Raw genomic sequence first — 124,061 nt, 5'->3', positions numbered from 1 at the left:
GGGGTATTTTGGGACTGTGCAGCTTGCCTAAGGAACCACAGGCTGCCTTTTTTCCCTTGGAAAGCACAGGGGGGATCTATTTCCCAATCTTTTGCTCTGCAACTAGGTACCCTTTCAGCTGGCAAATAAATACTGTTTCTTAGTGCACTGGTTCCCAACCTTTAGTAATCCAGGTGTTCTTGGATTGCAGCTCTCAGAAACCCCAGTCAGCACAGCCGGTGATGAAGACTTCTGGGAACTGTAGTCCAATAAAACCTGGATTACCCAAGATTGGAAACCACGGTCTTAGTGCGAAAACTGCAGTGAGCAAGTGGCTCACCCGTAGTAGTGGTTCTTCGAGTGATCATCTGTGAATTCACATAGTTATGTTTAGGCATGAAAGCTCATTCAAAACATTCCAGAGCATACGACTGAAAGCCGAAAAGCCTCTCCCTCGCCCACGTGGCTTTGCAGATGTTCCATGGCCACCCTCGGCTTTTCCTCTAACTTCTGCCCAAAGGAAAAAGATGTGGCCAGTGGAGGGGAGGAAGGTGGCTTGTGCGAATTCTCAGATGACCCATCGAAAAACCTCAGTTAAAGGTAAGCAACTTGTTCTTCTTTGTGGTCTCTGCAAATCACACAGTTGGGTGACTTATGGGTTCCTTCCTTGGAGTTGGGGTGTTGCACCAAGTTAAGATTATGTTGATGGCACAACCACCACCAGGCCGTGTCGACATGGATCTCCCAGCTGAAAGGGTTGGCAGGGAACAGAGAACAGATGAGGACTTCTCTGCATATCCAGAAGTATGGTTGCATTAAGAGCACAGGTGTCGGCCAACAGAAGCTCAATCAAGCACTGAACAAAATGAGACTTGAGTTACAGCCTGCTGATGCTGCAATTTGAACACTTTCCCATCGCTGTGATATCAAACATTAATACAAGTGGTTTCTTCCCTGTAATACTGCCCAGAGCATTGCAGAAAACATAGAACTGGGGCGGTTTCATTACTTTGTTAATAATGGCATTATTAACCCCAGTAACTACCTTTTGGATTGTAGATTACACAGACACCCTGGCTGTGGGGAGAATAATTAGCTAATGCACAGTGATCAAGCGTTAGTCTCTAGAGGTAAAAAGTTATTAGTTACCATCACAGCCAGCTCATTACAAGACCGGGGAGGGGCGTCACCCCAGTATTTGGGATGAACACACCCTGCTCCACCCGTGAGTTGCCCTCTGGTTAAAGATAATGTTCTAAGGCCAATATATAGTTGCATGTTTTATAAAAGTCACTTCTGTTTCTCAGAAATAACAGAAACAGTCGCTTTGTCATTCTGAATGCTGGAGCTCACTGGCATGTGGTACAAAATGCACTGTGCTCCGTTTGCAGAACCTTGTTGCTGATTCAATACATGATGCAGCAAAAGCCGGTGCTTTAACCACGTGATTTTTCCTCCTTAACTCACTTATAACGCCAAGTATTCTGTAAATATTCAAATTTAAATGGAAAAGAAGTGGGATCATCAATTGCTAAATTTTTGCAATATCACCTTTCACTGCTAGGAACTGAAACTACAAGTAACTAATTATTTCTGACTAGTTGCTTCCAAACTGTGTCTGCTGCCAACAGGCTAAGACAATTGCTATGTTTCCAGGCTACTCTGCGGTCTTTTTTGCAAACTATAACTGCATGTGACATGTGCTTCCATGCATCATTTCAAGTAAACCTCTGGGGAAGTGGATGATGCCTGCTCTCTACCAATATGGAAGTGAGCTTCAACTGCTATCCTGATCGGCATTTATTCACAGACTGCAGCAGGGGTGGAAAGGGGACAGAATTTCTGGTTTGTGGCCGAAGCCCTAATATTTCCCCTTGAAGCACAGTTCGGCTGGAAGGAGTAGCCGAATGCCCAGGGCTGAAACCAAACAAGGGCCATGTCTCCACAAAAGCTTTTTTGCCTGGAGGTTCTTTCGACTTTGGTTTTAAATGTCAAGTCTTCTGCCTTGTATCCGGAAGGAGGAAAGGAAAGGCAATCGGCTTTGTCACACAGCTGAGCCCAGCAGTCTATGGCTTCCCATGGATAGAATATGAGAGATGGGTAGAATATAAAGTGGACAGCCCTGGGACTCCTTTGGTCTCAGACAAAATGTTAGTCACGATCCTTTCCTCGCCTGTGAACAAAACCATTGGGCAGAGATAGGAAAATTTGCTCTTTTGTAGATTCCCCCAGCTAGCTTAGGCGATGTACTTTTAGAACCTGCAAATTCCAGAAGGGGAGATTCTTGAAACCTGCCATCCTAAAAAAATTATTTAAAAATCACTTTCCCAAACTCTCAGCTTTGAGTGTGGGGCTGAGCCGTGATTTTACTCTTTGCTGCATTTCCCTTCTCCAGATGCGTGTTGGGGCTGACATGAGCAATCTGGTATTGGGTGGCACTCTTGTACCCGTGCCTGGTCTGCCTGCATCTGAGACTCCACCACTGTCCCACACCATATGACCTATATGCACACCTGGATCTGCACTGCTTTCAGACTTGATGCAGAAAGAGGGTCCCTGTAAGCCTTAGATCCTGCTTCTCCCAATCAGCCTCCCCATGTACAGGAAGGAATGGCCATGAAGCATGGTGACTGGTGCCAATGCCTGTCTCCTGCCCAGTTTGGAAGTGAGCCTCCAGCTGGTGCTCTAAAACAATACAGCCTTTAGACATGGAGCACACTTTTAGCTATCACTCTCTTTTCTTCTTTTTTTAAACTTTTTTTCTTATTTTCTTTTTCTTTTAATAACAAAAACTTTATTTTAGACAATCATTCACATTGCAAGCAGATAATACAATTGACTATTCATCTTACTTACTAAACATTTTAACATTCTAAACACCAGCTATTCACACCATTTAACAAAATTACACTTAACCTCAAATTCCCATTCCATCCTGGAAAGTTTCCAACCAACAATCCGAGCAATCTAGATTATTTCTCAAATCTTGTGACTTTTCATTTAATTCATTGATGTATTTTAATAAAGGATTCCAAGTTCATAAAAAATGTGTGTTTTATTTCTAATCTTATTGGTCAATTTAGTTATAACACTCAGTAACTGTTTCTGCATCCTATTTCTCCTAGAGGAATTTGCCTCCTTGTTTTAAGGATAAAAATATGTGTCCATGTATACATTTAGGCCCACTAGTTTCCCAGCCAAGTTTGCAAACAGCCCTATTCTGCAAAAACACAGAGAACATCATGCAGACATAGCATACAGTAGGACGAACATATCCACTGGATACTGAAGACTGTGGATAATGTTCTTGTTGTTTATTTGTTGGAAAAAAAATGTTTGTGATGACCAGCTTGTTGTTTTGACAAAAATCCATTAGCCTTTGCCCTGTTTCGTTTTGAAGTCCAAGGCCAACCAAACTGACCTGTTGTTCCTTTAATCTCTTGACTCCCTACTTTAGCATTCCATCCCCTATAATGCTATATATTTTCCTATACATTTCCAGAAATTGCCACTAGAAGGGGGCAGAGACCATGCTTTGTATTCTTCACTAACAAGTATTATAGCATGCTCTCTCGCTTCCTCTAGTGGTCAGATGAAATAGGAAATGTGAACATATGGTATTTTTTCCTGGATGTTTTCTTTTGAGTGAAACTGTGGACACTGATTCTGTGTATACCACCAATCTCTGCTTACTGTATTAGCAATAAGCAGAGATTGCTTATTGCTAATTTTGATTAGGCATCCTTCAGTCTCAAGAGACTATGGTAACGTGCTCTGTATGGAGGACTTGGAATAGCGTCTAGAGTGGCTGAGAAGGCCAATACAAGAGTGACCATCCCTTCCACACCAAAGACATCTGTCCCCTGTCCAGCTCCCCGATTTTGCTGGTTTCGAGACTGCCTCTTTGCCTTGGCCTGCTGGACAAGGGTCTCTTCGAATTGGGAGATGTCATGATGCACTGCCTGCCTCCAGGCTGAACGCTCAGATGTCAAAGTTTCCCATCTGTTGAGGTCCATTCCCAAGGCCTTCAGATCCCGCTTGCAGATATCCTTGTATCGTAGCTGTAGTCTCCCTCTGGGGCAATTTCCCTGCACTAATTCTCCATACAGGAGATCTTTTGGAATCTGACGATCAGCCATTCTCAGAACATGCCCAAGCCAACATAGACGTCATTGTTTCAGTAATGTATATATGCTAAAAATTGCAGCTTGATCTAGGGCTCCTCTATTTGGAACTTTGTCCTGAAAGGTGATACCAAAAATGCATCGGAGGCAACACATATGGAACGTGTTCAGCTTCCTCTCCTGCCTCGCACAAAGGGTCCAGGATTCACTGCAGTACAGGAGTGTGCTCAGGACACAGGCTCTATAGACCTGGATCTTGGTGTATGCCATCAGCTTCTTATTAAGCCATCCTCTCTTTGTGAGTCTAGAGAACATGGTAGCTGCTTTGCCAATGCGTTTATCCAGCTCGACATCTAGAGAGAGGGTGTCAGAGATCGTTGAGCCAAGGTACACAAAGTCATGAACAACCTCCAATTCTTGTGTGGTGATGGTAATAGAGGGAGGTGAGTCCACGCCCTGGCCCATGACTTGTGTTTTCTTCAGGCTGATTGTTAATCCAGAGGCTTGGCAGGCCTTGCTAGAGCGATTCATGAGTTGTTGGAGGTCTTCAGCAGAGTGAGCAACAATGGCTCCATAATCGGTGAAGAGGAAGTCCCACATGCATTTCAGCTGGACTTTGGTCTTTGCTCTTAATCTAGAGAGATTAAAGAGCTTCCCATCTGATCTAGTCCGGAGACACACATGTTCTGCTGCAGTTCCAAAGGTGTGCTTCAGCATGACAGCAAAAAAGATCCCAAAAAGGGTTAGTTACTAATTAGTTACCTGTAATTAGGATCTAAAAGGTATGTGGTGGTGCTGTGGGCTAAACCGCAGAAGCCTGTGCTGCAGGGTCAGAAGACCAAGCAGTCATAAGATCGAATCCACGCGATAGAGTGAGCGCCCGTAGCTTGTCCCAGCTCCCGCCAACCTAGCAGTTTGAAAGCATGCAAATGCAAGTAGATAAATAGGGACCACCTCGGTGGGAAGGTAACAGCGTTCCGTGTCTAAGTTGCACTGGCCATGTGACCACAGAAGATTGTCTTCGGACAAAAAAACGCTGGCTCTATGCCTTGGAAACGGGGATGAGCACCGCCCCCTAGATTCGAACACGACTGGACAAAAATTAATTAGGATCTAAAGGATGGTGAACTTCTGGGATAGACTAACCGTGCATTTCCTGGCACAGCACAGCGGTCTAGTGCTGAAGTTTCTGAAGAGAGTAGCAACTCTGGAAACTGTTACTAAGGCAAAAAAAGTGGCAGCGAGGGAATGTGTGGCTTATTAAAGTTATTAAGTTAGAAAATCCATTTATGCAACCTGAAGTTGTTTACAGAATCCACTAATGCTGTGTTTTATGAATAGAGTTTTGCTAAGAGCGAGAAACAGCTGGAGGTGAACTCAGAGAAAGTGGGGAAGAAGACAGCCTCAGAGAAGCAATAATTATAATAACTGTGTGCTATCAAATCAAGTCTGACTTATGGCAATAGTTTTCAGGGTTTTCCAGGGTTAGAGAATACAGTAATCAGAAGTGGCTTACTATTCCTTTCCTCACTGAGTGTCCTGGGACTGTGCAGCTTGCCCAAGGCTACACGGTCTGGCTGTTCTCCCAAGAGGCACAACAGAGAACTGAACTCCCAACTTCTGGCTCCGCAGTGGGATACGTAACTCACTGAGCTATCCAGCAAGCCAGTTCAGTCTAAACATACAGTATATGTTAGAAAATACAAGAAGGGGGAAACACAGCTGGGCCATCTGTTTGCTTATTGCTCTGTAATAACCCTTCTGCCCACACCCCCTTCAGACCATTTGCAAGATGTGTTAGTTCTTCATTGCATTATGTTCCCATAGCAGATGCAGCTTGGGCTACTGAGGCAAAGCCAGTCTAGAACAGGCAGCTTGCGACTAAGGCAGGGTGTGCCCCCTTTGTGAAATTTTTGGGTGAGGCACCCCCTCACTCTGCCCAAAAGCCCTATGATGTTTTCTCAGCACTGGTCTTAGCTGCTAATTAAGACTAAACAATTTGCACTTTCAGTAAGAAACAGCAAGAGGGGGTTGAGCCATTAGAAAAGATGGGACCAGAAAAGTCCAGCCTGTGGTCTTGATCCTGACTCCATTTGTGTCAAATGAAATCCGTTGGAACAGATCTAGATGTAAACCCATCTCAATATGGCACAGCTCTGTCTGAATGACCCTGGTTCCTCAGACCTGTCAAGTATGCCAGGGGTTGAAGTGAGGAGGTTTGTCTCTGTTGGTTGTGCCAGACCCTATAGCAACTTTCCATACCACTTCTAGCCTTATCCTTCCTAGATGCTACATCGCAGAAGAGGGTATTGTGGAGTTTCTCTTTGATTCTGCAGCCACGGTCTTAAGAGTAGCACAGGGTTCTGTCTGGGTCCCATTCTCTGCATAAGAAAACAAAGATTGTGCAGAGATCTGGAGTTTGACACCATCTGTACATTGATGCCACTCCACTCTACGTCCACTTTCATCTTAATTTGGAGGGGTCACAGAGGTTCTGTCCTGTTCAAGAGATTTACAATGCACTGGATATAGGCCAGCAATCTGAAATTTAAATGAGACAAGTCAGAAGTGCTCTTTAACAATTTGGACAGCTGATCCAGCAATGGGAGTCTGCAGATCTTGTGTAGATTTTGCTGTTTAGTCGTTAAGTCGTGTTTGACTCTTCATGATCCCATGGACCAGAGCATGCCAGGCCCTCCTGTCTTCCACTGCTTCCTGGAGTTGGGTCAAATTCATGCTAGTAGCTTTGGTGACACTATCCAACCATCTTGTCCTCTGTTGTCCCCTTCTCCTCTTGCCCTCACACTTTCCCAACGTGAGGGTCTTTTCCAGAGAGTCTTCTCTTCTCATGAGATGGCCAAAGTATTGGATCTGTCCTTCCAGTGAGCACTCAGGGTTGATTTCCTTCAGAATGGAAAGGTTTGACATCCTTGCAGTCCAGGGGACTCTCAAGAGTCTCCTCCAGCACCACAGTTCAAAAACATCAATTCTTTGGCAGTCAGCCTTCGTCGGTGGTCAACCTTCTTTATGGTCCAGCTCTCACTTCCATACATTGCTACTGTAAAACCCATAGCTTTGACTATGCGGACCTTTGTCAGCAAGGTGATGTTTCTGCTTTTTAAGATGCTGTCTAGGTTTGTCATCACTTTTCCTCCCAAGAAGCAGGCGTCTTTTAATTTCGTGGCTGCTGTCACCATCTGCAGTGATCATGGAACCGAAGAAAGTAAAATCTGTCACTGCCTCCATATCTTCCCCTTCTATTTGTCAGTGGGATTGTCACTCTTGAATTGGCCTTCTCAGTCACACTAGGTGCTGTTCCAAGTCCTCCATACAGAGCACATTACCATAGTCTTTAGAGACTGAAGGATGCCTAACTAACTAACTAAGCTAAAATGGGATCAGTGGCCAAAATCTTTTATGCTGAGCTTCAGACCATTTTTGCGCTCTCCTCTTCCACCCTCATTAAGAGGTTCTTTAATTCCTCCTCACTTTCTGCCATCAGACTGGTATCATCTGCATATCGGAGGTTGTTGATATTTCTTCCAGCAATCTTAATTGTGGTTTGGGATTCCTCCAGTCCAGCCTTCCGCATGATGTATTCTGCATATAAGTTAAATAAGCTGGGAGACAATATACAGCCTGTGGCTTTTTAAAGTAGATTTACACACTACTTAAAAAATCAGGTTCATTCATACTAATGGGAGGGAAAAGAGGCTTTTTGTGTTTCTGTTGCATGTTGGGAAAATCAGGTGGCTTTGGATCCAGCAGATCTGAGGCCCACCATAACACACCCATGGAACGTTCTTGGGCTTCTGTCGGTTGTGGAGTACTGAAACAGGTGGATGCACTCCAACACTGTCCCACAGCAATGCAATACCAATCCGGATTTCCTGTTAGCACAGGCAAACTATCATCAGAATGATAAATGCTGTGAAAAATATTTTCCAGCAGGCAGTACTTGTCATGGGAATTTATATAATAATAATAATAATAATAATAATAATAATAATAATAATAATAATAATAATAATAATAATAATAATAATAATAATAACAACAACAACAACAACAACAACAACAACAACAACAACAATAATAATAACAATAATAACAATAATAATAATTTGCTATCAAGTCAGTTCTGACTTGTGGTGACGCTTTTCGGGGTTTTCCAGGTAGATATTAGGAAGTGGTTTGCCATTGCCTACTTCTGGAGGCGTCCTGGGGATGTACAGCTTGCCTATGGCCACATAGGCTGGCAATACTTGCAGGAGGCATAGCCGGCTCTTTGTATTCATTTCCAATATACTGTTAAGATACCGTATAACTGCAGCTGAAAACAGCATGACCTTGAGATATTCTCAACAGGAATATATGGACCCACCTGCTGAAAAATGCAGCCACTTTTTTTTTTTTTTTGGAGTGACAGCTGCATTTTACATCCCATTGAACACAACCGGGAAACTTCCCTTTGTTATATATGTCACCACTTTTGATCTTTTGAACATCACACCTTTCTCTTTGGAGTTCTTGTGCAGAAAAGTAAAATTGGAATGTGTCTTGGTTTAAAAATTAGATCTGTCCGTCCATATAAATATACATCATGAAAATGTTACTATAGTCTCATAGATTTCAATGTTAATGGTTGCGATGCCTGCTTAAATATATTTAAATACAGATCAGTCCTTCATTTCCTCATGTGCCTGACAGGTTTGAAACCCATACAGACGTGTCTGGCCACACAGTGATATTTAGACATTTTAAAAATAAACTTAACTGCCGGACCTTTCTACGTTTCAAGCCACTTTTGTGAACATGCAGGAAAGCATGGTTTGTAAGGCAGCCAGATGACCATTTGCTTTTACCATAATTACACGAAATAGACTGGCACGCCTCCCAGATCGTTCATTTACTCAGAGTTTTAAAATGTTTCCAGTCATTTTGTGTCAAGCCATTACTTAGTTCTGTAAAGTTAGCAGCAGCAAAGGAGCTTAAAGATTCAGAGAGCCCTACAACGCGCCCCCCCCTCCAAAGCATATGAGAGAAGGGCTCATAGGATCTCTATTTTGTATTTACTAGAACCGAGAATCTACCAGTGGGAGGCAGAATTAAAGAACCCAGTGCCTTCGATGCCATTGGGACCTTTCCTTTGCATGTGTAGATGGGGTGTATACGTACAACTTAACCTCTGGTTGTTTGGAAAAGCCATAAATCTATCTGACAAGTGCATGTTCCTGTTGTTGCACACCTGTAAACTGAAGAGCTAGATACGCAGCAACATGCTGCATATTTACAGAATATCTCCTTTGATCCTGGGCAGCTGCTAAGCCCAGGAATTTGTCCTGAGCATTAGAGCAGAGCTAAGCTCACTGATCTTCCACATTAAAAAACACACTCCTGGTTAGCTTAAAGCTTTCTTCCTTTTGGCAACCACAGAGTGAGCCACTGCGGTATAGAAAATACAGCTGGACTAAGACTTGGGAGATCTGGCTTCAAATTCTCCCTGGCCATGGAAACTCCCTGGGAAGTAGCAATGGTAATCGACTCTTTGAATAGCTCACATAACTCATTTTGGTCACCAGAAGTCAGAAGCCACCTTATGCCACATACTAATACATGCCTACAACAGTGGATAGTGTGAGTTTACTGCTCCCACCCCCCACCCATGGTGGTGGTGGGGGGGCGGCAGGGAGTCCCTCCACGGCCAAGTCAAGTCAAGACACTCAGAGCTGCTGGAATTGGGTTTTATTAATGTCAGAGAGTGGAGCCACAAGAGTGCCTTTGTTGGGGAACAAACACACCCTGTTTTGCCAGTTCTCTGGGGGCTGAACTGGCTTCACTAGCGCCCCCCCCGGTCAAGTCCAGTCTTTGCCCACTCATGGGGTTTGGATTGCCCTGGACCCATAGCTGAAGCCAGGTCTTCCCGAAGCAACCGATTCCCTTCAGTGATGGGCTGTAGTGGCCTCCATTCACTAGTGCCAAGTCCTTCAAAACCCTTCCCGCTGATGCCTCAGGCACTTCTTCTGGCCCTTCTTTTTTCAGTGCCTCCACCGGATTGAGGTACGGTCCGGGTGCTCTGCTGGACATCTCAGTATGCCGGGGTTTGGAGAGGGGGTGGTTGTCCATGGTGCACTGAAGATGGTTACGCCATCTCTGCGCCCTTTTCCCTAAGCCACTTCCACCTGGACCCAGGACCCACTCCAGGGTGCTGGACAGTTAACATGTCCTCATCCACCAGGGCACAGAACACTGGGTCCAGCTTCTCTTCCACTTCTCCCCACCTGTTTATCTCCTCCTCCAGTCCTCCTTCTCCTCCTCTTCCTCCTTTATATCAGGTTCTTGCCAGCTGGGCCCGGCTGCTGCCTCCTTGCCCAGATGTAGTTTGTCTTCCTCCAGCAGCTCTCTCTCACACCTGGAGCCTCCGTTTCCCTCTCTGTACACACCCAGCAGCTGGCATCAGGCCCAGCAAGTGATGTGAGCTGAGGACAGCTGGCTGGCTAGGAATGCCTGGAGCGATCCCCCCACCAAATGGTGATGCCCTCTTACTGCTTTTGTTATTAACAATTGTAACAGTTTGCCTCAAATTTTCTAGAGAACTACCATTATGTCCCGAACGATCTTCCCATTTCAGGTTTTAACGGGAAGAATATGATTCTCATGCTGTAATTTTTTTATCTGTTTTCACTGCATATACCTACTTTTGTGCTGTCCAAAGGAAGAAATCACAGAAACCCAGGGGTTAGAAGAGATTTTTGGACTACAAGCTCCAGAATTCCCCAGCAGTAGGGTTGCATGTAACCCTTGGCAGCTCCCTCTGTAGGCCCCAGAGTGAGAAAAACTTAAAGAGAGAACTTGAACAGGGAAATAAGAATCTTGACAGATCTGTAAAAATAGGGACAGGTTACTTCAGCATAGAAAGCAATATGACAGAAGGCATGACAATATACAGTAATTGGGAGGAAATGAATGAAACCATCAATCAAGGTGGCGGTGCTTGATAGAACAAGCAGAAAGGGGCCAAAGAGTGTTAAGCAACAAGGTATAATTACTGACAAGCAGAGAACAATAAAAATAAAAACTATAATGACCTTGAAACAGATGAGGCACATTGTTCAGCATTAGCAGTACGTTTTATGGCAATTATTCAGGATAGACGATGGACTGCTGATGGGCAGTTCAACATCTAAAATGAGCCAGATAAGCTTGAAGGCTGATCTCTAAAATCTGATGCATTTCTTACTTTGTAAGTTAACTTGAATGCAATATTTTAAAGTATTATCTGTACAAAAGAAGAACAGGTTTCTACAGAATTTGTTTCTTTGGCTGTCCATGAAGACTTGTTTCTGACAGATAAAATAATAGTCCTAAGAAAAATGTTTTACTTTTGTTGAAATGATCATAACATTTTCATCTCCAAGTAGGGCAAAAGAAATATAATGGTATTTAAGTAAACACTTGTAATACCTCTGTGTATTGAATGATAAGCTATTTCTGTTGCAAAATATTTCTTCATGTTTCTCGTGAATGAATGAACCACACAGAGACATCTGCAACAATCATCAAGAATCAAAGCCAGAAAACAAATGATGATGATTACTGCCCTGCAGACAGGCATGAAATGTAATTCCTCATGCTAAGGAGATATCTGTGTTTGATTTGATGATTGTTTCACTGTCATTCAACTCCATGGACTGCAACTGAACATTTTTCAATTTTAACAGTTGGCTGGGTAGCTCAGTGATTTAGAAGCTGGCTGTAGAGCTGCAAATTGGTAGTTCAGATCCCCACTGTGCCTCCCAGAAGAGCCAGCCTGTGTAGCCTTGGGCAAGTTGCACAGTCCCAGGATGCCCCCAGAAGAAGGCACTGGGAAACCACTTCCAAATACTCTGTACCTGGAAAACCTTGGAAAGGCTAATCATAAGCTGGAATTGACTTGACAGCACAAAATTGTTACAGATGTCTTATAAGAAGATGGTGGGAGAGGATACACTTTAACAAATGGACCAAACATCTATAAATAATAACAGTATATAATTCTGATGGCTAAATTGTATTGAGCCATTGAAGCCATAATCTTTGATATAACGCTCATGTAAGTGCCACTGATTCAGTGGTTCTACTTTAGTTGGGATTAACAGTTATTGCCACCCAAAGTGAAGTACTTTCAAAAGGATGGGCTATCTCCTGTCATAAAGAACCAAGAAGAAACTCTTCTGCTCATCTGTTGAAATAATTCTGGAATTGACATAACTCTCTCATTCTTTCTTGGAATACATAAATATGTAAGCAGGATGCAATTATTATTTGCTACATGGAACCACTCAAGGTCCACACTGATGATACAACAGTAGGCGTAGAATTTGCAACCTGAATGTAGAGCAGTACAGAAGGACACTCACACAATGAGCTCTAGCTGTCATCAGAAAACTGGTAGTTTGTAAGCTTCTTTCATGTTTAGATTCTCAGCTTTACATTTTTCCCCATGTTTGAGATATTGTGTACATTACAGCGACCCCCTAGGATTCTCTAGTTCAAAATTCTCAGTTTAAACCAGACACACATCTGATATTCCACAGTTATACTATGCGTTATCACTAGGCTTTACTGAGGATAAAACTAGATAATCCAGTGTAAATCCCAGTATCTTGGAGGATACAAATGTCTATGTGTGTGGGAGGAATGGGGGGGGAATAACCTGTCCACTCTGTAACATGCAAGTTATAATGATTTTTGACCACTCTGCATCATTTAGATTGTGCTCTAACAATTATATGATTAACCATTATCCATGTGGATTTAAAAACAACAACCCAAAACTTGCATTGAATGAGTTCTGGGGTGTTTTTTGACCCTGTGGGAAGCCCAGTGTATTTAGGGTTAGCTGGGAGGTTAGGGTTTAATGTGCACTTAACTGTGTCTAACGTTTGGATTATTTTCTTTTTCAGCTTTACTCTGATCTTGGATATTAACAATTCATGATCAGTACCACAATCTTCTCCATGTCTTGTTTTGGCTGAGAGAATACAGTTTCTCCATCTCTTGCTTCCAATTATGTAGTCTACTTGTTTTCTGTATTGACCATCTGGTGATGTCCACATCTATAATATTCTGTTTAGTTGTCTGAAGCATGTATTTGCAATAAACAGATTGTTGGCTTTACTCTAAGAGGCATTCTCCTGCTTCATTTATGTCCCCTAGGCCAAATTTTCCAGCAACATTTCATTCTGCTTTGTTCTCTACTTTTGTGGTTTAGTCACCTATGATTATAAACATGTTTTGGAGTGCGATCAATTTTCTCTTGGATGCTTGCATAAAAGCTTTCAATTTCATCTTCTTCAACATTGGTAGTTGCAGCACAAACTTGAATAATACAACAACCAGTACAAGTAAATAGAGGAAAATAACAAAAAGGAAAAAACAAGTGGATCTCTTCCATAAGATCCAAGAAATGAAAGAGAAATTTAAGCCTAGACTAGGAATACTGAATGACCAATAGGGAAGGACATTATCTGACTAGGTGAAAATAAACTAGGTGGAAAGAATATACTGAAGACCTATAAAGAACAGATGAAAGGATGACAGACTTCTTTGAAGAGGAATCCTATGATGAAGAACCTGCAGTTCTAGAAACTGAAGTGAAAACTGCTCTGAAAGCATGAAGAAAATTTATTTATTTATTTATTTATTTATTTATTTATTTATTTATTTATTTATTTATTTATTTATTTATTCATTCATTCATTCATTCATTCATTCATTCATTCATTCATTTATTCATTTATTTGATTTATACCCCGCCCATCTGGCCTTATAAGACCACTCTAGGCGGCTAGATGCAAGAGTAGATGGAATACCAGTAGAACTATTCTAAGCCACAGGGTCCGAATATGTTGAAATCATAATAGGAACATGCCAACAAATATCAAAAATAAATTGATGACCCACAGTGTGGAAATATTCTGTATATATTCCAGTTCCCAAGAAAGGAGATGCCAAGTAATTTTAGGACCATTGCTTTAAATTCCCATGCAAGCAAAGTGATGCTCAAGATGTTGCAACATACCTTATTTGGAAGAAGAAATGCCCGATGTTCAAGCTGGACTCTGAAAAGGAAGAGGCCCTGGGGAAGCACTCAAGATCATATTGCAAATATCCACTGGGTACTAGAGCACACAAGTTTCAGAAGATCAGTCTATGCTTTACAGACTACAGCAAAGCCTTTGACTGTGTAGATCATGAGAAACTATGGGTTGTTCTGATAGAAATGAGTGTGCCTCAGCACTTGATTGTCTTCATGCATAATCTGTATTGTGGACAACAAGCTACAGTTAGTACAGAATATGGAGAGACAGAATGGTTTCCTCTAGGCAAAGGTGTCAGGCAAGGGTGCTTGTTGTCCCCTCATCTGTTCAGTCTGTATGCAGAACATAGCATACAAAAAGACAAATTAGATTGAGATAATTTGGATGAAGGAGGAGAGAAAATTGGTGGGAGAAACATTAAGATAGGCAGATGATACCATCTCTCTGACTTGAAACAACTTTTAGTGAAACTGAAAGAAGTGCCAAAGCAAGACTGCAGTTGAACATTAAGACAAAAATCATGACAAGACATGGGAGCTTCATATTCATATCCTGGGGGTTATGGATACAACCCTCGGCACCACAGGTGCCACGGTGCTCCATTCCTGTCCCCCAGAACCAGCCCGATCTACTCAGTGGGCTCCTTGCAGCGCATGTATCCAATGGCAGAGACATGGCGCCAACTGCAGTAGTAGTCCCGCCAGTGGTGCCCCACCTTTTCCCACAGCTGACAAGCCGCTCAGCTGCTGAATGGTGAGCTGTGGGGAGAGGCGGGCCAGTGCCAGTGGGGCTACTTCTGCAATGGATGCAATGTCACCACCGTTGGACGTGTGAACTGTGAGGAGCCCAGTGAGTGGACGAGGCTGGTTCTGAGGGGTGGGAACAGATCGTCGTGTGCCGAGCGTTGTATTCATATCCCCCATGAGACAAATATGACGCTCCCATGTCTAATCATGACTACAGAATAAGTATACAACTTTAATGCTGACATTGAAGAAATTGAATTGAAATAGAAATTTTGCATACCTTGGTTCAATCATCAATCCAAATGGAGACTGCAGCAGAGAAATCAAAAGAGGACTAAGACTAAGAAAGAACTAGAAAAGATCACCAAGAGTCGGGTATGTCCCTGGAGACCAAGGCCAAGATCATCCACACTCTTGATCACCTTGTATGTGTGTGAAAACTGGACAGTAACAAAAACTGTCAGAAAAAAACCACTACCTGATTCATTTGAAATATGGTGCTGGAGTAGAGCTTTGTAGATGCCCTGGACTGCCAGAAAGACAAAGAACTGGGTCCTGGAGCAAATCAAGCCTGAACTATCTCTGGAGGCAAAGATGTTGAAGCTGAGGCTGTCTGTCCTACTTTGGGCAAACCATGGGAAGCCAGGATTCTCTGGAAAAGACAATAATGCTGAGCAAAGATGAAGGCAGTAGGAAAAGAGGAAGACTAACTATGAGATTGATTGTCTGTAAAGGAACACACAAGCTTGAATTTGCAAGAATCGAGCAGGGCTGTTGACGACTGGATATTTTGGATACAACTCATTCATCCCTGTAAGCTGGAGGTGAGTTGACAGCACATAACAACAAGAACAAGAACTGTATGTAGATCAGATCGTGAGCAAGGTCTGATAATACCTCAAAATATGGTTGTCATCTTAGAATCTAAAATGCTGTATGGTGTTTACTTTGGAAGCGCTTTGATTCTCATCTGTGGCTTTCTTACTTGGGGCTCTTTCAGATGGGGCTTTTGCCCTGCCCTTCCTTTGCTTCCCCCCTAGTCCTGGAAGAGCATGGGATTTATGTGTATATTGTAGGATTCATGTCTATATTTTCCCCTCTTTTGTGACACCTTTGTTACCTCGGTCTTATGACAAATCTAAATCCACTTTGCTTTGTTGGCCGTCTGGCTTCCTGAGACACAATTATTACATATGGCCCAATTTTAGAACTAATTGCCTTAACCCTACATTTTAAACCATCTTTGCCACATGAACAGTTCTGGAGAACTTGAAGGCTTGTCATATAATTTTTTAGTGTTCCAAAGAAATATTGCTCAATCTTGAACTCTGTTGCTATGAATGGGTCACATGACCCTACGAAGTGTCTGAAGTTTTGCTTGGAAGGAAATCGTTTCAGATCGCACTTTCTCCAGCTCTGCTTGTGGTTGTGGAGCACCACCATGGCCAAGCTGTGCCTCCTGGAACAAAGAGGACCAAATATATATATACATAATAAAATAAATAAACCAGCCATTTAGGGAAGGATAGAAGGGCCTTGAAAAAGAAAAGCTGTATGAAGCAAAAAATCAAAAATTAAAAAAAGTTAGCTGGAGGGTGGAGCATTGTCTTGAAAAGGAGCTTAAATGGGTACACATTTCCCACTGGAAAGAGTCCTCAAACACAACTCTTGTTGCTTCCTTCATACTTTTTGGTTACCTGATGTGGGTAGGAGAGCAGGGAAGCAGGTAGACCATCCAAAGTAAATAAAATGTTGGAATCTACAAAACTACTTCCAGTTTTGAGAAATGTCTATAGTGTTAAACAGTATAGGGTCTCCTGTAACCCAGTTTAATGGCGAATCACTGCTCCTAGAAGCCTCTGGGAGGACTGGGGCAGGAAACGATGCCACAGAAACAGCCTTAGGGACAGCGTGCAGCCCCAGATTGTACTTTGCCCATCCTGGCCGGACCTAAGGGGCAAGACCAGGGAAGAAGTCTCTCTGCGTACTTGTGGGAGCCTCTTCCATGCCCAGCACAAAACGCTTCCATTTCATGCGCGCACTGTCCGATTTAAAAAGAAGTCAAAACTCAAGTATCTCTCTTGAAGGCAGAGATGCCCGGTGGAGAACAGCCGCGTCAGTTCACCAAGCGGGCCCCGGGGCAAGCCAAGCTCCGTCGCCGCAACTCCTTTCCGAGGAAGACCACAGGCGGAGGCGGCTATTTGAAGCATTACGGCAGAGTCTGGATGCTTGCGGGCGGGAGGGTAGGGGAGGGGGCGCGCGCCCGCGTCTGGGCCAAGGAGGAGGCCAGAGGCGGGGTTTCGGACGTGGCAGCGGCTCAATAGGAGCGCAGAACGCCGAGCGCATCAGCAAAAAAGGGGAGGAGGAAGCGGCCGCGGAGCTCCGGCTGGAAATGCCGAGGCTGTTCTAGAAAGCGCGGACCGGCGGCGAGGCGGGGGGGACCTGCGTGTTCTTAAGCGAGGCGCGGAAGGCGCCACTCGCAGCCGGGGCAGGTTGAAGGCACGTCTCGTGGGCCCTCTGGACACTGCTCGGACGCCGCCCACCGGGGGCTCAGACCGGCCGCTGCCTCTGTTCTGCCCGCGCCGCGCTTGGGGAGTCCCCTGGCTCTCCTGCTTCGCCCTTCCAGGTCTGCCAGTCCGCTTCTTTGCCCGCCTCTCCCCTTTCCTGGCTTCACACGTTCTCTCTCTCCCCCCCCCCCCCGCTATTAAGTGCGCCCCCTTTCCCCGCCTTGGCGCCCAAAGCACCTCGCGCCCCCCCTCCCGACGCGCCTGCTTGGAAGCAAGCCTCTCCCCCCCCCCCCCTTTGAGTTCCGTGGCGCTTCCTCTCAGGTGCGCGGAGGTCAGGACGGGCGCAGCTCCTCCCGCCAGCCCCGCGGGGCTCCTCCCGCCGGCACCCGGCATGGCATGGCTTTTGGGGCGGCGACGCCGGCACCACGCTTGCCCCCGGGAGGGCGCCGTGGAAAAGCGGCGGCGGCGGGGTGGTGGTGGTGGGAATGACTTCATCGCTGGGACGAGCTGGAGCCTGGAGCGTTTCCACCCGATAATAATAAACTCCTGCCTAACTTGGTTTCAGGGGCGGCGTCGTTTCAGACGAGAAGCCGGACACGCGGCGGCCGGGGTTGCTTCGCAGTGGGTTGGCTCAGGTAAAGCCGTCTAAGCCCTCTCCGGTGTGCGGTGTGCCGCTGAAGGACACGCGGTGGGGCGAGGAGGGCAAGAGGAAGGGGCTCGTGAGAAGGGACGCGCGTTTCTCGGAAGAGCCCCTTCTTCCCGTGGGGATGTTGGCGGCCTCGTGGGTTTGAGCCGGAGTGTTTGGGAGAAAGTCGGCGCCCCAAGGAACCGGCCGCGGCAGTGGCCTTACATGGGCTCGCCTCGTGCTATGTGTGTAGCGGGGCATCACAGAAGCTTACTGTACTACAACCCCCAGCATGTCTGGCCGGGGGGGAGGGGAGTTCTGGTAGTCAAGAACTAGTCTAGGCCAAGAGTCGAGGGTTTGAAGTCCTCTTAGCCTCAACTCCGCTCCGAGGGAAAAAGAAGACCCTTGTATTATTAACGGTGGGGTGGGGAGCGGGAGGGTGAAAGCGCATAATACTTTTCCTGGGAGAAATGCCGTTTCAATCCAACGGTAATGCACGGAAGTTTGTAAAAACGGTTCCTCACTTAGGAGGATGAACCGTGGGATGATGCCTCTGATGGATGTATTTCAGAACAGCCCAGCGGGTGGAAAGGACCCTGTGAAGTCATGTATTGGTTCAGAAACCCCTCGGTGCCTGGGCAGAGAGTTGCTCCATCTTCCCAGGTCTTCCTAACCGGGATCTCCAAGCTGGAGGAGGAAAAGAGGTTAGGAAGGCAGTGAGTTGCTCTTGCACAGGTCGCTCTTCTCTGATACAACCCAGCAGAGGTTTGCAAGTTCTTGCAAGGAGGGTTGCGGGTTGATCTCATAACTTCTCAGAAAAGCGGGGATGGCGGAAGGAAAGTCGTTTCCCACCTGCCATTCTCCTACCCCAGCAAGAGGTCTGGTGGTGATTATCAGTGTTCTCCCCAATTAGTCTGAAATTTTTAAGAGAAGCTACAGTGTTGCTTCCTGGATGATTTCTGAGGACAGGAACTAAAAGCCCTGTAGCACCTTAAATATAAACTCATGTATTGTAGCATAAGTCTTTGAATACAGGAGTCCACAAGTACATGAAGTTTGTGCCAAGCTGGTTGGCATGGTTTTTGTGTGTCTGTGTCTGTGTCTGTTGTGGGATGGGTGGGTGGGATTGTAAGCAGGAAGGTTGGGGGGGGGAAATGCAAGAAGTAGAGGCTGTTGCTGAGAGTTTTGTCACTTTAATGCTTGCCAGACTGCAGTGCAGTAAAACACATTTTTTCTTTGTAACAAAGCCTAGACTGCTTATTCGAGCATGAACTTGCTTCAATCCACCTCTGGCAAATTAGCCTGCTTTTGTTTTGTAACTGGGGAGATAGCATGGCTTCATTTTGCATGTCTGATATTTCTGACACAAGGTCCTGAAAGTTTTGCATGGCTGGAAGGATAACATTGTAAGAGAGGAAATGTGTTAATATGTGATTTGACCCAGAGGGGAAAGGTTTCATTTGCTAGTGGTGGATGGCAGCACAAAGTCAGTTAGACAGATTTTGGACAAGTGCCCACATGCTGGCTGAGACCTGGGTGTTTTTAGACTGTAGCTCTGGGAGATGTGCTCTAAAAACATAAATCTGCACATCTCTAGTAGTTCACTGTTGGCACTAGCAATTCCAAGACAAAGCGGTAACTTTAGTCTATAAATCTAAATGGATGTCTAGTGTCTACATTACATGTTCTCATTCAGTCACGACTATTATTCATGATTTATGAATGCTGTGGGTTGCATTGTCCAAAACACTAGATTGAATGTGGTGCATTTTTTTCATTCCTATTGATTTCAGTGGGAAGGACTGAGATGTGCGAGAGACAGAACTCTTTCCTTGGAAGCATATTTTGATATTGGCTCTTTTCACTTAAAAAAAAAAGACGTCTTCTCTTTTTTTGTGCTTTCTGGGTAAAATAGAGTTCAAGGTATAAGTGCTTAGAGAATCTCAAGGCAGTTATTTTTCCATTTTATTGTGAATTTTCTGAACTTAGAACAGAATTAGTTAGAGATAATATTTTGTTTCCCATTGCTATATTAGACAGTAGGTGAAAGAAGATTCTCCCAGTAATCTGATTGCATTGTATACAGTAATGTAGAAATAGTCTGGAATTCTTGGAGCAGAGAATTGGGTTTTTTTTAAAGAAGTTGTTGCATCTATCATTACATAGCATTTATCATTACATACAACTGTTTGACAGAACACCTATGACAATGTCTGTCTATGGCTTGCAGCAGATGAAGTGAATTTGCTTGAATGCTCCAGGATGCTGTACTTAGAGGTCAGGCTGTAGTTTCAGGGACAGAAAATATATACATGTCTTGCATTGTCTGGGGTATATGGTGGTGGTCATTTCACATATTTAAATAGTTGTGGGGCATTCATCTACCAGTCTTCCATCCCCACTTTACTGCTAAAGAAGAAGATAGCATAGATTCCTTCCAAAGCATTGACATAATGGTGGAATCCTGTTAGGTATCCACATACACAACAGTGATGATGTCACAATGTTAGTAAATTACTGCTCAGTAAAGGTGGTTTTGGGATGCACATGATATGATACATGGGCATGATTTTGTCACATAGAGTAACCCAAAATCCCCAAAGGAAGCAGCTGTTTGCCACTGGTGTTAACAGCAGTACTTCTGCACTAATGGAGCTACATAACAGGATTTTAGGCTTTGTGTTTTACCTTGTTGAATTCTTTCTTTTTATTTGCTGGTGCATAAGAAGAAATGAGTTGTCTATAAAAGACTGCAGTAATTTCTAGGAGACAAGAAAATTAATGATAGGTTTCTTTCAATCAGGCTGTTCCAGATAAATTATAAGTAATGAAAACTGATGGTTGCCCATCAGAGAGTTACATCTTAAATTGAAAAATGTATAATATAGTTTGCATACCAACGTTATATGCTTCCTGCTATTTTGCAGCCCAGTTATGCATGTGATTACTGGAATTTTAGTTCCATTCTGTTCATACCCAAGCAAATTCTCATAGAATTTCTGTCTTATTTAGAGATGGGCAAGAACTGCTGGTTTCTGCCTGCTTGGCTGATGGGCCACAGCTGATCTGTGTATTCAGCTCACACCCCCCACAGGCGCCCACTTGGAGACAGTACTCCGGCTTCTCTGCCCCGCCTCCTCCCGGGGCAGGGAAGTGGGTGCATGCCAGAGGGGGAAGGGCACCAAACCACAGGTCAGCTGTGTGACCATCAGCAGAACTGGCAGTTTGGGCTAATCTCTAGTCCTGTTATCTTAATAGTTGCATTGTAAGCTTGGTGAATATTGCTGTAGCTGTGTTTTAGATGTAGGTGGCAGAGAGATGTCTGCAGACTGCTGGCCTAAGACTGTTAAATAAATTTGTAGGTAAACTGAGGTATGAATCAGAGATCTGTAGCTCAAACTCTGAACCTATCTGCACTAGTCCTTAATAATGGGGAATAGTTTAAAAACAGTTTATGGGGTGACTTTTGTTTTAAGGATTAATATAGTTTTAACCAAATCTATATGTTTGACTGAATCTTCGTTTGAAGAAAATGTTCTGATCTGTGTCGCTTATGTAACTGGGAATAGTGTCTGCATGGGTAACTACATTGTATGCCATTATCTGAATCATTAAGATTAATTGAAGACACTGCTTTCCTGCTCCTAGCCAGTGATGACTAAACATGCTCAGCATGATTCATGCTTGTTGGTTACTTCTTTTAAGATTTCCTACATTCTTATAAACCTTAAATTTGTAGTTACTGGGTATAGATGTCTGGATTTCAAGTCCACATCAAGAAACCTTGAATTCTTTTCTGAAGATAAACTGTGGAGTTTTCTGACATGCAGAACATTTCTTGCTATTAAACAAGAATTATTCAGGAAATCATTTTGTACCTGGCCCTATTAGAAAATGTATACTTTGCCAACGCCCAGATTTCAAAATCTGGCAAAATATATTTTTTTCTTGAGAGTACATGTGTAAAGCTAAGATGGGGCTGGGAAAGTGCAGGTATTATCTTGACTGAACAATGAAAATGTTTGGGAATTGTTGATCTTTACTGCTCCTGACAGTCTGCCTACCCAGATCCCATATGGAGAAAACTCGAATGTAAACAGTTTACCTAAAAATCTTCTCCCCAACTTAGGTTTTTTTTTTTTTGTAGGAAAGTTTTTATGTGAAGGCAAACTTGACCTCATGAGTTCCTTTGTGCCACATGAGAAAGAACAGTCTGGAAACAGGATTAACAATCTCATTTGCTACTTCTGAGATGTAAGCTTAAGGACAATGGCTCTAATGTTTATCCATGCACCTGACAGAATTATTTTGGTACTGTACTTCATCTCATTTCATTCCTTGGTAGCAGCTAGATTCTAAATGATACAAAGCCTTTTCTCACAGATAGCTATTTATTTTAATTTACTTAAAATATTTTTACCTCACCTTAAAAGGATCCAGGGACACATTTTAACGCTAAAAATGTGCTGAAATGTATTTTATTCCATTCCAGTCTGGCAAGCAATATAATGACACAACTCTTGATGCCACTAGTCTAGCTAGAGTCAGACTGTCTGAGAAAGGGGTTCTTATTCTTTAGGTGGCCTTGTTTTAGGTTAAAGTGATTGCAGCCAAAACTGTGCTCATGACCTGGGGTTCAATCCCAGGTAGCCGGCTCAAGGTTGACTCAGCCTTCTATCCTTCCGAGGTCGGTAAAACGAGTACCCAGCTCGCTATATTTGGTGTTTTACTTTTGAAAATTAAAATGTGGCTGAGCCTTTAATTCTTATTCTAGTTTGTTTTGTTTGGGCTGCTCTGATGCTGGTAACCTAAAGTGCTTTTCTCAGCATCATCTAGATTTTTAGGGACTACAGTTTCATCAAGAGACTTGCAAAAAAGAGGTTAATAAGTTTCAGTTGCCCTGCAAAATCTAGGCCTGTTGACCTGTGCTAGAGAAAATTGGGAAGGATGGGAAACAACTACCTGCTAACTGGGGAGCCAGTTTGTAGTTGAGTGCTATTTAATGGGAAAGCAATAAGACCATGGTCTTAATGCTTCTTCTCCTAGCACATTAGTTAAATGAAAACTGGCTTCAGCTGAACCAAAGGAAGAGGGGGAAGGGCAAGATGAGTGAAGTTACTTTGAAGAAAATTTACTCCTTTCTGGAAGGTTTGGAGTAATTGAGAATCTGGTAGAATTCTCTGTAATAGGTTGAAGTATGGCATATAGCATTAAGTTACTTTAGCTTAGGTCCTCTGAAGGCACAGTTATGCTTGTTTGTTGTCTTGGTACTTAGTCATTACCTTGCATATGCTCTGGAACAATGGAGCATTTCTGCTGGATCTTAAGTATTAGTATAAAATAGCTAGTTTTATTATTTACTTCAGGAACTGTTCTAGAATTGCCCTGGATCCAAATCTTTTTGGATGTGTATTAGCCTCAAAATTGTTGATTCCTTTTGACATTTTGAACTAAGTTTTGAAACTGCTTTGAATATCATTCTTTTTAAAAAAAAACGTTTTGCAGCCTCTTTAATAAAGCAATAAAAATTTTCACAACAGTTTGGTTACTTGGGAGTAGAATGTTTTGTTCCAGCCCTTCCCTGGAGCATTTATTGGACACGTTTTCATCTGTGGAGGGTGGTTTGTTTGTTTTCTTACCTGCCAAGGTTGGCACGCAAGTTAAAGTGTGCAAATTTGTGAGTTCTGGTGTTTTCGGGAGCACCTGGGAGTCAAGATGGCTCTGAGTGTTGGGAAGGGATGGAATAGGGAGATTCTCCCTAACCATCAGCACATTGACCTCCTGGAAGATACTGATACAGAGTAGTTTGTTCATGTGGGCCTCTCTGTCCTAGCCATAATTTTGACATCAACATATTTGAACAGTACCACATTCTAGAAGTCTTCTAAAAGAAGAAGACTACCTTCCATAATTTTAGGCTAAGTGTTTTTTGAATACTTAAATTGTGATGCTAAGCATCTTTTTTATCCCACTGAGACTTGTTTCCAAGTATTTTCAAACCAAGATTTTAGAATAATGGTTTTCTTTTTTTAAAAAATGTTTTAATATCCCATTGCTGTTTTCAGAGATTTCTGGTGGGATGTTGCATATTAACTTTCTGGCCTGTGAGCAGCAAATGACTGTTACATGTTTAAAACCTGAATGAGCTCCAAATGGGGAAAACAAAGCATATGACTCAGGCAACATAGACATCTCTGTCTGTGTTGGCAGTTTGATTTAAGCAAGTAGTATATGCATCTACATGTTGGAGTTCTTCTCTTGGAGGAAGAGAAGCCTTGGACAACTGAATTTAAAAGAACCAGTGGAACAGCTTTTAAAGAATATGTTTGTCTTAATAGATAAGGAAATATTCATTGTTGGATCTAACTTAAAGGAGCATTTGGGAACTAGTCCCGATAATGGTATTTTTTAAAGGTTGTATAAGAAAATAGCACAAGATTGCTGATGTTGTTGGAATAAGGACCCTGCCGATATCTAGGGTTTGTTGATTGTGTAGCAGTATAGCTGTTTAATTATTTGCAGATGGACTTGGCAAAGGAGGTGGTGATGCAGGCACGTAGAGGGGGTGAGCGCAGTACTTTAGGGGTGTGATGCTGAGCTTGGAAGCAAGAAAGCCAGCTGGAAGGCAATTGTTTTTGAGAAAAGAGGGATGTTTAGTGTAAAAACTCTTGGCTTCATGGGGTGAGCACAATCTTTTAGCATTAGCAAGAACTGGTAATGGGCTCACGGGCTCGAAAAGCCTTAAGGGTACTTTTTATTTTTATGAATATGACTTCCCATTTGATGACCAAGGAAGGTACAGATGATTTCTCCATTTATAACTTTAGGTTCACTTTTGTGCTTTTTATACCCTCCATCTCCTTTGTTACAAGGACAAGTGGGTTCCAGATCTGGGGTGATTATACATTTATTGGTAAAAGAGATCTTGTAATATTACTCTGGTCTCCAGGAGCATGTAATTTTGCAGCATTAACACTGAAGTAAATGCAGATTGACCTCGATGGCGTGCCCTACCAGTCTCTCCCAAGTGCCAAGGTGGTGCTGGAGGGGTAGAGTCATTAAAACAGGACCTAGGAATGTTGTGTTCCTATTAGAGGAGCCCGTTTTCAGTTTGGGCTACATGTGCATTTTCAAATGCTACATTTAGATTGCAATACTGTATCAATTAACCTAAGAGTAAACCCCATGAAACCTAGTGGAATTTCCTTTCAGGTAAACATCTGGAGCATTGCACTCTTCACATATAACAAAGTGGTGAGGATACAACTTGACATGTTTGATTTAAGCATTAACTAAAATACTTCAGCTTTTTAATGTCACAATAACAGGGTAAGGAAACTGATGTGCTCTAACTAGCACATTGCATCAGACCAGGAAAAAAAGTCAGTTTTGTTCACTTTCAAAATACTGAATTGTCAGATGAGTCTCTCTGGGGAACATTTAGCCTTCCTGGTTTCTGGACTTTTAACTCTCAGAAGCCCCAGCTGGAATGGCCACTAGTCAGAGATTATAGGAGCTGTGGTTCAAAACATCAGGAGGGCCAGAGGTTCACTACTGTGGCTTGTTTTCTTTGGATATGTTGAAAGCAAAACCAGATATGTCCTATTTGTTACTTTTTGTAACTGAAAATTGCCAATTGCAAAATATTTTTCCATACGTGGAATTGATTGTGCCCATATTAGAGAAATGTTTTCTCGCCAAAAGCAAGGCTTGTGCTAAGTGTAACCTCGATTTACCATTCATATTAGAGACATGGCTTCATGAATTCTGTACAGGACCACACCCCTGAAACAATTATGTGTCCTGTATAACTTGGAAAGGGAGGCTCCTCTTTAAATAAAGATTGGTCAAATTGTTATAATATACTGTAGTTTCAGTTCAGATACACTGAGATGCAATGCATTAGGTTTATTAAAGTAGTCCATAAATCTTTTCAGATATTGGCTGTAAGAATTTGGTGTGTTAAAACTGGAAGAAGTAAATCTTAGGGAGCATCAATGGCCAAGTAATGGGTGAAAGCTATGGAGCCTTTAAAAAAAAATCTAGAAATTCTAACCTTCAATTTTAGCCAAATCTTTCTCCTCATATTTTTTTAAAAATTAGTAGTACGGGGGATAGGAGATCACAAAAGGAAAGGCAGCAAGACACCTTCTGTAGACCATGCCATTCTACTAGTAAGTTTGTGTTTACCGGAGTCCTATTTAATTGATTGGGAGGTTCTGCCAGTCTTCTTGAGGGGCTCAACAAATGGATTTTGGAGAAACAAAATATCTAGAGCAGCTATTCTCAACCTTCTTTTGACCACAGCTATAAACACAATATGAAAGAAATATAGGCTGAATCAGGACTGCATAAGTCACATAATGAATCTTATAAGGTGGTGTGTGAAGACCTATTTCTAGTCTGTGTCCCTCTTCAAATGTGCCAGGCGCCCTGAGGAGGCCATCTTCCCCCCCCCCCCCCCGAGAATGCTGATCTAGAGCTGCTGTGCTCTCCGTGGATAGGCTTTCTGAAATTCATCCACAGGTGAATTCAAATAAATAGATTCTGAAATAGATTCTGCCATATGGAAAATACATGACTCAGTAGAGTGTTTAAATGCTTCCACAGCTGAAATATGAGGAACTCTACAGCTTCTTAGAACTCCCTGGGTTTTCTTTAAATCAGGAAATCTTTACTGGTACATTTTCTAGCTCAACTTGTGTTACAAGTGACTTCTGGCCTTAGACTTGAGTGAATGAAAAGCATTTCTTCCTTCCATATGAGAAAATGACTGTGATTTTGATGATTGTTCAAGGCTAGTTCAACCTTTATGTAAACACAATTTATCCATCTGACATATTTTCTTTTTTCTTGCATTTTAAACATCTGGACTTCGAGAAAGAGACACAAATCATAGTATTCTCAGTCTAATCAAACATAGTCTCATCTAGGGAGTGTGTCATGCTCTGCTATTTTGAAGTGAGATGACCCCTTTTTCCAAAAATTGCCCACAAAAAGAAGGAAAATTTGCTTCAAGCAGGGCTTGCTGATTTAGAGCTATAACTAACAGGATGGGAAGCTTCTCATTTAGAAGCAGAACTGATTCTAGGAAGGAAAAGAGATGGGGTTATCCCTTGACATCTTCAGGGGATAATTTTCAGGCAAGGTTGATTTTGTTTGGTGATGATCATCAGGAGATACAGGCTGTACTTGCATGAAGGAACCGCCTAATTGCAAAGTTTTCTAGACATGGGCACTTCACATTCGTATCTAGGGAATTCCCACCAGCAGGAGCCCAGCCAGCCCTTCTCTGCCTCCCCGCACAGCTGACCACTTCAACACACAGGAATGCTGTAGCAAAGTTTTAACAAAGTGCCCTATGATATTCTGACTAGCAAGCTAATGAGGTGTGCACTGGGTAGAACTATGAAGTGGGTACACAGTTGGCTATAGAATTGTACTCAGAGGGTGATGATTAATGGCTCCTTCTCAAATTGGAAGAAGGTAACACATGGGGTGCCTCAGGGCTATATCCTGGGCCCAGTGCTCTTCAACAGTTTGATTAATGACCTGGATCAGGGGGGTTCAGGAAAGGTTTATCAAATTTTCAGATGACACAAAATTGGGCAAATTTTGGGTAAATTAGGTAATACCATGGAAGACAGAAACAAAATTTAAAATGATATTGATAGGCTTGAGCACTGGTCTGAAAACAACAATTGAAATTCAACAGGGATAAATGCAAAGTACTTGCACCTTGGAAAAAGATACAAAACACACAGTCACAAGATGGGGGATACCTGGCTCAGCAATACTATAAGTGAGAAGGATCTTGGAATCATCATAGATCAATATGAGCCAACAGTGTGATGGAGCTACAAAAAAGGCAAATGCTATTCTCCAAATCCTTTGAGGTGCTAGTTCACCTCTATTCAGCACTGGTTAGACCTCACCTGGAGTATTTTGTCCAGTTCAAGAAGAATGATCACAAACTGAAACAAGCTCAGAGGAGGGAAACAATGATGATCAGGAGGCTGGAAAGCAAGCTCTAAGAGGAAAGGCTGGAAGAACTAGGCATATTTAGCCTTGAGAAAAGAAGACTGAGGGGAGATATAGCAGCACTTTTCAAATACTGGAAACGCTGCCATGCAGAGGAGGGGTAGGATCTGTTCTCAATCATCCCAGAGTGCAGGACACACAAGAATGGGCTCATGTTACAGAAAGCTAGATTTTGGTTGACAGTCAGGAAAAACTTCCTCACTGTTAGAGCAGTAAGGCAGTGGAACCAGTTACCTTGAGAAGTGGTGAGTGCTCCAGCCATTCAAGAGAAACCTAGATAACCACCTGACAGATATCCTTTGCTTTGTATTCCTGCATTGAGCATGGAGTTGGACTCTGTGACCTTATAGGCCCCTTTGACTACAGTATATCTGATGATGCATAGAGTCTTGTCAAAACATTGTATGAGACTATAGTTATATGGAGGAATAGAAGAAAGACTTCATCATTTACGTACATGACATTGTTCTCTGTCTGTGAATAGAACTACCCAGAAGCCTGAGATTCTCTGTTGTTAGTTTTGTAATTCCCTGTGGACTGGGACAGAGTGCTCGGACACGAGTAGCCGTGTTCAGACACCAGAAGCAACAGAGGAGCACTGGATGGATTTAAGACCACCATTCTGTTTGTATAGTGGCCAGATAGGGCCTTTGTCTGATGAAAAATCTATTGGCAGGATATGAAAGCAACAGCACTTCCTGATTGTGTTCTCTAGCATGGTTATGCTTACTGCTTCTGACACATACAGCCTTTTTTGGGGAAAAAGTGTATTCCTGCCAGAGCTTGCAGGGTCAGTGCCCTGGGACTTCCTGAGTAACAGGGACCATAATATCATCACTCCCCCCCCTTCCTTCTAAGTCTATCTGTAATCCTCATAGTAAGTAATTTGGAGAAAATTACTTACATTTCCCCAGGAATAGTTGTAACATGCAGTATTTGAAGTGATTTGGCCATCAGTGGGCAATTATGACCCATTGTTTTTACAAAAGATAGTCTTTTCCTCCAGGGATTTGTCTCATCTCTCTTTAAAGCCAGGTTTAAACTTTAAAAGCAAATAGTTGGTGTTCTTTACTTACCCCTGTCAAATGGGAGGATGTTCATGGCAGCGGACTTGTAGATTGTGGATGGGTGCTGTGTGAAAAAGTTCATTTTATATGCCACGACTCTCCCACCAGTTAAGCTTAATTGGATGACCCCTGTTCTAGTAATGTGAGAGAAGGAGAAATATCCTCTCCATCCACTTTCTCCACACTATATCATTATGTACCCTGTCATTTCCCCTTTACTTTCATTTCTTTTTTTTTCTGAATGGTCCCCAAACCTTTCTTCCTAGAAGGGCTTCTTCTGGCTCTTTGATCCTATTGGTTGCCCTTTTTTGCCCTTTACTTTGCTCCTGGGAATTCCATCCAGGCTGAAATTAGGCCATGTGAGCTCACCTTACCCCTTCTCCTTTTGTGTCCCATGGGAACTAAGTTAAGATCTTTACTTCCATCTCATTTTCGCATACAATTTATATTATAGTAATATAAAATCTTACAGAATCAGGAGATAGCCTTCAAAGAAGTGTAGGATGTCTTGGTCTTGCAGTCTCTGTGGACAGGAAGGGACATTATATGTAGCCTGTAATTAGAGCTGAAAGCACCCTTTGATTTGAGAGCCATGACTGGGACAGTCTTTCCTGTTTGAAAAATTGGACTTTTGTTTTTAAGCCCAGTCTCAAATCAGAGCAAGCTGATTTGCAGATGACATGGGGGGAGAGAAGCTCTGCAGTGATTCTCACACAATTAACCCTTACAGATTTTCCTATTGTAATCAGGGGCTAGATAGAAGTCTGTATCTAGCCAGTTGGATCGGTTTACAAGATGGTATTTAGGTGCTCTCACAGTAAAGGCTGTAAAAGCAAATTCAAATTGCTTTTAAAGGAATTCAAAAGCAATTTGAATTCCCCGCCTTTTTTCCTTGCCTTTTTTCTGTTCGTTAACTGGAAGCTCTGGCTGCAAGTCGAAGCAAAATTTTGTAGCCGGAGCTGGTCATAACTCAAAATGGTCGTGTGTCGGGACGTTTGTAAGCTGAGGCAGCACTGTATGTCTTTTTTTAGGTGCAGCGACCAGAACTGCACACAGTACTCCAGGTATGGCCTTACCAATGTTTTGTACAATGGCATTATAATTTGTTGCTGAGGTTTTTTAAAGCTCTGTTTCAGAACCTACCCATAGGTATATCATTCTGCATTTCAGAACATACAACAGTCACATGACTGGATTTTTCACAGTTCAAATATTTGGGGGGGATTTGCCCTGTATAATTAATTTTTTCCTTGGAAGGTCGTTGTAATCCATGGCATCTGTCCCTCTTCAATACATACATCACCACAAAGGCGTTGTGGAAATCTTAGTAATCTTCCTGAGCATCTGTGCTTTTGGAAGTGGCTGGATAAAGAAGAAAAGGGCAAACATTTTGTTAAACATGAAAATAAGCAGTGCTATTTCACAAGCTAATTTTTGAATAGCGCCTGAATGTGAACAAGTGGTATAATACATTTGTGATGGAGAATTGGGAGGCTGGGATTGCTCACATGGCTGGCAGAACATTATCTCCCTAGACACTTCAGTGAGTCACTAATAAGGCAGACATTATAACAGCTGGTTGAATGTTTATATGTATATTACAGGTGGGGAATACCATTCTGCTGTTGGCCCGCTTTTTGGCGGCCTACTTCTGCCCCCCTCCCTGCCAATAGCCCCCAAGGAGCGGCCAAACATTCCTCCAGAGTAAAGTCCCCTTGCACATCTGAGGAAGTGAATTTTTGGTACAGCATCAGCCAGCTGGTTATCTGTAGGGTTTTGAAGTTTAATGACAGACACATATGTTTTGCAAATAAAATGGTCTTCTAATTCAACTTGTTAGAACACGATATTTCTCTTGTCACACCTGGCCAACATAAGTGAAATGTAGCATGTAAAAAACAAGCAGTTGCTCTTCACATGTCCGAAACCCACTTTGCATCTCTCTACTGATTCAAAGCATTTCTTGGTTGGTTTATAATCTGCATTTCTTTGCCTGGCTGAATAATTAGTTTTATATCCACTCCCATCTAGTAATTCCTGCCAAACCCTGTTTCTCCTTTTCTCTGCATGAAAGCTCCCCAGATATGTGGAATCACAAGAACTGGAGTTTGCATCTGTGGTTGTATGTATTCCCATGCTTTTTCTTGACCACTTTACCAAGCCATATACATAATGATATGAACGTCAGACTTTTTGTTTGAAACTGAACAGCTGTGGAAAGAACGCATACAAACAATAGAAAATTCTATGCCTGGGTGTTTTCTTTCTTCTAAACAAAATCAAAGTTTTATGTTTGCTGAGATCTTTTTCCTTTTTCATGCTCATAACTGGGCGTGCAATGTCAAAACTGTGAAGGATTCAAACTGCTAGATGTATTGAATACTGTATACTGTTCTCTGACTTGGCAGGTACCCTGAACTGAGAGAGCATGTGAGGGTGGTTGCGGTGTGTGTGTGTGTTGCAGTTTTAACTGGAAAATTGTAGTCAGCCAAATCGTGTGCAGTGTCTCCAGAAAACAAGAACAAGCACTTCAGATAGACTGTCATGGTTTAATATATCCAAATATATGCACCTCCAAAAATCTTTTGGCTTCTTTCCCTGTTCTGTTACATCGTTTATTGCGGTTTTGCTCTTGGCAGACCCCTTCATGGCATTTGTCACTCTGCTTTACAAAATTCTCAAATTACCAGAGAATTACTTTAGGAGTTAAATCATTTTATTATTACTTTCTTTTTTTTAGGGTAATAGAGGAGCTCAGGTTACGTGGCACTGAGCAAGTAATTCCGCATGACATCATTTTGGAAAACTGCTTTCATGTACTAGGAAAAAGCCCTTGATTGTAATAGGAAGGAGAGGCTGTGGGTCTCCCAGCTAATGCCAGCATACCATGAAAGAAGACAGTGCAGCAGAGAATGTGAAGGCAGAACTGTGGAAAAAAATCTCAGCTCTTTGAGTGAAAGCTCTCCTTGTGTACATAGGAGCCACCTGGAATCCTGGGAGGTGGGAAGGCAGTGCATTCCTGCCTACTTTATTAGGAAAGGGCCATCCCTCTCCTAAATAGCTGCCAACATTGGGTATGCCTGAGTAGGTTTCGTCAAGTGGTTTTTTGATAACTGCACAGAGTCCCTAAGAAATGTGCAAAGTGATGTTCCTTTATGCAGAATTGGTTCCTTCTTACTTGCAATCAAATCAGTGATCAAAATGGTTCACAACAAAACACATTAGCAACCACAAACAATAACATATCCCCCTCTATATTAGAGAAAGTTCAGAAGATGTTCATAGAAATATATGAATCAATGGATATATTAAACGTTGAGTTTCCAGAGAATCCAAAGTGAAGCCTCTTAACTTGTTAGAAGCATCAAGGGCAGGGTGTGGCAGGTGCTTTAGATCTGAAGGGCACAGAGTATTCGAGGTCTTTGAAGATGGAACTGTGTGTGACACAGCTGCACAATTGTCCTGCCTGCATAAGCTCGACAGCTGCGTTTCGGTAGCCTTAGATGAGACCTCTGGAAGTCTTCCAAGTTACTAGAGTTGCAATTCTTTATACTGTTCAACTGGGAAAAGAAGCTCACATAGTACACAGTGGATCTTACCACTCTTAGATGTCATTTTCGAATAGGAGATGATTCAACTTCATCTGCACGTATGCTGTCTTGTTCAATGCTCCCTGAAAAATAGTGCCCAAACTCCAAAACCCTAGCCATCAGGTACAATTTAGGTTTTGTTGTGGAAACATAGCATGTCTTTTGACTATACACACTGGAATGCTCATACAGCTACCATAGGTGGCTTTGGGTACTGTGCACCTTGGCCTGGGTAAATTATTTCAGGAGGTGCTGTTTGTCACTGGCAGCAAAATGTTTTGGGATGAGTTTGATGTTTATAAGGTTCTCCCTATAGGGGATGTTCACTAAATGGATGAGAACAGGACAGCACCTGTGAGCCCAGGTGTTGACATACCTGCTTGCCTTCCAACAGCCACACATACGGCTTCCTGAGGAGACGTTTGGGATTGGAAATATGAGTTTTTTGGACTAGTGGATGGGAGATGAGGAATTCCACACACAGACACCCAGCCTACAGTTCCCGGTATATCCTAGCATGCTTGGTCAGTACCCTTGCTGGCTGGGGGATTGTGGGAATTATAGTCCAAAAAAACTAATTCTCTGAAGCTCTGGAAAGGCCTTACACTTTATTTTATTTTTTATTTATTTATTTATTTATTTATTTATTTATTTATTTATTTATTTATTTATTTATTTATTTATTTATTTATTTATTTATTTATTTATTTATTAAATTTCTATCCTGCCCTTTTAGACAGTCAACTCCGGGTGGGTTCCGTTAAACATTGTAAACTAAAACAGTTAAAAACGTATCCACTTATCCAACTGTAAGCATATATGTCTCCTGTTAGCATCAAATGCAGAGTTATAGGAATTTAGGGGTATTTAGGTACTATCCAGCCTCACGATGCATTTGGTATATGAATAGGGGAAAAGTGTTGCAATATATTCAGATAGGTATCTTTCTGGTGCATGTATTTCGAGGCATGACTTTTGGCTGCTAGGCCATGTGTATGCTGTGTGAAATTTCCTATGTAGGTCACCTGTTTTGTGAAGTGAAGAGTTTACCTGTGGGTAGAGATACCCACTCTTGGCATGGTTCGGCCAATCAGGTCCACAAGTGTTGCTCGGGTGCCCTGGATTCCACACCCTGCCTTGTCCTACAGGTGCTCTGTCAGAAGCAGCTCCGTGGACATCCCTGTCCCACTGCCTCCTCTGAGCAGGCGCCTGTGGGAGGAGGAAGGGAATGGAATCCAGGGCACCCACACGACCACTATGGGCCTGATTGGCCAAACAGTGCCGAACCGTGGTGAGTGCCATTTCTACCTGCCAGCTAGCCTTACCATTTGATTTGTCTCTGGACTTCTCTGAGTTGCCTTCAGGAATATTTGACTGCACCACAGGACAGTGGTGGGAGCTGGCTGGAGCACCCTCTGCATGACTGCAGCTTTATATGTGACTCTGGCAGTATGGAAGGTGTGCATTAAAAATAGATGAAAGATTGTTGTCCAGGTTTGGGACAATACCATACAGTGTTTAATGCTATACAGTGGTGCCTCGCAAGACAAATGCCTCGCAGGACAAAAAAAACTGCAAGACAAATGGTTTTGGCAATGGGGTTGATTACTTGCAAGACAAATGTTCCTATGCTAGTGCTTTGCAAGACAATTTTTTCCCGTTTTTTGTTCCTGCCTCATGTTTGCTGGTTTTTAAATGTTTTTCTATGATGTTTAAAAAGTTAAAGTTTTTTGATTGAAATGTTTTAAATCATCTGCACAATATGTATGGCTTTAAAGAGCACTTAATAAACCCTTTGTAAAGCAAATTTGATTCTGTTCTGACTTTTTTTTGCCCATAGGAACACATTAATTAGATTTCAGTACATTCCTATGGGAAAACGCGTTTCGCAAGACGAATTTTTTGCAAGACAACATTAACTGTGGAATGAATTAAATTTGTCTTGCGAGGCACCACTGTATATGAACTAAGTACCACTTTGCAATCTGTCTTTCATTACTGTAATACTGTGGCGTCTACAACAGTAAGTGAAGGCATAGAATGTGATCTTGTCCTTTGTCACTGTAACTCAGTCATGGATGTAAAATCAAAAATAAGGTAAAGGTAAAGGTTCCCCTTGACAATTTTTGTCCAGTCGCGTCCAACTCTAGGGGGCAGTGCTCATCTCTGTTTCCAACTCATAGAGCTAGCGATTTGTCTGAAGACAATCTTCCGTGGTCACGTGGCCAGCGCGACTAGACACGGAATGTTGTTACCTTCCCACCGTGGTGGTACCTATTTATCTACTCGCATTTTGTATGCTTTCGAACCGCGAGGTTGGCGGCAGCTGGAACAAGCAGTGGGGGCTCACTCCATCATGTGGATTCGATCTTATGACGGCAGGTCTTCTGACGTTGCAGCACAGAGGCTTCTGCGGTTTAACCTGCAGCGCCACCACATCCCCAAAAATTAATACACAGAATAAATTTTATTTTATAGCTTAAATATTAAACATTTACTGTTTGGGTTAGAGATGGCTAACTTTAGAAATGCAGAAATGGATATTCATAGCTAGTAGCATTCAAACTTAATAATTCACCTGGATTGTGTTGTAGGTTTCTTCCGTTTAGTTGAATTTTTGAATTTGTTGTAACTGAAAAGTAGTATTGATTTTCAGTACAGTTGGAGAAGGCTAGGTTGCTTCTCTTTGTATTTTTCAATGTTGTGTACCTACTTTTTTCCTTTATGTTTTGCAGATACTCATTTGACTCAAGATGACTCCTTTGTTTAAAACGTTACTGTTAACCTACCTGACCTGTGTGGGACAGATACAAGCGGAATTTTTCACTTCTATAGGTATGGAAAACCATAGGCAAGTTGGTAGAATGCTGCATTATAGCCTTGAGCAACCATATCTTTAAGTAGTGAAAACATGGTGCATTTCAAGAAGATTACCATCCCCCCCCCCCCGGCAGGCACCCGGTCCCTGATCCTATTGTGGAACCCTAATGAATGTCTTTAAGAGAGAGGTGAGAAAGGATCAGAGATCTGGTCACAGACCTCTGATATCTCAGTGCACTTGGCCCTTCGGCTACAGATCCCACTGCTGCAACGAATGGCTGTTCATTTTCAGTCTTTCTTTACAAAGAACAACAGCACCTTGAAGATCTAAGATATCTCAACCTAAGCCTCTCTCGTATTATGTAGACCTGTCCTTGGCTAACTCACCCACCCACCATCGGCTCGCAAGAACATAATGGGGGCCTTGGCAGCTTCAAAGGAGAGGCCAGCATAGCCTTTGGGAGCCTCCATGCCATGGCGAGGTTGCAGAGGATGACTTTGTGGAATCACAACAACATTGCACAGACGCAATCTCTCACACTCCCTTCACAAAGATATTTTTTTTTATTTTCCCTCAGTGTTAAACAAAATAGTGTTGAAAAGGTAGAACAGGTGAGGTCATCTTACAGATACCATGAAGGAGCTCACATCTGATGTGACATTAAATTGAAAGTACAGTAAAGGTTAAGTCTAGCTAGCGTTTCCTTCCTTTTCTGGAGGCATTCAGACATGGCTGTATTTGGGTGGCAAGGGGCAGTGTTTTCTGTTGCTAGCAGAAGAGGGAGGGAGGATGACTCATTCATTCCTTGGGATTTGGCTACAGCATTATAATTTTGGTGAGCACATTTACCATTGTAAGCTTATTTACACATACCAGAAGTAAGCATACAGGGTGGGGAGTGGGAGCAGGGAGATATAAGATTTTTGCTAATAATCTTTGTGGGAGCTGTGCACCTGTTATGCCTTTGACAGTTTCATAGCTCAGTACTAAATCACTTTCTATTTAAAACCAAACTGTTTAAAAGGACTTCAGATTTAAGGAACTATTTTGCAGATTTTGTGATAAATATGACAGTTGCGCAAGAGCAGTGAACGCTCAGGTGGGTCTTGTAAACCGTGTCCCATTCAATTTAATGATGCACATTAAGAATCAGTGGTAAACTTCATGGCCATTTTCTGTTCTGGAGACTGTAAATATGTGCATAGTTAACCTGAGGCTCTGTAGCAGACCATATTAAGCTAAAAATTCCAGGTTTCCCTTTCATCTTCTTTGCCTTCGCTATATTACTGGCTTATATGCAGTACAATGTTTAAAGCAGTTCTGTGTTTGAAGCAATAAAAGAAAACCATAACTGAGACATCCCTTTGCTCTGTATTTGGAAGCACTGACGTTCCTAATGCAATATCTCAAATTACAGTGGATGCTTAGTTTGCCATTTTCCTGTCCAGTATCTGTTCTCTTGTAACAAAAAAGAATAAATGGCATTCAAAGGTGGTTTGACAGAGACAAAAACTCATGCAAGTGGGAGAAGTGATAAATAAACAATTCAGAACCCACCCACAAATCTTTCCTTATCATTCTACATTCAAAAGTAATTCTTGTGATTATGACTAATTGGGTTCTAACTTCTTGAACATTAACTGATCTGGTAAAGATACTGTTATACATCTGTATTTTTTTAAAAAAAATATACTGTGTTGTACTTATTTAAATTTATTTTGAGGTAGCTTTCAATGTGTAGTGTGCATAATGAGAAAAAAAAGGAATGTAATAGAACAATAAAAGCAGCCAGAAAGCAGTCAAAACTCGCAGAATTCCTTAGATAAGGAGACTGTAGAAACAATCTCTGAACTTATTGGCAGAACCAGTCTTCTAGATTTAAGCAAATGCTTTTCAACCGGGTGGGGTAAACTCTGTCTTATCTAGCTCTTTGGAGGCTCTCGCCCCCCTTCTCTCCATGTAGAGGGAGATCTTTTGGTTATTTTTGAGGTAATAGGAGGATCCGGCTGGAAGAACAACTTGGTTGGCAGCTTTCAGGAGGCTTTTTTAGAGGTAAGTGAATCCTCATCCAGGCTCAGCTGCCATCACGCCTGCTCTTTTTGAGGATGGGAGGAAGGAACCAAGCCAGTTTTGCAGCTGAAACACTGGCTGGAAAAATTCCACCCGCTGGAGACTTGCTGATGTCATTTGGCCCACACAGGGCTCCAAGGTTGGGAATCTAGCATCAGAACTTTTAGCCAGTTGTGTATTTCTTTTCCTCACAGAGAAGGATATCCTCTTAATGTTTGCTAACATATGATTTTCTTCTAACAAAGGCCAGATGACAGACCTGATCTATGCAGAAAAAGATCTGGTCCAATCGTTGAAGACATACATTCAAGAAGAAGAATCGAAGCTTGCTAAAATTAAAAGGTAAAAGGAAAATACTCTTTTCTGAGTTTAATGCAGTAAATCTGATTTTTCACTGTTTATATTGTCTTTTGTCAATACTGCAAAGGTGTATAAACTTACCTGACGTTATACCCCACTGAATGGGTGGATTTGATGGCCTTATAGACAGTTTCCAACTCCCATTTTTCTATATTTCTATGATTTCTCATGGCCTAGTGGTTAAACTGCAGTACTGCAGCCAAAACTCTGCTCATGACCCAGATTCAATCCTAGGTAGCTGACTCAAGGTTCGCTCAGCCTTCCATCCTTCTGAGGTCTCTAAACTGAGTACCCAGCTTGTTCTGGAGGGCTGTGTAGCCCACATGATTAAATTCTAAACTGCCCAGAGAGTGCTTTAAGCACTATAGGCTGTATATAAGGAGCACATTTGTTTTGCTTTGCTCTCATACCTTTTGCACGCTGTGGAGCAGAGAATCCTTGATGACCAGAAGAAAAAGTGAGAGATATTTATATTCTCCAAGTATATACAGTGGTGCCTCGACTTACGAACGTCCCGAGTTACGACCAATTCGAATTACGACCAGCTCTGGCCACAAAATTTTGCTTTGACTTGTGACTGGAAGCTTTGAGTTATGATCAGAAAAAAGGTGGGGGGAAAAGGCGGGGAATTTAAATTACTAACTGTTGGTCGGTGAAGAGGCTGCTTCTTTGTAGCTCTTTTGCCCCAAGGGTTAGAGAGAGTGTGTCAGAAGAGGCTTCGGACTGCCTGGTGCTGCTTTCTGCTTTTTAAAATGCCTGTTCTGAGTGAGTACAGGGTTTTGCAGCGTGGGTTTGGGCTGGGGGTGTATGTTTCTGTGCTGTGATTTTTTTGGTTTTTTGGTGTCGGTTTTTTTTTCAGCCCAAGCGAGTTCCGATGGGGCTTGCTGTGTTGTTGTTTTTTTTGTGTGATTTTTTTTCAGCCCCAGCTCGTTGTGATGGGGCCTGCTGTGTTTTGTTTTTTTATTATTATATTTTTCAGCCCCAAAGTGTTCCGATGGGGCTTGGAATTCCCCCCCCCCAGCCAGAATGGATGAATGGGGTTTCAATGCATTCCTGTGGGAAATGGTGCTTTGACTTATGATCAGTTCGAGTTACGACCATCTTCTGAAACGGATTAAGTTCATAAGTCGAGGCACCACTGTATTGTTTAATTATTGCTTTCATGCAGTAATGCTCAAGAGATACCATACCAAATAGGCCTGAGAAACTGTTCCATCCTTCAATATTATCAGTCGTGTAGGAGATACTCTGGCACCCAGGATAGACCGAGGATGGAGCCCATTGAGAGTATTAATGGAACCAGGTGTAGTCAAGAGTAGACAAACCTCAGAGTTATGAAATTTACCTCATTTTTTTTTCATTAGAACCTTGAGGTTCACCAGCTAAATGTAAAATGCTTTTCTTGGGCAAGTGCAACTATGCTGAGGATTAAGGAATAACATATTTCTAACCACATGCTCAGCTCAGGTATTTATTCCAAGCAGTGCCAGAATTGGATTTCTAGCTATTTTAAGACAAAAACCCACTCTTGCCATTCATTTTTTCCTTATTATTTTCACTGATGTAAATCAGGAAGAAAAACTCCTCAACTGTTGCTATTATGACACAATTGGAGGCCTGTATCGGTCCCCCTGAAATGTAAGAGAAGACCATATAGCTTCTGCCACCATTGGCTCCAGTCCCAGTAGACACTTTAGCACTCAATCTTATCAGCTGCTGCTTTGGTCCAATGTCTTCATGATTGTGCTGAAGTAAAAAAAGTAATAATTATAAATAAACAAAATAATTTGCACTGTAACAAGTCGCTTTACATTTCTAAAGTGCCAGAGAAATTGTAGAGTGACAGTGGTTATGTTATTAACCTTAAAAAGAAAATAGATACAATATATGCCAAAAGGGACGTGGTGGCGCTGTGGGCTAAACCTCAGAAGCCTGTGCTGCAGGGTCAGAAGACCAAGCAGTCGTAAGATCGAATCCACGTGACAGAGTGAGCGCCCGTCTCTTGTCCCAGCTCCCACCAACCTAGCGGTTCGAAAACATGCAAATGCAAGTAGATAAATAGGGACCACCTCGGTGGGAAGGTAACAGCGTTCCATGTCTAAGTCGCACTGGCCATGTGACCACGGAAGATTGTCTTCAGACAAAACGCTGGCTCTATGGCTTGGAAATGGGGATGAGCACCGCCCCCTAGAGTCGGACACGACTGGACAAAAATTGTCAAGGGGAACCTTTACCTTTTATGCCATAATGTGTCAAAAAGGGGGCAGAAAAGTTAACTGAGGTTTTCATTTTAATATAATGTTACTCTTTCAGGGATGATAGGGTAAAAAAAATAAATCAAGAGGTTAGTTTTCCAAAACTGAGACATATGCTTTTATTTTTTAGTTGGGCTGAGAAAATGGAATCCCTAACTTTCAAGTCCACTTCAGATCCCGAAGGTTATCTTGCACACCCAGTCAATGCTTACAAGCTGGTGAAGCGTCTAAACACAGAATGGCTCAAGCTAGAGAATCTGGTTCTCGAGGACACAACTAAGGGTAAGGATCTTAAGAAAACCAATTATATATAATTTCTAATATTAGATAATGTGATGCAACTGGAGTATTGCGTACAGTTCTGGTCACCACACCTCAAAAAAAGACATAATGGAACTGGAAAAGGTGCAGAAGAGAGCGACTAAAATGATGGCTAGGCAGGGACACCTCCCTTATGAGGAAAGGCTACAGTGTTTGGGGCTCTTTAGTCTAGAGAAAAGGCGCCTGGGGGGGGGGGCGTGATTGAGACATGTAAAATTATGCAGGGGATGGGTACCGTGGATAGAGGGAAGCTCTTTCCCCTCTCATGCAGTATCAGAACCAGGGGTCATCCATTCAAATTGAGTGTTGGGAGAGTGAGAACAGACAAAAGAAAATCTTTACCCAGCGTGTTGTTAGTCTGTGGAACTCCTTGCCACAGGATGTGGTGGTGGCATCTGGCCTAGATGCCTTCAAAAGGGGATTGGACAGATTCCTGGAGGAAAAGTCCACAGCAGATTACAAGCCATGGTGGGGATGTATAATTTCCAGGCTTCAAAAGAAGGTACTTCAAAATGCGAGGTGTGTGTGTGTGTGTGGGGGTATCAGGAGACAGATATCTAGTCTTGTGTGCTCCCCAAAGCATTCAGTGGGGCCACTGTGGGATACAGGAAGCTGGACTAGATGGGCTGTTGGCCTGATCCTATCAGGGCTCTTCTTATGTTCTGAACTTTGTCAGGCAGCAGATGCTGCTGGTTGAAGAGTGAAGGAAGGTGGGCAGTGAGGTCTTAAAGAGCAGAAGCATTGTGTACAATTGTGTACCATGCTGCTGCTCCATGCACTTAAAGCTAGCCTACGCCTGTCAGGTGTGGTGTAGTGGAGAATTCTGCTCAGTTAGTTACGTAATTAATTCTACTCCGAACTCAGTTGAGTTCAGTGTGATATATTGGGATTTATGGAAGCATTTTATTCTTTCTTAGGCAACAAAGTGCCTAGAACCAGCCCTGGCTAGGAAGTGCTATCTGTTCAGAGTTGTCCTCAAAACTTGTTGCTTGGCCACCTGGCAAACCACCCACAACTGGCCCCTGTGAACAGGACTGGCAACTTGATCAAGTCTCGTTCTCAGGGGTAGAAAAAGGTTTCACAAATCTATGAACTAAATAAGTCAGAAATACTCAAGGAATAAGCTCTGTGGCATAGCAATAAGCCCATAAAGTATGCATTTCCTCAGTATTCCCTCTACCATCCTATGTATCTCAATATGCTTATGATACCAACCATGAGATTTCACAAGAATCTCCCTTCCTCTTTTCCAAATAAGTTCTTGGAGCATACAAGTTGCCATTGGAGAGTCAGTGCAGTGTAATCATTAGATCAGTGGTTGGAACTTGGGAGAGCTGAGTTCTAGTCCCCACTGAGCCATGGAATATGAGGCCAGTCACTGTTTGCCCTCCTCTCTACTTCACAGCTTGCTTTGGGGATAAAATGGGGTGGAGGAGGGGCTTGTATGTCACTTGGGGCTCACTGGACATATAGGAAGGTATAAATTTAACAAATATGAAATGACAGAAACATCAACAGGAGCATGAGGCATCTGCATGGATCGCTGTATTTTTGGGGGGGGGGCGAGGATAAAAATGTTTTGGATGCTTTTCATGCTATGCTTTATTTAATGACAGTAATGCATGAGGATTTTAATTCTGCTGTCCAGATGTGAATTACAGTGGTTCTTTACTTTGCAGAATAAAGAAGTTGTAGTCAACTGTATTTTCAAATGCACTATTAAGACCGACCATCTGTGACTATACTTTTTGAGGTTTTTCTTTTAGAAATGTTCCTTATACTAGCATGCTTATCTTTCTTGCAAATCAGGTTTTTTCCAAAAAGAAGAAGATGTGTGGGGTTTTGTTGTTGTTGTTTTTTAAGCACTTGAGTACCAAGGAGGAAATTCAGTTTCTCAGAAATCAACCACATAAGGGTTTGGGAGAGCGTGTGTGTGTTTAGTGGCTTTGAAGTGTGCATTTTCAGCCAGGAATTGTAACATATGTTGCAGCAGTTTGCTGCAAGAGAGAGAGAAAAAGAACTCTTCAAGCTTTGACAGAACAGAAAAAGAAGACGACTATATTCACTAACAAAAGGGTCTGTGCTGCAAGCACTAGAATGATAGTAGAAGATAATATCACACTTACTGTTTCATGCTTCCATTGTTTTTAGGTTTATTGGCCATATGTAAGTACTGGGAGTGCAGCCAGGCTTATCCCATGACCTTCTCTGAAATGACTTGAGGCTCTTTGCTTTCCAAGAGAGTTGTCTGTATACACTGGCCGAAATTCTGTTACAGTGGACCCTCGACTTACAGACGGCTCGACTTACAGACTTTTTGAGTTACAGACTTCTCTGGCTGCAAAATTTAGATTCGACTTGCAGCCAGAGAATCGACTTACAGACCAGAAAAAAAACCCAAAATGGAATAAAAATAGAATAAAAACCACTGGTTATGGGATTAATCGGTTTTCAGTGCATTGTAGGTCAATGGAGATTCGACTTACAGACTTTTCGACTTGCAGCCACCATTCCAATACGGATTAATTCCTTAAGTAGAGGGTCCACTGTGCTTAACATAGTAAGTTGCACTAAGCGTAGGCCTGTTGAATCAGTAAGAATTTAGTGAGTTAACCTCTCCATAAGTGCCATTGATTCCAATGAGCTTACTTTGGTTCTGACTTACTTTAGTTAATTGCAACTAGAGTAGGCCCATTTAAATAAGTGGAACTTACAGTACTACAGTAAACTGTTTGTTTGCTTTTTATATTGCCCATTTGGTAGCCAAGTCCACTCTGTGCGGTTTACAACAAGCTATGGGGTTTCAGCTACTGTTTAGTGGGTCACAGCAATTGTGTAGGGTTATTGGGGCAGGAAGTCTAAAATATGTTCATTTACCCCCTGTTTTTGCTAATATTTGCAGTCATTAATCTATGCAGTCTGACTCAAGTTGCAACCTTTATTCTTCCAAAGTCCCAAAAGGATCTACCTATATCCTTTATCTTGTGACTGTTCTTAGTGGATCTGAATAGACATGGGAGCTTCATATTTGTCTCCCAGGCAAGACGAATACAAAGCTTGCCAGCACAGGTGTCCTGACAGTTCCCATTGGCTATGGGGAGAGGCAGGATAGCACCAGCAGGAATATATCCTTAATTGGTGTGATGTTGCTGCCACCAGGCGCATGCACTGCAAGGAACCTGGTGAGTGGACTGGGCTGGTTCTGGGGGGGCAGGGAAAGACTTCTGGGACACCTGTTCTGGACGGCTTCGTATTCGTTTCCCATGTCTATATCTGAACCAATCCATCTTCTGGATTTCTAGAGCTCTAGGAGTGTTTCTAAAAAATGCTATTTCAAGCAAATAAAGGGAAACTTGGTAAAAAAATCAGGATTGCTATTTTTTCCCCTTTAAGTGGGAGAGGTGTCTAAGAGGAAGTCATCCTTGGAAGATATGGCTCTAGAGCAGCTTTCTAGAAGGTGCCATTCTCCAGATGTGTTGGACTATAAGCCCCAGATGGCTGGAGTTTGATGGGAGTTCAAATCTAGGATATTGGGGGGGGGGGGAGGTTAGAGAAAACTGCTATAGAATCATCTATTTGAAGGACCTCTTTTTTCAAAAATAAATGCCCAAGATTTTTATCAGCTGTTTTCCTTTTGTGGAATTTTCTTGAAATGATGTGTTCCAAAAAACCATTGTTTCGGAGATCCTGTATGAGAGAGCTTTGTGTTTGTTTACTTATATATTTTATTTAAAATATTCTTACCCTGCCTTTCTCCTTATAAGGATCCAAGGCGGCTTATGTCATTAAAAGACAGTATTAAAGCTAACAAGAGTGAGCATACAAATATGCAAAAGAATCAAATAAATACCATATAAAAAACATAAGCAACACCAAAACATATTCGAAGCAATAAGGTGCAATAATCCGTATAAAAATCCCACTCAGTCATCCGGTCAGTCACTGAGGAAAAGCCTGCCTAAAGCTAAAGGTCCTCACCTGCTTGCAGAAGGACAGCAAAGATGGGACTAGCCTGGCCACCTGTGGGAAGGAATTGCAAAATCTGGGAGCAACAACAGAGAAGCTTCTCCCCTGTGTCCCCACCAAATGCACCTATGAAGGTGGTGGGACTGAGAGAAAGCCCTCTCCTGACCACTTTAACACTAGAGCAGGCTTATACTGTATGTTGTTCTTAAAGTATCAAGTATAGTATTTGTGCTGTACATTTAAATGCATACTTATGAATACATTTTGTTGTGAGTATAAACTCCAGCTGAACTTGGACTTGAATCACAAATATTGAAAATCTGTGTTTCCCTTTATTTGGGGTATAATCGAAGCAATCAGTGTAAAAAAGAGACATAATTGAAGTATATACTTACAGAAGCAGACAACCAGCACTTTCACATGGTGAAACTACTGCCAGGTGGGAGCCATTTAGAGCAAATTTGCTTAACTGGAATTCTCCACATGGTGCCAGTCATAGTATTAGCAAGTCACTGTTCAGGCAACTTGGAGCATATGTGAGAAGAGGAGGTAGTCACCAGCAATCCTGTGTATTGCACCCATTGTCTTTACAGTGACTCTACAATAACACATCTATGAAAGTTTTATTTCCTAATGCAGAAATTCGTCTTTTCTTTTCTTTCTTTCTTTCTTTCTTTCTTTCTTTCTTTCTTTCTTTCTTTCTTTCTTTATTTCTTTATTTATTTATTTATTCATTCATTCATTCATTCATTCATTCATTCATTCATTCATTCATTCATTCATTCATTCATTCATTCATTCTCACTTTACAGCTAGATGCCCACATGCTTAGTTCATGGATTATTATCTTCTTGCGAAATAGCAATGAAGGATGTATTTTGTATGATTTTAAAGAGTGTGATGAAACATTGTTTATGTTTGAATTTGAAGCGTTTGAATCTCACAGAAGATAGGTTGTAGAATAGTGCAGATGGTCTCAATTTAGATCAGTATGGTATTGATTATATGCATCTAAGACACACGGTGCTAACTGTTTCTGTTTTATTCCCAATAAAGGTTTTATTTCAAATCTCACAATTCAGCGTCAGTTCTTCCCAAATGAAGAAGATGAGACGGGAGCTGCCAAAGCATTAATGCGCTTGCAGGACACATACAAGCTGGACACTGAAATGATTTCGAAAGGAGAATTTCCAGGTAACAGTGGGAAGCTACTTGCCAGCTCTAATACATATATTGTTCCTCTGCATTTTGGTTCCTATTTAATCAAACAACAAATTATTTTCTGGATAGTGTCTCATCTTAAACACAGATTCTGGCAGTACAGTGCAAGTTTCTGGGCATGTCTAGAGTTGCAATTAGCCATATAAAGCCCTTGTTTGATTTTAGGAAAGCCTATTCAACTAAATGTGTAGCTCCTACCTTGGCTCCTGTGCTGGCACATGAAAAGATTGTGTGTTCAAATCTAAAGCACCATTACAAAGCTACAGAACCAGGTCTGCAGCTATAGAAGGCTCATGCTCTTGTTACGGGACTTGCTGTGATTTAGGTGTTTCAAATAAAGACACACAGTCTGCTTGCCTGGGTAAGTTCTGCTCACTAATGCAAAACACAGTTTTTCTGCTTTGAACTGGCATTCTGGTTCGATATTTTTGTACTAGAGGCCATTTTAAGGTCACCACATAGCATTTCTCTTCCCCTACTCATACTGATGTCCGCAAACTTTTCAGGCAGAATAGAAAGTTGGCAAGCTGTGTCTTAACATTCCAGTGAACACTGGGGTGCACATGCCTTTTAAAGCTTTTTTCAGCATGAAAAGTCGCTCACACAGATTGTAGATAGAAGCTTAATCTGTTTACGGGCTTTTTATTTAAATTGTTCAGATGCGACATTTGTATCAAAACCACCTCAAGGAAGCTTCCAAACACAAAAATATTATTTTGAACAGCAACCTTCAGTGCCGTGGAACATGAATAATACCAATATTTAGGCTTCAATCATACCGGCTTGGGATTCATTTCTTTTGTACACATTAATTAGTTTATGGGAAAATAAAAACTTAAACAAGAATTTTAATATTCATTGCTGTAATTGATAAACCCCAACAACAGTAGTTTTGATCATTGATGAATGTTTCATGTTAACCTCAATTCATTATTTTAAAATAATGATTATCATTATTACAGCTTTGACTGGATTTTTAGTACTACTTGTGTCTCCCGTTTTTGTGTTTTCCATTTCTCAGAGTGGCTTAGAGTCTTTAATTGTATACTTATTAGTTTTAATATTGCCTTTGAATGACGTAAGATGCCTCTTTACTCTTTGTTCTTAGCTTTAAATACAGTGGTGCCCCGTATAGCGAGGTTAATCCGTTCCGGATTAACCCTCGCTATACGGAATCATCGCTAAACGGGTAGGGGAAATGTATTGGAACACATTAAACGAAGTTCCAATACCTTTTTTACTTACCCGTTCAGCGAGGATTCCAGGTGCCGGCAGCCATTTTCGCGCCTTCGCTAAGCGAGGGCAGGGCGCGAAAACGGCTGCCGGCAGCCATTTTGGAACCGCCGATCAGCTGTTCGGCGGCTCCAAAATGGCCGCCGCAATACCCGATCTTCGCAATGCGGGTTTTCCCCATTGCGAAGATCGGGGATGTTTCCGTATAGCGATCCCGAAAAAGGGATCGCTATACGGAAACATCACTATACGGTGCACTCGTTAAGCGAGGCACCACTGTACTGTGTTTTAAATACGTTAACCACCGTTGTATATTCATTGTTTTAAACTTTAAATTTTGTCTTTCACTGTTTAAGTTGCCTTGGGTCCTTTTCAAGGAGAAAAGAGGGGTAAAAATATTTCAAATAAATAAATAAATATTTTTATCTCAATTCTTTACTGGATTTTTTTGACTTTCAGAATATTTTTAATCAATGATTTAAATTATTTCAAAAATTTATTACATAATTTTTCTGAACAGGTTAATGTTAACAAAACTGTCTTCAGTGATCCAGGACTGGTGTGTTAATGCTAACACTAATGTTTCCAAAATGGACTAGACCCTATCTTCCTTGCTGTGCATCAAGCAAAGTGTCTAATCTGAGAGATAATATGTTTGTTGACTTTTTCTGACTCTGAAATCCAACTCTAACTTTCATGGAGAGATGTAAAGTCCTTCTCCTCCAAGGAAAACTGAATGTCATCCTGATCTTGAACTCTGACTCAGCCTAAACCTACACACAGAGATTGTTGTTCTATGTATCCCAATTGAGGAACTTGGAAGAGGGAGAAGACAGAAAGATGATAAACCTTTGTAGTGTTAGCAAAAATTTTACTGCCTTTGCAGTGGTTTAAAATCAGTTGCACAGTGAAGTTGTTATGTAGATGTGCCACATTGCTCTTACCTCATTTGTGTGTTTGGATCTGAAACTCATGCAGTGGAGATATGCCACACTCACAGAATCCTGTGGCTAAGCCTCATAAGCCTTGTGGTGCAGTGCTTGAACTGCATGCAGTACTACAGTGAAGACTTGCTCATGACCAGATTTAGATCCCAGACCAGGTAGGTGGCTCGAGGCAGCCTTCCATCCTTCTAAAGTTAGTAAATTGAGTATCCAGCTTGCTGGCATCAGTGTATAGGGGGAACTGTGTAGCTTCCATAATTACATTGTAAGTGTTCTTTAAGCACTATGGGACAGTATGTAAGCAGGACACTTTGCTTTAGGGAGATCATAGGTTTGAAAGGGGCTTCAGGTCACTTAACCTTTGCAATCAGCTGTTGCTTCTATATCTTTAAAATATGGGAAGGGGGAGCTTGCCAAGAAAATTTTGAGAGGGAGGAATTTGGTTCTGAAATCTGGTTTGAATTTTCTTTTTCCTTTCCATTACTCACATTAATGCCAGTGAATGTCAAAAAGGATTACGGGTTTGAGTTTTTTCAGATTATTTGCTTTATGCATTCATGCAGATATTCACATCATCAAAGAACTTGGGGAGGGAAATTATATTCTCTCACATGAGATGCTATTTTTTTTTCACTTAATGGCAGAAAAAAAGAGAGAAGAGGGAAAATGCATATTGCCTCCCCCAGTCCTTTCAGGTTTTGGTGCTCACCTAGTAATTTAAAGAGTGGCTTGGGAAACTGGAGTGCAGGATCATATTCTGGATGAAATGAGCAGGACTCACCCAAAAATGATCCTCTGACAATCCTCCCCCACCCTCAGAGTGCAAGACTGCAGGTGTTGTTGCTTTGACTTATATACCACCCCATAGTGCTAGAGCAGTTATGCAAGGAACAATTTGCCCCTCCCCCCACCAAGCTGATACTTATTTTAATGACCTCAGAAGGATGGAACGCTTGAGCCAGCTACCTGAATCTGTTGGGATCTAACTCAGATTGTGAACAAAGGCTTGACTCCAGGACTGCTGTTTAACCACTAAACCATGGTTCTCTCTGAGTAAGAATTCTGTTGCTTGGAGTACCCTGAATAGACAGGTAGTAAAATTGTACTTATAGAAAGAATATGCAGGCCAAGGTCAACAATTTGTAATAAATAGTCAACAGAAATGGCAACAGTCTGAAGGGAGAAACACAGGGGACAATAATACGGTCCAGGTTACTCACAGCATGGCGGTGAGGAATCCAGCAGGGATTGGCAAGTGCACAGTCAAGCTGTGTTCAACATTTTGTTTCTAGACACTGGACATGAGTGAAATAGGATTTTATGTGGTGCTCCTGCTAGGAACCAAACCAAAGGATCGGATGTGAGCCATGAAGGATCTTCATGGGAGCAGGGGCTCACTTGTGCAGAGGCTCATTCCTCTTTGAGAAGAACCTGCTCATGAGAAGGCCTCTTCTGAAGCTTTGCACTCCATATGAGGACCTTGTGCCTAGCATAGGCCTTCGTTGTTCTTGGGAAGGAGGGTGGAGAGACCCAGATCCTCTTCTGAGTTTGCCTTCCTCCCTTGAGGAGATAGGACATCGTGTACCCCAGAGGACTCAGGGCCTTTGGGATTCATAGGTTTTATCTCTGGTGGCTTCACCTTGTCCTTGATCAAGGGGATCTTCTAGCAAAGATGAAACCTTCTCTAGTTATGAGCCATGTGTACATATGGCACAGGGTTTGTATATGCTGCTGGTGTTCCAACACACCATAAACACAAAGATCATACTTTGACTTGGTTTTAGAGGTATTCCATGGACACTTCACAGTCCATTGGACAACTGAATAAAAGTGATTAGATTCTGAAGGTGCTTCAGTGTTCAAAGAAGAAGTGTTATGTTTTTAATATTCCGGTCCTTACTATTTTCATTTCCATCAATTCAGGAACAAAATATAGATCAGTTCTGACAGTGGAAGACTGCTTTGGCATGGGCAAAACTGCTTACAGTGATGGAGATTATTACCACACTGTGCTGTGGATGGAGCAGGCATTGAAACAGCATGACGAAGGTGAAGAGACAACCGTCACCAAAGTGGAGATCCTGGATTATCTCAGCTATGCCATCTTCCAGCTTGGTGATATACGCAGAGCTATGGAACTCACCAGACGGTTGGTTTCCCTGGGTAAGAAGGAGCAGTCATTGATTATTTTAGTGTCTTGAAAAGTGCCTGCAGCTCCAGTACTCTTATTTTTGTGGAGAAACCATATGAGCATTGTGTTCTGGTTTTTGCATTCTACAAACACGGTTTGACTGAACCCTGTCCCAGTTCCCTGCATCTTTGAAGCAGCACAGAAAATTGGGTGGAATAGGGAGATCTATGTGACCCAAGCATTATGTCATTTTGCATTCTGGGAATTGTAAAAAAAAAAAATGTTTCTGAACTCTTAATCCAGTGCATAAGAAAAGCACCCGCTGGATAGCTCAGTTAGGTATCTAACTGTGGAACCAGATGTTGGGAGTTTGATTCCCCATTTTGCCTTCCTGACTCTAGGGAACTAGACTTGATCCATAGGGTCCCTTCCAGCTCTGCAGTTCTAAGATGATGAAGATAATGATTGTCTACTTAGCCAACTCCTCTCCTTTAAACATTCCCAGTTAAATTGGTCATTTATAGACATTTCAACAACCCATTCTCTTATTGTAATATTAAAGTCTTTAAAAAAGTTTTTTTTGCACAAACTGTTCTCAGTGCAGTTAATATAACCAATACTTATAATATTTTAAATATTGGTAAATTGATTTATGTCACATTAAATCAAACTGTAAAGGATTCAGATTGGTTATATGTTCAGGAATTTGAGATATAAAGATTGATGTTTAAGGCTAGTATGTCTTTGTGTCTTGATACTGCCACCACATATGATAAATGTTGGTACTAAGTGTTGTACATTTCCAGAAATGCACATCATTAACTGAGGTTATCCAAGCTTTTATTGTATATTTCTGTGCTGAATGCATTACTTTGTACAGCTCCTTTCCTTTTCTATGTTTGGTGTCACAAAAGCCAACATCCCCCCCCCTTGTTGCTACATCCGGAAATCTGACATTGATTGCAATGATAACATACTGATTTTAAGTTGAAATATGGAAAAATCAGATTATAGGACTGTTGACAGAAATAATTTTAAATAAATCTAGTTAGCCCAATTCTAAAGTGTTTTCTAGAAGTAATGTCACAATATCCTGGAAGCATCCTTTAAAGCAAAGATACACTCTCTATAATGAATACAGATTGATGTCGATTATCATAGTGAAACAGTTCATCAACGTTTTTCCCATTTTTATTTTTGGTTTGTTTCAGACAGACTCAAGATCGAAACTGCAGTTGATTCCAGAAAACTATGATTCTGTATTTTTAAAAACTAGCAGAGCTAGGGAAAGAAAAGGACAAATCAGTCTATCAGTTTTTGTGTTCAGAGGCCAAGTGCTTGATCTGGGTTAGATCAGCCACAAACATTATAGCACTGTTAATTGGCTTGAAGGTTTCCTCTGCCTGTTTCCTCTGCCTGTATTCATAGGATCCTGCAGCTTATATTTTTCTCACACACATTTTCTTTCTTAACTAAGATCCCAGTCACGAGAGAGCAGGCAACAACATGCGGTATTTTGAGAAGCTGTTGGAAAGTGAGAAAGAAGTGCAGTCCTTGAATGAGACTTCAGATTCAACAGAGCCAAAAACATCTGGTGGGATTTATGACAGGCCACAGGACTATCTGCCAGAGCGTGACATCTATGAGGCCCTGTGCAGAGGAGAAGGTGTGAAAATGGTGAGAAGGAATCACAGCATCAAAATCATCTGGATCATCTGACAGTAGTTCCTCTGGGAATGCAATCTGCAAATGGGTTGGCACTTAATCACTTCTGATGTGAAAAGGTAGACAGGCAGTTTCAGATGTACTGGATATCATAAGGTGCTTTTTTTAGTGACATTGTTCTTCATCAATAAATTATGACCAAGCAAAACAGTTCAATCTTTTCTCCTCTCCATATCTAAAAGTGTTGTTTCCGTTTCCAAACATTTCCCTTTGCCTAATAACTTATCTGTTATTATAAGCTCAAGTGCCTTAATTAGCCATTCTGCTATTGTTGGTTTCGGCAGAGGCCATTTTGAACAGTATTCCTGCATAGTGATGCATTAGAGCTATCCCTCGCAAATTTGTTTTATTAGCAAATTTCAGAATAATTCCTTCCACCCATTCTTCAGATTTTAAAAAGATGCACATTAATGTTTAATTTTTAAAACAACCTTTGTGTACATATGATGATGGTAAAATTGTTACATTTGTAACAGTCAAACTGTTAAAGGGCTACTTTAGCATAATAGGTTGCAGTTAGAATAGGCCCACTTAAATCAGTGGCTCTTATCACTATGCTAAGCAGGAGGATTTTGACCAGTGAGTGCTCTCTTGGTACAATTTTCCAATCACCTTTAAATCCACCTCTGCTTAATGAACATTATCTTCCTGTCAATTAAATGTATCTTTGTCACAGATGCTATTCCATCTCTTCCATAGAGTTACATGAATGGTCTTGCATATATTCTCTTAAGATAAAATTCCACATTCCACATTAATTGAAATAATATTAGCTGTGGGTCTGATGGCAATTTTAATTGTATTTTAATTGTATTTTAATTATTTTATCTTTTGCTGTATTGAATTTTAATTATTGTAAGCCGCCCAGAGACCTCTGGGTAGTTTGGGCGGCATATAAATTGAATGAATAAATAAATAAATAAATAAATTTAAACTATTTGGATTTGTTGGCAGACACCCCGGAGACAGAAGAGGCTGTTTTGTAGGTATCATAATGGAAACCGAAATCCCCACCTACTTATAGCACCGTTTAAAGAAGAAGATGAATGGGATAGCCCTCACATAGTCAGATACTACGATGTCTTATCTGATGAAGAAATAGAGAAGATTAAGGAGCTGGCTAAACCTAAAGTAAGTGTTCTTTCCCTTCAGTCAACGGTTTCATCATTTGTATTAGTTAATATAAATGATCAACTTAGGATTGGGCTACTTGCTACCTTCCAGAGTTTCTGGACTACACCTTCCAAAATCCGTCACCCTTGACTATAGGTTGTCCAGAGCTGATGGGAGTTGCAGTTCAGCAACATCTGGAAGGTCACAAGTTGTGAAGCCAGAGTTTGACATGTAATTATAACAGTCAGCCCAAGGCAGCATATGCAGCTCTACTGCCCCGCTCTTTTATATTGAACAACACTGGCCAAAATCCTGTTACTAAATCATCAGTTAACAAGATTTTAGTTGCTGTGAGGTATGTCAGCTATAGAGACTGTTCATGGGAAAGTAGGGATTTGAACCCATGTCTCTTATATCATACTCAAACACACTTAGCCACTATGCCACATTGGCTGTTCTGTTTTGGGCATAATTTTATTAGTTATAATGAAAAATTGTCTTAGTTTGCTATGCATGGACTTATGTTTATTGATTCATTTGTCCGTTTCTTCATTCATTTATTCCATTTATACCTCGCCTTTCCATGAAAACATAGTGTTCAAGGTAGCTTACAAATGCTTTGAAATAATAAAAAGAGGTGAAATCACTAGAGATGGGCACAAATTGGTAAAAACAATTTGTTGTAATTTATAATTTTATGAGATCAACAAAACACACATTTATGCATTTTTTCTAACAAATCAACAAACTGATTCATTGATTCATCTTGAATTTAAAACCCTATAAAATGGGATCCCCAAATACACTGGAGACACCAAAATTGCAGAGAAGCTTCTACTGACTCTCATCTACCATCCCTCCAAGACTGGTAAAGATTGGGTTTTAGACATATGCATTATACACCCACAAGGTAGGTCCCCTAGAAAAGTGCCCTTTAGCATCTGGGTTGAGGGAAACAAATCAAAAATACCAAAAAATTAATTGATTCATATTCATCAAGGGTATTGCTTCTGATGTATACAAATTGATAAATTAGCCATTTTTGATTATGGTTGTTGTGGGTTTTTCGGGCTCTTTGGCGATGTTCTGAAGGTTGTTCTTCTTAACCTTCAGAACACGGCCAAAGAACCCGAAAACCTCACAACAACCATTAGGTACTGCTCTGAGGGATGCTACAAGCCCAAGGCCGTGGTGTTGAACAATGTTCCCAAAACATAGTGTTTGTGTATGTCCTGACAGGATGAATTGGAACTATTGCATCCCAATATCTAACAGGTTAACTATAGTACTGAAAGGTCAAGAAGAACTAATGAGATAGTGCTCCATTTACCCAGTCCCTGGTGTTGGTCTACCAAGGCAAGCAAAGCATTTTAGTCCCATATCCTGGACAAAATGAACCCAGATAATCAGTATCATCCACTGTCTATTAGACCCGTTGTCCTAAATTCTTCTTCATGGTCTCTGCGACCATGTGGGCACCTTGCAGGTGATCATTTGTATCATTCCAGAGCTGAGCACCTTAAATGGGAAACCCCACACCACCTCCCAACCGCACATGGCCAAGCTCACCTTAGCTCAGTCTTGTCAGTTGCTTTTTAGTCCATTGCAAGAGCAATTTCACTGGGAACATCACTGAATGTTTCATTTATCTTTTTACCCTTTTTCTTTTTTTCCCTACTATACATGACCCTCCTTTCCTCCATTTCTTCTTTTCTGTCCGACTCTTCATATTTATTTATTATATTTATATCCCACCCATCTAGTCGTTCAACTACTCTGGGCGGCGTACAAAATAAACAATTAAAATATGACCCCATGGACCAGAGCATGCCAGGCCCTCCTGCCTTCCACTGCCTCCCAGCACCATCTGCAGTGATCATGGAGCCCAAGAAAGCAAAATCTGTTACTGCCTCCATATCTTCCCCTTCTGTTTGCCAGGAGGTGATGGGACCAGTGGTCATGATCTTCGGTTTTTTTATGTCGAGCTTCAGACCATTTTTGACGCTCTCCTCTTTCAGCCTTATTAAGAGGTTCTTTAATTCCTCCTCACTTTCTGCTATCGGAGTGGTATTATTTGCATATCTGAGGTTATTATTTCTTCCGGTAGTCTTAATTCCGGTTTGGGATTCCTCCAGTCCAGCCTTTCACATGATGTGTTCTGCATATAAGTTAAATTTGGCCTCTATGGCCGTATTTTAAAAATAATGTGCTGAATGCAGAGGGAAGATCACTCTGACTGACAACCATTCAGAGTGCCTGTTCTGTCTTAGTGAGGTCCATCATTGCTAAGCGACACAATATAGAATGACTGCCCTGGACTAATGATGTGTGCTTGGATGTTTTATTCATTACAATGTGTGCAACCTAATGAAAAACTAAAATGAAAGATATATACATTCGTCATCTAGTCGTTTAGTTGTTTCCAACTCTTTGTGACCCCATGGACCAGAGCATGCCAGGCCGTCCTATTTTCCACTGCCTCCCAGAGTTCGGTCAAATTCATTCTGGTCACTTCGTTTACACTGTCCAACCATCTCATCCTCTGTTGTCCCCTTCTCCTCTTGCCTTCACACTTTCCCAACATCAGGATCTTTTCCAAGGAGTCTTCTCTTCTCATGAGATGGCCAAAGTATTGGAGCCTCAGCTTCAGGATCTGTCCTTCCAGTGAGCGCTCAGGGTTGATTTCCTTTAGAATTGATAGGTTTGTTCTCCTTGCAGTCCAGGGGATTCTCAGGAGCCTCCTCCAACACCACAATTCAAAAGGCTCTTTTATAATGAACAACTTCCTTTTCTTCTTCTTGACATTTCTCCCCTTTCTCTACCATAGTTACAACAGTTACAGTCATAGTGCTTGTTTGTTTTGTCTTTCCTTGAGTACAGTACTTGAGTCACTCTAATTTGAAACAAAAACTGAATTCCTTTGAACATATGAAGCATTCCCTCCCTTTCTATTCCTCTGCAGCGTTGATGAGATCAGAAGATTCCATTTCCAGTTAACCATAGATCACTGTGACTCCTAACAGGCTCCCAGTAAAGTGTGATTATTCTTAAATATGGTTTAGGGAAGTAAGCCAACTTCATATACCACATTTTGAAACTGAGTAATTTTCCTACACCATACTTTAGATTAATCATAGGACATGCTGTGTGCATTCAGATATGAAATTATGGAATTCAGTGAATAATGCCAGGAGGCATCGGGGACAGGGCAACAAGCAAGGGCAGGGTGCAGGTGGGCCCTATTGAATGTGGCTGTGATGAAGGACAGCCACAAAGCTCACAACGTTCAAGACTGTTCTGTGGGACATCCTGCAGCAGTGGAGTCTAGCTACAGAAAGGCAAAGTTTTGTTTGTCACAGATGATGGGGCAAACGTGGGAAGATGAAAGGGTGCAGTGTACGGCCTTTACAGGGTATGGAAGGCACATGCATACTTAATATAATTGAGTGGGCCAGAGATGTTGCAGGGCATTTTCATTGCAACGTCTGGGACAGTGAGCTGTTACAACAGAGGTGATTAAAATTGGAATTGCCACTGCCACGTAATTCAGGATGTGGAACTCCACTTTCTACCTGTTAGAAAGGGTGCTGGAGTAGCAAAGAAGACACCGTGATTTGGCACTGGAGACTTCCATTGGTGTGGCTGTTCCTCTAGGCCAGTGATTGCGAACCTATGGCACGCGTGCCACAGCTGGCACACAGAGCCCTTTCTGTGGGCATACAAGCCATAAGTTGCCGGATTGCTACTCCCCCCTCCACAGCCAAACCTGAGAAGGTGGCTGCAGCCGTGATGCTGGCACTTCGGCAGGTGGATCTGGAGCAGCTGGCACTGGCGGCAGATCCAGAGTGGGGTCTCAAGGCCCCTCCGTGCCCGGGATTCCCCCTTCTGCTGGCACTTCACAGTGGATTCCCCGCTGCCTGCTGGTTGTTGTTTTTCCCCCAGTCTGGGCATGTGAGCCCTAAAAGGTTCACCGCCACTGCTCTTGATAAAGAAAAGTGGGAAATTATGGGTCAAGTGGTCTGTGTCCTCCAAAGCTTTGAGAGTGCATCAAAGGTTCTTAGTAGAAAGACAGCCATCCTTAGCCAAGTGATCCCAATGTTTCAAGGCTTACTTGGCATGATGGAGAAAATAATGAAGGAAGAGTCTAGCTCGATGGATCTCAACTGAGTGTTCTTGGACTACAGCTCCCAGAAATCCTAGCCAGCACAGCTGGTGGTGAAGGCTTGTGTGAATTGCAGTTCAAGAACACCTGGGTCACCCAAGGTTGGGAACCACTGATCTTGGTGGATAGGGGATTCCATAGAGGGAGAAAAACATTTTTTTTTCTCACCTGAAATGTTAGTTCTGGCCAGCAAAGTAAAGGACCTGCTCTACTACAGGTTGGCCTCCTCTTGGACCCCTGAATTAAACAACGGGCAATGAATATGAAGCAGCAAAGGGGAGGGGCAAATGCCAGCCAACTCTTCATCATATGCAGCAGAAGCAGCAGCTAGTGAATAATGTCTGACTAGCACTGTGTGGGTCACACAGATAAGCATAGCACCAAACAGCAGTACCACCCCTCCAACAACAGGACAAGCTTTCTAAGACACTTTCTTGACATACATGGCAGGGAGCTGTCTTTTAGAGACACCTCCCCCCCCCCCAGATGAAGGACATAGCAGAGGGAGAGCTGTGCAAGCCGAAGGACACAATCTCTTATCTTGCTGGGCTGAGAAGGCGTTTGTCCTGCCAAGGTGGCAGTGGAACTGCTGTCCTGCCCACCAACTAGTGTACTTAGTGAGAAAGTGTTCTTTCAGGCAGGGGACATTGTTAGTTCACACCTCTCACACCTGGAATCTGGATCCCTAGAATAACTTATTTTTCTTCAGGTTAACCTACCAGGGTTTCCCTGAAGTCCTCTTTAAGTATGAGAGAATGGCACACTCTACTCACAATACTAGGTATGCAGGCTTCGGTCTGCTGCCCCCTCCTTCTTCATAATGATAAACTGCAATTAGTTAAGGAAAGAAGTGAAAGTTTAAAATCTTATTGTGGCCATTCCAAAGGAAGAGCAGCGTACCAGTCTCAAGTACCATTCACATAACACTAAGCCATAATTTAGTTTTATGACCTACAGAGACCATTGAGTAAGATCACTAGTTCGCCCCACCCACTGCCATCTACTGTTGTGGGCACCAGCTTTCCAGAATATCTGACCAAACCCTTTCACATCATCTGCTGCTAATGACTCATTAACTGAAAATTGAAGGAATTGAACCTAGGACTCAAGTTTCTTTTCTATAAAAACATGTTCTCTTCCACTGAAAGGTTATGGCCTTTCTGAACCTTTCAAAGAGGAGCTATTTTACTTCATGACATCAATTGCAACCTACCTCGGTGATCTATCTTGATTTATATAAATCATGCTGCCGATAAATCAGGATTCAAAACCAAAACAAGTAGCTTCAGTTTTGCGCTGTGTTTAATTCTGACGAAGAAATCTTGCTCTAGTCAGTAAAACATAGAAATCAATAAAAAAAGATCCTTGCAGTATTGCATTCTTCTTTTCTAAAAATATACAGCTTTGTGGTTATTTGCTTTCACAGGCAGGGAGCCTGTGTTGGCAGGTGGTGCATCAGGAGACCTCCAGGGGCCACATCTGTTGAGTTCAGGAGCTGCAGATAGCTCACGGCTGCAGGTGTCCCCACCTCTTCCACAAGCCCTAGGAATGATCTGTACTTCTGTCTTTGCCTGGGAAGGGATGGTATGGCTGCCTCTCCACCCATGAGAGCCTTTTGGAAGAACTGTTCCCCAGTAGAAGTATTCAGTCAACTTGACTAGTAAAACAGAGGATGATTTTCAAACTATTACTAAAGTCTACCATATTATCATCAGATGCAACAGCTGGCTGATCACCAGCCAAATCTGACCACTGTTAAACAGCATCTTTCCCCCAATTGCTAAATAGCTAAACAATATATAAGGGGGCAGTGAGTGGGTCAGGTTCAACCTAGGAACATCAGACTTGTTAGCAGTCTATCTTGGGTACTGCTGTTGGAGCCCTGGCCCACTAGTCTTAAGTTCAGATGACCCACCAGTAAAACCTGTTGCTGACACAAGCACTTATAATGTTGCCACATATGCCTAGTTAAGTTAAAACATTTAGCTAAGATGTACTGTTCCCATTAGAATCTACACTGAGTGATATGCTTCACCTATAAGTTTTCTTCTGTGTTTGAAAATGTTTTCCTCCATTTTATCCCGTTTTCTTCTTAATCCTCCTGTTAATTTTCTTCTCTTGGTGCATAGCTTTTGGCACAGTCAAATGCCAGAAGTCTGACTCATTTGTATTCTGTTGCAGGCTCTTGTTCCATAAATCACAGCCGAAAACTCAGTCCACTGAATGTTAATTGTACAATAAAATATTGCTTGCAGTATTATACTGCGTTACAGTTCTAGATGTCACATTCTGTCTGCCGTTGTCACACCATATGGTTCCTATCTGTGAATTTCAATTGCTCTAAACAAGGCAAACATTAAAATATGCTGCATATCTCCATATATTAATTAGTGATAAGTGAAAGTCTCCTGTGTTCAGTTTGGAAATGGCTCAGCAGTTATGACACTGGCGCAGTGTTTTTCCCCAAGGGTTTTAAACTGACTCATATTCCTTGATCACACATCCTGACATGAAAGTTTCCAAATTTAAGATATTTAACTTAAGTCACAGCTAAGGTGGTCACCATTCAAGTATGGTTTTTAAGGTTGTGGGGAAGCATGTGGGAGCCCAGGGATGATCCTAAGCCCTGGGAGAAACAACATGTGCATTACCATGGGCTCTGTAGAATTCAGCCAACAGCAGATTTTGAATTTTGGTGACCTATCTTTGTGGCCTGTTATTCTTTTAGTTGATGGTGAGCAGTTATCTCTATAGCAGGGGTCTCAAACATGCAGCCCGGGGGCCATTTGCGGCCCGCCGGATGATATTTTGTGGCCCCCGCCTTGCCTGCCCCCCCTGCTGTCAAGAGTCAAAAAAAAGCCTCACCTCGTTCGCTGGCTGTCTCCGAAGACGGCGCCCCTTGCACCCTCCATCTGGAACTGCAGCTTGCCAGCTGGCAGACAATTCCGGATGGAGGGTGCAACAGGCGCTGTCTTGGGGGAGAGCTGGCAAGCGAGGCGCGCTGCCGGCCCTTTTCCCCGAGCGCCTGAGCCACCGCTGAGCGATGCCAGAGAGCGGAGCTTGCTCCCGGCCCATCCTCGAAGAGCACCTCCAACAGCACCGCCAACAGCATCTGCCGCCACCTCTGCTTCTTCCAGGGAAGAGGCTCTTTGTCTCTCTTTCTCTCTTGGCACCCCCAGGACCAGCCTGGCCAGCGGCCACCTCAGCACCCAGCGGTGCTTCCTCCTCCTCCTCCTCCTCTTCATCCTGCTTCAGCTGCCTCGGCTCTGGAGGCTGCCTGGGCTCACCTCACAAAGTTTGCTCCCCTGTTGTGGTGGGGGTAGCTGCTGCTGAGTGTGCCTTTTTCTGAGGGGGGCCCTCAGAGGAAGGTTGCCGGACCTCTATGTGTGTGTGTTTGTGTGCATGCGCACGCACCTGTGGGGGGCACCCGTTCTGTTTAATTTCGCAGGTACCAATGGGGGCTTTTCTCCTTTGGCAAGGCGATTCTGTGAGGTTTTTTAATAAAATCTGATGTGGCCCAGCCTCACCTAGACTCTGCCTCCAGCGGCCCCCAGGTAAATTGAGTTTGAGACCCCTGCTCTATAGCAATTCCAGTCTACACTGTATAGCAGGAATGGGGAATATGTAGCCCTTTAGATACTAGTGGACTGCCCTGTCCACCAGCTCTGTCTAGCCTAGCCAGTGGTGAGGAACCCTGTGAACTTGAGCCCAATAACATCTGGAGGGCCTTACTTTGCCCATCCCTACTTTATAGCTAAACTAAAGGTTATCGTCACAGAAAGATATTGCCCTTTAAAAGCTTTTCCTTCCATCATACGTAGATCTCTAGATGAATACAAGATGAGTTCATCTTTGCCAGTAATGTAGTGACTCTTACAGATGGGTGATAAAATATTTCCCAACCAGTTATGTATGTCTTTGATGGGGAAACATATCGTGTACAGCTGGTGCGATCAACCTTAATGACAAAAGATTTGCTCCATTGTAAAAATCTTACTCTTACCTTACCCTTCTAGTGTTAACTTTATTCTTACTGTTATAAAACAGTAACACAATGTCACTGAAACAAAAATATCTCTGTGATTTAATGTTTTTCCACTGAAGCACTACCTCATTTCGAAAAGAAACAAAACAAGTATAGGATGCTTGTTTAAACTGATAAAAGCAATGCCTGAAATACAGGATCTTTTCTTTCTAAACGTCTTGTGCACTTCTCAGTGTAACACTCCACTAACTCTTAAAATACATACAGTTCTTTTTCTGGATAAAGGAACTGCTGGATAGCTCGTGGTTTAGGAATTTTATTCCCCACTGTGCCTGGGCTTGATGATCCCTGCAGTTCTAAGATTATTATGATTATTCAAAAATTCAAAACACAGTCTTTGACTGGTATTATATAACAGATACAAGTTTTAATCCAAACCCTAAGTATCAGTTAAATAACACATTTCAAAACTAATGCTGGAATTGTGGAGATCTCCCTCATTGCAACTTTGAAATATAACCATATTTCTGGAAGTTGAGTCATGGCGACTGGACTTCTTTCGTGTTAGGCTGAAATGTTTCGCTACTCATCCAAGCAGCTTCTTCAGTTGCCATTACTCAACTTCCAGATAACCACACCTGGATAAATGTGAATCTTCACAGATATATAACCATATATATTAGGATTTAGCAATTATATAAAGACAGCCAATGTATTTCTTATGTATAGCAAAAGCAGTATATAGTGTTCTTCAGTGAACCATGGGAAGATAGCCATTATCCAAGAAGCATAGAGACACATAGCTTCCCTACCTTTAGCAAAGATATGATAAAACAAGGCTTTATCCTGAAGCAGTATCAAATAGAAATCTTGAGAAATGAATTTCAAGGAAACCTCCTGAAAAAGGAATATCAAAAGACCTTCCTGGGAAAGAAAATACTGTACAAAGGAATACCCATTTAAACAGGGAACCTACCCATTTAAATTACTCATTTTATGGTTTGTTTTCTACATAGCTGTGTACTATCTTTGGTTCTGTAGACTTTCTTTACACCTGTTGCTAGTGTGTCTTAGACTATCTCTACTGGCCAGTGTTTTTTAAATATTTTCCTAAGCCATCAATATGCCTCATTACAAATTCTTATGAGAAAAGTTCTCCACGGTTTCCCAAGTACTTTACCATGCACATAACACTATACAGTACATGGAAAGCATTCCTTTGGAACAACATGTGTGGAAGATACATCTGCTGCTTCTTTTTTTCAATTTTGTCCAATGCTTTTTGATGCCCAAGCAAAAGGTTTTTTAAATTGTTTTTTTTAATATATGAGGTAACGGTGAAGCATCAGGGAAATACTTAAAGTTATAGAGGTGAAAGCTGCACATTAGGGAGAAAAACGCCAGGCATTGCTAAACGGCTGATGAACAAAGAGTCATGACTTAGAAACATTTGAGTTCTGGAGGGTACCATTTTTGTCTTGTGTTTTCAGCCGCTTCTTTATTTATTTTATTATTTATTTATTTAACTTATATGCCGCCCACTCTACCCAAAGGTCTCTGGGCGGCTTACAACAATTAAAATTCAATTAAATACAATAAAAAGATAAAATAATTAAAATACAATTAAAATTGCCTTCAGGACCCACAGTTGATGTTATTTCAATTAAAAGCCTTCTGGAACAGGAAGGTTTTGACCTGGCGCCGAAATGTCATCAGCGTCGGCGCCAGATGAATCTCAGTCGGGAGGGCATTCCATAGTCTGGGGGCAGCTGCCAAAAAGGCCCTTTCTCTACAAGCCGTCCCTCATCCATTCAGTATTAAATGCAGAAGAGTCCTTCTGACCCACAGTACACTATTTGTATGTACTTGCGCTACGTGAAGTATAAATTGCAATGTAGTTTCTGTACCATAAAAAGCAAAAGGTTCATTCTCTTGGGTGCATTGTAGTTTAAAAGTTTTCAGTCTATTATATGTAGATTCATATGAGATCAACTTTGCTGAGAACACTCTCTGTCCCCTATCATGGTGTGTAGCAGGAGCAGGAAGGAGTGACTTTCCAGATTTTTTGGAATGCAAATCCCACCATTCCTCATAATTGACTAGGTTGGCTGGGGCAGATAGTAGTCTGGCCACTCCTGTTGTTTAGAATAAACTCTACCTATACTATAACATTTTAACACATGGTTTTGATGTGATATAGTGAGGTGGGTGTGACAAACCCAAACCTACTGGGATATGTCACACAGTTACACTAAGCTGCCACCAACCATTCCCTTTAAGAAGTCACACAGACCAGGGATGGATCTTTAAACAATAAAAAGAATAAGGTTTATTTAAATACACACAGGGAACATAAAACAATCAGGTGTATAAAATAAAGTAACGTGGCTTATTCTCACTCATACAAGCATACAGTTTGGTTCACCCAGAACCCTTAACTTGAAGCACAGACCCTGAACCTATCAGTTCTGGCTAACCAACAGACACCTGAACCTATCAGGTTGGTACTCTGACACACAGTAGTACCCTGTCTGACACACAGACTCCCACACCAGCTTCTTCTTCCCAGCTGCTGCTTCGTCACATCCCAGCGTCTCTCAGTGTCTCAGTGTCTCCTATTTATACAGTACAGCCCCTCCTCCTGATGTCCCGCCTTCCACTCCCCATAGGATGGAACTTTCCCTCCAAACCCATGACAGACAGGTAACATCAGTGCTGTATGTAACACCTCCCCTCTTTATAAGTTGTTTTGTAGGGGGAAAGCTAACGTGCTTTTCACCAAAAAACAACCTGTATAAAATACACAACAACAGTTATACATACCATATTATACTTACTTATACTTACATTCTAAGTTAAACCATAGCAAATAGGCATTTAAACATTTAACATATACATTACATCAATTTACCTTTATTCATACAAACCAAATTCAAAACCAGGTACATTTAACTTTTTGTCATCATTATATACACATAGTCCATGTTCTTTCGCCGTCTTCATTCTTCAGGTCTTCTTGATAAGGCGTCAGCAACACAGTTCACTGACCCTCTGACCACCTTCACTTCAAAGTCATAGTCCTGTAGGTTTAAAGCCCACCTCATAAGTTTGCTATTGTGGGTTTTCATTGTCTTTAACCATTGCAATGGTGAATGGTCAGTACACAGAATAAAATGTCTTCCCCAGATGTAAGGCTTGGCCTTCTGGATCGCGTAGACTATGGCCAAACACTCCTTCTCCACGGTTGCCAAATGTCTCTCACCTTTTTGAAGTTTCCTACTCAGGTAGGACACTGGATGCTGGTCACCATTCTCATCCTCCTGGCACAGAACTGCTCCTACCCCGCTGTTAGACGCATCGGTGTAGATGATGAACTCCCGGTCGAAGTCTGGAGCACGCAGGACAGGATAGTTGATTAACGCCTCCTTCAACCTCTGGAACGCCGCCTCACAGTCGCTGGTCCACGGGATGCGGTCATCAGCCTTCTTCCTCGTCAGATCGGTCAGCGGAGCCGCAATCTCGCTAAACCTCGGGATGAACTTTCTGTAGTAGCCCACCAACCCAAGAAATGATTTGACCTTTTTCTTGGTGTTGGGTCTAGGCCAATCACGAACAGCTTCTATTTTGGCCTCCAGGGGTTTTATCATTCCTCCCCCTACCATGTGACCCAAATATTTTATTTCTGGGCTACCCAGCTGACACTTGCTGGCCTTTACTGTTAGCCCTGCTGCACTTAACCTCTGCAGCACTAACTCCAGGTGTATCAGGTGATCTTCCCAGGTATTACTGAAGATCCCTATGTCGTCAATGTAGGCCACTGTAAAGTCACTGAGCCCTGCCAAGGTCTGGTCCATCAGCCTTTGGAATGTGGCTGGTGCATTTCTGAGACCAAAGCTCAGGACTCGAAACTCATAGAGACCAAAAGGGCTGCAAAAGGCAGTCTTTTCTTGATCCCTGGGATCAATTCTTAATTGCCAATATCCCTTTACCAGGTCCAATGATGAGATGAACCGACAACCCCCTATGGTTTCAATCAGGTTGTCTAGCCTGGGCATTGGGTAGGCATCAGGAGTGGTTACACGGTTTAATTTCCTGTAATCGACACAAAACCTAATGCTCCCATCAGGCTTGTCCACAAGGACTATCGGAGAGGACCAAGGACTAGAAGAGGGGACGATTATGTTCTCCCTCAGCATTTCGTCCAGCTCCTTCCGCACCTTGTCCCTATAGGGTCCCGTTACTCGGTATGGGGATACTGCCTGCGGGGGTGCATCCCCTGTGTGGATCCGATGCATCACTCCCTTCACTATCCCCGGCTTGTTGGAAAACACCTGTTGATATTTACTAAGCAGCATTTTTAGTTCTTGCTGCTGGTCTTGGGTGAGTGCAGGACTGATCTTTACCTCCTCTGGGTTGTATTTTACTTCCCCTCTACCCTCCCAGAAGGGTAATTCAGCTTCCTCACTCTCAGCTGCTTTTATAGCAAATAGAACCCTCTGTTCCCCTCGGTAGTAGGGTTTTAGGGCATTCACATGAACCACCCTCCTTGCTTGGTTCTCCTCCTGCTCTATTAGGTAGTTCAGGTCTGACATCTTGGAAATGACCCTATACGGTCCTGCCCATTTGAGCTGCAGTTTGTTCTCTCTGCAGGGCCTAAGCCAAAGCACTTCCTCCCCTGGGTCAAAGTGCCTCTCTCTAGCTTTGTGGTCATACCATGTTTTCTGTCTGACCTTCTGAGCTTGCAGGTTTTCTGCTGCCAGCTCTAGATTTTTCTTTAGGTCATTCATCAAGGTGTCTATGTATGTCACAACGTCTTGTGGGTCATCCTGGGTGATCTGCTCCCAATTTTGTTTGATCAAATCAAGGGGCCCTTTCACCCTTCTCCCAAATAAAAGTTCAAACGGACTGAACCCGGTACTGGCTTGTGGCACTGATCGATACGCAAACAAAAGGGATTGCAGCTTCTGGTCCCAATTGTTTGGATTCTCTGCCAAGTAAGCCCTAATCATGCGCATTAGAGTCCCATTGAACTTCTCAGTTAACCCATTACTTTCAGGATGATATGCAGTGGTTTCCTTGTGCTTTATTCCACAGATTTGCCATAAGCGTTTCATGAGCTTTGATGTGAACGATGCGCCCAAATCTGTGATTATTTCTGAGGCAAATCCCATCCTGGACATATACCCCACCAAAGCATCGGCCACTGTGTTAGTTTCAATGTTAGTCAAGGGTATGGCTTCAGGATACCTTGTGGCATGGTCCACAATTGTTAGAATGAATCTGTTCCCCCTCTTTGTGGCCTTGGGCAAAGGTCCCACAATATCCACCCCTATGCATTTGAACGGAGTGTCAATCACAGGCAAAGGGCACAACTTTGCTTTGGTCCTGTCACGGTTATTCCCCTGCCTTTGACACACATCACATTGTTTACAGAACTCCCTGATCTGCTTCCCTATGTCAGGCCAGTAGAAATTCTGTGTGATTCTCTGCTGTGTTTTGTTCACTCCTAAGTGTGCAGCAAACATGTCAGAGTGACCCCTTTGTAAGATCATGGGGCGATACTTTTCAGGTACCACCAGCTGACTTCTGATCCCATCTCCCCCTTTTGAGATATTCCTCAGGGTTTCTCTATATAAAATCCCCTTTTTCTCCAGAAATCTCACTGGGGTTTCAGGTGTTAGCTGGGCGTCAGTCACCTGTTCAAAACACTTTTGGAGAGTGGCGTCTGCCTTTTGCTCCTGTCCAAATCTGCTGTCTGTGGTTAAGGTTTCCACCACAGCTTCTGAACTCCCCTCTGCTTCCGTCTCTGGCTCATCATTACCCCCCTGAACTGTCCCTGTGGTGGCTTGTGAGCGTGTAATCACTAGCACCCGTTTCACATGTTCAGCCAGGTCATTTCCCACGAGCACGGCTGCTGGCAGAGTCGATGAAATCGCTATCCGCCAATCTCCCCTCCAGCCTTGAAAGTTGACAGGTACCTCTGCTACTGGCAGAGAGATTACCTGCCCCTCAATCCCTGCCACCTTCATGCTCTCATTTGGGATTATAAACTCCCTAGGAATAATATCTGGATGGCACAGGGTTACCTGGGAACAAGTGTCCCGCAGCCCCCTATACTGACGGTCAAGTATTCCTACGTCCACCCCTGCTGTCTCAAACAACTGAGAATCTGTTTTTATCAGCAAGCAGCGCTTTACCTCCACAAGAGGACCATTTTCCTCAGCCTGATCAGCAGAGGTAGCTGTTCCAGACTGAGTAGCCATGGCAACAGGCTCCCTCAGTGACACTGAGTCTTGCTCTTTCTGGACACAGAACACAGCTTTTGGCTTGGTCCCACTAGAATTCTGAGGCACCATTCCTTTTAGCTGCTTCAGTTTCTCACACTCTGAGATTAGATGACCCTTTCCCTGACAGAAATAGCATTTTCTGGTGTATTTTGATTCTCTCTCATCTTGTTTTGGTTTTCCCTCCAAAATCTGAGGTCTTAGTTTCATGTCTGAGGGCTTCCCTTCACCATGGGCCCCTCCCCCTTGCTGGCTCTTCCCTGGTCCCTGAGAGTACTTGCTGTAGGTTTCTTTGGGTTTACCTACAGGTTTCCCCTCACCCAAGGGCTTTCTTATTTGGGAAATAAAATCTGCGATCTCTGCGGCTGCTGCCACAGATTTCGGTTTCCTTTCCCTCACCTGGAATTTCAATTCCCCATGCAGGACTGAATAGAACTGTTCCAGTGCTATCAAGTCTTTAAGCTGCTCATAGGTCTCTGTCCCTTCCTGCGATAGCCATTTCTCAAGCAGCCTCACCAGTTGGGCCCCCACTTGGGTAAAAGTCTGCTCTGGCTTCTTGGTGAGGGACCTGAATCTTTGTCTCAGCTGCTCTGCATTTATCCCATGTCTGGCAAAGACCAGTTTTTTAAACTCTGCAAAATCTTTCATCAGTTCCTCAGGCATCTCGGCATAAACCTCAGCCAGGCTACCACTGATTAAAGACCGCATGATGGTCATCTTCTCAGTTTCCCTCACTGAGAAATCCACAAACGCTCTTTCCACTAGGGAAAAGAACACCTCAGGACAATCTCCCTTGTGGTACACAGGGAATTTCTTCAGGTCAGCTTTAGACAGTTGGCCTCCCTCAGAATCCCTATTATTATTATTGTTCTGGTTCATCAGTTCCAGTTTTCTTAATTCAAACGCCATTCTCTCTCTCTCCAATCTTTCTTCCCTCTCCATTCTCTCTCTCTCTCTCTCTAATTCAAATTGCCGCTGTTTCTCCCTTTCCTCCATTTCAAATTGCCTCATCCTCAGTTCATGCTGTTGGGCTATGAGCAATTTTCTAAGTTCTGGGTTCTGCTCTCCTGTGCTGTCACCCTGCACTGAGCCAAATTCATCCTCAGAACCTTGGTCAATCTGGGGGTCTTTCACTTCACTCATGTCTGCTATCTGGCTTCGAGTCAAGGGCATAATCCCCCCTCAGAACAGGCTGCTTTAAAAGTCAAGCCTCAAAATAAAACGACCACTTTTTTCCTTCTTGCCTCAGAACCAGCTCTCCCTAGAGATTGCTGCTGTTCTTCAGCACTAAACTTGCAACAGTATCGAGTCAGAGCCTACCCCCCTCTGCTGGGCCTCTCAGCTGGCAGGCTAGATCACTGTTACTACCCAGTTTTGCCTCAGCTTTTTTCCCGCCAAAACTAGGCTGCCTCAGAGCACCTTAATCTAAGTCTCCCCAGTTGGCACGTTCTTCTACTAGCGCACCTCCCCGTGAGGTACACCTAGAAGATTACCTACGCGCCTCAGACTGTCCCTGACTAGACCCCCCTTGCTCTGGGCACACTTGCCAAGGCTTTGCTGGACCGCTGGACAACTGGACCAGTCGTATCCCACACGCTGGACACCAATCAATGTGACAAACCCAAACCTACTGGGATATGTCACACAGTTACACTAAGCTGCCACCAACCATTCCCTTTAAGAAGTCACACAGACCAGGGATGGATCTTTAAACAATAAAAAGAATAAGGTTTATTTAAATACACACAGGGAACATAAAACAATCAGGTGTATAAAATAAAGTAACGTGGCTTATTCTCACTCATACAAGCATACAGTTTGGTTCACCCAGAACCCTTAACTTGAAGCACAGACCCTGAACCTATCAGTTCTGGCTAACCAACAGACACCTGAACCTATCAGGTTGGTACTCTGACACACAGTAGTACCCTGTCTGACACACAGACTCCCACACCAGCTTCTTCTTCCCAGCTGCTGCTTCGTCACATCCCAGCGTCTCTCAGTGTCTCAGTGTCTCCTATTTATACAGTACAGCCCCTCCTCCTGATGTCCCGCCTTCCACTCCCCATAGGATGGAACTTTCCCTCCAAACCCATGACAGACAGGTAACATCAGTGCTGTATGTAACAGTGGGCAACATGTGACCCACTGTCTCTTTGTGGCTCCCAGCAGCACTTCTGCAGCTCCCAAAGCTACCTTAGAGGTCCTCGCTTTAAAAAATATAATCTCTCTCCTCATATTTCTGCTTCTGGAGACCTCCAGCAAGAGCCTTTTTTGCCCTGGGAAATTTGGAGGGGCTGCTAAGCTCTTTCCTTAATGCAAAAAGTAAAACTGGAAGTAGCTGTCTAGGTGTCTCCTCCCTCCCCTGCCACAAAGAATGGGAGAAAATGGCATTTTCCATGGTGGTCGTGGCCCACCGTAGGGCAAAAATTTGGTTCTCGTGTCCACCAAAGTTTCCTACCACTCATGATACAGGAGTGCAAAGATTGTAACTGAATCATGTGATTTAGCTCATTTTTATGATGCACTTTTGAGATTAGTTCAGTTACTAAACATTGTGTTTTCTTTGATACAGCTAGCAAGAGCTACCGTACGTGACCCCAAGACAGGAGTGCTAACTGTGGCCAACTACCGGGTATCTAAAAGGTAATCTGTTCAAAAATAAAAGTAATTCAACTTTTATTTCAAGTAAGTTCTACTTTTATAAGAACTAAAACTTCAAGAAATCTCTCTCTCTCTCTCTCTCTCTCTCTGTATCTATATAGCTTTTGATAGATCTAATTTCCAAATATAAACAAATAGCAGCTGTAAGTCTTAAAAGGGTCAAAATTTGTTTAGCATTTTTGCTATATCATGTAATTCTTTCTGGCTTTTAAATATTTTTACGTTGCTCTCTGATCAAGTTCAGATTCAGGTGTTACAATGGACAGAATCCTGTTACTGATCTATACTTGTGTAAGGAAAATTGTGCAAGTCTTGGTGGAAAATTGATGCACATTAATGATATGCTGGTTGCATTCCTGAATGCCCAATTGCACCCATACTTTGTAGTGCATTCCAGCACCTCACTGATGAGTGCAATTAGTTGTATAAATCAGCAATAGGACCCAACATATTTTATATTTTTATTATGTAAGCCGTTTTGTAAAGGCTGAGTCCTAAAAGGCAGCTTTATTTTTTTATTGTATAAAAATAAATATTGACAACTCCCCAAAAAAGTTTGACTATAACTTCCAAAATCTGAAAATTGTACTATATATATGACAAACTCTGGGGAATGTATATCTGATTTTGCAATGATTAGAAATATTTTTCTAAATCCAAATGAAATCTTACTTTCTGGTAGTTCATGGCTGGAGGAAACTGATGATCAAGTTGTTGCCAAAGTGAACCAGCGTATGGAGCAGATTACAGGATTGACAGTGAAAACAGCCGAATTGTTGCAGGTAACAACAAAAATACCTGACTAGTAGCCGTTCTTTCTTTGTGTAGGCCTGGAAAACCAAAGTGCTGTTATATTCCCCACTTCAGTTTGTGAAGCTGAACGCTTGAGTGGCTTGTTAATTCTATGGTCTGAAGGCCTTAGGAATGGACCTCAACAGATGGGAAATTTTGACATCTAAGCATTCAGCCTGGAGGCAGGTGGTGCATCATGGCCTTTCCCAGTTTGAAGAGACCCTTGTTCAGCAGGCCAAGGCAAAGAGGCAGTCCCCAAACCAGCAAAATCAGGGAGCTGGACAGAGGACAGATTGTATTTGTCTTCAGTGTGGAAGGGATTGTCACTCTCAAATTGGCCTTCTCAGCCACACTAGATGCTGTTCCAAGTCCTCCATACAGAACATGTTACCATAGTCTCTCAAGACTGAAGGATGCCTAATCTAATCTAATACATCATGGAAACTGCTGCCGATAAAGCTTTCCAGGAAGCTTCAACAGTGCACATGGTGTTCCTGTAGACAAAGCATTACTTTTAATTATGGCCACTTTATGCTTCTATAAAGATTTTGAGCACCAGGAAATTTCCATGTTGGTTAAATCTGATGGGTTCGCCTCAGTTCAGATTTAAGCAGCTCTGCAGTTTCTGGCAAACAGAATAGGACAAAGACATGAGGCTCTGGACACTTGGATCGGCTGATATACCAAAGGATGGAGACCATATCTTTTCCAGTTGCTGTTTTTGACATCTGTCCAGGATAAAAAAACATCTCAGTTGTAAACAGGCCAATTTCACTAGAGAGAAATTTCTCCCACTTTCTGTCCAACAGTTCCAGCTGGTTGGCTGATATTTCTGCTTTAATCCTTCACTGTCATTTTGAACACATTGTGCCCAAGATTGAATTTCCTGTCTATTTTCCTCTCTTTGTAAATTCTCTTTATCAATTGACAGTATCACCATTCCCTCCTACAGCATGACAGGGCTCCCTTTATCTTTATCTCTGTCACACACACACACTTTCCTTTCTTCCTCTTACAGTCTGTCACCAAAGGCACACCACGTTTTGTAAAAATACACCCTTCCATCCCTGCCCTTTCCTTGCTGCTCAGAACTGCCTCCCACCACACGTATGTGATGCAACTTCTCTCTTTGACAAGACTGTCTAGTCTCTGGACTGTAATACAGATTTCTCCTTCATACAGTTTCCCTGATTTTTTATACTACCATTCCCATAATATTTTTCAGAACCACAGGATCAGAGGGGGAAATGTTCAATTTCTGAAAGTTGACCACTGCTGATGACATCATCAGCCTTCCGTGGAGCATAGTTATGGTAACAGGATTTCAGCCAAATTATAATCATGATGATCCTGATGATTTCTACAAATTTAGAAAAAGGGTCTTAGGATTTTTTTTCTTCTGTGTGTTTTCACCCAGCTTTCTCGTGGTCCATGATGTTAGCTGAAATGTTCAGCAGAATTATCTTCTGCTTATAATTCATAAAAGAAATGGTTTTTTTTTTAATTTCCTTAAGTTCTCCTATTTCCTTGCAGTTGCTAAACAGTTTTCTTTCCCTCATACCTTAGGTTGCAAATTACGGCATGGGAGGGCAGTATGAACCACACTTTGACTTCTCAAGGGTAAGATTCTCAGTTTCTGTTTTACTGTTATAAGCATATAAGCTCATTTCACCCTTGCCATAGTTATTGGCCTCAGATGGGGAGGGACAAGTGCAATGAGAAGTCTTGGCTTTAAGAAGGCAGCACAGAAAGAAGAGGTTAAGCTCTTCCCCCTCCCTCCATCTCATCTCTGATCAAAAAGTGTTCCATTACATGGATGCTTTTAAACAAAGTACAATGAGTTTGGGAGGTCTAGCCAGAGAATCCATGGTGATCTGGCCCCAAATGGACAGTGTTGACCTTTGGCAAACATCTCTGTTGAACCAATATTGTAGCACTTTATAGAGTAACAGTTTTATTTTAGTGGGTGCTTTTGGAAGTAGATTTTGCTCCATGGAAGCTCACACTTTCCTCTAAACGCCAGCCTGCATAAAATGAGCATAGTGATCTTATGATAGATAATGGGTATGTTCATGGCATATCCAGTCACAGAACTTTAGAGAGAGAAGTCTAAGCCCAGACAAAACAAACATACAGACACCCAAAATCTTATGGCCCCTTTATAAAACTTTTATGTATTAGAAATCTATTGTAGTCCGTGAAATCCTTCACTCTGTAATAAACCTGTAACTGCCACAGTTCTGTTTTGTTTTTGTTCTACATACTGAAACACAGCCACCTCTTCAGAACATAAGAAAGATGTGGCTGCTCCATTAATGAAATGCGTTTTTGGCTATCCTGGCAGGATAGCTCAGTGAGTTGGAATACATCTTGCAAGAAGGGCCAACTTTGTAGCCTTCAGCAGCCTGCACAATCCCATCAGGAGAAAGGACTAGTAAACCATTTATGAGTAGAAAGGTTCACCATAAATTGGAATCAACCTGACAGCACATAATTATTATAATTTGCATTTATATTATGATATCGTGGCATTGCTTCACCCCCTGCTAGCATTCAAGAGCAGGAATTTTGAACATGATAAAATTGCTTTCCATCTCTTCAGCCAAACTTCCGCAAGAGAGTCTGGTTGGGACCTTCTATATGTTCCCTCTAAAATGCTTTTTGTGGGTCTAAAACTAAGAGAATACATACCTTTCAACTGCACATTAGGTATTTGACTTAAATGGGGTTTCTTTTGTAGTTCCATAGTTAAACACTGGGGATAGTTTGCATTTTTCAAAGGTAAACACCATTAATGGAAATATACTTCAAGGCACAACAGCATTCCCTGCAGCAAACCAGTAAAATGCAGGTGGTATATGTGTGCATTTAAGCATCTACAGAGGCATAGTCCCTGATTACGTCAAGTATATTCTAGGGGAAACAACATTTCTAGTAATTGATGCCTGCTGTGCTACCCTAAATCTTGCAGCAGAATAAGAAGGAGACAGATAAAGTCTCTCATATTTTATAGACTAATTTCTAGAAACATTTTCCTTCTCTTTTTAAGCAACCTAGTGTGTCATAATTTTTCCACTATTCTCTGATCTGTTGGTTTACAACAACTTTTTTAACAAGTAGGCTTAACAGTTGTTATGTAAAGAAGAGCTATAATCCAGTATTGGTTTATTTCTCATTGCTTAAATTTCTGTCTTCTGGCACTATTGGATCAGCTTCATTATTGTGTCAACTTAATCAAAGTAACCAAAAGTAAAACCGCAATGTTCATTGTTTTCTTGAACGTTGTCCTAAAGCAATTTCTCATTTATTACACAGGAATTCTGAATTGAAATAAGTAAAGTAGTGCTATGTGCTTACTGCTTCCATTGCAAATTGCATTGATATGGGCTAGATGGTACACATAGACAACCCCCCCCCCCAATCTGGGGAAGTGAGATTACCCATCTTTGAGTAGGAGGGAAGTAAAAGGCAAGAGTGTCATCTAACTGGGCCATTGTACTTTGATAGCAGATTGATGTACATCTGAAATGACTCTGCTAATACAGATTTGTGTTAACAACGAGATATTCAGTCTTGGACCATTTGGCTGGGGAGGAGCCACATTTGGAACGGAGCTTCAGTGGACTGCCAAGGTTGAGGAGAGTCAGCAGTTGAATTTATTAGAAGTTTGGAGTGGTCCTCCAGGCTCTGTGTGCATCACAGATTAAAACATGGATCTGTTTGCAGTTGCTTTGTTGTATTAAAGTTTGCACATGCATTTTTACAGCTGCATGCTTGTTCTGTGATTTCCTGAGCAGTATCAAATTCTAAGGACGAGTGGCACAGAGGTTGCAGAGTGGCAATTTGGATGATCTCCAGGCAGCATAGCTAATGGTGAGGCACACTGGGAGCTGTAGTGTAGTTGCTCACGCATGCTCTAAAATCTCTGTTAAACTCCCTGTTTCCTTAATCTCTAACAAGTATGCTCTCCTCATTCTCTCCTTCTCTCTCTAATCAACCTGGAATCCCTTAACCCACAGCTGCGCTTCCTTGTAAATTGATTGCTGCCATGTTAAGGAGACAGCACTGCCATAAATGTGTAAATTACTACCTAATTGTGCAGTTCTGAGGTGTAATATTTGTAATTGTAGGGTTAATGTTTTAAGTTCTGGTTTTCTACAAGAATAAAAATAAAAACTAAAATAATGGAATGTTTTTCAAAAAGTTTAAAAGTTACGTGTGCCCATTATTCCAGTTGCTCTCATCTTCAGGATTCATAACGGATTCATGAGCTTCAGAAATGAGCAAAAATGGGGGCAGGGGTATAAAATCAAACTGATATGTTGCTGGAAGCCCATATCTCGTTTCATTTTGTAGGTATGTATTTTGAGGGGTGTTGGATAGACCTTGCACTCCATTTTATGGTAAAGCCACCATGAATCCTGGAGGCTCTCAGGATCAGGGAATGACATTTACTTGCAGATTTTCTTGATGGAAAACTATTTCTTTAGTAGTAGACATATTAGACAGAACAGGAAGGTCCCAATCAGACTTGATGCTTATCAGAAGAGAAAATGTAAAGCAATGTTGCCGTGTTCAAAATTTCACACTCCTCACTACTAGCCTGGGTTCACACTTTGTCCACTTCTGCTCTCCATCCTGGTGTTCTCAGTACCCCCCCCTCCAATACTTCCAAGACTTCATGTCCCATATAAGACTGTCTGTGATCCCCGTGCTCTTTTACTTTCTGCAATTCCTAGAGTTCACCTTTTTAGACCACCTCCCCCTGAGTTCAATCATCCTTTTTCTCTCTCGTTCTTCTATCCACATACCCTTTTAATGTTGCACCTTCAGTTTTCCCCTTCAGTTCTTTGAAGTTCTTTCCTCTCTTTTTTTTGGCTGCATTTGTGCGATGTCTTACCCAAAACTTAATGTATTTGGCATCCACGGCTGCAGGGGTTTGGGACACAGGTAGACTTGCAGCAATGCTTGAAAGCATGGAATGAAATCCATGGACCCTAAATCCAGAGGAAGGAGTAACAGTGCAGATTGAATGAGACAGTCATTCTGTATGCTCCATTTTGATAAGCTTTTGCTGATTTTAGATGCTTCCATAAAGATGTGGACCTATAAGCAGTGTCATTTGCTGTTCCCTGAGCAGGCCAAAAATAGAAGGAGACTACAGACATTCCTCTCAAAGCCAGTAATAGACTAATATTTTATGAACACAGTACCCTGTGTGAACTCACTGTAAAATGTGTCCTTTAAAAAACAAACTGAAGCTACAATTTTCTTTATGGCTTTGTACCTTCAGAGAAGTACTCTGTAGTAACAGTGCATCTTATTAACAGCATCCTCTGGCTGACATTTTTTGTTTGTACTACAGGCCTTATAAAATCAGTTGAAGCTTCTGAGGGCAGGGATGAATAAAACTGCCCCATCCAAGGTTTCTTCTTCATGGATTGCTGCCTTGTCGTGGCGAAGGGGCTTGAGTAACTCAGAGAAACTATGGGCTATGCCGTGCAGGGACACCCAAGACGGACAGGACATAGTGGAGAGTTCCGACTAAACGCAATCCACCTGGAGTAGGAAATGGCAAGCCACTCCAGTATCTTTGCCAAGAACGCCCCATGATCAGAAACAAAAGGCTAAAAGATATGACGCTGGAAGATGGGCCCCTCAGGTCGGAAGGCGTCCAACATGCTACTGAGGAAGAGCGGAGGACAAGTACAAGTAGCTCCAGAGCTAATGAAGTGGTTGGGCCAAAGCCGAAAGGACGCTCAGCTGTGGACGTGCTTGGAAGTGAAAGGAAAATCCAATGCTGCAAAGAAAAATACTGCATAGGAACCTGGAATGTAAGATCTATGAACATTGGGAAGCTGGAGGTGGTCAAACAGGAGATGGCAAGAATAAACATCGACATCCTGGGCATGAGTGAACTAAAATGGACAGGAATGGGCGAATTCAGCTCAGATGATTATCATATCTACTATTGTGGACAAGAATCCCGTAGAAGGAATGGAGTAGCCCTCATAGTCAACAAAAGAGTGGGAAAAGCTGTAATGGGATACAATCTCAAAAATGATAGAATGATGTCAATACGAATCCAAGGCAGACCATTCAACATCACAATAATCCAAGTTTATGCACCAACCAGCATTGCTGAGGAGACTGAAATTGAACAATTCTATGAAGATTTACAACACCTTCTAGAACTGACACCAAAGAAAGATGTTCTTCTCATTCTAGGGGACTGGAATGCTAAAGTAGGGAGCCAAGAGATAAAAGGAACAACAGGGAAGTTTGGCCTTGGAGTTCAGAACGAAGCAGGACAAAGGCTAATAGAGTTTTGTCAAGAGAATAAGCTGGTCATCACAAACACTCTTTTCCAACAACACAAGAGGCAACTCTATACATGGAAATCACCAGATGGGCAATATCGAAATCAGATTGATTATATTCTCTGCAGCCAAAGATGGAGAAGCTCTATACAGTCAGCAAAAACAAGACCTGGAGCTGACTGCAGTTCTGATCATCAGCTTCTCATAGCAAAATTCAAGCTTAGACTGAAGAGATTAGGAAAAACCACTGGGCCACTCAGGTATAATCTAAACCAAATCCCTTATGAATACACAGTGGAAGTAAAGAACAGATTTAAGGAACTAGATTTGGTGGACAGAGTGCCTGAAGAACTTTGGATAGAGGCTCGTAACATTGTCCAGGAGGCAGCAACGAAAACCATCCCAAAGAAAAGGAAATGCAAGAAAGCAAAGTGGCTGTCCAACGAGGCCTTAGAAATAGCAGAGAGGAGAAGGGAAGCAAAATGCAAGGGAGATAGGGAAAGTTACAGAAACTTGAATTCAGACTTCCAAAGAATAGCAAGGAGAGACAAGAGGGCCTTCTTAAATGAACAATGCAAAGAAATAGAGGAAGATAACAGAAAAGGAAAGACCAGAGATCTGTTCAGGAAAATTGGAGATACTAGAGGAACATTTTGCGCAAAGATGAACATGATAAAAGACAAAAATGGGAGGGACCTAACAGAAGCAGAAGACGTCAAGAAGAGGTGGCAAGAATACACAGAGGAATTATATCAGAAAGATTTGGATATCCCGGACAACCCAGACAATGTAGTTGCTGACCTTGAGCCAGACATCCTGGAGAGCGAAGTCAAGTGGGCCTTAGAAAGCCTGGCTAACAACAAGGCCAGTGGAGGTGATGGCATTCCAGTTGAACTATTTAAAATCTTGAAAGATGATGCTGTTAAGGTGCTACATTCAATATGCCAGCAAGTTTGGAAAACTCAACAGTGGCCAGAGGATTGGAAAAGATCAGTCTACATCCCAATCCCAAAGAAAGGCAGTGCCAAAGAATGCTCCAACTACCGTACAATTGCACTTATTTCGCACGCTAGCAAGGTTATGCTCAAAATCCTACAAGGTAGGCTTCAGCAGTATGTGGACCGAGAACTCCCAGAAGTACAAGCTGGATTCCGAAGAGGCAGAGGAACTCGAGACCAAATTGCTAACTTGCGCTGGATTATGGAGAAAGCCAGAGAGTTCCAGAAAAATATCTACTTCTGCTTCATTGACTATGCGAAAGCCTTTGACTGTGTGGACCACAGCAAACTATGGCAAGTTCTTAAAGAAATGGGAGTGCCTGACCACTTTATCTGTCTCCTGAGAAACCTATATGTGGGACAGGAAGCAACAGTTAGAACTGGTCATGGAACAACTGAGTGGTTCAAAATTGGGAAAGGAGTACGGCAAGGCTGTATATTGTCCCCCAGCTTATTTAACTTATATGCAGAATACATCATGCGGAAGGCTGGACTGGAAGAAACCCAAGCCGGAATTAAGATTGCCGGAAGAAATATCAACAACCTCCGATATGCAGATGATACCACTCTGATGGCAGAAAGTGAGGAGGAATTAAAGAACCTTGTAATGAGAGTGAAAGAGGAGAGTGCAAAAAACGGTCTGAAACTCAACATCAAAAAAACTAAGATCATGGCCACTGGTCCCATCACCTCCTGGGAAATAGAAGGGGAAGATATGGAGGCAGTGTCAAATTTTATCTTCCTGGGCTCCATGATCACTGCAGATGGAGACAGCAGCCCTGAAATTAAAAGGCGCCTTCTTCTTGGGAGGAAAGCGATGACAAATCTTGACAGCATCTTGAAAAGCAGAGACATCACCTTGCCAACAAAAGTCCGAATAGTCAAAGCTATGGTTTTTCCTGTCGTGATGTATGGAAGTGAGAGCTGGACCATAAAGAAAGCAGACCGCCGAAGAATTGATGCCTTTGAATTGTGGTGCTGGAGGAGGCTCTTGAGAATCCCCTGGACTGCAAGGAGAACAAACCTATCAGTTCTAAAGGAAATCAACCCTGAGTGCTCACTGGAAGGACAGATCCTGAAGCTGAGGCTCCAGTACTTTGGCCATCTAATGAGAAGAAAAGACTCCCTGGAAAAGACCCTGATGTTGGGAAAGTGTGATGGCAAGAGGAGAAGGGGACGACCGAGGATGAGATGGCTGGACAGTGTCTGCGAAGCAACCAACATGAACCTGACACAACTCCGGGAGGCAGTAGAAGACAGGAGGGCCTGGCATGCTCTGGTCCATGGGGTCACGAAGAGTCGGACACGACTAAACGACTAAACACACACACATCCAAGGTTTAAATCAGTGATGCAACCAGGTCACGGTGTTGTTATTGTTGCTGTGTGCTGCCAGGTTACTTTTGACTTACAGCAACCAAATGCCATGTCATGAATGTCACAGTGTTAACCCATGATAACATCTTATTTCCAGAAAGCGATCAGTATCTTCCACCAAAGAACAAAATCCAAAAGAATCTCTCTCAGAGGAAACCTCTTGTGCTGCATTTGTCTTTTATTTATTTATTTATTTATTTATTTATTTATTTATTTATTTATTTATTTATTTATTTATTTATTTATTTATTTATTTGATTTATATCCCGCTCATCTGGTATAATTATACCACTCTGAGCGGTATCCGTTCTCCCATACGATGCTAAGGACAGCTGTTGCTTTGGCGTGTTGTTATTTATGAAGAGAACATAGCCAGCTGTAATTAGTGTCTAGAAGGCTGTATAATATTTATCCAAATACGGTGTCACAGTTCTGCCAGGAATTAGCCGTATGCCAGAGATGAAAGGAAAGTGTAGCTCTCCACATGTTGTTGTGCTCTAGCTTCTGTCATAGCTCTAGATAGGTGGCTAAAGGAGTGGGACACTAGGCCATGTAGTCCAGCAACATCTGGAGGGCCACAGGTTCCCCCTCCCTGCCATACATCCAATTTGTTCTCTTCCTCTTTTATCAGAAAGCCAACCCATGTTTGGTCAATACCTGTTGCATCAAACTATTTAGCTTGGGACTTTAAGGCTCTAATATTTGCATGCTTACCTGGGAATAAGATCCGTTGAACCACTTCCTGGGACTTGCTTCCAAATAGATGTGTTGCAGGATTAGACCACATAAAAGTAACAAATCTGCAACCCCATTCAGAAGGTTTGGTTAAAGCTGTTGTTTGTTTCAGCGACCCTTTGACAGCACACTCAAAACAGAAGGAAATAGGCTAGCGACGTTTCTTAACTATGTAAGTACTTCTATGTCCTTGTCTGTCTGCTCAAAGCTTGCAGTTTATTTTCATTTAATTTTATAGAAAGATGAACCTGATGTTTTCAAGCATTTAGGGACTGGGAATCGTGTGGCCACTTTTTTAAACTATGTAAGTATGACCAATCCGGCATGTGTGGTGAGACCTTTTCATCCCTAAATCTAACCACCTGCATGCAATTGCATGGAGGCCATATGATCTGAGTGAGGGAATCTCCTGCTCTGCTCAACATCACATGCTGTGTTACAATATTTTCGAAGGAAAATTCATTTATGCCCTCCTTTTTGTGTGAAATCTGCTCTGTGATGCATAGTTGCATGATATAGTTGTGTACATTTCCATAAGAGTGATGATCAAGGTGCTTCCTGGATTGAAAATATATCCTTGCATTGTTATGTACCTAGGCTTCAATAGGTATATTAAGACATAAACATAACCCTTTATTATCCAGCAGTTGATTGCATATGATGTTGAAGGGAGTGAAACTTCCTCCAAATTAGTAACTAAAATGTTAGAAAATTACTGTTCCTTCTAAGCTGTGCGCACATGCAACTCTACCTCCCTCTGTGCAGCAATTGTGTTCAACCCTTTTGGTTCGGTCACTGCGTGCATGGGAGGGGGGCAGAGTTATGCGTGAGAAAGGCAGAGCCTTGCCCAGCAGGGCTAAAAATTAGAGGGTACGTTGCTACCAAATGCTATTAATTTGTGACATTTATGTGGATCTAGATATATACCTGTCTGCAGCTTGATGGGCACAAGAATGTCTGATTATCCATTATGTAACATAAATTTTAGTCATATGGGTAAACGATCAGGTTTAGGTTTCTATTTAGTTATATTATTTATATGCTGCCTTTCACACCATATAGGATGCAAGGTGACTCAGAACAATTTGAACTATAGGTAAAGGTAAAGGTTCCCCTTGACATTTAGTCCAGTCATGTCCGACTCTAGGGGGCGGTACTCATCCCTGTTTCCAAGCCGTAGAGCCAGCGTTTGTCTGTAGACAGTTTCTGTGATCATGTGGCCAGCGCGACTAGACACGGAACACCGTTACCTTCCCACCGAGGTGGTACCTATTTATCTACTCACATTTTACATGCTTTCGAACTGCTAGGTTGGCAGGAGCTGGGACAAGCAATGGGAGCTCACTCCATCACATGGATTCAATCTTATGACTGCTGGTCTTCTGATCTTGCAGCCCAGAGGCTTTACGGTTTAACCTGCAGCACCACCACGTCCCTATAATTTGAACTACAGTGGGGTCTCGACTTACGAACTTAATCCATATTGGAAGGCAGTTCTCAGGTCGAAAAGTTCTTAAGTCGAATCTGCATTTCCCATAGGAATGCATTGAAAACCATTTAATCTGTATCTGCTCTTTTCATCCATAGAAACTAATGGGAAGCTGCTATTCCGCCTTCTGCCACTAGAGGGGGATATTTTTTCTTTTTTCCTTTTAACCTAAGATGACTTAGCTTTAAAAAAAAAGGAAAAAAAGAGTTCGTAACTCGAATCTAAGTTCGTAATTCGAGTCCATATATTCCTATGAGAGCGGTTCGTAAGTCGAAACGTTTGTATGTCGAGCCGTTCGTAAGTCGAGACCCCACTGTATACAATACAACATATTTAAAATACTATACAAAAACCATATTTAAAAAAACATTAATCATCATCATCATCATCATCATCATCTTAGAACTACAGAGCTGGAAGGGACCCTATGGAGCATCAAGTGCAGCCCCTGTCAAGGAGGCCCAGTGGGGAACTGAAATCCCAACTTCTGGCTCCACAGCTAGAGACCTAAGCCACTGGGCTATCCAGCAGTTAATTATATTAAACATTAATCAATATTAAAACCAGGATTGAAATCAGTTTTAAAGCATTTTTAAAGTTAAAATATCTAAATTTGATAAATACAGTATTCTCTAGACCCCCACTTTATTGCTTAAAAGCTTGCCTGAAAAGGAAAATCTTTCTGGTGACAGAAGGACTAGAGAGAAGGGGCCAACCTGACTTCTTGAGGCAGGATATTCCAAAGCCTGGTTTTAGCTTATGGAGCGACATTTCTCACTTCTTATGTCTGTTGCTGCCAACATCTGCAGTGCTGTCATGTTGCCACTGCCGCCACCATTTTGAGCTCCAAATGCATGTTATGTGTAAAGCTGAAAACCGTATAGCAACATTATAATATCTGAAGGGAGTTCTGTATCTCTGAACTTGAACAGCATTTCTCACCTGAATCAAAAAAAAAAAAAAAGCCAAATTTGCACTGATGGCTATTATTTCTGGCTGGGAATTTGTCTCTGATTCTCACCAAATTTATGGCCAGGATAGCAGTTACATCTCCTGTGAGAAGCGTCTTGCTTGCCATAACCTTAAACAGAGTGGTTTGGATCTGAATCTTCCTTCTACCGGTTGTTGAGGGTTTTTCGGGCTCTTTGGCCATGTTCTGAAGGTTGTTCTTCCTAATGTTTCACTAGTCTCTGTGGCCGGCGTCTTCAGAGGACAGCAACCTGTGCTTCATCATCATTAGATCCCAGCCGTGAAAGCCTTCGTAAATATTTCCTTCTACCAATTAAGATAATCCAGGGTAATTCATGGAATGAGGCATTCCAGCCTCCCTGCCCCCTCTGTTGCTGCATCTCTTGCCTGAATACTTGCGCTGAGGTGTTGAGCGAGGGGGAATTCCATCCGTAGTTGCAGATAGTGAGGAGGCTGGTGAATCTCTTTCCGGGGCACTGGCTGAACAAATGAAAGAACACCTTTCTAACTACAAATGGCTATATGGAAGCAAATGCTGCTTATTACAGGTAGCCCCAGGATTACACATAACCTGCTCCAAGATTTTGTTTTGTTTTGTTTTTCAGCAAAAGGGACATGAATTCCCATTCCTGAATCTCCCAAGAGCAGCATTTCCCCTTTGGGGAGGGGCTGTAGGTGTCTGTCATGCCCCAAATAACCCTTTTTCAAATTCAGAAGTGGATTTTTGGTCACTTCAGGATTCATTTTTGAAACAAACATTTTGGATGCCCATGGAGCCTGCAGGAGATCCTGAGGGCAGAAAATGGGCCTCCAGACCTGCCAAAGTTCCCCTTCTTGTCTGTGTTACAGTATGACTGAAGCACTCCTAATTTGTTAGTGAAGCTTGAGGCTCCTTGGTTTGCAATTACTCTTCAGCGTAGAAATAGAGCCATGTCTGTTCCATTGGCACACGTCAAACCCATGAATGGATGACTGAGAGGTGCATATAATTGAGCACTGTTGTCGGTGCCAAAGTATACTTCCAATTAGCTAATGAAATGTGTGTCAAAGTAGCTGTGGCACTTTCTTCCCCCTGATGAGTATCACGAAAAGAATAAGAAAACCTCTAGAAAGGATTTAGGCAGGTATCCTAAACCCACACACTATAAAAAGAAAGCCACTCTGAGCATAACAGTACTTTTAGCATGCTTTGGTGTGTCCTGTCCATCTTGCCCTGTTGGCTATGATTTGGTGTGATACCAATTCCTAAATCCATGTAAACATTAGTTACTAAGCCTATGGCTAATAGTATTTTTCAGGATGTTTTACTTTTCTTTCTGTATTTTTATTTTGGTAAACCAACATTCCGCCAAACTGTAAGTTAAATCTTTCATTCTGATTAAAATTACCATACAGGAAAAGAGTAACAGATTTATGATTTATTAAACTGTAAAGAATCTCATAGATGTTGCTGGCTGTGATGCTGAAACCATCCCCAGCTTTTATGATCATTTTGTTTTCTCAGATGAGTGATGTGGAAGCTGGAGGCGCCACAGTTTTTCCAGACTTTGGAGCAGCAATCTGGCCCAAAAAGGTAACAGCTGTGCTTGTCTGTAAGTAAAATTATCCCTTTAAAATGCCCCTGAAGACTGTTTTCACTCTTATTTCCCAGTATTACTTCCGTTCCATGCTTTTTCTGCCCTGGTGGGATGGCTGACTTTATTAACATATATGACAATGATAATTGGATTATTTTTAGGTTTATAGTTAGTTTGAATCTCATCCAAGGAACCTATACTTGTACTCTGTGGAAGCAAATCACTATAAATCAGACCTTGTCTGGATGAGGACGGAGCTTTGCAAACATTTGGCTCCCTCTAGGCGTAAGCTGCAATCTTATACTGATCTATTTGAAGACAAGACTTGTTGAACTCACATAGGACTTATTTCTGAGTAGATAGGTAGGATTTATACTGCAAGTTAGTTAAATTTTCATAGAATCACAGAAAAGTGAAGTTGGAAGGGACCTACAAGGCCACTGAGTCCAACCCCCTGCTCAATGCAGGAATACAATCAAAGCATACAAGTATCTGCCAGGTGATTATCTAAGTTTTTCTTGAATGCCAGTGTTGGAGCACTCACCAACTCCTGAGGTAACTGGTTCCACTGTCGTACTGCTCTAACAGGACGTTTTTCCTGATATTCAACCAAAATCTGGCTTCCTTTAACCTGAGCCCATTGTTGCGTGCCATGCACTCTGGGATGATCAAGAACAGATCCTGCACCTCCTCTGTATGACAGCCTTTCAAATATTAGTTTGGCTGGGTTCCTTCTGTTTTTACATCAGCTACTTTCTCCACTGCAGTTTGCCGTGTTATATCTACTACGAGTATCCAAACATCATAGCTTCCTTTGGCTCATATCCCAAAATATATATTAACATAATACTTGTTGAATTTGTCCAGATTTCCCTGCTGGTGAACAACAGACAGAAGCCCTATACTTCTAAGACCAGTTTCCACTGTGGTTTCTTCATGAGTGGGAAAAGTATGGTAGCTTAAAGTATGAAGGCTAGAATTAGCCCACTGGAGATCTTTAGAGACCCTGGCGATATGATGGGCTTCTGGACTCACCCTCTGTGTGTGAATGGAAGGCATATTTGATGTTGCGATACATCTTGTGACTTAATAGGTTAAGTCACCACTCAGCACAGCCATGAATAAATATCCTGTGAATGCAAAGGGTGCATACCAGAATTCATTCAAGAAAAGAAAGGGTTGTCATGGAATAGCAAAGCACATGATTTGAGTGCAAATAACCCCAGGGTCAGTCCCTGTGCTCCTTCGAAGCCCTGAACAAATACTGAGAGCTTGGGAAAGAATGGAGCCTGGTTTGTCTACCATAGCCGTATGAAGAGAAAACCTACGGCAGGGGAAATGTCTGTTCTTTCTCTAATTCATGCCTCTGTGACAGTCTGCTGGTTCTTTTTGTATTCAGACTTCTCTTTCCCAAGTGTTTCTTGCTTGCTAGAGATGGGCTTCTCTCTCTCCTTGGCAGGATATAATAGCTACTTCTTCCTCCATCTCTCTAGCTTGCATAGCAGCTTTGAGGAAGGGATGGCATCTTGCTTGACATGTAGAAAGCTTTAAAAGGCTGGGAGGTGGGATGGATGTTGGGAAAGATGCCTGTTGGGTTGCCAATGCTTATTGGGCAATACTCGGGACTCGCTGTGCTTATTAGAGAGCAGGAATGAGAGAGAGGCAGACCCTGGCTTCTCTTACCTCCCTGAAGCTTTGAAAAGGGATGATAAAAGGCATTCTCGTGCCAGTTTTATAGTTCACCAAATCTTCCAGCCTCAAGCAAATATGAAGGATTTGGGGGAGAGCAGGAAGGCCTGCATCGATTATACATGGATAAGGGCAAGAAAGAATAACAGCAAAACTTGTGTGGGGTCTCTCATGCTAATGAGTAACTGGTGTTTGCCCCTGGTGAGGAGTAGTTTTGTCGGCTATTTGATGATATATTTTTCCATTTCCAATTCTAATAGGCTTACAGTGACCTGTTAATAATATCCAGGTCTCAGCTATGTATCTGGTACTAGTAACATATAACTACTTCAGATACATTGCTCTTGTGAACCCATCAGAAACAGAAATGGGGAAATTATATACAAGAAAAGAACCAGATGTGAAAAACCCAGTGTTCTTCTTGTATTAAGTAGAACAGGTGATGATGTATATATAAAATAATAATAATAAATGAGAATGGTCATACACAGATATGGACAGGCACTCAAAGTACATTGACATCAATTAAGAGCCTTCCTTCATTTTCAGGGGACTGCAGTATTTTGGTATAACCTCTTCAGAAGTGGAGAAGGTGATTACCGAACGAGACACGCAGCATGCCCAGTATTAGTAGGATGTAAGTGGGGTAAGTAAGCATTGTTTTGGAAGCTGATATTACAGGCTTGCTACTTTGGTACAACTATGAGATAATTTGGGGGGGGGGTGATATTACATCACATTGAAATGCCCTTGCTTTTAGTTGATTATTTTGGTAGGCAATTCCTTGGTAATATGAAAGGAAACCTGTTGTGGAGTACCAGATAGAGTGACAGAATAAACTCTGAAGACCAGGGTTCAAATCTCTGCTTGTCCATGGAAATTCACCAGGGGATGGAATTGGTAAAACCCCTCCTTATGTGCTTCAGTTACCTTGAAAGCCCTTTTAGGATTGCTTTTAATTCAGTTCTGACCTAATGGCACATCACAAGCTAACATAAAAGAGAAATATAAAATGTTATCTCCTGAGATGGCAGTGTGACATGCATGGCATGGAAGAATTCAACTTTTCCCTGACACTTTAATTAGCAGAATTATGTTCTTGAAATATCACCATATGGTAGCACCTAGGTATGGAGTGTTTAACTGAAAAGTTGTGACAGTGTCTTGTCCACTGTGAGGATAGCTATCTTTCTGGGGGAGGATTGGTAGACAAGCCCAGTCCCCTTTGGCTTCCCCCTTCATTTTGTAAGCTGGCTGGATAGCTCAGTGAGATAGGTATCTGGCTGCAGAGCCAGAGGTTGGGAGTTTGATTCCTCCACTGTGCCTCCTACAAGTAGAGTCAGCCTGTGTGGCCTTGGGCAAGCTGCGCAGTCACAGAAATGGCCTCAGAGGAGGGGAATGGTAAATTACTTCTGAATATTCTCTACCTGAAATATCCTGTGTAAAGGGTCACTATAAGTCAGAATTGATTAGGCAGCACACAGTTATTATTTTACATTGAATATCTAGGGTACAGTATGCTAGGATTTCCTGCAACAGGAGGCCCATAAGTACATCCAGCTCTCTCGCTGTCTCCACCCCATGGATCCAGACAACATTAATTCAAGACACATCTACACCTGTGGGAAGGCCAGATTTGGGAATCAGGGTTCAAAATGGTTTGTGCTGCCCCCTGACAATCTTGAAGTGCTCCATGACTTAGTACTGTCCCTGGATTGCCAGGTGGAACTAGTGGCAAGGAGTGCCTTTCTTGAATTCCATTTAATGCACCATCTGTGACCTTTCTTGAGTCAACCTGACCCAGAAACCTTAGCAACACTCATCCATGCCTTAGGTACATTACATCTTGACTGCTGCGCGCACACACACACACACACACACACACACACACTTGCAATTCATTGTCCTTTGCAAACACTGAAATGTGTGCATATGAGACATCTGGCTTTAGTGTTCCTTCCAGTACAACAGAGAATGTAACTTATTGGCTCTCTGGATGTTTTGGCCCCTACGACACCCATCAATTCCAGCCAGGATGGCAAGTTATGGGAGTGTTAGTCCAAAGCATCCCAAGAGCCACACCTTTCCAACTCCAGCTCTATGGTCTCTGTTACTAGAAAGAACATGTGAGGTGGGCCATGGGGAGCCATGCGCAGCCTCACAGTCTTTTGCTGTTGCCTCAGTAGAATGTTCCCTTGTGCCTCATATGAAAATGTTTTAAGTCTGCCTGACGTTGCCATCCTAACGAAACCATTTATTCTTCGCAGTATCGAACAAGTGGTTTCACGAAAGAGGAAATGAATTCTTAAGGCCATGCGGGACAACAGAAGTTGACTGAAACCAACCTACATATTAGTTGGCTTTTCCTACCACCAACACCGTCTGCCCACTTCTTTCTCTGTCGTCCAGTTCATTTCTGAGAAATGAGTCCTACTCTGCTATGGAAAAATGATGGCAGTATTTATTGAAAGATAAGATGGTGTCTGTCAGTGGAAGAAGAGAACTCTCTATTATTCTATTGGTGCTCCGTGGCTCTGTCTTCCCATATTGTCTGCATCGATTGCCAGTTCTCTGCCATCACCAGTTTCTGCAGCAAGTACAGGAACTGTTTGGCTCATGATCAAGGCATGTTTGATGTTGAAGACTCATCACTGAATCCATTTTTCTAATGTCGGATTTTTAATTTTATTGTATTTTCTAAGCTGTGCAACTAGAATATTTTAAAAGATAAAATATTCTTTAAGAGAAGTGGTGTTTATGGTGTGCATTTAGTTAAGGCACCAGTGATTTGTCCCCTCTATTAAAAATATTTCCACAACATGGCAGCTGTAAAAGAGCAGAAGGAAGACCAGGCCTCGGTGTCAATCATTTTTACAATGGCACTTTCCTTGCTAGAAAAGGTAGAAGCAGGCCACTTGTGCAGAGAATATCTTGGAGCCCTAGGCTTCGTATCCTTATGCAATGCAACATTTGGGGCAGCTTTTAAACCATTATAGGAGATGTTTTGCTAGAAAGAGCATACTGCTGAGCAAAACCAAAGCAACATGGAGACATTACAATACCACAAAAATGATTACTTGTCTGTTTTTCACCCTCTGACTAATCCTAGTCCTGAGAGAAAGCAATGGCCCAGTTTCACAAACAGAGAAACTGTATCTCCCTCGGCAACAGCTTTGAGCTGTAAAAGCTATGAAGAACAGCTCAAATAAAGGGTGAGGTGGGGAAAGGCAGCCGTATGTGACCTAGAAACATTTTTCTGCCCTATTGTTTCCTCTGCCATTGAATTTCAGCAGCAGCGTGGCTAGAAAAGTCAAATCATACTTTTGCTTTAAGGCAAAGCGTATGAGGAGCCCATAGCTTGGTTCCAAGTGCAGTCACATTGTACTAACTCTCCTGGAAGTATGCTTTTGCTTTAAAATGAGTCATGCTGTCTCTAAACTTGCTTTAAAGCACACCTTTGCTACCGCCGTTCCACCAAAATTCAGTGACACAATGGCAACATTGGAGGTAGGGGGATAGGGTATAGCCCTACCCAGATGTTGCCAATCTCCGATCTAATGATGTTTGTAGCACTACAGATCAGCAGTGCAACCACACTTTCTTAGTCTTCAGTAGTGGGACATTTTACCAGGAATGCAGCTTGTCTGAACATCTCTGCTTCTCTGTGCTATTTTTGTGATCTCTGGCAATTTACAGAACCCTTCTGTTATGCTATTGCTACATTCACAAAATTCTCTAGGCTTATAACAACACATGGAATAATGTGTTTGCTGTCAAGCACAATGTGTGCAACATATGGTGACACGTAAACATTGGGATAAAGTTGAGGCAGGTCCAAAACCACAACTTCAGACTGAAAGTTTTTGGAAGGTCTTTGGCAGGAAACCAAACGCCAGTTCATGCTCTTTTTAGAAACCCAGAACACCTGTTATAGCCCAGGCTATAAAATGAAAAGGAATTATTAATCGAACATTCCACCATTCTGTGCAGCTTGTCACCTAAAAGGTACTTGGAGTGTGAAGGAAATAGAAGAAAGAAAAACATTGCAACGTCTTTGTTGTTCAAAAGAGTCAAACGTGTGTGTCACTGCAGTTTTTTCCCATAGAGCAAGAAAATACAGAGTAGCTTTTATTTAGAAATTCAAATACGGACCTCACTGTAAAATGTAATATGGACACAAGTGCTGGGGAATAGGTGGCCCTCCAGATGACGATGGGCTACAGTTCCCTCACCATTGACTATGCTGGCTGGGCTGATGGGAGGTGCCACCCAACAGCATATGTAGGGCAGGGTCCATTTTGCCTTGTCCTGCTCACTCAGGATTAATCCCCTGCAGCAAAGCAGGATAAATAGGTAGGTGTGCTGATTTCATTCTCCGAGATTATAGTGCCTCCCTCATCTCACTCAGTCTTGGAAGCACCCCTTTCATCTGCCTCTGTCATAGTTCTTCTAGTTTCTAATATCTGGGTTGAGTTTTTGCCCCTTCTCCTTTTAACAGACAGCAGCCCATTTCCCAACACTGAGCAAGTGATAGTTTTGCACATTATAAGCTCTGTATAGCCTTGGTTCCTTGTGATGCTGGAGCCTGACAGAATCTTAAAGAACCCCATTTAATTATTTTATTGAAAGCAGTTTCAGGGATGTGAAAGGTGTGACTCTGTGGATGTTGTTGAACTGTGTTTCCCATAATCCCTACTGAATAACAGTTCTATAGGGTGGTCCACATGCCTGGTCTGATTCAAGTTGCCTAGATGGAATGGACTGACTCTCTTAGTAGAGTAGGGAGAGAGGTGTAAGGAATTCTTTGTTTGCCTTTTCATGTGGCCTTCCCTATTCTGGACACACATCCTGGTTGTTGATGGGGAAAAAAAGCATCAGAAACACCGCAACACAGCACTGCAACTTCTTTCTTGCCCAAGCAACGTCATGTATGTTTTGTGCATTTTCTCACTTTGTTCTCTAAACTGCTTGCTTTCTGCCTGTTTCTTCAACATACATTGGGCATGTGCAGAAACTGTTACCAAAAACATGCCGGACTATTTTTAATAGGGTGCAGCACAATAGTTGGCCTACAGGAAGTAGTTCTATATGAGTAAATAATGAAAACCAAATGTGTAGAGCAAAAGAGAGATCATCTTGTTATTTGCAGTGTATGCAGTTTGACTCTCCAGCCTTAATTCCATTTTGGTAGTGCTAAAAGCAAGAACTTAAAATGAATAAGCTACAGTTTTAAAGTGTCATGAAGCATGCAAACAGCAAAAAGACCCTTTTTCCAGATTGGCATAGAAAACCCCTCCAAAACAAAACTCTGAACATTCTGGTGCTAATATATTTGTTTAAAGAAGTTAAAAATCTGTGCAGATCCCCAACAGTAATGAGGCCATTTTCCCCACATTAAAAATAAACCAGGATAATCTGCATTTAAATTAGTTGAACCCCATGGGCTTCCAGAATGAATCATAACCTACAAGTTTAGGTGGAAGAATTTGCTTTCTGGAATGGTGTCATGCAATAATATGATGCTTACTGCTTAGATCTAGTCTGGACTTGGATCCTGCTCATAAAACAAATAGCTACGCTGTTGTGCCCTGATATGGATGAAGCCATTTGCACAGTCAGCAGTCCAGAAAGCAAATGATGCTCAAGAAAGGCCCATCACATTGATCTAGCTTCCTGAAAAGTGGAAGGCCATATTATACAAAATGGTCTCTGATGACTCTTGGAATCTTCTTTAAGTAACAGTCCCTAAAGCAGGCAAGTAATGTGGATCAGAGTTACAGTGCGGACAGTTTAATTATTTCCCCCTTTATCAATTCCCAATACAAATTACCACTCTTACCGCAACTATTAAATACTAGTGGAAAAATACGAAGATATAAATATGAGTCGGGGTGGAGTGGGGAGGATCCGCCAGGCAACTTTCAAGTACTTTCCACTTTTATGAGTCACCATTTGCTTTAATCAGGGTGTCCTTGAATCACACCTCTCCCACAGAAAATGATTTTCGTAAACACTGATTTAGTCAATCATCTCTGCAGCTTTTCCTACTGCAAAAAAAGTTAATCCTTTTCACAAGCCTTGTTCACTCCTTTCAAATATAACACAGCCCCATTGTATTACAATTATTAATGGAATCAATACTTCCACATCAGAGATTGCAAAATGCAATTTGTTTGGACAACGTCTCCCAAAGACCTCAAACAGCATGGCCAGTAATAATGTTGGCTGTGGTATCCCAGTCGTGCCCCGCTTAACGATTACCCCATATAACGACGAATCTGCTTCACAATGATGTTTTTGCGATTGCAAAACGATGTTTTAAATGGGTTTTTTCGCTTTGCGAAGATCGGTTCCCTGCTTCCGGAACCGATTCTTCGCATTACGACAATCAAAACAGCTGATTGTCGGGTTTTCAAAAGGGCCGCCGGGTGCTCAAAATGGCTCCCCGCTGTGTTTTTGGACGGATTCCTCACTCTACAGGCACCGAAAGTGGCCACCCCTATGGAGGATCTTTGCTGGACAGTGAGTTTTTCAGCCCGTTGGAACACACTGAACGGGTTTCAATGCGATTCAATGGGCTTTTTTATTTCGCTTTACGACATTTTCGTTCTACAGCAATTTTGCTGGAACGAATTAACGTCATTAAGCACTATAGTTTAAAAAATGTAATGTTTCCTATCTCCCATGTGCACACCTTTTGGAAACATGGACATCCTGGGCACATGTTTAGGAGGTGATCTCTATACCTTGGCATGGCCTAGACCAGCAGCTATGTTAGTCTGCTGTAGCACAATAACTGTGGTTTATAGCCTTAAGGTCTAACCATTTTATTATGGCCACAACATGCATCATAATTTGTTGGTCCTTAAGGTGTAAAGATTCTGTGATGTCCAGTCTTAAATTATGTGACCTCGGTCAATTCTTCCATGGCTCCAGTCAGGATTCCTTTGATAGATTGCTAAAGTTTGCCAAGATCCTAAGCAGTGTTTAAATGATATATGGCAAAGCAAATTACTGTGAGAACTGCAACTGGCAGGGAAGTGAGTGAAAGTGGGTTTGTCACTGAATATGTAGCTTTAACACTACAGTGGTGCCCCGCTTGACGATTACCTCGTTATATGACGAAATCACTTCACGACAATGTTTTTACAATCGTTATTGCGATCGCAAAACAATGTTTCAAAGGGCTTTTTTCGCTTGATGATGATCAGTTCCCTGCTTTGGGAACTGATTTTTTGCTTAACGACGATCAGAAAACAGCTGATCGTCAGGTTTCCAAATGGCCACCCACTGTGCAAAATGGCTCCCCGCTGTGTTTAGGAGGGCTTTTTCGCTTTACAGGCACTGGAAAATGACCGCCATATGGAGGATCTTCAATGGACGATGAGGTGTTTCGCCCATTAGAATGCATTAACCGTTTTTTAATGCATTCTAATGGGTTTTTTTACTTTCGCTTGACGACGATTTCGTTGTACAGCGATTTTGCTGGAATGGATTATCATCGTCAAGCGAGGCACCACTGTACCTAAGTTTGCATGCATCTGCTAGGTGAAAAGAGATGATACCAACATACAAGTAGGCCGCTTACTCAGCACGCTGTTGGCTTGAACCCAACTATATCTTATTGTTGATGCTAGTGAGCTTTTGGTCATATGCTCTGACTAGCTTCCACTGTATATAAAACTGTAAGTTGCCCAGTTTGTAGCTAGATTTACAAATCCCCTCATACCTCTTTTTTTCCCTAGCCTCTCTCTTTTCTCTCCTTTGAGGTTAGTCCTATTAATACACACAACTGAAATGGTGAATCGGATGGTTTTTCATTTCCTTTTCTCTAGTAACTGGGTCAATTAGTGGATAAAAATAATGTTGTATGCGTACTTTCGAAGTACAGTTATCTCACTTTAAAATCTATTTCTATTTTAGGTTATTTCCTAAACTGATAGAAATGAGTTGGTTGCACTGCGGTGGAATCTTTTTCCACACCCCAGCATCAACTTTCAGTATTTTTGGAAATATCAAAATCTACTTGTGGCATCATAGCTCAAGGAAGGACAATAAAAGGAGCAGGGCCTGTTATTATTGGGACTCAGTTCCCAGGAGGCCTGGCCCAGTCGTGAGGCGGGTTTAGGAACCGCATTTGAAAGGCCGTGTTGGCTTGGGCCCCTTTTGTAAGGCAACCAAACTGCATGTTTATAAGGTGGCAGACAATGCGTATAAATGGATTCCCAGGAGCGCCTTTTGTTGCCCAGCCCTTAGCCAAAGAGGTTTATCAGAATCACACTCCTGGGGACCAAGGGGTTGGGAGGAAGCATAAAGCGGAAGCAAGACACAAAACCAGAGAGAATAAATCCGTGCCAATATTTAGAAGGGTTCAGACCCACCTCCAAATTCAGAATGGCTCCAGCAACCACTGTATTAGGGAATACTCATAGTTCTCTTAAATGTCATACTTCAGCTGCCCACCTTTCATCCCAAACTCAGAAAAATCTCTTTGAACAAAAGAGAAAAGCTGCATACTCAATTTACTGACCTCAGTGGGATGGAAAGTGAGTGGCCCTTGAGCCGGCTACCTGGGATGTGAACAGAGTTTGGGATGCAGTACTGCAGTTTAACCACCCCACCACAAGGCTCCTATTATACATAATAATAAGCAGGCCATGCTTGGAATCCCCCGATTCTGGGACTTGTAGCCCACGGCACTTGCAAGACTGGCTGGGGAATTTTTCCAGGCTCTCGTGGTGCTGCAGCAAGTGAGGGAGATGGGCTGCTGAATGTGCTTCTCTTGTGGATCCTGCAATGAGTTTACTCCCAGGTGAGAGTGCATTAGACGGCTGCCTTAGCTCCCTCATTTTTGCCCCATCCCCACCTGCTATTTGGACGGTCACGTATTTTTTTTTTTTTTGGCAAACAGGACTTTTTTTGGACAGCATGACATAAGGAAGAGAAGAGAGTAAGAAAAAAATTGAATCCCCCGTCACCCCGGAAAAGAGATGGTGAAGGGAGATAAAGATAAGTGTTACAGGCAAGTGCTGGGAACAACAGGCAGTGGCTCTGGTTTGCACACGCTGCCCCACCACCCACCAGGGGAAAATGCTCTCTGTTTCCATATTCCGTATTTCAACTGCTTCTTCCAATATCAGTCTTTGAGGCGTGGGAGGGTTCCCCAGAGTCAAGGTGCTGTTGAGAGGGGTGGCCACAAAATTACTCTTTGGTGGCATGGTGGGAAGACTGTCTTCATGCGTGCATGAGCTGCAGGTGGCAAGGGCTGTTCCTGCTTGGTTTCACTCCCCCTCATCTTCGACTGGGCCAGTGAGAACACCGTGGGGGCTGCCTTTTGAATTCCTCCTCTTCCACCAAAGGAAAGTGGCAGCAGCACTAAGGAAACGCTCTGCAGCCCTCCAAGGGCCATCTCTGTCTGCAACAAACAGCCTTGCTGCTGTTGAGAGAGAGCAGGGTGTTCCCCTTTTTCACCACAAGGGCGTGGCCTCTGTGCTGCTCACATCACTGGTCTTTAGCAAGCCTGAGCCTTCTCAGCCATTTTTATCCTCTCTGGACCTTCCGAAACACGGTCCTTCTTTCTTCACATTTTTCATACTTCACATGTGGGGGTTCCCTGCCCCCACAGTTCAGGAACCTGCACTCACTCTTAGGAAAGCTTGTCTCACTTGCCCACTCATTGCTGTCATTAGGAAAGATGGGAAACATTATCCTCTCAGGGGGTCTCTTCTACCCTGCCATGATTCACATGAAAAAAATGGACCTCCTTTTTTTTGATGGCTGGGTATTTTTATTGCTTGGTTTTAACAATGTTTCATTTACAGATGATCGTTTAATAAATTTTTATATGTGTGCACCATTTTGAGGGCAAAATTCTGAAACAGGCTGCAGATCTCCTTGATAAATAATGTGTCCAAATAAATCCACACATTGTTTTGGAATGCAGATGGTTTGGCATCTAACAAGTGTCTCTGTTCCTTGGGTAAACAAAAATACAGTCATGGTCAAAAATATTGGCACCCTTGCAATTCTGTCAGAAAATGCAACCCTTCTCTCAGAAAATTGTTGCAGTTGCAAATGTTTTGGTACTCACATGTTCATTTCTTTGGTTTGCATTGGAACAACAGAAAAAAACAGAAGAAAAGTCAAATCTGATACAATCCCACACAGAAACCCAAAAATGCACTGGCCAAAATTACTGGCACCCTTAACTTAATATTTGGTAGCACCCCCTTTGGAAAAAATAACTGAAATCAATAGCTTCCTATAACCATGAATGAGTTTCTTACACCTCTCTACTGGAATTTTAGACCACTCTTTTTTTTTTGCAAACTGCTCCAGGGCCTTCAGATTTGAAGGATGCCTTCTCCTATCTGCTGTTTGGAGATCTCTCCACAGGTGTTCTATGGGATTCAGATCTGGACTCATTGCTGGCCATTTCAGAATTCTCCAGCACTTTGTTTGTAACCATTTCTGAGTGTTTTTTGAAGTGTGTTTCGGGTCATTGTCCTGCAGGAAGACCCATGACCTCTGGTGGAGGCGCAGCTTTCTGACACTGGCCACTATGTTGCACCCGCAAATTCTTTGGTAATCGTCAGATTTCATGATACCCTTCACACAGTCAAGGCATCTAGTGCCAGAAGCAGCAAACCAACCCCAAAAAATCTTTGTACCTCCACCATGTTTGACTGTAGGGACTGTGTTCTTCTCGTTGAATGCCTTTTTTTCTGTAAACAGTGCCATGATGTCCTTTACCAAAAAGCTTTACTTTTGTCTCATCTGTCCTCAGTACGTTCTCCCGGAAGGATTGTGGTTTTGTCACACAAGTACACATACTCCAGTCTTGCTTTTTTATGCTTTTGTGTTAGCAGTGGTGTCCTCCTTGGTCTCCTACCATAGTGTCCCTTTTCATTCAGATGGCGATGGATAGTGCGAGCTGACACTGTTGTACCCTATGTCTGCAGATCAGCTTGAATATGTTGGGAAGTTAATCTGGGTTCTGTATCCACCATTCAAACAATCCTTCATTGTAATTTTTCAGTAATTTGGCTCTTCCCTTCACATCCAGGGAGGTTAGCTACAGTGCCATGGGCTGTAAACCTCTTGATGATATTGCAGCACAGTGGACACAGGAACATTAAGATCTCTGGAGATGGACTTGTAGCCTTGAGATTGTTGATGTTTTCCACAATTTCTTCTCTCAAAAAGGGGAAAAAAAGAAGACCCAAAAAATTATCGCCCCGTCAGTCTGACATCAATTCCTGGAAAGATTCTAGAGAAGATCATTAAGCAGACAGTTTATAATTACTTAGAAAGCAATGCTGTCATTACTAGAAGTCAGCACGGGTTTCTCAAAAACAAGTCATGCAAGACTATTTTGATCTCTTTTTTTGATAGAGTTACAGGACTAGTGAATAAAGAGAACGCTGTGGATGTAGCATATTTTGATTTCAGTAAGGCAGTCGACAAGTTTCCTCATGATATTCCTGCAAAGAGGCAAGTAGAATGTGGGATAGATAGTGCTACTGTTAGGTGGATTTGTAATTGGTTGACTGACCAAACCCAAAGAGTGATCACCAATGGCTCCCCTTCATCCTGGAAAGAGGTGACTCAAGGTTCTGTTCTGGGTCCCATGTTATTCAACAACTTTATCAATGACTTGGATGAAGGAATAGAGAGTATGTTGATTAAATTTGTCAAAATACTCGTATCTCAAACACTTCAGTATTTTTTTCTTAATGGGCTCTTTATAATACCTTTTTCATGGCAAGGGCAAGGGAAAAAAAGTCCAAAAAAGACGAGGGAAAACCCAACCCAAAAGAGTCAAAGGCTGCATTGTGTGACTGTGCCCATCCTTATTCATTTATTACTTTCACCACCCCCATCCAGCTCAGGGCTTAGTAAAGTTCCATTTCATGAAAATGCTGGAAGATAACTTTTTGGAGCACCAGCCTAGAATCCTGTCAGAAGGCCAGGAGATTTAACAATCAGAAGGATTGGTGACAGGGGACACATTTAAAGGCCACTAATTTTAAAAAAATATTTTAAAAAACTAATGCAAAATACAAGCTTTTGTGGGTGAATCACAAGATCAGAGGGACTGTTGACATCATCTTCAGGACTCAGCCAATCCCGAGGGTTCTGCTGCTGCCATCATGGGAACCCAACCCCACTCACCTGGGTGTTTGTGACCTCACAGAGCCCCACCTCTCTGCTGGCAGATAAAAGGGGCTTGCTTGGGCAGGGCAGGAGACCAGAAGGGAGGCCGGTGGCCAGAGGGCAGTCCAGCAGAGAGAGCGGCAGCGGCTGCAGGGGACCCAGCCCTTCTGCCCAAGGCAAGTTCTCTCGCGAAAGCAGATGCACTTGCTAAGTGGGCTGGCGATTTGAGGCTGGCGGAGATCCGTAGCTTGAAGCTGGCTGATGTCAGCGATGGACCAGGAGGAAGTTGGTGGATGTTGGCAGACAGAAGCTGTGGAATCTGCCTGCGGAAGCTGGATGAGGCCGCAAGGCGAAGGCCAGCAGAGGTTAGCGGATGAAGCCGGGGGATGTTAGCCTTCTGAAATCAGCTGGAGGAAGCTCGGTGGATATCGGTGGATGGAAGCCCAGGCGTGTGTGTGAATGGCTGGTGGACTGAAGGTGTGTGTGTGTTGGGGAGGTGGCTGGTGTGTGTGTGTGTGTGTGTGTGTGTGTGTGTGTGTGTGTGTGTGTGTGTGTGTGTGTGTGTGTGTGTGTGTGTGTGAGTGAATGGGCTGGCTGGCGTTCCGTGGGGATGTGGCCGGGGTGTCAGTGTGATCCAAGCATTCAGGAGCTCGTGGAGGCTGGCTTTGGAAGCGGAGTGGAGGAGATGAATGGGTGGATATTCCTGGTGGAAGCCAGTGGATGTTGGCGGGCGGATCTTCGGGATGAAGTTGCCAGAACATTGGTTGGTGGATACGCCTGGGTTGAAGCCGGCTGACAGCAGTGGACGAGCTTGCCCCCTTAGTTGTTTTTTTTCTCTCTCTTTCTCTTGCAGGGCCCAAAGTTTCCTCTTCCCCAGGGGGAAGCAAGAGACCAGAAGGCAGGCGTCCTGCTGGAACTGAAGGATACCCGTTTACCCTCTTTTCCAAAACCAATAAAAGAATTTTTCCAGAATGGTTTTGAAGTGTTGTCTTGTTTGTCAGGGGCTGTCACGGGATTATCTTCCCCATCCCCTCATTATATCTGGGGCCCAATGCCTGGGGTGGGTCTTTGTGAACTCACAGTGTGGGGCTTTGTGATGTCACAGGAATTGGGAACATAATATTTCTCCATGCATGTGTGAGGGAGTGAGCTAGGCATTGTGTGTTCCCTGTCTGAGCTCCTAAGCAAGTATATTATGTGTTGTGTTGGACAGAAACAGGAAGCCAGTGAGCCCTGGTGCCATTCGGAGAGGGTTGGAGTTGGGTACCCAAACACTGTGGCCATCCCATAACCATAAACGAGACTCACTCCTTCCCCCTTCCACCACTGCTCCTCACATTTGTTTGCCTGGCCTGGAGATTCAGGGGAGCCCAGCCATTTCTGGCACAGCAGCTCATTCTCTGAGACCTGGCAAGCCTCATCAACACCATGAGCACTCCATGGACAGCTGCTTGCAGAGTACAAGTGGGGAGAAAATATGCCACTTCAAAGAAGATTCCAGTCCAACCTCTCACGCCAGTGCCACAACTGAGGAAATGGAGATGGACAATGATTTCAAGATCAGCATACATAAAAATTCATGTGGATCCATGCCACGGATAGATGGCAAAAATACACTGGTACTGCAAAATCTGCTGCTTGAGGGCAGTGGCTGCCTCTGAGCACCTCCAGATCAAGGGAAATGATAATACCACTCTATTTTGCTTTAGTCAGATCTCACCTGGAGTATTGTGTCCAGTTTTGGCCACCTCAATTCAAAAAGGATGTTGCAACCTGGAATGTGTCCAGAGGAGGGTGACTAAAATGGTTAAAGGTCTGGAAGCCATGTCCTATGAGGAGCAGCTTGGGAATGTTTAGCCTCATAAAAAGAAGGTTGATGGGGAACATGAAAGCCATGTTTAAATATTTGAAAAGATGTCATGTTGAAGAGGGGACAGGTTTGTTTTCCATGGCTCCAGAGACTAGGACACAGAGCAATGGTTTCAAATTACAAGAAAAGAGATTCCATCTGAACATTAGGAAGAACTTCATCACGTTGTGAGCTGTCTGGCAGTGGAATAGACTGTCTCAAAGGGTGGTGAAGTCTCCTTTGGAGGTTTTTAAGCAGAGGCTGGATGGCCATCTGTTGGGAGTACTTTGATGGATCTTTCCGCATGGTGGGGGGTTGGACTGGATGGCCTCAGTGGTCTCTTCCAACTCTATGACTATGACTCTAGGTGTGTCTAAATACAAATTAAAGGAGCATCACATGCTTGAAAAGCAATTATTTCTTACAATTTAGACAGGGTGGCAATAATTTTGGCCAGTGCATTTTTGGGTTTCTGTGTGGGATTGTATCAGATTTGACTTTTCTTCTGGTTTTTTTGTTTTGTTTTGTTTTTGTGTGTGTTGTTCCAATGCAAACCAAAGAAATGAACACGTGAGTACCAAAACATTTGCAACTGCAACAATTTTCTGAGAGAAGGGTTGCATTTTCTATAGAATTGCAAAGGTGCCAACATTTTTGGCCATGACTGTATACTTTTTCAGCAAAAGACCACCAAAGTCTGCTTTATATTCAAAAAGGGCTGGAGTTTATACTTTTACCAGCCTCTATCTTGCCTCATAATTTTGTCATCTTTCTTTCATACCAGATACCAAAAAAATCATAGGAAATTTTGTTGAACCAAGTACCTAAAGACTATTTTAGACAAAACTGCACTGACCATTGTTCTTTCTTCTCAGTTGATGTCATTTTTTCAAACAAATTACTTACATATTAGCGTTGTCAGGTCTAGAACAAGGGTCTCCAAACTTGACTGTGAGGGCCACACAGGATATTTTCAACATTTTTGAGGGTCAAAGGAACAGGAATATACGTGCATATGTGTGGCCGTATGCATATGCATGGCCACACACAAATGCGCCCCACTTTCCTGCCCACACACCCCACATGCCCCCCACATGCATGGATGCCCACAGCCCCACCCCCACATGTGTGTGCACAGGCTGAAGGGAATGGGTCGGATGAAATAACAAGGTGGGCCAGGTGTGGCCCACAGGCCGTAGTTTGGAGACCCCTTGTCTAGAATATCAAGGAACTACTGAGTACTAAAGAAAGGCAGGAATTCAGTGCTAAAACACCTTCTTTACATGGAAAAAGTTCAAGGATCAATTCAAGTCTGGCCTAAGATGATTTATTCATCAGGATAAAATTTTATTCCTGAGGATGGCAGCTGAATCTTCTTTAATACTGGCACTGGACAGCTTTCCCACACTAGGGAGACCAAGCTAACTTCATTGCAGGTCACACCATGTTGAAAGACCTTCATCTAATATCTCCCCAACACCCGCTCCCTAAGCTCCCCTCCTCACTCTGAGCAATGGTAGGGCTGGTCCTCCCTCAGGAAACAGAATTCTGAGATCTTGAGAAGCCACTGCCAATCAAAGTACAGAAGAACCAGGCTACATGGAATGGTCTGGTTTCATCTAAGGCCACTTCATCTGTACCTTCTACAAGGACACCCTTTTTTGTCAGTATCACAGATCAACTGAGGCTGAAATAACAGAGGTTCACCTTGCCTATCTGTCTGGAATTCTGATTCCTCAATAATGCCTTCCTCCTTTCTAAAAGATGTGGTTTGAGACACCAAAAGCTTTTTGGTTGTGCTCCCAAGAAGAAATGCCTGGTTTTATACATTTTTCTGGAGTTGTCTCCAAGACTAATCATATAATGAAAAGCTGTGTGGAGATGGCACAAAACTTTGGAACAGCCACATCAGTCAAAGGTCTGGTTCCTATTACAGCGTTCCAAATTCCCTTTTGATTGACATTTTGGTTGCTTAACAGAGCTTTTTTAAATTAAAGGGAAGAAAATAATTATCTTTAGTGTGCGATGAGTCTTATCCTTCAAGACAATCTTAACAAGGCCATGACTGTATGTTTTCATTCTTTGCTCTATCTTCCTTGCGTTTCTCAGTTTCTGGATTGGAGAACAACATGCTGCTTTTAATTAGTGAACAAAGGAGATGATGTCAGAAAAATCAGAAATAGATTCTACCATTGCCAAAACAAGTTACTAAATGCCACATGCTAAAAGTCTTGTCCTAAAATATTTCTTTTGATTAATACAGTAACCTTGTTTGCAAAGCCAGGTTTTTCTACAAGGAAAAGGAAGGGAAAGGAAAGGAAGAGATTTATTTCATGATAAAAACCATGCTGTGAATCAGTATGAACAATGCCAGTTTCTAGATCAGAGCCCTAGATATTGTGGCACCCCAGTTTCCATCATCCCTAGCCGCCCTGGCCAATGGTGAGAGGTAATGAGAGTAGTACTGTAGTTATTCAACATCTGGAAAGACAAACATTCTCTAAGCTCTTCTTCCCAATGGCCATCTGCTGTAATTTGTTCACCACCGGGGGGGGGGGGGAGAGAAATAAAACCCAGCGCTGAGCTAACTCACCTGTCCTCCATTCCCCCATGGCCTTCCTCTCCAACTGTCTTCTATCCCACGCAGGCGACGGGATGCGTCATCACATCGCCTGTGCAAGGATCGCTTATGGCCTCTTGAGCCGCAGGCTCCGCAGCCTGTGGCTCAAGAGTAACAGTCAAAACTCGATTTGGATGAGATGGTCCACCAGTTTCATTCATTTCCTCTGAGCGAAAAGATTGCAAACACTCTTGGGAGTCCCTGCCTGAACAGAGTTATTACAGCCAGGATTAAGGCTACTCTGCAGGCAGTGAATGTCTGTGGTTTCTGCCACCTAGTGGCCACCTGGAGAAACAACATGCCTTCTTTGAGACTTCTAAGGGCTGCAGAGCCTGTATTTGTTTAAGCACAATTTGGAGGGGGGGGGCCTCAAGGAATTTAATGCAGTTGTTCCCTAACTTTCTCAACAGTCGTGCTATTGTCATCTGTGATGCAGCGAATGAGAGAAACAGTTTGGTGTTTCAGTTTTTTAACAAGCAGAGTAAGAACTTGTAGGAGCCCCCCCCCTCCGGCAGCTGCGGGAAAAAACACAACACTACTGTCAAGATGAACAAAAACTCGCTGAGGAGGATCCACATTCATGTTTAAAGCTGACATTAATGGGTCTCAAATGAGTTCATGACACCTCTCCGTTTCCATGGGTCTAGTCGTTTCATCTGGATGGCATCCCCTGAAGCGGTTTCCTCTGCCTGGAAGATCAACGGTGTGCTTTGAATAGCATTGCCACCTCCCTAAGCACTCTGAATAGGGTTGCATTGGCCGACCTCTGCTTTGAACTTGTGCTTGATCTAAGCTGCACAACAGATTGCCACTTCCACACCCTGTGCCTCCTCTCTTCTGTAATTGTGCACTGAAATGGCTCACCACTGGCTTCGGTGTCAGGGACTGGAGATGATTGCACTTACCAGGATGGACATGTACTTTGCTTTTTGTATATTTGGTGGGAAATCTAACAGCACTTAAGAAACTGTAGTAAGATAGGCACTGAGTAACACTGACATTTAAATTCAGCAGGGCTTGCCTTATCATTAGGTAGAAAGAGGTAGCTGCTTCATCTGGCAGATGCTTCAGAACAGCAGGGAGATATGGAAGGACAGGTTTATATGTGCCCTGTGGGCCTCAAATGACTCCCACCCAGTGAGCATGCTGCCTTTAGGAAGAGTGAAGGATACCATCCAGTCATCAATGTTGCATCAGAGTCAACTGCCAGCCCCACTGCCTTTTGCACATTGAGTGGGGAGGGGCCAATCTTATCCTTTATCTCAGAAAACAAATTATTATTATTTATATTTTAAAAAATGTTTTTGCTGACTCCTGACACTTGTGAATAATGACAATAAGTACAAATATCGATTCTGACTTCATGGCAAATCTTTTCAGGGTTTCCAGTTAGAGAGTACTCAGAAGTGACCTACCATTTTCTTCTGAGGGAGCCCTGAGACTGTGCAGCTTGCCCGAAGTCACACAGGTTGACTCTGCTCACAGGAGGCATACTGGGGAATGGAACTCCCAAACTCTGTCTCTACAACCAGATATCCAAACCACTGAGTTTTTCAGCCAGCGTTGGATGACATGTGGCCTCTTTAAATCTGAAGGTTCCATTTGGCATGAGAGCCTTTAGCTCTTGATTGGGTTGACTTGTTTGAATTTGTCTAATGTTCCTTCAAATACATTTAAGCACATGATATGGTGTCTTTCCCTGGCCCTCCTGCTTTGTTGCTTTTTAAAAAACTTACTGTATCAATAGTTGTTGTGGGTTTTTCAGACTCTGGCCATTTTCTGACAGTTGTTCTTCCTAATGTTTCACCAATCTCTATGGCCGGCATCTTCAGAGGACCGGAATAGGAACTCTGTCTGTGCTCTGGTGCAGTTTGTTTGGATAGTTGAATATTTATAGCTGTGGGATCAGATTTTGTCCTTTTCAGGAGATGGGTGATCAGCTTGTTTTTTGTTGTTGGTGTATTGTGGTGATAAGGGGGAGAGATTATCTGTCACTGTGATTGATGGGTGTTGTTAGCCAGTCTTTTATGTGCAGTGATCACCGGTCCTTGTGGCTGGGTAGAGTTCGTTGATCTTTTGCAGGCTGTATTTTTCAGTGCTGGGTTTCAATGGCTTCCCTGTGTGTTGCCCAGTACTTCAGTATTTTGAAACAGAATGTCATGTCCAGCTTGTTTTAGGGCATGTTCAGCTACTGCCGATTTTTCTGGTTGTTTTAGTCCTCAGTGTCTCTCACGTTCTTTGATTCTGGTGTGGATGCTGCATGGAAGCCATTGAGATCCACAAACACCAGCAGAGCTTCAACAAAAAAGAAGAAAGTCTAAAACTCAATAAAGCCTGGCTTCCACAATATCACAACAATACACCCACAACAAAAAATACGGTAATCACCATAATCACCCATCTCCTGAAAAGGATAAAAGCTGATCCCACAGCTATAAATACTCAACTATCCAAAGAAACTGCACCAGAGCACAGACAGAGTTCTGACTCCTGTCTTCTGAAGATGCCGGCCACAGAGACTGGTGAAATGTTAGGAAGAACAACCTTCAGAACAGCCCAAAGAGCCATAACAACCATCAGATCCTGGCTGTGAAAGCCTTCGAGAATACATACTGTATCAAATTTAATGGGGTGGGTATTGTTCCAGGTGTAATCAGGCAAATCCATTTTTATGGAAAGGATGGAGCCCAAAGCAAAAAAAAGAGAACTATTTATGCATGTGGGGAGGGGATAGTACTGTATAACTAGGCTGTTTGTATAGTCACACTTTGCTCTGAGATTAGCTCACAATCACCACAAAAATTCCCACCATACATGGTGTGGTTTTTCTGTGTATTGTAGCAAGTGGAAGAGTAAAGAAATGACTGTACTGCAAGGGGATTCTTGTGTGACCTGGTTGTGAAAGGCAAAAAGAATCAGTGAAAAAGGTTTGGGACAGTTGGTTGGCCCCAGTGAATTAAGAACTGGCTTTAATTTGAATACAATCCAAGGCAAAGGGGAGCAATACCTTTATCAGTTCACTAAAATATCACAAGAAGCAAAGAATGTCCAGTTCCTACAGAAGCCTTCGTAAGGCTGGGCCTTTAAAGAGCTGGTGGTGAAGGAGAAGATATATAAAAGCTCCAAAAATCATGTCTGGGTATATATTGGCCAGGCTTCTTTGTTCAAAAAAATGTTCCAAAATGGATGCTGACAAAGGAATAGGTTTCAGATTCCACCTCTGGTGTTGTGGATTAGCATGTCTCTTGCAATCCTGTGGGATAAAGACTTCAGACTATGTAAAAGGATCTCAATACTTACTTGTTTGGTTTTGTTTTCAATTTGAAGAGTTATTGGAGTTCTAAAAGCAATTGTTTATATATTAGTACTCACTCCAGTGCTCAATTTATGAAGGGAATTATGGAGGGCCCTTACAACACACATGCTTCCATCTCTGACTCTTCTCAATTTTAAAAGACTGCTACCTCCTTCATAACCATGAAAGAACAGTACTGTAATTAAGAAGCAATGGCTAAAGATTAAAAGAATGTCCCATTTGTAAATCATGCACAATGATCTGTTCATTGATTAGTTGCCACTCCATAGACAGCTATCTCATGTTTAATTTTCCTCCTGGGGTGCTGAGTGTTAATGAAATGGTTAACTGCTTGGTTGTTTTGCTCAGTCCTTTCCAACTTTGCATCCCCAAGTGTTCTTAGACTACAACTCCCAGAAATCCTGACCGGCACAGCCAGCGGTGAAGGTTTCTGGGAGTTCTACTCTAAGAACATCTAGGGGCCCAAGGTTGGGAACCATTGGTTTAGATGGCTGACCCCATTAAACTCAAAGATTTTTTAAAGCAAAACTGAAGAAACTGATAAGCAAAAAGCTTGCAAAAAGAAGGCCAACATGGATGGTGAATTATGGCAAAACCTGCGAGAACATAGACAGAGGCAATCTAGTATATCTAAAATTATTTAATTGCATTAATAGAGTCAGCAATGGCCTGGAAAGAGGAGCTACGTAAAAGCTGGAATGGAACAGAGTGGAACAGGCACTTGCTAAGGAAAAAAATGTTCCAAAGGTAGCAGGATGTGATGGATACACATCAGAATAATATTTTAGACATCAGACCCAATAAATATTGCTTTTCATTAACTTTTTAATACTCCCAAACCAGCTGGAACAGAACAGCAAGTTTCATGTAGGATAAAACGATTGATTGATTGATTGATTGATTGATTGATTGATTGATTGATTGATTGATTGATTGATTGATTGATTGATTGATTGATTGATTGATTGATTGATTGATTGATTGATTTGATTTGATTTGATTTGATTTGATTTGATTTGATTTGTATCCCACCCATCTGGTCTATTCGAACCTCCCAACTTGCACATGACAGATGCAGCAAGCCACGAATGGTCCCCAGGAACAAAATTTGGATACTTGTTCTGGGCAGAAAATCGGTATTGCACAGGGTAGAACAGCAACTTCCAATCAAGGTAGACCAACAAAGTTCACCTGTCCCGTCCAGCTAGAGCTGCTGTTGCAGCAAGCTACAAGCCGTCCTCGGGGACAGCATTCCAAAACCTATTCCAGGCAGAAAACTGATACTGTACAAAACAGGACTGAAGGTGGCAAGAAAGAACGGATGGAGTAAGCCTGAAAACATACCAGAGAGCAGAGGACTAAATTCCACCATGGATTATCATGAGTCAAAATATTATTGGCAAGCAAGCTGAGGATTTGCTTAGGCTTACATGTCTCTAGGTAGAAGCCCTCCTATGCATAGATCTAGAGATGAGCATGAACTGCGGTTTGGTGTCTCAGCCTGGTGTGGCGCACATAGGTGTTCCACGGGCACTGGATGCTTCCTCTCCCCACCTCCTCCACATGATCACCTATTCACCAGCAGCAGCACGCTTCCTTCCCACACCTTCTCTGTGTGATTGTCCACTCTTTGGCAGGTCTCCCTGCCCCTCATCATCATCTGAGGAGTGGGTGGCCACCCCAGGGGCAGCAGAGGAGGGAAATACAAGTGCAGGCTGCTCCCTGTGAGGGGGCAATCAAGTGGAGTTGTCAGGGGGGGGAGTGCACTGCTGGTGGTGAATGGACAATTGCCTGGAGGAGGAGAAGGAGGAGGAGGAGGAGGAGGAGAGATGCACATGGTGCCTGTAGAGCACCTGCGCAGGTGGACCCTTGTCCTTCCTGGCTTATAAAAGTTGCCAGATAGGGACTAGTCGAGCTGGCAGGAGGAGTGGTCAATGATTCCTTGCAACAGGGTAGAATCCCATCTTGCTTAAAGGAGGCAATAGTAAGATCATTGCTTAAAAAAGGCTTCTTTGGATCCCACAAAACTGAACAATTCCTGACCAGTCTCTAATATCCCATTCTTGGGCAAGGTGCTGGAGCGGGGTTGTGGCTTCTCAGCTCCAAGGGTTCTTGGATGAGACAGATTATCTAAATCCATTTTAATCTGGCTCTGTCTCATAACCCAGCCTACAGCCAGGTTGCCTTGGTAGCTGACCTATGTCGCGAAGTGGACAGAGGAAGTGTGTCCCTGTTGGTTCTGCTGGACCTTTCAGCAATGTTCAACACCATCGACCATGATATCCTTTTGGCTCATCTCTCTGGCACGGGACTGGGAGGCACTGTTTTATGTTGTCTCCAATCCTTCCTAGAGGAGAGAACTTAGAAGGCGGTGCTGGGGGACTCCTGTTTGAAACCTTGGCCGCTGAACTGTGGAGACCTTCAGGGTTCTGTTTGGTCTCTTACGTTATTTAACATCTACATGAAACCATTGAGAGAAATTATTGAGAGTTTTAGGGTTTGATGTCACCAGTATGTGGATGACACCCAACGCTATCTCTTCTTGTCATCTAAATCTGAGGAAGTTGTTTCAGCTCTTGATCTGGTGTCAGTAATGGACTGGATGAGGGCAAATAAAGTGAAATTTAATCCAAACAAGACAAAGGTGCTCCTGGTCAGTTGAAAGACAAATCAAGGTATAGGGATAGCAGCCCATGCTGGATGGGGTTGCACCCCCTCTAAAAACACAGGTATGCAGCTTGGGGTGCTCCTGGATTAATCTCCAAGCCTGGATGCCCAGGTCTCAGCAGTGACCAGGAGTCCTTTTACACAATTAAAGCTAGTGCACCAGCTTCGTCCATGCCTGGAAAGGTCTGATCTGACCATGGTGACATATGCCTTACATTCCATCTGGATTACTTTAACATGCTCTCTGTGGGGCTGCCTCTGGAAACTTCAGCAGGTCCAAAATGCAACGGTCAGATTGCAAACTGAGACTACTCACAGGGATCCCTGGCTGCCGATCTTTGGAACTCCCTCCCACAGGAGGCCAGGCTGGCCCCATCTTTGCTGTCCTTCTCCAAGCAGGCAAATACCCTTCTCTTCAAGCAAGCTTTCCCTTAATTACTTGCTGTCTGAATGGGATTTTTAAATAGATTCTTGTGCCTTACTGCTTTGAACGTGTTTTGATGTTGCTTCTGTTTACCATCTTGTACTGTGGTATTTGTTTGATCTTTTTTTTAGTATTAGTACACTTACTGTGTTAAGCCTTAAATATTGTCCTTGAATGATGTGAGCTGCTTTGGATCTTTCTTAAGGAGAAAGGCAAGCTAGAAATGTGTTAAGTAAATAAATAAAATATTAATTTTATTGGTAAAACTCAACATGTGCTGCCACCATGTTGAATACAGGGTGGAGTTGCTGAAGTGGAGCATAGGTGGGGGGGGGGGGTGGCACAGAGAACACATGCCAAATCCAACTCTTCTCCAGACCACAACTGTGCCCGCACTGGGTCAGCTTTACAGACCTGGTCCCAGAATTTCCCTCGCATTGACATGGATACTGGTTTTTAAAGCCACACAACCACAAAGACCACCTCAAGCATCCAGTTGTGACACAGCTCAGGATATGATGTCAATCAGCACTCGGTAAAAGCATTCTGTTACTGGTATTTTAAAGAGAGGGGGGGAAAGGTGCAAGGTTACCTTTCTCCAGCCTCAGATGATCAAGGGGACTTTCAGTGAAAGGAAGTGTGAAGGAAGGCTACTTGGCACACAGTGGCTGCATTTTATTTTATTTTATTTGCATAAACAGCACAGCTTCACAATAGACAAAGTAACCGTGTGAACGCTTGTCTGCCTAGAAGCTGAACAGATTATTTCTGCTTTAGATTATCAAGTACAAATGTCACTCTGCTCTGGAGATGAGCAGCGTCCTAGAGGCTGGGGGCTGGCATCCACCCCCAGGACCTGGGAGAGCCCCATCTATTCTTCCAATCCCCACATCTCAAATAATATATTTTGGGGAGCTCCAATTGCTCGTTGGTGTATTTTTGTATAGTGGCATATTTTGCTCATTTTTTTTTCTCTTACATCCAAACCCACAGGAGCCTCTTGTCAAAATCCTGCCTCTTTGGCCTCTCCCCTGTATTATATCTCTTCTTTGAGAGAGGACAACCTGCCCCTGCAACAGATTGTCCTCTCTCAAAGAAGAGATATAATACAGAATTTACCGTGGCCTCTCAGCTGCAGGCAAATACTGGTTTCTCCCTGACAATAAGAAAACACAATTTTTAAATCAATATATTTCAGCAACTGTGGGCAGGAAATAGGGAGCAGCAGTGATGACTTCTCTTTGATTGCTACTTCCCTTCTCAGCCACAGTTTTAGCTGAAATTAGTGTCTGAGGCCGGCTTGTGTCTAGCAACACATCTGTTGACACATTAAGACAAGTGCCACTCTTTTGTGATTTCACACACTGGTTGAATCCAGAGACATGAAACTGTTTAAACATTTAAAGCTGATGGGTCTGTCGTGATCTCCAGGTAGGCTTGATTCTACATTTTTAATCATGCATACATGTGTGATTTAAGAAGAAATGTTACAAAGTTTGACTTGAATAGTAAGGAAAAATAATTGAGTCAAGACAGGACTGTGATCATGCTGACTGTAGGCAACGCTTTGTTGTTTTGTCTGTTGTCATTTCACATCTCTCTATATCCTGATGGACATAAGTGTGCACTCTGTGTATCCTAATGTTGTGTTTTTAGTTCCAGATTTTGGGGGGTGGGGAGAACCTGGAGAACCTGTTGGAAAAGACACATGATTGGGGAGGAGGGAGTGCATTCTTGTTTATTGCCTTCAGCCTTGGTCAAGTGCAGGCAGAAGTGGAGAAAGAGCAGTGCAGATCCCCTCATGCATTATGGTCTCTCTGCACACAAATTAAATTAGAGAATTCTGACACACATGCGTAGTTACCCAGAAGAAGGATGAGGTATATGGGGAAATCCCACATATGAAGAGGAGGGAGAACTCTGCTTGAAGAAGGGTCCCTTTGCACACAGGTACATAAAAGCTGGTTTAGTTGTACGAAAGATAGCAACACAATTTAGTCCAATAAAAGAATCAGATGATGTTACGGATCACAATTGTTGTTTGGGCAGACTTTGAAATGAAAAGGAAAAAGATGGTGTATGCTCAGAAATATGAAAGCCCAGGACACCCACAGAACTGCCACAAACAGGTCTTTTTATATTCCTGCGCACTTATTTCTGATTTTACTAACAGTGTTCTCCCTCCACTATTGTTTTCCCCTTGCATCTTGAGTGATCATTATTTCAGAGACAGCTCAGGCAGTGAAAGCTTCAAGCCAGTCATTGCAGCAGAAATAGGTCAGTTTTTGACCCACAACATGGACTCACGACCTCAGCGGCAATCCTTCTGAAAGTACCTGGCTGGGGATGGTGATGTTCCTTAACATATCCCAGTCTGCTCATTCCAGAAGATTCATTTCCCAGCTACCTTCAGTGCAACACACACTCCCCAGTTGCTTGCTAATTCTTGTATTTAACCTTGCCTTTCCTCACTTGATCCAGATGGAAAGACACACCCCTCCATCCTCTAATGGCTTTCTTGTGGAACCTGGAAGGCTTGCAGAACCGGGCACACCAACAGCGCTGGTTCCATGCTTCCTGAACCCTGACTCTGGTTTGCAGCCCCAATGCAAAGCTGCTGCTGCTATTCAGCAACACTTATAACAATTGTCTGGCTTCCGCAGAAAAGAAATGGTATGAAATGTCCCAGCTCAATCATTCGCAAGTGTACAGAATCAGGGCTGCTCTTACTGCCACATGTTTCTCCTAACAAAGAAATAGCTCTCCCCCCCCGTAACTGTTCTGCTCAGCCATGATGACTTCAAAAGGGTGTGTAAGAGACCAAATGCAGAGATGATCCTACCATCTTCCCCTGAATTCTCTTTCCAGAGTCATAGTAGGTATCTTTAGCATGTATTCTGGATGGCAAAAGGCTGGCTGCCACCTCTTCGGTATGACTGGCTGCTGGTGCTACAGCACCGGGGGAGCTAAAGCTTGATAAACAGTGAAAGGTGACTGTGACTTTGACTAGTAGTCAGAAGAACTCCAACATACTGGATCAGTGGTTGAACTAGCACAGAATCAGTTCCCAAGATCGGGCCATTATGTGGGAACATTGCACTGTAACTTGAAATGGTCTACAGTCTATCATAAGGTTCCATGAGGATCATTCAGCTAAAAAGCAGGGTTCCTATCTTCTAGTTACACAAACCATCAAGCTTAGGTGTGAATTGTACTGCTACTACAGCCTCTGCTGTGGCTGCTTTTGATAAACAGGTAAGCGGAAGGCTGAAATTAGTGAAGCTACATGAAAAAACCAACAAGAAAATCTCTGTGGTTTTAGAGAAACTTAAGATGTTAACCACGAAGACTGCTCATAAGTAAGAGAAAGGTATTCTGTTGTCTGTGTTCTTGCGCTTGGCAACTTTCCATTACTGGAAATTTTATTTTCATATGATGAGCATTCTAAGAGCTGGAATATATCATTGCTACACTCACCACTGGAAGTCATGGAAATTTCAGATGCGTGTGTGGGTTTAGCTCAGTTCTAATTATCAATAATTCCACTCTTACTTACTCTTCTCATATTTATAATGGATTGGATAACCTTTTGGGGGAAGGTAAACCTTGTAAGTGCTTCATTACTCTGTCATTAATAAGTTGGAATGAAGATCTGGGTGCTTTCCAAAGAAAGCTTCTGAGCTTCTTTTTGGTAAAAAGCCCCAGAGTTCATTTAATCTCATTTTGTTTTCCATCTGATAGGCCTGTAAACTCAGCCAGATTATCGTCAAGTAATGAGTCCACAGAGAAAAAAGGAGGATTACTTATGGTAAAAAAAATGCAGTTGGCATGAAACACTCCTAAGCCATGGCTGCCATGATCCAACTTGTACATAAGCTTCATCAGATGAAGCAAAGAGGTGGACTGCATGGCTTTTCAGAAGATGTTGGGCTCTGACTCTCTTCACTGTTCAGCACTGGCTATGGAGGCTAACACTGATGGGAGTTGCAGTCCACTAATGTCTGGAGGGCTGTACAACCCTCACCCCAATGAGAAAGGAGACTTGTTCCCCAAGTGCCTCAGTAGATCTTCCACCACAAGGGTTGCCTGGTCAGCAGCATGCCATTTCCTAAGAGTTCAGGCCCAAAGCCTCAGACATAATAGTCATCTCCCAGGAGGCAGACCCTTCAGCCACAATTGTAAGAGTGTGTTTCTGTGACACACTTACAATGTGGAGACACAAGGGTGAAACTAAAGACCAATGAAGTGAGGCTAGCAAAGGCCTGCCTTCTACTGGCTGTTGGAAGAAATTTCCTGGCCGAGGGCTAGAAGACACAGTTGCAAGCAAGTGAATTGTTAAAAAAGAAAAGGAGCCTTGTTTTCCAAACTAAAAGGAGACAAGGGAGAAACTTAATCTGGATCTCTAGCTAATTTGCATCTTGCCAGGATGAATCCCAATCAGATCAAAGTTCCCAGGTCAGCAGCATTCCATTTTCTGAGACTTCTGGGCCTAATTCAGAGAGCCTGAAAATGAACCAAAACTTGCGCCTGAGGATTAAAACATTACACATAGAAGCACTACCCACCACAGACTCTGCAGTCTTCTTCTTGCACCATTTCTAGATTAGGTTTCTGTCAGCACTTGTCTAACAAGGAGAAAACTTGAACATATTCACAAGTCCTTTGTCACACCTAAACATGAGTCCTTTGAACATAAAAATAGCTAAAAGTAATATTGTGTGACTTACACAAAACCCTTCGTCACTGGCAAGGCAATAAAGAAAAACTGGCACAGCAATCCACATAGGCTAATAATAATAATAATAATAATAATAATAATAATAATAATAATAATAATAATAATAATAATAATAATAATAATAATAATAATAATAATAATAATAATAATAATAATAATAATAATAATAATAACTGTGTCAGTTCTGACTTATGGCGATCCTTTACAGGTAGAAGGTACCCAGAAATGGCTTACTATGCCATTCTTCTGGGGGCAATTCTGGGACTGTTCTGTTGGAATACTTGCAACCTGTATGCAATGTCTTTAAGCTGTTTTGGCTGTGTTCTTTCTGGACTGGGGTTGAATGTCAGTAGTAGCCAATTGTTCTCTCTTTACCTCAGATTCTCCCCCCCCTTCCCCCCCCCGTCAGGTTCAGTTAGATTCTGTTACTCTCTGTTACCTATAGAGTCTGAGGAGAGTTAGAGTGAAGTGCTCTGTCAGCAAGTCAGTCAGACAGCATGAGACTAGTTAATCAGTTAAGCTCGATCTATGTAACAAATTAATATTTTCACACAATATGCTTTTTGTTTTTATCTGTGAAGAACTATAAGGAAATGGAACATTTTTATTCTTCCTCATTACCAGTGTCTCAGTGAATGATTGAGATAGTAAGTGACAATTGAAGTAAACTAAACCAAATGTAAGGGGTTGTCAACTGAGGGGAACCTGAAGCCAATCTGTTCTGTAAGCCCCTGAATTTTTATCTGTTGTGTAATTAACATGATGTTTTTTAAAAGCCACTCAGTTTCTCACCACTCTGCCCAATATGTTCTGTTTGCCCAAGGCCACACAGGCTGACTCTTCTGGGATGCACAGTGGGGAATTGAACTCCTAACCTGTGGCTCCTCAGCCAGATACCTAAGTCACTGAGCTACCGGCTGGCACACATGTGACTACAGGGAAGCAAATCCCACCAAGTTTCCAGATCAAGCCTTTATAACAGCTGGACAGTGTGATCCTTTTGTTGTATCAGAGTGCTTTGACATTTCCAAAGATCTGTTGGGTTCTTGTCAGCAGAGTGGAAGTAAATGTATCCCCTCCTTTTGTTTACCATTTCTCTGCCAGTGTAAACAATCATTTAAACTGTCTGTGAGCCTGTGGTTCTCCATGTCAGAGGCCTGGCTACAGGCTCAGAGTTCCCTGGGTCCTGTTGATCCAGAGCCACCATAAACTACACCCACCCTATGCCCCTGGTCCTCCCCTTTTCCTGTTCCGAAGATGAGAAGTGTAGAACTTTCCAGAAAGGTGAGATGGGGACATCTAAGGTCAGATCTCTGGTTCAGAGAACAGAGTAGTGTTTCTGACCTGAAGGGGGATTTCTGATCCCCGTCCGTGACTGTACGAATTTTGCCACAAAAGCATTTTAATTGACATATTTCAACTTGCATTATGTTTTCAACACATCTCTGCTGTTCTAAATCTCCGTGCTTAGGCCCAGATAAAATCGAGAGCAGATTGCATGAAGAGAGGGAGTTAGCAGCAGAAACCACACAGTGGGGAAAAAATCTGTTGTAAAAGTGTTTGCTGGCAGATGTTTTCGCCAATCGTTCAAAACAGAATAGAGTGACGGGTCAGTGAAGGAATGGTTCAGTCGTTAGTTATACTTTTGCAGAAAGTGTTCCTGAGGGCAGCTTGTGGGCCAGGAAACCCCATGTCTTGCGTATATAAAAGTCTCAACTTCAGTCGTCCTTATCTCCTGGAAAAGTTAGAGACAGCCCCATCGGAGACCCTAGAGAACAGGTGCCAGGTAGTGCAGGTGATAAAAAGTGAGGTAAATGAGGGACTGAGTGACAAAGAAGGCTTTTATCCATGAACGACTACTTCTGTAGTGCCACTGCAGACACTTAAACCTAGAGAAAGCCCTTAAACATGAATGCATTTCAGGTGGAAAAAGGTTAAGAAGCATAGCTTATGGTCCAGTGATAAGAGTCAGTTGCATACAGCTTGGACAGTGCACGAAATCTCACATATTGATCAGAGCCTGGCTTGGTGTTTTTTTTTTAAAACTACAGCTCCCAAAATCCTTTTGCCAGCATGACCAGTAGATATTTTGAATGGGAATTCAGGACTCTGTAATACAAAAAAGTATTCCCCCCTGCCCCAACTTTTGATCTACATGTCTTCTTTGAGTAAGGATCAAATGGTTTAAAAATGAACAAGAACTAGAAGGAGTAGGATGGACGGAAAGCCACATGTGCATTTGCACAGGAAATGGTCACTTTGCAGGGAGTGATTTCCCTTACTGTGACCCTTCCGGCTGCCAGGGAATTGCTCCACCCTAGACCCAAGAAGTAGGGCATGGATCTGAGTAGGACAGAGTGCAATCCCCCCAAAAGTCATGTCATTGCCAGGAAATCAGTCATTCCTGACCGCTCAATAAGTGGCCCAAAATGCTGTTTATTTCCCCGCATGATCACCCTGTAAGTTAAACAAAGATCTTTACACCCCTGTGCCTTGTACTGTGCCTTTTAAGTGCTAGGACTGGGACATGTACAGACACGTGAGAGAGCATTCTCAGATGTGGCATCCATGTCTTTCCCTTGCAGGCTTCATTGCAATCCACATCAGCTTCTCTTTAATCATCACCATCATCATCATCATCATCATCATCATCATCGTCGTCGTCGTCATCGTCATCGTCATCGTCATCGTCATCATGTGCCATCAAGTCAATTCTGACTTATGTTGCCCCTGTTCAGAGTTCTCCAGGTAGAGAATACTCAGAAGTGGTTGACCCTTCCTTTCTTCTTGGGGGGGGGGGGCGCACTGGGAGAGTGTGGCTTGCCCAAAGCCACAGGCGAACTCTACTCATAGGTGGGACAATGGGGAATTGAACTCTCAGCCTCTGGCTTTGAAACCAGATAATTAAACCACTGAGCTATCCAATAATACGTGGCTACCTAAGATTAGATGTTTAGTTAACCCCACATGATTTTGGTCTGTGGATGTTGACTTTGCTGAATTGTTTGAAACTGTTCACATTGTTTTAAAATTGTTTTAAGATGCTTTCTGCAATGTATGTTACATTCTGAGATGGCAGGATACAAGGATTTTAATGAAGCAAAACAGAACAAAACAAATGTGTTTTCAGTGTAAACAAAGTTTCTGACTGGTTGGCAAATTGCTGCGTTTCATAATAGATATCAGAAAAACGGAATAGCAGATTCTTTCTTCAAAACACATGGAAAATGCCCTGCCAGTAGTCTGAGGAGGTATAAAGAATGGTTGTGACTGATGACAGAAAAATATGATAGAAAATTATTTGTTAGGAAGAAAAGAAAATGGTGTGGTAATAGACCGAAGGGATCTTCCCACAGGCTTCCTGTGGATCCCTTCTACAGGAGGGGTTCTTTCCTGAATGCAAAGGCTTATCATTACTGAAAATTACCTCTCCTCACTGTAGCAAAATCATTTATGGCATTAGGATTGCCATGTCAACTGTAGCCTTAACCCACCTGCTGAGATTTCAGGACTAAAGACTGAGATGCAGGGGCATCTAGAGGTGAGAGAAGCTCCTGCTGTGACCCTGAGACACTCACATTAAGAATGTCCATTTTCCAATTACAGGCTATCCAGAACATCTCTTTCTGGCCTGAGAGTCTGCAATGACAAACTCCGTGCCTCACTTTGTCCTCAGAAGAGGCCTGATGGGTCTCCTCTTGGGAGCCTTCTGCCCCATCTTCCCCATTTCACACAGCAAGGCTTTGAAGGAGGTGCTGCAGGAGGGGTGGTGGTGGAGTGGCTGGCAGAACAGAGGTGAGGAGCAAGCCCTATGTTAAGACAGCAACGGGAAGGAAGTTGGGCCCACCTTCCACTAAAACCACTTGGTGTCAAGCCAATATATTTACAACTATATGAGAAAACAATCCCATTTTTATAGTAGGTACAAGCAGGGAGTGGCATTTTAAATCTCACTGACCCATAATTCCTGTGGGGAGTGTGTGTGTGTGTGTGTGTGTGTGTGTGTGTGTGTGTGGTGTGTGTGTGTGTGTGTGTGTGTGTGTGTGTGTGTGTGTGTGTGTGTGTGTGAGAGAGAGAGAGAGAGAGAGAGAGAGAAATTGCAATGCCCTATTGCTCCAGAAGAGTTCCTAATGTGACTGCAAAATGCTTCACCTCAGTGGGTTATCTGATAAAGTTTATCTTGAGGAGAAGCCTGCATCTGGTTGCACTTTCAGTAGTCACTCTGCCCACACATGTGTTTCAAATTGCATGGATTGAGTGGGCTAGCGGACCTTTCCCCCTCACCAGTGATATCACTGGAGTAGGAAAAAGTGTGTACCATGTAAGTTGTAGGAAATGTATTATATGTCTATTTTTATACATTCACACAGTAGGAAAGATTATTTCCAAATGGCATAAGATGCACCTTGTACATGCTTTTGCTTAAGTAAGAATCCCAGTGCTGTCATATATATGCTGAGCTGGTAAGCCTGTTTGAGTACTCCTGAGAGCTCAGAAGACTCTCATGTAAAATATCACTTTACCCATAGAAAACCCACATGTCAAGGCTAGGTTCACATCATTCTTCTTGACATCTAGTTTTCTCCATGCAAAAGGGCTTTTTCAGTAGAGCAGCCAGTTTCTGAGTCAATGGCTGAAGTCCTGTTGCACAGCTCTCTCTGTGCAACATCATCAGCAGTGATATATATACATAAGTCATGTGCACCCTGAAATCACCAATGAAAGTTTGAAGCAATGGTGATTTGCCACTGATTATATTATCCCCAATGTGCATGCAGAGTTGTGCACTGGGACTGCAGCCACAATTACAGTTTGCTCTTCTCTTGTGTTGCTAAAGCCAAGATGGGCAAAAAGGACACAGGTCTTTACTGCATTTATCAGCTTCCCAGGCTGGCTTTTCCCAAGAAGGCATGGTTTTGGTGTGGGAAGGTTTTGTGACAGGGCTGGAGACCTTGCCCTCCAGTTATTTTGGACAAAAACTCCCATAATCCTTTACCATGTTTATCAGGGCTAGCAAAAGTTGTAGGCCAAAAGAACTAGAAAGCCAAAAGTTATCCCTGCCTCTTTTGAGCTGATTGTTCAGTGTATACAGCAAGCTCTCCCAAGCCATTTTGATATAAAGACATCGGGCGATCTGGTAGCCTGCACCTTGTCTAGTTTAGCCCTGAGTACAGTTTATTTGGGCAAACAATTTGGCAGAAAGAATATGTGCACAACATATCCTATTTATTAGGATGGATTACTTACAAGTCAGTATAATGAGCATCCCCTTTCGGGAAGGGTGAAAAGAGAGCTGATCGGATCAGAGTGCAAACCTTCAGGTCAAACGACTATGTATGGGAGAGCTATGATTAGATATTACATTTTCAGTTGAGGGGGGGCATATTTGGTCAGCCCGAGGGCCATTTTTCTGCTTTGGGGATCTTTGGGGCCTCATATACTGCCAAATCCTTTTCCCACCAAATTAGGAGTAGCTGGAAGGCCACTTTCAGTTTTAAAAAATGGAGGGAGATCTTAATTGATGCAGGGAGGTGACTTATGAACTGTTTAAAAATTGAATCACATGGGAGTTTTGAGTTGCACTGCATCTATGGCACTTGGGGACAAGGCTTGCTCCTCCCCCCAATCCCTTATCATCACCACCCAAAAAAACTTTCAATCTTAAATCAAATCCATTGTGTTTCCCTTTCCCATGCGAGTGGCTACTTTTGGAATGTTAATAAAAGGCGGGGCGGGGCTTTGTTGCGGTGCTGCCAGCAACTCCAGAGAGGAGCTCTCTGGAAAAAGCTGGAACCCTCCGGCCCAGGATCCCCCTTTTGAAATGGGGATCAAAGGAGAGTCTAGAAGAAGTCTCTCTGAAGCAGATGGTGAGCAGCAGAAGGAGAAGAAAGGGAGGCAGACCCGGACTTTTTTCTTCTGAAGAAATCACCGTGCGCGGACTGGAGCGGGCGCCATTTTTTGGCACTGAGCCGCGAGGAACCCTTTACCGGGGGAGAGGAGAGCAATCAATATAAACTAATAATATATAACAAGTAAGTAAGCCGAAGCCTCTGATTTATGAAACAGCCTCATTAAGCTGAAATAAGAATGAAAATATTTGGCTGAAAGAATAAATGCAGCGGCGGGTTTATCTTATCAGTCTGACTCAAAAGCGAAACTAAGCTTCTCTAAGTGAACTCTTAAACACCAGGCTGATTCTAAAGCCGAGAGTCTGAGATGGAAAAATAAATCTTATGTTTCTGGAGAAGAATCCCAGATAGCAACACCGTCTGACTGGATTTAAGAGACTTCGGTGGATGCAGTGTGGCTGGGATACGTTACTCTTTGCCTTCTCTGGACTTTGTGAACTATAAATAATAGAATCTGGTGGTTTTCGGAAGAAGGAGCTGACGTGGCCGACTGGACTAAGGAGCATTAAGGGGTTAATGAAGATCACAAGATGAGTTCCAAGGACAATCTACTGGACAGTTTGAGACTCTGTGACTGTTGTTTAGTTTATCGGACTGCAGACCGCGTGTGAGTCTAATAATAGAAGCTTGCTGAACTCAGGAGAAGAAGAAATAACTGCGTCACGGTTCTAATTGATATTGTATTTGCTGGGCTAAAAGTTGATTTTTATACTACAATATTTGGACAAAGATTGGAGGGAGATCTAAGGGGAGGTTTATGATGAGGGGTTTGAATTGTTGATAAAATTGTGGAAACTGTGGAAGGATTTCTAGGGGGTGATTATTGTGGTATTTATACAAACCCCAAAGCCTGAGATGGACCCCAAAAATTCAAAAGAACAAATGGAGACTTGGCCTGTTCAATCCCAAAGTTCTGGAATAGTGGTGCAAGAAATAGAAAAGGAATGGCAGATTAATATACAAAGGCTAATATTAACAGGGTTCCAGCAAGTGAATGCAGGTCTTAGCAAATTAGAAGATTTGATGAAAGGGACGAAAGCGGGGACAGTAGATGCCAAACAAAACTTAAATGAAGTTGTACAGACTTTAGAATCGTCTGTATTAGACATGACACCAGGTAATATGAATGTAGTAGAGAGTTATCCAGTGACCCATGCAGCTTCCAAAATTAAAAAGCATTATGACAAAAATCTTAAGGAGGCAGAGATACTGAAACCAGACAATTTTATGGTGAAAATATGGGAAGTGAAAAAAAATGGATATTCTGTCAGATGGGCTGAAAGACTGTTCAATTCAAAAAGAAACTGAACGATGGGATGTATTGTATAAATGGCAGCAGCTACGAGACAATGTTGGAATAACATAGAATAAAATTAAAGTTAAATGATAAGATAAAAGCAGGAGGGTAATCAAATTGTGAAAAAGCAAAAAGTTGATATGTATTAGTAATATGAATTGATTGGATGATGTTATACTTTATGCTCTCCTATCCCCCAAAACCATTTTTCCTTTCCTATCCCCTCTTTCTTTTTGTACCCTCTATCCCTGTTCCTAAATTTAAAAAAAAAGAAAAAGAAAAAAGAAAAAAAGGAAAAAAAAGAAAAAAATGGAATGTTAATAAAAGGCAATAGTAGGCAACTAAATCCCATATCATTGAATAAAAATATAGCTTAGCTCACCCATCCCTTATCAGGAATCTATTCTATTGAATTAGTAGTCTCCCCACACCCTGCTAGTTGCATTATACATACTAAAGGGGACCACTGTTGTATATGGAAAGGACTGGTCTAGTTCTGTAGAAGACTATAAAATATAAAATATATGTACAAGACTATAAAATATATAATTTTTCTTTACCCAGCATGTTGTTAAACTGTGGAACTCCTTGCTGCAGGATGTGGTGATGGCATCTGGCCTAGATACCTTTAAAAGGGGACTGGACACATTCCTGGAGGAAAAGTCTGTTGTAGGTTACAAGCCATGATGGGGATGTATATTAACCAGGTTCAAAAGGAAGGTACCTCCAAATTCCCTTCATGGATTGCTGCCTTGTTGTGGCGAAGGGGCTTCAGTAATTCAGAGAGCCTATGGGCTATGCTGTGCAGAGACACCCAAGATGGACAGGTCATAGTGGAGAGTTCTGACTAAACGTGATCCACTTGGAGTGGGAACTGGAAAACCACTCCAGTACAAGTAGCTCCAGAGCTAAGGAAATGGTTGGGCCAAAGCCAAAAAGATGCTCAGCTGCAGATGTTCATGGAAGTGAAAGGAAAGTTTGATGCTGCAAACAAAAATACTGCATAGGAAGCTGGAATGTAAGATCTATGAACCTTGGTAAGCTGGATGTGGTCAAACAGGAGATGGCAAGAATCAACATCAACATCCTGGGCATCAGTGAACTAAAATGGACAGGAACGGGTGAATTCAATTCAGATGATTACTATATCTACTATTGTGGGCAAGAATCCCATAGAAGGAATGGAGTGTCCCTCATAGTCAACATAAGAGTGGGAAAAGCCGTACTAGGATACAATCTCAAAAATGATAGAATGATTTCAATACAAATCCAAGGCAGACCTTTCAACATCACAGTAATCCAAGTTTATGCACCAACCTCCAATTCTAAAGAGGCTGAAATTGACAAATTCTATGAAGACTTACAACACCTTCTAGAACTGACACCAAAGAAAGATGTTCTTATCATTATAGGGGACTGGAATGCTAAAGTAGGGATTGAAGAGATAAAAGGAGCAACTCAGGTATAATCTAAATCAAATCCCTTATGAATACACAGTGGAAGTGAAGAACAGATTTAAGGAACTAGATTTGGTGGACAGAGTGCCTGAAGAAATATGGATGGAGGCTCGTAACATTGTACAGGAGGCAACAACAAAAAACATCCCAAAGAAAAGCAAATGCAAGAAAGCAAAGTGGATGTCCAACGAGGCCTTACAAACAGCAGAGAAGAGAAGGGAAACAAAATGCAAAGGAGATAGGGAAAGTTACAGAAAATTGAATGCTGACTTCCAAAGAATAGCAAGGATATGCAAGAGGGCCTTCTTAAATGAACAGTGCAAAGAAACAGAGGAAAATAATAGAAAGGGAAAACCAGAGATCTATTCAAGAAAATTGGAGATATTGAAGGAACATTTTGTGCAATGATGGACATGATAAAGGACAAAAACGGTAGGGACCTAACAGAAGCAGAAGATATCAAGAAGAAGTGGCAAGAATAAACAGAGGAATTATACCAGAAAGCTCTGGATGTCCCAGACAACCCAGATAGTGTGGTTGCTGACCTTGGAGCAGACATCCTAGAGTGTGAAGTCAAGTGGGCCTTAGAAAGTGTGGCTAACAACAAGGCCAGTGGAGGTGATGGCATTCCAGCTGAACTATTTAAAATCTTAAAAGATGACGCTATTAAGGTGGTACACTCAATACGCCAGCAAGTTTGGAAAACTCAACAGTGGCAAGAGAATTTAAAAAGATCAGTCTACATCCCAATCCCAAAGAAGGGCAGTGCCAAAGAATGCTCCAACTACCATACAATTACACTCATTTCACACACTAGCAAGGTTATACTCAAAATCCTCCAAGGTAGGCTTCAGCAGTATGTAGACCGAGAACTCCCAGAAGTACAAGCTGGATATCAAAGGGGCAGAAGAACTGAGACCAAATTGCTAACATGCACTGGATTATGGAGAAAGCCAGAGAGTTCCAGAAAAACATATTCTTCTGCTTCATTGAATACTCAAAAGCCTTTGACTGTGTGGACCACAGCAATCTATGGCAAGTCCTTAAAGAAATGGGAGTGCCTCTATCTCCTGATCAATCTCTATGTGGGACAGGAAGCAACAGTTAAAACTGGATATGGGACAACTGATTGGTTCAAAATTGGGAAAGGAGTATGACAAGGCTGTATATTGTCCCCCAGCTTATTTAACTTATATGTTGAATACTTCATCCGAAAGGCTGGAGGAATCCCAAGCCAGAATTAAGATTGCCGGAAGAAATATCAACAACCTCAGATATGCAAATGATACCACTCGGATGGCAGAAAGTGAGGAGGCATTAAAGAACCTCTTAAAGAGGGTGAAAGAGAAGAGTGCAAAAAATGGTCTGAGGTTCAACATCAAAAAAACTAAGATCATGGTTACTGGTCCCATCACCTCATGGCAAACAGAAGGGGAAGATATGGAGGCCGTGACAGATTTTACTTTCTTGGGCTCCATGATCACTGCAGAAGGTGACAGCAGTCACAAAATCAAAAGACGCCCGCTTCTTGGGATGAAAGTGATGAGAAACCTGTACAGCATCTTAAAAAGCAGAGATATCACCTTGCCGACAAAGGTCAGCATAGTCAAAGCTATGGTTTTTCCAGTAGCGCAGTATGGAAGTGAGAGGTGGACCATAAAGAAGG

The 124,061-nt window shown here is 42.5% G+C and overlaps 1 protein-coding gene across 5 annotated transcripts; it reads left to right on the top strand.

The window, feature by feature from the left end:
• Window positions 1-17,419: 17,419 nt before the first annotated feature.
• P4HA2 (prolyl 4-hydroxylase subunit alpha 2) lies at window positions 17,420-88,710 on the top strand. 5 transcript variants are annotated; one of them, XM_072990181.2, is made up of 16 exons: window positions 17,424-17,557; window positions 18,004-18,073; window positions 35,497-35,596; window positions 37,898-37,994; window positions 40,398-40,549; window positions 45,611-45,748; window positions 49,876-50,115; window positions 51,561-51,760; window positions 52,763-52,939; window positions 69,928-69,998; window positions 70,699-70,798; window positions 72,375-72,428; window positions 80,477-80,542; window positions 84,201-84,269; window positions 86,512-86,608; window positions 88,230-88,710. In XM_072990181.2, the coding sequence occupies exons 3-16, from the start codon at window positions 35,515-35,517 to the stop codon at window positions 88,298-88,300; spliced, it is 1,614 nt and encodes a 537-aa protein (XP_072846282.1). In that variant the 5' UTR covers window positions 17,424-17,557; window positions 18,004-18,073; window positions 35,497-35,514; the 3' UTR covers window positions 88,301-88,710. The 5 variants fall into 5 exon arrangements, with proteins under 5 accessions (XP_072846284.1, XP_072846282.1, XP_072846285.1 ...); XM_072990184.2 differs by lacking the exon at window positions 80,477-80,542 and adding an exon at window positions 80,351-80,410; XM_072990183.2 differs by lacking the exon at window positions 18,004-18,073 and having other exon boundaries at window positions 17,420-17,557.
• The last annotated feature ends 35,351 nt before the right edge of the window (window positions 88,711-124,061 follow it).

The sequence above is a fragment of the Pogona vitticeps genome, chromosome 2 (genome assembly GCF_051106095.1).
Source record: "Pogona vitticeps strain Pit_001003342236 chromosome 2, PviZW2.1, whole genome shotgun sequence".
Lineage (NCBI taxonomy): Eukaryota > Metazoa > Chordata > Lepidosauria > Squamata > Agamidae > Pogona > Pogona vitticeps.
This window is presented reverse-complemented; position numbering and strand designations above follow the sequence as displayed.

What these genes read in the sequence shown, in the direction of transcription:
- P4HA2 (XM_072990183.2), top strand. Translation starts at nt 35,515, where the DNA reads ATGACTCCTTTGTTTAAAACGTTACTGTTAACCTACCTGACCTGTGTG. An exon ending in TCTCGAGGACACAACTAAGG is followed by an intron (nt 40,550 to 45,610) that starts GTAAGGATCTTA and finishes TTCCCAATAAAG; the next exon opens with GTTTTATTTCAAATCTCACA. An exon ending in CAGCAATCTGGCCCAAAAAG is followed by an intron (nt 84,270 to 86,511) that starts GTAACAGCTGTG and finishes CTTCATTTTCAG; the next exon opens with GGGACTGCAGTATTTTGGTA.